This window comes from Lepisma saccharinum, chromosome 1 (genome assembly GCF_977018435.1).
Source record: "Lepisma saccharinum chromosome 1, izLepSacc3.1, whole genome shotgun sequence".
Taxonomy (NCBI): Eukaryota; Metazoa; Arthropoda; class Insecta; order Zygentoma; family Lepismatidae; genus Lepisma; species Lepisma saccharinum.
This window is the reverse complement of record NC_139229.1, coordinates 64,794,924-64,939,102: the sequence shown is the minus strand read 5'-3', so window position 1 is coordinate 64,939,102 and position 144,179 is coordinate 64,794,924. Positions and strand designations below refer to the sequence as shown.

At 37.2% G+C, this 144,179-nt stretch overlaps 2 protein-coding genes across 8 annotated transcripts in view; both read left to right on the top strand.

Annotated features, from left to right (window-relative positions):
• Positions 1-6,192, top strand: part of LOC146002310 (uncharacterized) — a 21,366-nt gene extending 15,174 nt beyond the window's left edge. For 3 of the 4 annotated variants that reach the window (XM_083140112.1, XM_083140291.1, XM_083140038.1), the window contains exon 3: positions 5,862-6,192. In XM_083140112.1, coding sequence (XP_082996238.1) covers positions 5,862-6,031 — 170 coding nt within the window. In that variant the 3' untranslated portion in view covers positions 6,032-6,192. Of the gene's footprint in view, positions 1-5,858 lie in introns of all 4 variants that reach the window. The other variant, XM_083140203.1, reaches the window with a different exon arrangement.
• Positions 6,193-32,084: 25,892 nt separating this feature from the next.
• Positions 32,085-105,438, top strand: LOC145995973 (E3 ubiquitin-protein ligase RNF123-like). 4 transcript variants are annotated; one of them, XM_083132100.1, is made up of 19 exons: positions 32,085-32,551; positions 34,833-34,935; positions 47,473-47,699; positions 49,960-50,055; positions 50,252-50,396; positions 58,505-58,748; positions 60,009-60,260; positions 61,975-62,156; positions 62,833-62,990; positions 66,389-66,525; positions 77,557-78,568; positions 80,569-80,731; positions 84,550-84,740; positions 87,629-87,768; positions 88,266-88,454; positions 91,185-91,338; positions 95,919-96,065; positions 97,054-97,234; positions 104,671-105,438. In XM_083132100.1, exons 2-19 carry the CDS (start codon positions 34,835-34,837, stop codon positions 104,786-104,788), a joined length of 3,837 nt encoding a protein of 1,278 aa, XP_082988226.1. In that variant the 5' UTR covers positions 32,085-32,551; positions 34,833-34,834; the 3' UTR covers positions 104,789-105,438. The 4 variants fall into 4 exon arrangements, with proteins under 4 accessions (XP_082988226.1, XP_082988208.1, XP_082988218.1 ...); XM_083132082.1 differs by having other exon boundaries at positions 32,086-32,551; positions 77,539-78,568; XM_083132092.1 differs by having other exon boundaries at positions 32,087-32,551; positions 91,185-91,350.
• Positions 105,439-144,179: the final 38,741 nt, after the last annotated feature.

Genomic DNA, 144,179 nt, shown 5'->3' with positions numbered 1-144,179 from the left:
CTTTGTCACTTCGTGTTATCTTCTTTTTTTGTTGAGATGCATCAACCAACAAAGAAGGTGTATAGTGACGCTAGAAGTTCTAGGACATAGAGTTTCAGTCTAGAATATTTTAAGTATTTAAATGGCGATAGTGTGTTAGTTTCCCCTCTTCTAAAGCATGCTTTATTGTACACTGCCTTCCAAAAGTTAAGCACGCATTGCAAATTTTCGAAAGAATATTTGAATTTGAGTGGATGAAAATCGCTGCGGATGTAGATGTCACTTTTTATGTGTAGCTTCCCTTTTGTAAGCAAAGAGTGAATCATCTGTACCTAGGTGCTTAATCTGTGCTCTTGAAATAGCATAAAAGCGAGGATTTCGTGCAAGAATCATCACACTTTCATTGAAGATGCCAGCATTCTGAAGGGTTTGAGGTGCATTTAAAAGCTGATACGAAGTGTTTATAACTTTTGTAGGATTATTTTTGATAATATTCGTGTTTCTATGGCTGAAAGGAGACGATTGACAGATAGTGAGCGCTGGCGTGCTGTCGGGCGCATTGAAGCAGGACAGTCAATCAAAGATGTCGCTATTCTCTTTGGCGTTGATCATTCCTTAATTTCTCGATTATGGAAACAATTCCAAACAAGTCAAACAGTTGTCCGGAGACCTGTGTCCGGTCTTCCAAGGGTTACCGCCACCTCTGATGATTGATATATTGCTATAGTAGCCAAGCGGAATCGACGAGCGACCTCCACAACTGTTACATCCATGGTTGCAGCGGCACTTGGTAAGACAACATCTTCCAGTACTGTGCGCCGAAGGCTCCACGTGAAGAGATTGTACGCCCGAGTACCAGGTGTTTGTGTTGCACTAACCGTCCAAGCCAGAGGAGCAAGATTAAAATGGCGTCGTCAACATGTCAATTGGACTGTCTCAGATTGGTGCAACGTCCTGTTCACGGACAAGTCCAGATTTGCCCTGGAATCAGATGATAAGCATGTAATGGTCTGGAGAGAACGAGGCACACGCAATCAGGCCAAGAACATCATCGAACATCACTCATTCAGAGGTGGCAGCGTCATGGTGTGGGTTGGAATTTCAAATGAATATCGCACCGAACTGCACATCTTTAAAGGCGGTTCTGTGACAGCTCCGCGGTATCGGAATGAAGTCCTACACCCCATTGTGAGGCTCTACGCTGCAGCAGTTGGTCCTGATTTCCTCCTTATGGACGATAATGCCCGTCCCCATCGAGCCAACATCGTTGACGAGTACCTGGAAAGTGAGGGCATTTCTCGTATGGAGTGGCTGGCGTATTCCCCCGACCTTAATCCTATCGAAAACCTTTAGGATGCCCTCGGGCGTGCTGTCCCTGCCCGTTTACCTCCTCCAGCCAGTCTCAGAGAGTTGGAAACTGACCTAATGGAGGAATGACCATTGTTCGCATCTGCGATGGTTGATCACCTCATTGAAAGCATGGAAAATCGTTGAAAAGTTTGTGTGAAGGTCCGGGGATGTCACATACCAAATTAATGTAAGTTTTGTTTTGGTCACATACCATATTACTGTAAGTTTTGTTTGGTTTGTTTGCCTTTAAACATCATTATGTTAATGACCCAAATGTGACGTCGCCTCCCCGATGGCGCAGTGGTAGCGTCCTCGCCTTGTAATCAAGGGGTCCCGGGTTCGATACCCGGTGGAGGCACAAGTGGTTCGGATTCCACTTTAAACTGTAGGTCCAGTCCCGATTAGCCTTACTGTGCATAAAGTGGACTTAAAACACCAACTCAAACCAAACCAAATGTGACGTCATCATATAACTTACGAAAAGTAAATATTTTTTTCGTCTTTGTACACAATTCTTGTTTTCCTTAATGTAAAAACACATTTGCTACCTTCATGTGCAATTTTGTGTTAATCAAAGCTCTTCTTTTCAATTTTTGTTGATTTTAGCGTCGCGTGCTTATCTTTTGGAAGCGTGTTTATAATTGTAATATGACTGTGTAAGCATTTATATAACCGTAATAGCATTGTTAAGATAAAAATGTGTGTGTGTAGCATAAATTCATTTGTGCCAGCCAGCTGCGATAGCGGAATGGTTAGACTAATGGGTTATATATCCACGGTTCCTAGGTTCGAAATCTGTATCTGCTTTCTCTCTTTAAAAGCGTTTAAAATAGCCAAGTTAAAATACCGTATTATATTACTTTCGTCCCAAAGGTTTACAATGGGATTAAGGTCGGGGGTTCTTAAAGCCTCATTGATGTTTGAGATTGTATATTGGTATGGTAGATTCTTGAATTGATTGATTTGGTTTGTATTATTTCTCACTTAAAAAATCTCTAAATGTGAAAGAAGTAACTCCCTGTGCAGTTTGTTTAAATGTAACGCTGCATATATACATGTATTTATTTAGAAATGGGGCGAGAAAAACATGCTTTATACAGTACACACGCTAAACGCCTACTTCATTAGAGACAGTAGCTATCATACATGTGATAGCATGGCACAAACAGAAGGTTCGAGTGTGTTCTGACTGTGTCTTCAGGTAATCGTATGCCCTGAAGAAATTTGAGTAATTTCCTCGCCAAGCCTGTGTAGGCTTTGGGATAACTTTGGTCACGATTATTTTGAGAACAAATTTTACCTGAGCACTTAGAAAGGATGTTTCAAGAGCACCAGTTTTTGATATTTTTATTTACTGCATGAACGTTCTCAAAATAAATTAATTCATTCTGCTCTTGAGATTATATTTTCATTTCCTTTATCTAAGTGCCTTTGAACTAGAAACTAAACAACAGGTGATAGCACTTCCAGAACTACGACATTGACAGTTTTTCCGGGGTCTACAGTATCACAAGTGCGCCGTGAACGAATGAATGAGCAAATAATTTCCAACAGTAAGCCACTGTCTGGTCTTAGAGTGAAAGTGGATGAAAGGGTTAGACTGCTGAAGATTGTGAAGGTCAACAGAAGAGCCATAAATTCAAAAAAGAGAGTTGATTACAACCAGTTTTTGTGAAAACCGAAAAAAACTGTTTTGAAAAACCTAAACTAAAGAACGATTTTAAATCGAAAACAGATTTTATGAAATTCATTTTAAAAAAACTGTTGTCAATTTTCTAAAAGGAAAAAGAAAGAATCTGTTTTGAGAACGGTAATTGGTTACAGTGTCAGTACCCTGAATAGCATGTCATTGCACTTCAGAATGTTTATCCTGGTACCGCTCCCGCCAGTCGGTGGTCTGTCGTCTGCTGGAATGCATTCACCCAATAAGACGAGCGCTGGAGACAGCACGTGCTTTGTTCTTTGCCAACCAGAGCTCACTGTTCCCTTTGGGAGGGGAATTTGAACACATACAGTACCTTCGGACTTTCAGCGCTCAGTTCAGCATTGGTGCTTCAGTTGACGTCATCGCCTATTGCATCACTTACGTTCGAATTTTCATCACAAATTGTTTCAAAATGGAGGCTACAGTTGCTCTTTTGTCTGCAGTTTCGGCTGTTGCTTCAGTTTTTATGAAAATGCCGTTGTTGAATAAATTTAAAAGAACAACTAAGAATAGTACAAAGAAAGAGGAAGATTTATTTCTACTTACAAGTGCAGTGGCAGAACACACACATTTATTCTGTAGATTTCCAGCCCGTAATTCACTTCCATTGTTCTCATTGACGCCATTTGTAGCTCACCGTTAGCAGACTATAATTACCCACAATTCCTAAAATCCACCGCTTGCACCAGTCCCTGTTTGTGATGGAAGAGGTGGAATGTGATGGATTCAGCGCTGAATCCATCGGTGAATATCAGAATGAAAATGCTTAAGCGCTGAAAATCCGAATGTGCGGTTGGTTGCCACATTCACAGCGAAAGGGAGAGGAAAGCAGCCGACACACGAGGAGCAGTATTTCAGATGACGAGAGGAAAAGAATTTGCCCTCTGAGGGCTTGAATGGCTCATTGATATTATTTGCTTGCCTTGTCGAGGGACACGTGCAACAGCCGCGTCAGCCGCCATGTTTTAAAGAAACATACGTTTGGTAACAACTTACTGCAAACGTGTGGCTGGCTTGTACATATCATTCGCCGAATCATCCTTAAAAAAGGTAAAGTGTTCCCCTGTGCATAGCACCACGCCATGAAGGCGTATAGGGGGTGTGGGGGTAACGCCCCACACTTTCTTGATCCGGTCGTGAGTGGGGGTGATGTGATCAGCACCACGCCCCTGACCGCCTTTACCCCCCAGGGTTTCCCCCAGGTACCCATGTTATTCGACGCTGGGTGGGCGCCGGGGCCGCTTCCACCGTTAGAAAAGTTCCCGGATTTGAACCGGCCGGGGATCGAACCCGGGACCTTGAGCATGGTAGTCAGACGCGTTACCGACTTATTTTTTTTGTTTTAATTTAAAGGAATACCCCTACGCGGTGGTATCCCCCGTCATTTACACTTTTTCAACTTTTACACTTTTCAATTTTTACAGTATTGTTAGTTTTTCACGTTTGGACAAACACAAATACCCATGCCTTACCCGGGACTCGAACCCGGAACCCCTGGCGTTGCAGCGCGCTGTGCTAACCACTCCGCCACGGGGGCCGACACAGACCGACTGAGCCACCGCGGCCACACATCCTTGCAGTAGCTATATTAACATAGTGGACGTTCATTGTACTGTATTAAGTATAAGAAATATATTAACTAATCACATCAGTCAAAAGTAAATTAACTTCTCGTAAAATTACTTTAATGTGTAAGTTATCACATTCACATTTTGAAATGCAACTCAGGCACAGTTATTTTACTTTCCATAACCTATAACTTGTATTTTGTAAGCAAATCATAATTTGGTTTATTGCTGTAGAGAAAAGTAAGTATATAAGCGACCGTTAATTTCGTTTCTAGCTAAAAAAAATTAACAGAATTACAGTGACTAGTTACAGTCAGTCGAAAAATAACTGTTATTAGTGTTCGAAAAGTTACCTTTTAAAAGTAAAAGTTACAGTTACTTGGTTCAAGAAGTAACTGAGTTACAGTTACTTGGTTCAAAAAGTAACTGAGTTACAGTTACAGTTACTAATTTTAAAAGTTACTCAGTTACAGTTACTGGTGCTTGAAAATAACTGTAAGTTACTTTTACAGTTACTTTCTTTCGGAAATTTTCTTGCAAACAAATTACACACAATCAATGATAACTAATTATAATAATATAAATATATGAATATTTACATTATGTTTTACTTATGTCTCTGGTGTATAATATAAGTTTTCATGTATTAATTTTACTACAACAAGAAAATAAGATGGAACACTTTAGTCTTCAAGCTCAATTAGAAATGGCAAATTGCAGTAAATCGTGGGTGTTCTAAATTTAGTATGCAAGTAAGCCTAACTTCCTTGTCTTAGGTAATTCCAAGAAAATTATTTCACCTTAGTATCCAGAGAAGACGCATAGTTGGAAATGGATTTCCAAATTCAGGTCTTCCTCCTCGTTACAAATTTTCAAGTTGACAATTGAGGACTAAAAGTGGTAAACGTTGTAAGTGCCAAAAGCGAAAGTGTTGTAAAATCGCATCGTTCAGCACATCAGACCGTAAGAACGTTCACACTAGTGACCTCTTTACACGCCCTTTGAACTACTTTTCACGTTTATCACATTATAAAGCATGGCACATTTCACAGTTTAACGTGGTAAACGGTGTTTGAATTCTTGTGACACTTACATCGTTTACCAATTTTAGTCTTCAATTTAAATGTCGTCAGGTAACTGTTGATAACGTTACTACAGTAAGAATTCCTTAAATGTAACTGCTACTTCGAAACACTGATTGTTGCTCGTAGCTGCACCATATTGTACCAGATTCTACTTCGTTCTTTTTCTTCCAGCAGCTCAGAGGAACGCAAGGCCTACAGCCACAGCCGCTTATCTGAACGCCCTGAGGAACCACAGACCATCCCACAAGATCCGAAGTTTCGTGGCGATGGGCGAGCCAGCAGATCTGCGCGGCGCAAATCACTATGACCCCAATTGGCTCTGGACGGGTCTTGGTCGTCGCTGAGCCTTTTCCATCCTGTTCGATATGTTCTGCATAAAATTGTATTCCCGTGTCTTCTGTATCGTGTTTTTCCTCGAGACAAATTGTTTCCTCATGTTCAATTGACTACTTCTTACTTTACGAAGCATTCGAAAGCATAAATAAAGAATTCCACAATTGTTACTTTCTCAATTCTGTTTATTTTGTTCCGTCGTGGTGTACAGTCTTCTTCAATTGTAGTTTAGATGTAGCTGTAGTGTATAGAAGTAGAATATCCTCTCTTCCTGGTGTGTACGTAAAATGTATCACATGAAGGTGAGCAAAGGGTTAATCACGAAACTAAAAATAAATCGACAGCAGTTATGAAATCTGATTTCATTTTTATCCTTCCTAATGACAATATGGCTTTTCAAGGAAGGAAGAAGCATATTTGAAAATTATTTTGTGAACTTCCAGCCAGCAAATATGTTCCAGCTGCTATGTAAACTTCGAATCGATGAATGTGGACTACTAACTGGAAATTATATAGTAAAAGGTAAAGTGAAGTAAAGTGTTCCCCTGTGCTTAGCACCACGCCATGAAGGCGTATAACCGACGATTTTATGGAAACTGCTTTATGGATTTCCAATTCCTAAACCTTTAGCAACTACTTAGTGGCCTTCCATTCGACGATTGTTGCATGACAACTGTTATGTGGACATCCAATTGGCAATTATTTAGCAAATGCTTGGTAGACTTCCATTTGAGGATTGTTGTATGACAATTGTTACGTGTACTTCCAATTGGAAATTCTTGAGAAACTGCTTTATGAACTTCCATTCTACTTCGCATTTCTTCCATTTTTGACTAATCGCGAAGAGTGATGATGTGATGAAATTGATAGGGACACTTACAATGAACACCCATACCCAAGTTTTTTCTCCTCTTTATACGAGGGCTACTATTTATATTTTGAGCCTTGGCAACACTGATTGAAGTTAGGCGCGATTTGACGTTTGCATGGAATCGTCTGGCATTATTGACCATAACGTACTTCAAATGTTTTGTCAATAGCTTGATTTGTGTTGTTTATGTTGCCTTGGAGATTGCGCGACAACAATAAAATGGAATTAACTCGCATTTTCGTGCGATGATTTTTTACGATTTTCGACGTGGATTATCAAGACAAGAGTGCATCGATCAACTTACTTCCACATTTGGCGATGAAGCCCCATCCTTTGCCACTGTGAAACGCTGGTATAACGAATTTAATCGTGGCCGCCATTCGCTCACCGACGAGATTCGCGAAGGTCGTCCAAAATCAGTTGTTGTTCAAGAAAATATTGATGCTGTGCAAAACCTAATACTGCAAGATCGCCATGTGACATAATGTGAGATTGAGGCAACCATAGGCATTAGTTCCACCAGCATATATAAAATATTACATGACCATTTAGCTGTGAGAAAGGTATGTTCTCGTTGGATCCCACACAACTTGACAAAAACTCAAAAAGACGCTCGCGTCAATTGGTGCAAACAAATGCTCAATAAATACAATCGTGGTGCTTCAAAAGACGTATATAAGATTGTAACAGGTGACGAATCATGGATATATGCATATGAGCCGAAACGTAAACAGCAGTCGATTGTATGGGTGTTTCAAGATGAACCCAATCCAACAAAAGTTGTTCGCGCTCGAACAATGGTCGCCTGTTTTTTCGGGAAAACTGGTCATGTGGCAACTGTGCCTTTAGAGGAACGTAGAACGGTCAACTCTGAATGGTACACAACGATTTGTTTGCCAGAGGTCTTCGGTCAAATACGGAAAACAAACAAACGCCGTCGGATCATTCTTCATCAAGACAATGCCAGCTGTCACACATCTCGTCTAACAACCGACTTTATGAACAGTCAAAAAATCGAATTGATGGGTCATCCGCCGTACAGTTCTGATTTGGCACCCAATGACTTCTTCTTGTTCCCGAATGTCAAGAATAAATTGCGTGGACAACGATTTTCGTCGGCGGAAGACGCCGTTGATGCGTTCAAAAACCATATTATGGAGGTGTCTCAAGAAGACTGGAAAAACTGCTTTGACAAATGGTTCGATCGAATGCATAAATGTATTGACCATAAAGGAGAATACTTCGAAAAACAATAAAGCAGTTTTCAATGCCAATTCCTGTTTTTTCATTGTTAGGCTCAAAATATAAATAGTGACCCTCGTAAAGTAGGAAATGTGCCTGCTAATTAAAAGGAAGGTAAAAAACATTTGAAGACTGGTTTTCCTTTCCACTTGAGTTACATTGAGGAGCATTTGATCTCATCATTTGAATTCCATTTTATGCAAAGGCTACACGCCGCATATCAATGAACAGCAAATAAATGCATAATTTGTTTGGACTCCACTCCAGTACCACAAAGTGCATAAAATCTTGGTGATGCACTTAGGTAAGTCAAAATAAGTTTGCGCAAAAGAAACGCATACGGTAAAAAGACGAATTACGCAGTTCACACTCGACAATTTCAACGAAACCAAACTTGAACATTTAACTATGTAAATTGATGCAACAAAACTAAGTGTTGTTGAGGGCAGAGCTACATTTTGAGTTGAAAGGTGAAGACTTCATATTTTAAGGTCAGAGCTCAAAATGGACAAGACCGGACCGGAACGACGTTCCGGTTCTTGAATATCTGAAACCCGACCGTTCCGGTTCGTTTGATTTCTTTATATATATATATATATATATATATAGATATTGCACTACATTTTTCCTTTCAATGTGAACTAAATTGTTAATACTATTTAATAATACATATTATAGGCTGCTTAAATGAAGACCCATTCAATTATATGCTATTCACATAAGCTTCCCCTCTAAGTTGAGATGCGTTGTTGCCGCGAGTGAGCTTAGAAGGGTATGATAACGGCTACGTTGCCTTCATGCTGTGGATTCGACTGTTCTGACAGCTGTCTACCCATTCACAATTTCCATCTGTTTTAATTTTAAAACGAAAGAAAATTCCAGAAGATTCTGTCCAATGTATTTTATATTATTTTATGTTTATGTACATGTTATAATATTAGCTATTATTAATCGTAATGCAATGCGTCATTGACTAGTCATTAAGGGGGGACATAACTGAAATATTCTTGAATATGCTAAACTTTTTTAAAATCAGAATACAAATTACGAACCTTTCAATAAAACTTTTATTGTTTTTAATGAGTTATTTTCTTTCTTTCCTTATTTTAATATTTCTATGATGTAAATATCTCATAAAATGGTATAAGAAGAAAATATCAATGACGTACATAAAACGTTGGTGCTTGGTAGTACAAGTGTGGGGGAGGGGGAGGGGTAAACCACAATCCTGCCTATGGCGCCAAAACATCTATCTAAGGGGCTGTCCTCACGACTCGACCTTGCCCCTCACCCTCACGGTTCGCCTATGCCCTCGCCATCCCTCACCCTCACAAAAAGTACGCTAAATAACTCAAATAAAATCAAGTCAAATATTGCAAACAATTTTCACATTTGTAAAATGTGAATAGTTTTATTTTACAGGACCATTGAATTTAATTCATAATTAGTGTACAAATTATTAATCTTATACCTTGTATTGTACAGAAACAAATTGTGAGCGTTGACGGACGATGGAAGACAAGATTGAGAAAAATATTTTATTAATTAAATATATGGGTGTTAATTTAGGAGTATATTTATGAGGTGGGGTGTGGGCGGTGATTTATCCACACACCCCTAACACCCCACAACACCCTCCCAAATTTTGACGAACACCCCCCCCCCAAGCAGAAAAGTGGAACACCTCCATGCAGGGGGATGTAAATATGGATTTTTATATCAACAATAAAATGACAATACTTCAACATAAAGGAACCATTTGTACCTCTACAAGAAGCGAAGTCCAATGGACCTTTCGATCAACTACAACCAAAGTGTCAAAGAAGGAAAGTAGAATGTTCAGCATGGTGATTTCCTGGAAACCCAAGCTTCCCTGACAAGGCTTCGCTAGAGAAGGAACACTGCCATCTGAAAAATGTCAAACTGACCTCTCGCCCTCCTTCCAGGGAGCACATACCGCACACAGTGTTGACAGTTCAGCGTTTGAATACCTAAATAAATATTTCTTAAATACGTTACATGTTTGTAAATTCAACCCCTGATTCAATGAAATTTACATTTCGTTTCATTTTCCTTTCAATTCTTTCCATGGGCGTTCGGAAGCCCCCCCCCCCCCCGGAAAATGAAAGTCAACCAGAAATTATATATTTTCACATATAATTTCATTTCAGCCATAATACTATGCGTTAATTATTGCATGAATGTGATACATTCAAATTTAAGCAATGTTTTTTGAGGGAAAAATACTATTATTGGGGAAAATGTATTTTGTTTGCCCTCTCCCACTGGAAAAAAATACCTTCCTTGTCTCTTCCTGGAAAAAATCCTGCGGACGTCCATGATTCTTTCATGTGAAAAATGTACGATAAAAGGAAGGGAAGAAATTCAAAGATACAGGTTTGACTCTTGTATAGTGTTGCCCACGAGACGAGACTTTGGCCTGTCTCGTCTCGTGGAAATGCTGTGAAATGCTGTCTCCTCTCAAAAATATTCGTTTGTCTCGGGACACATGATCAATCTCGTCTCGTCTCGAATTTTTAAAAGCCTGTCCCGTCTCGTCCCGTGGGCAACACTACTCTTGTAATGAATTGTGCTACTATGGTTAGCACAGTGGCGGAGCGTGACCTTTCCAACAGTGTAAGCCTAGCATGACGAAGGCTATTTCCCGTTGTGCTTATTTTTGGGCTGACATGGTTAGTGATTTATCCACACACATCGACCCCCGCCCCCCCCCCCCAATTTTTTCAGAACACTTCCCTGGAATTTTTCACCAAATTAAAAATTCTGGATATCTGATAATTAAGTCAGTGTTATTCCTATCACAATGAGTAACTTAACGATAAAAACATGCAAAGTTAGATAAAATGAATAATAATAATAATAATAAACAAACGAAAACAGAAGGAAACAGAAAAGTGCTGAATACTTTTTTACAACCGCATAACCAAGTATCAGCTCCGTATCATGAATCGCAAAATCGGCGCACTTTATTTTTCGTTTCTGTTACTATGTCTGCTAGAGAAGGAAGGGGTGGGCCTACCTATATCCACAAGTTTCTTCTTGGCAGCAAAATCCTTGCTGGACAACGGCGTCTTCAACAAGTTCTCGCCCTCACCGCACAATCACACTAATTTTATTCCATAATGCACTTCACTACTGTATTACACCACAGCACAGGGACGACAGTCCGCTTTTCAATAGATGGAATTCGCAAAAGCAATACCTCGAGACTTTAACAAACACACAGCAAGAAGGGGGAAACAAAAAGAAACCAGATCCAAAATCGGTCACTGCTCAAAGCAGTGATCTTTCGGACTGTGAGGGGAATATCCCTTTCGGATATAAATAAATTCTCTCTCTTGCCTTAAAATTCCCTATATTTAGTAAAAAAAAATACAATATAAAATATAAAAGAAATCCTCACAAATTGTAGGGATATATCCAGAAATTTCTATCAAAGGACATTTAAGTGTTTTCTTAGGATAGTGTAAAAGCAAATCTAGCACCTAAAAGATCATAAACAGGCTTTTCGTACGTTGTTCGAAGAGTGTTTGAATCACGGACTATGTAATTAATAATATTTGGTTCACATTTGACATGAAATTTGTAAAATTGGTTCAATCTTCAGTTTTCATTAACATTTATTTATTTATTTACTTATTTATTTCACTTTTTAGCTCAATTATTACCAGCTGAGTTCGTACATAAACCGAAAACAGAGTCTTAATATGTCTAATGTTTATGCTCTCCTACAAGCGAAAAACAGAAACAACAAGAATTTAGCACATCAATGTGTATCTAGTTTTCCCGTATCCCGCTCATTTCTAGGTTTCTCCTTTTTCCCCTTCCTGTTAGTTTTTTGCTTCAGAATTCCCTGTTCCTGGGGAAAAAAACCCTCCTTGAAGCACCACCGGCTCAAATTTCCTTTACAGTCAACCATTCATACATACCCGACAACGCTGGAGCCCCTCCTCTTACAGGACCTGTGTCTCGCTGGCGCGAATTCAGTGAAGCCAACACAAGCATAATGGTGCTAAATCTCGCACAAGTTTAAAAAGTTGTTTGTAAGTTGGAGATATAAATAAAACAACAGGGCCGCTTTTCGTTGTGGTTGAATGGGGTATGTTCCTGGCTAAACAAAAAATAATCGATCAGACAATTCGATCATCGAAGGTGATAAAATAACCTCCGGTTGACCAAGTTGCCAATATAAATAAATGGAATACAGATTGTCTTCGAGCTTACATTGTTAAAAAGGAGCGGATACACGTATTACTATCCCAATAATTATTCAATACGGTTTTTTTGTTTGTCAGGAATTATCACTTAAACTACTGCATGTTGAGCTGGTGTCTACCTTGCCGCCTCTGATGAAATCTACCATTCTTCAGATTCTCTTTAAAATTCGACTCTGGTCACTTGTAACGTGCTGGGTGCAGACACTGTGCATCGAAGCACAGTGTTTTGCGATAAGAAGCGGCCTTGAATAGCGTGGAGTGAGTCACTTTGATCGCGAGCAAGCTAGACTACTAAGCTTGTCTGCCTTTGAAAACCAAGTCATTTGTTTCACGGTTTCCGAACGCAATTGCTATTGTAGAAGTATATATTCTCAAAAGAGCAAGAAAGGAAATTCGACCAATATTCTCCCGTCGTTTAAAACCAAATATTATCTATTAAACGAAAAGTTCACGATTTTCAATAAACGGTTTAACCTATTTGTGCATAAGGTGAATGTAAATACTAAATTTAATAGAATGGTTCTCCAAAATTTCTCTTCCACTGTCTACGTAAGGTCAGTACCCAGGGGAGGGGCCATGTGGGTCATGCTCCCCCCTCGAACCCTAAAATATTTAAATGTGAACCTAATAATAAATAAATACGAAAATAACATCGTCGATTTTTGAAATGTGTTAAAATTTCAATTTTGCTCTTGCATAAATGAATCTGTTTCTTGCGCAAAAGTCTTCAAGCTGCAATATTGGATGGTTTTAGTTTTATAATGCAAGGCTAGCAGACGTCCGATTCACCGATTTCGTCAGGACAGTGCGTTACTTTCAATCCCTGTCCCGACTTTATCGAACTGCAATCGTGATGCGAAAATGTCTCTTTATTATTGTTTTTTTGTTAACTCACAATTAGACATGATCTTTATTTTATGAATAATTCTAAGTACGCAACATTTAATTTATAAATATATTATTTTCTAAACATAGAATTATCATGACTTTTAATGGTGCTCGAACTATTTGAACTATTTTGTAATATATGTCTGTCTGTCTGTCTCTCTCTCTTCTCTATCTCTCTGTCTATATATATATATATATATATATACATATATATATAATTGGGTCTGGCCCCTCCCTCAAATAAATCCTGCGTACGGACCTGGTCTACGTCAATGACAGAAATGCAAGCAATAATCTTATTTAATTTTAACCCAATTAAAGGAAAGTGTAAGCATTTAAAAGAAATAAGAAAGAGCATAACTGTTGCTTTTACTTAGAAATTGTTGTTCTTCGAGGAAGAAAAATTAGAAGAATTTAGTCCATCACCTTAACACAGTGTCCCACGAGTCTCTCTTGACTCTTACTGTCAAATGTGAGATTTTATGAATAACATTTTCGCCTGTTTACGTATAACATTGCGCAGATTTGGTAGTTCGCACACGGTGTAATTATTTCGTGTTACCTTACGCAACAGCAAATACATTTCATAAGACTGTTCTGGACACAAGACTTGCATCAGTAAACAAGCATCTTGTCTGTTACAGTATCACAGGAAAAGAACATCGTAATGTTGAAGCCTCTAGATATTTTCCATTAATCATGTCTAATCACAATAATAAGTTAGAAGAAATAACTCGCATTTTCACAACTACCAATATTCTCGTTTTTAATCACTTCGAAACTTATTTCTCGAAGATATCGGTTATATTACAAGAAAGCAAATCAAAATTAAATTAAAAATTCAACTACACGTATAACTAACGACATTTACAATATTGGAGAGACAGAATACTTAAAAACAATTGTTGTTTCATTCGAAGGTGTAGTGGTTGTTCTACCCTGTTTAAAGAGCGAAAGCTTGTAGGGTAGTGGCTACCGTTCAGGACTGTCAATCTGATGGTCGTAGGTTCAAACCCTTCCGGTGGCAGAAAATTTTCGTAAGTTTTAGACATATCCCATTGTGTTCATTGTCCACGCCGTGTGAAACGGAATGACTCCGTTTGGAATTAACGATGGGGGGAGGGGAAATATTGAATTACAAAATCTCCATTTCAACGAACCGAGAAGTGGAGAAAAATTAAATAAAAATTACGTTCATTTTTTTAGTGGTGTAATCGCAGGTAAAATCAAAGATCTTACATGGAAGATTTTTAATTTGCTCTGAACTCAGCCAAAAGGCATTTCGCACCGATCTAATATATTCTCCAATACATTTCAAAATGTTATTGAATGTTTCATGTTGATAATTTGACCAATGCATCCATTCTTGTCGCTCAGAGGATATTTTCTGCAACTACCTCTTCTCTCCAGTTCCTTCTCCTTCTTCTCCCCCTCTTTCTGTTATGCTTTTATCTCATATCGCCTTCCCTACTTTTCTCGCATCTTATCTCCATCCCACTCTTCTCCACTCCTCTTATCTCCTTTCCTGTCTTAGATTTCCGACTCCACTGCACTATTCTCTCTTTTTCGTTCTTCTCCTTTTCTCTCCTTTACTCTACTCTCCACTTCCCTCTTCTCGTCTCCTCCTCTCCTCTCGTCTCGTTTTCCTCCTCTTTTCTCTTCTTTGTTCTTTTTTCCTCATCTCTCCTCGAATCTTTTTCCATTCTCCTCACTACATCTCCTCTCCTCGTCTATCCTCTCTTTCTTCTCTCCTCTACTTTTCCTCTTCTCCTTTCGCTTTCTCTTTCTCCTCTCCTTTGTAACCTTTCGTTTCCTCTCACCTCTTTTCCTTACTGTAGACACATCAGCGATGAAATACTAGAAAACCTATTTTTTTCTTTCAGAAAGAATTTTGTCATTTGCGATATAATAGTGATATTTTTAATAATTTTATACAATAATACTTGTTTATATTGCTTTCGCGTATTTTATAAATATCTATTGTGCATGTGGCAACCCTGAAATTGAGCCTAACTCTGTACGCAACCCACCAACGGCTTGTGTAAATTGGGTTGCCTAGTTTAAAATGTCGTTGTCCTAAAACTTTTGAGAGACACTGTACACCAGGCCCCCTCTGGTCAGGGGTTTATCCAGAGTTTTTCATTTGAGAGGTGTGAGCTTGTGTTTAGAGGGGTGTAAGGCAGAGTGCTAAATCATTGAAGACTGGTGGGGGGAGGAAGATTTTGATCTACAAACAAAATTTAAAAATAAATTACTAAATAATTAAAAATACATTATTATTATTATTATTAAATACATATAAAGGAATTAATTTGTTACATACAGTATGTAACATTCTTATTCGTACACACGGATTTTCAAAGAAAATGCTTTAATATCTGAAAGGAAATACACTCTTTTGAAATTGTTTCTTTACAATTCAATAACTAATATCATTAGGAACATAAAATCTTACCCAAATTCTGTATAACCAATGACAATAATAAATTAAATGAAACTGAAAGAGAAACATGCAATTTTTTGTACAACTTTTCTATTCGTACACTTAATAATATAAAAGAAAAAATATATATTCAGAGCAAATTGACTGACAGTTCTAATACTTTGATGCGTATCCTTTGGCTTTAATTACTGCTTGACACCTGTTCTTCATAGAATTAACCAGTTTCCGACAAGTTTGAGAGCTTATTTTATTCCACTCGGCTTGCACAACAGTTTTCAACTCTTGTTTGAACTTAACGCCTGCTTTATGCACTAGCCTCTTCAAAATTGCTCATAAATTCTCAATGGGATTTAAGTCTGGACTTTGAGCTCCATTTTTTACATTGTTCTTCAATATGTCCAAATAGACATATGCATCCATGATACCATCAATAAACTGGATGGTACCAACACCTTTGGACGACATACAGCCCCAAATCATTAATGATCCACCACCGTGTTTAACTGTTGGAACTATGTTAATGTGATTATTGTCTTTATTTGATTTTCTCCAGACCCTATTTATCCCATCTGACCCGTATATATTAATCTTGGACTCGTCTGACCATATGACACTATCCAAAAATTCCTGGTCCTTGTGGATGTGCTCTCTCGCGAATGAAAGTCTCTTCCTGCGATTCACCTTATTTACATAAGGCCTCTTTCGTGGTATTCTGCCATGATATCCATGCTTCCACAAGGCACGTCGGACAGTTTGATCGGACATCATCTTGCCAGCAACATTTTCTACTAACGGTCGTAACTGAGGAACACTTAGTCGAGGGTTTTCTCGCACTCTTTTTAAAATAAAGCTTCATCACGTTTATTCAACCGTCTCTTTTTTGGTTTTCTCGGCACATTCTGTGTTGAATCTTCCTCTCTAAATTTGTTTACTATGTATTGAACTGTGGAGAGTGATTTATTGACAGTTTGTCCAATTTTTCTTAACGAATAACCTCTAAGGGCCAAATTTATAATAACATCCTTCAGATCGGAACTAAGTTCCTTCACCTTGCCCATTTCGAACACGCTGATAGATAGACGATAGGCCTACAACAATACCTACGCCAGCATTCCGCTTGACGGGGAGCGCGCCTGCATGTTGAAACTTGTTACGAAGTTGCAAACTGCACGAAATCGCCCGAATAGAGGTGGCGCTGTATGCGAGGAAGATTGAAACTCTTGCCTGTACGAATAACAATGTTGCATGAAACAGCGTGTTTTTCTCTTTTCACACAAATTATATGCTCTGTTTATACACTTTGAACATACATTTTTATTGACATTTGTTGGTGAAACCTTCATTAACATTAATTTCCAGGTACATATGAAAATTATTATACTTACTAGTAGATATGACATTTTTTCCTCGGAAACTTTATGTGTACAAATAACAATGTTACATACTGTATATGAATTTATAAAGTAGCAAACTAATTCCTTTGCAAACTGGTTGAAGGTGTCAATAAATTACGAAATAGTTGAAATGTTTTAATAATGTGGAAGTTTTCTTTGTTTTTGGCTTTATATTAATGTAAACAATTAGATTTAGTAGTTGTATTTGTGGTGGGATAAACTCACGAAAGGAAGAGCATCCCCTCAAGCAGATTTGCTACACTTAAAACTTGCTTAACATGAGCATATGAGTTTTTTGAGCAAGTGTGGAATCTTGTCTAATTCAAGATTTTTGTAAAAATGCCCTCGGGAATTTTTCAGAAAAGAAGAGCTTCCTCAGATTGATTTGCACATACTTACAAAAGTTGCATCAGCCAGATTTTTGTTCATAAACTTGTCAATTTTTGGCTATACCAGAAATTAAGCAAAAACCCATACATATACATACATATTTACTTCCAGTTTAAGTTTAATTGGACCCCAACCTCAATTTGCATATCTAATATTAAAACAATGTAATATGCAGAGCTCTCTTCTAGAATTGCTCCGTATTTGCATGTTTCCCCTCTGTGGCAATGTGCGCAATTCCCGAGACGGTAGTATTGATTTTTTTCCTCAGCGTCAGTATTTACAGAAATTCCCGAATATTGCATCAGCCAGTATTGTAAGACTGATTGAGGAGAACAGACGTGTTGATACAGTGCTTCTCATACTTACAGGTTTAAATTCATATTGAACAATATAAAATCTGATATTTGTTGTAATCCACTCATATTTAGAGTCAAGCTTATATTTGTCCCAGCCTGTTATACATAACAAGGTTATTGCTATTCAAGATATGCATGTTCGTGCAGGTATTTGCGCTGGGTCAGTGTGAATGATTTTCCACTTGTGGGCTATTGGCTTTACAACCTGTCATAAGATTAATATTAATAATATTAATCCATAGAGATTAGATTTAAAACCCAGGAAATTTTATATAAATACCAAAGCCAAAAATATTAAGTGTATACACACATATATACATACATACATACAAAGTACAGTGCTGAACCCAACTGATATTTTTTATTCAGTATAAAGTTTTGAATTGAAACCCGGGAAATTGTATATAATAAACAACAGTAAAAATGCCGAATCAAAAATATTGCGACCAATGCAATAAAAATATATCCAGCTCTAATTGGGCCAGACACCAAAAAATTTGTAACCCAGACAAATACAGAACTCCCACAAAAATTTGCCCCAAATGCAATAGAAAATACAGCATGCAATACTTTACATATACACATAAAGATACTTGCTCTGCACAACCATCCACATCTGGTCTGAAAAGAAGGCACGAAGCACCTGTTAATGCCAGAGCAGCAAAGCAGCCACGCTATGAACCCATCCGTAGCAGTTTTAACGGCCAATTAAGGGATCACCGGTTTGTATCAGAGCCAAGATGTGGCATTGAGAATTTCTTGAATAGTATAAATTCTAATCTGCAGGCAATTCTTAATGCACAAAATGGCTCTTATAAGCTCTCCCTCAAATTGTTTGTACAATATAAGAAGCCAAATGGCACAAAATTTACACATCCCCACATAACAGAAACTGTACCTGTATATTCAAATGCAAATTCAGACAAAATAATAAGCAGGCTGATAGATCAATTGAACATTAAACACTCTGAATTTGCGGCAAAAGAGTCAGGATGGAGCCTATGCGGTTCATCACACAAGCTCTATGTTAATATTTCTGAATTCACTCCATTACAAGGATCCACTTATGTGCCATTGCCTGCTAATATCAAAAACAAAAGAGCCGTGGTTAATATAGAAAATACCGACCAGAAATGTTTTCTGTGGTGTATATTAGCTGCTTTGTTTCCAGTTTTAAGAAATCCTGAGAGAATAACTTATTACAAACAGCATGAACATGATTTTGATGATGTAATGGAGGGTTTGGAATATCCAATGTCAGTTCAGAATATTGATAAATTTGAAAAAAGGGCCAGGCACATCAATGGCAAACAATTATCTATTAATGTATTTATTTGTTCTACTGGCAATTGCCCGATAGCACCTCTCAGAATCAGTACAATTGATGATGAATCTGCTATTCCGATTGATCTGCTCTTAATTGAAGGAGATGATACATACCATTATACTCTGATACATAATCTTGAAGCTTTAGTGAGAACACAACTAGACAAATATAAAAAAATATTTAAGTTGTGCAGAAGATGTTTAACCGTATTTGATGGTAGAAAAATGGTGAATGGTGTTTGTGAAGAGAATGCAGAAATTGCTAAAAACAAGTTAATTGGGCATCTGAAATACTGTGGGAACCATAAACCTGTTCATATGGTGATGCCCAATCCAAGTGAAAATTGCAAATTCAAAAAGTTTGAAGCCTTGTTGGAACACCCAGCATATATTGTCTGTGATTTTGAATCGAACCTCAAACCTATTGCATTCTGTAGCCCAGATCCAGAAGAATCTTCAATTACACCGTACCAGCAACATGAACCTTCCAGCTTTTGTTTTGTGGTTATACGGGATGGTGTTGTTATTAAAGAATATTCATACAAGGGACCAAATGCCATCAAAATATTTGCACATAGAATAGAAAATGAGTGCCGTGACATAGCATCTAACATCTTATTAATATCAAAGCCCATGTTGCCTTTAACAGAGGAACAGATTGAAGATTTCAACAAAGCAGAAAAATGCCCGGTATGTGATTGTGAATTTTCAGATACAAATATCAAGGTACATCACCATTCTCATACAGATGGTCGATATAAACAGGCCCTGTGTAATAGCTGTAATATTCAGATCAAGAGACCAAGATTTATCCCCATATTTTGCCATGGAGCATCCAATTATGATTTCCATCATTTGATCAGGTACGAGGGGTTTGAGAAGCAGAATTTAAATATTTTAGCTGAAAATGATGAAAAATATATATCTATTAGCAAGATAATTAAAGTTAATGGTGTTCCTTTTCACATAAGATTTCTTGATTCTTACAGATTTTTATCTGCTGGCCTGGCCATACTGGCCACTCAATTATCTGATGAACAATTCAAAATCACACGTGCATTGTTTCCAAATCAGGACCTGAAATTAATTAGGCGGAAGGGTGTATATCCATATGACTATGTCACAGATTTTTCTAAATTTGATGAGTGTTCCCTACCACCACAAGAAGAGTTTTACAGCAAAATCAGAGGATCTGGAATCACTGATGAAGATTATCACCATGCTCAGTTGATGTGGAACAATTTAAAATGCAAGACATTTGGTGATTATCACATGGCATATTTGAAACTTGATGTCACTCTCTTAGCTGATATATTGCAAGCATTCAGAAAATCTTCCATGCAAAATTATGGACTGGACCCAATATATTTTTTCAGTGCCCCGGGCCTAGCATGGTCTGCAATGTTTTTCAACACCAAAAAGCCATTGGATCTGATCCACGATCAAGATAAGTATCTGTTTATGGAGGAATGCATAAGAGGAGGGATGGTGCAATGTTCCCAGAGATATGCCAGAGCAAATAACAAGTATATGCCTGATTATGATCCAGCACGGCCATCAAATTATATAACGTATGTAGATGCAAACAACCTCTATGGTTATGCCATGATGGATAAACTGCCATATGCAGAGCTTGAATGGGTTGAAAATTTCAATATTGAAGATCTTAAGGACTTTGATGACAGTAAATATGGCCTATTCATAGAGGTTGATCTGACAATTCCTGATGATTTGCACAATAAATTTTCTGATTTGTCCCCAATTCCTGAGGTTAAGTGCTCACCTGGCTCTAAACAGAAGAAGCTCATGATGACTCTGGATCCGAAACAGGGATATGTCATATATTACAAAAACCTCCAGTTCCTGATGAAACATGGTGTTCAAGTAACTAAAGTTGGCAAAGTCTTGAGGTTCAGGCACTCAGAATGGTTGAAACCATATATTGATACAAATACAGAGCTTCGAACATCTGCAAAGAGCCAATTTGATAAGGGCTTGTTTAAATTGATGGTGAATTCAGTGTATGGCAAAACAATTGAAAATGTCAGGAAACATACCGATGTTAAAATAATTACTGACCCCAGCCGGAGCAAAAAATTGGTTGCAAAGCCCAACTTCAATTACAGAAGAATTTATGATGAGCACATGGCACTTTTCAACATGATGAAAACAAAGATCAAATTTGATAAACCTATTTATGTAGGGGCTGTGATATTGGAATTGTCCAAATTACATATGTTAATATTGTATTATGATGTGCTGAAACCTTTTTATGGTGATCGTGTAAAATTATTGTACATGGACACGGATAGTTTTATTCTTGATATTCAAACAGAAGATGTTTATCAAGATATGTCACAGCCTGAATTGTTTCAATACTTTGATACCAGTGAACATACAAGAATTCACCACCACAACAAAAAGGTGCCTGGCAAGTTAAAAGATGAGACACTTGGTGATGTTATTGTGAAATTTGCTGGGTTAAGTGCCAAGATGTACAGTTTTGAAACATGTAGTGGCGCTGTTGCCAAAAAAGCCAAGGGCATTGGCAGAGTGACTGTAGACAAAGATCTCCAATTTGAAGATTATGAAAATTGCCTCAAATCCCAGAATTCAATCAGAACATCAGAAAATAGAATTCAGAGTGAGGATCACTTATTGACTAGCAATATTGTAAGAAAAGTGGCCCTGGACCCACATGATGATAAGAGATGCATTTTATCATGTGGCATACATACTTTACCTTGGGGGCATTGTGATTTGAAAAGTGGGAAACAATGCCCAATTACAGAGCATGATTTGAAATAAATAAACATGCCTATGAACTTATTTGGGTTCAAAAAACAAGGTATTATGGACCTGCCCACACCACAACCCTCTCCTGATATGCTGTCTAAACTGAGTGGCTTGTTAATTATTCACCTGAACAGCATATTTACAGATAATAATGATGAAACAGGTAAAATATTGTACATATTTAACAATAATTTAAATCATTACCAATTACCTGTAGGTGGGCAATTGCAATTTATTACAACCCCTGAGGGTGATGTCAAGATTTCAGTAGGGAGAAATATTTATAGAATTAAGCACTCAAACATGGTTTCTGGCACTGTATATACTGTTTCTGCTGGTGACTGCTTATATATTGAGGTCCCTGGATCTTATGACAAGCTTATACCCTTTTTTATAGAATTAAGAATCAGATACTCTATAATAAATAACCATTAAAACAAAAATGCCTAATGATATATTTGGCCATACAAGGCATGAAGATCACAGTGATGAGATTCTTATGCTTGATGTCAGAGTCAAGAAATTAAGAAGTGATTTACAAGCTTTACAAACTACACTCAATGCCAGTCTTCAATTAGAAATTACAAATTTACAATCACAATGCATGGACCCTCTTCTTAAAATTGATTCCGAACTCAAACTGTTGCTTCAGAAATATACTGATCTGGCAACATTAGATAATTTTCAAAGTTTAGAAGAAGCTGTAGCAGCTCTTCAAGCCAAATTTAAGACCCAGGCTAACAACTCTGAGCAATTGAAACAGCAATTGGAGGAGCAGATTAATAATGTCCAGACACAGCTCCAAACAATTGTCAAAAGCATAAAATCACAAGAAGATTTTGATCTAGTGATTTCCACTCTAAAGGAACAGATTCAATCACTCCAGATACCTAATCTGGACCCTCTGCACAATGCCATAGCCGAGGTTAAAGAAAAAATTGAGACACTTGAAAATTTTATGAACAATTTGCCATCTTCTGATGCTTTGAATGCAATAACTCGGAGTGTTGCAAACATTAAGCTGCAACTCGAAACATATGAAGATTTTGGAAAAATTCAAAGTACCATAACCCATCTTGAAGGTACAATAGCAGCAGTGCAAAGTGATTTGGCAAATGTACAAGAATCTCGCCTGCCTGGGATTGTAGATACTCTTGTCAGTGTCCAGGAACAGATCACAAAGCTTGAAAACCTCAACACTGAATCTGAGCTATCTCATTTTCATCACTTGATAGATGATATCCAAACAAAGCTTGAAATTTTACAACAATCAACACCCACTCAGGCAGATATAGCCCTGCTCCAAAATGCTATGCAAAATGTGGCTGCTGCTTCTGAATTAAACGATGTGAAATTGGCACTTGAATATTTGCAAAATACAGTATCAAATTTGCCTACATCACAGGAACTTAAAAATATTAAGAGGGCAGTGAATAGGATATTGAAATCAGAAGATATCAAGAATATCCAGACAGAGATCAAACATCTCACTCAGACAGTTGCCACTCTACCAACCAATCAACATATTAATGAACTGCATGCCCTGTTTGAGGATATCAGAAGACAGGTCCATGATCTTACTGCTCAAAATTCAAAATTGGCAGTTGTTGAAAATTTGCAACAAATTGTAGCTAATATCAAGCAACAGCTAGGGACCATGGAATCCAATCAAGCAAATGCCCTGTCTGTTTTTGCCACCCAGCTTCAAGAAATTGTGCAACAATACAAGAAACTTATTGTGGACATAAAAATCAAGCCAGGCCACGATGATGTTGTTAGGACCATCAATGAACATCTTGAATCTGTAACAAGCAGATTGCTTACAGCAGAAAAGGAAATAACAGGCATAATCGAGAATCCAAAACATACAGTAATTCTTGAATTGTACAGCATCCCCAACAAAGAATATGATTCTCCATTTACACCAGGTGGCAAAATATATATGCTGTCCCCTGCACAATTTTATTACCAGTTTTTTGTTGGGGGCACATTGAGACCAATCAAGATCAAATATTGGCATCAGCCACAGGCACACCACTACCCCACCTTATCAATAACAAATGCTGATAACAAAGTGAAAATCACCAGTGTAGAGTTAGAGGATTTTACAGACCCCAATACATTAGAAACAGCCTATGCTGAAGATGATGGCACTTTGGAATTTAAAATACAAATAGGGGACAAATTATATTTAGAAAATCCTGCAGTCTCAGCTGCTGAACACCCTATAGTTGCAATATTCCTGTTTACATATTATGTCTAGAGAAATTATTGTTGATGAATTACACAGACAGGCCCGACATAATTATAAGAGACTCCCAGTAGTCACAAAGGGCATAGATGATTTATGGCAGAGCGACTTGATTGAGTTGTCAAGTGGACAGTTGAAAAACTTAGACAAAATCAACAAGGGCTACAAGTATCTACTCACTGTAATAGATACATTTTCAAAATTTGCCTGGGCTGTGCCACTCAAATCCAAGACTGGAAAATGTGTTACAGAAGCCATCGGGACAATCATCAATCAGAGTGGAAGATCACCGCGCTATTTGCAAACAGATAATGGCAAAGAATTTTATAATTCAGTGTTTCAACAATTTATTAAAAGCCAGGCAATAAAACATTACTCGAGTTACAGTGATCTCAAGGCCTCAATTGTAGAGAGATTCAACAGAACCTTAAAAAATCTTATGTATAAACAATTTACACTGCAAGGTAATTATAAATGGCTTAATATTCTTCCAGAACTTCTACATAAATATAACAATTCTGTCCATTCCACAATCAACATGAAACCCTCTGAAGTAACTTCATCTGATGAGCAAAAATTGATCAGGACTGTTTATTATCCTAGATACCAGCCAACAACAAGAAAGGCCAAATACAGGGTGGGTGATCAAGTAAGAATCAGCAAATATAAGCACTTATTCAAAAGAGGCTTTACAAGAAACTGGAGCACCGAATTATTTACAGTGGTTCAAGTTAAACCCGGGACCCTTAATACATATATAATAAAGGATCACCGAGGAGAAATTCTCAAAGGCAGATTCTATGAACAAGAACTCAGCAAAACTAAACAGCCTGACACATATCTCATAGAAAAAATAATCCGCAGAAAAGGCAACAAGTTACTTGTCAAATGGCTGGGTCATCCGGAAAACAGCTGGATCGATGCAGACAAAGTGATAATATGAGCACCTGGGATGTTATAAAAAGGCTGCCAGAACCTGAACAACAGAATAAGAGAAATGGCAAGTTGCTGCCTGAAAATATTAGGTGTCTTATTGTTGGGCCATCAGCTTGTGGTAAAACTACACTAATGGTTGATAATTTTTTATTAGCCCCCAACTGGTTAGACTGGAAAAACAGGCACTTGTATGTCTTCTCTAAGAGCTTGGAACAATTAAAATATCAGCAGCTGATGAAGCTATATGATGGATTGGATATTGCCACTTTTGAACCAGATGTTAAGCCACTTGATGAATGTCTCGATAATTCTGTTGTTGTGTTTGATGATGTTATACTGGATAATCAAAACAAGGTTAGAAATTTCTTTACACAGGGCCGACACAAAAACATTGATTGCTTCTACCTGGCACAGACTTTTTCTAAAATACCGAAGCAACTGATCCGAGACAACAGCAATTTTATATGTGTGTTTCATCAAGATCATACCAACCTCAAACACATACATGATGAATATGTAGGTGGGGACTTGAGCTACAATGATTTTTCCAAGTTTTGCAGCAAGTGCTGGAGCCAGGACAGTTATGGGTTTGTCACAATTGATATGACAAGAACACCTAATACTGGAAAATACAGAAATAAAATCAACGATTTTCTAGACGTTGAAACATATATAAATAACCATGAAACGACCAGTCATTGACGATCTTAAGTTAAGAGATTATCTTGTAAAAAGATTTAAGGGATGGAAATCAGAGAACCGGGGAATTTATGAAAAACACAAACAAACAGAACAGCCTGTAATTGATGCTATTAATAATTTAGGTAAGAATATCAAAACTGTTACAGAGCAGAATCAAGATTTGATCACAGAGCTTGTACCTGTAGCTGCAAGGAACATATTAGATTATCCATTCACCCCACTTTCCAGTATTCATACACCTAGTCCTGTTGCTCCTAGAAGAATTGAAGCTACTCAGGATCCTATTGAATTGGGTCTTCTTGCTCAAAAATATTTAACCACACCTAAAGACAACAAAGATGAGGTCTTTGGCTTATATGCTGACACAGAGCTTGATGGTAGCATCATACATAGAATTGGCAATTTCAGAGTAACATTTATGGGAGATGATATAATTGTTTATTCAGAATCTCGTCTCGGAGAAAAAGGTGCTTTTGTTAAGTACCCCGGCACACCTGGATTGTGGGAACTGATGACTAGGAAAAGGCCTGGCAGCTATACAGATCAAGATTATGATTATTACAAAGAAATATTAATAAAATCAGATGCTCTATACCAGAACAATGATCCCACACAAAAAAGAGTCAAGTCTAGCAGTGGGGCAAAATACAATAATTTAATCAAGCCCATATGGTCACAGATTAAGACTGGCAGTGGAATCAAACAATACAACACCCTGCCTAAAGAATTTGTGTGGGTTGATGATGTCAGGAAACTTGTAGATAGGTTATTGGTGATAGCTGGGGAGGAAAATGCTGGGAACCACAATTTTTACAATGAAAAAGTTGGAATTATGGACATGATAAGCACAAAATTGTCTAATTTTATAGTGAATGACACTAAGGGGATTGGATATCTCATAAAAATTATTAATACTCTACCACCTAAATTTTGGAATATTTCTGAGGGCCGGGGGTTGGTTAATGATATTATAAACAAGCTGCCATTTGAACTACATATTCCAGGCTATCAGTATTGTGGTCCAGGCACAAAATTGGATCATAGATTAAACAGAGGGGATCCTGGTGTAAATCCCCTAGATGCTGCTTGCAGAGACCATGACATAGCATACAACACACATACCGATCTTGACAAGAGACATGTTGCAGACAAGAAATTAGAAGAGGCTGCATTTGGTAGATTTGTAAGCAAAGATGCTTCTTTGAGTGAGAGAATATCAGCATTGGGAACCACCATAGCTATGAGCACCAAACAAAAACTGGGGTGGGGGCTGTGAACATGTATATAATAAACCTACAATGAAGGCCAAGGGTGTTATGTATCAAATACCTTATGCAGGTCTCAAATCTCTTAAAACTATTGACAGTCTCTTGACCAAAAAGCAGCGCAAGAAAAAAAGCTCTTGTCTTGCAAAAGGACATGGTATGAAATTGTTGCTTAGTACCCCCCAATTAAAAAAATTACAGCAATCAAGAAAAAAATCACATGTAGGTGGATTTATATTCACTATCCCGGCCATCTTAGCTGCTCTCGGGGCTGTTGGGAGCTTGGCTGGGGGATCAGCTGCCATAGCAAAAACAGTAATAGATGCCAAGAAAAATAGGGCAGAATTAGATGAGCAGAGGCGCCATAACCTGGCAATGGAGAAAAAAGGCAAAGGTGTTAAGAGAGCCATGAGTAAGTTTAAAAAAAACAAGAGCCGCTTACAAACCAAGATATTGAAGCTTTAATCAAGCCACTGGGCATCAAACATTTTAGAGGTGTGTACATGTCTGATTCTTTACCAGAACAACCACTCAACAAAGAGTGTGGCATTGTTAATTTGGATGAGTACAAAAATCAGGGCACTCACTGGATCTGTTATCTTAAATATTTAAACAATAAGGCATTTGTGTTTGATTCATTTGGAGGTGTTCCACCTGAAAATTTAATAAAATATTTAAAATCACCTAATCTCTATTACAATAATGCCCGTGTTCAAAATTTCAAAGATGTTAATTGTGGACATTTGTGCTTATCTGTTCTTAGATATATGTCTCAAATAAATAAACCATCAATTGAAAATTTTCAAAAGGCCCTGTGGTATTTAAAACATCATGGGGGTATTTCATCTCACCAGCCAAAATTCAATATTGAAACTCAAATTGCATGATGACATAGTGTATCCCAAAACAATAGCTCTCAGAGCATTTTACGGCATGTACCTAATCCCTAATATTACACACCACAACAACAAAATTGCAGTAGGGGATCAAAAAATTGTCATCACTCCAGGGCAATATAATCTGTCCACTCTAAATGCTCAATTACCCAGAGGTGTAGTGTTAAGTCAAAATTCTGTCACTCACAGAGTAGAGATTGTATCTGCCACAGAAACAGTGGATCTGGGTACTATAGGAGAGCTGTTAGGCTTTGAGAACAACACAAAACTTGAACCAGCAATCAAACACACTGCTATGAATATACCTAAATTCTTAGCCATAGAGACTCTGAATATTCACTGTAATGTAGCCGAGGGTATGATCACCAAATCAAATGGCATAGGTACTCACAAACAAACTGGCATCATTGCAACATTCAAACCTAATTCCGAATTCATGGAGCCCATCATCTACAATCCATCCCCAACATTATATTTTCCTGTGTGCCATAATAGAATAGATAACATTGAGTTGATGGTCACTAATGAAAAAGAAGAATTAGTTGATTTTGCTGGAGCCACAACAACTGCAATCATAGAGATTAACATTTAAATAAAAATACATACAATGGAAAATATTGTGAGTTATGAGCTACAATCATTCCCCCCAAACAGGAGGACATTTGCAAATTTAAATCAACCCAACACAGAAATAGAGGTCGATCTTGATGTAGGGGACGGCTTTATACACCCCCACAGAGCAGATCTGTACATCAAATTTGATGTTGTAAAGCTGGATGGAACAGATTATCCGGCAAATTCGAATATAAGATTGGTGGATAATTTTGTACCGCATCTGTTCTCTGAAATTGAGATCAGAAAGCATGGTGTTGTTATAAACAGAGTGGATTATCCCGGCATTACCTCCACAGCTTTGGCCACTCTAAAATTATCCAAAACCGAAGCTTCTTACTACAAAATAGGGGGATTTGAAGCTGGTGATAAGATATTATCTAAAAATCACACAGTGCTGTTCCCCATGCGCCTGTTGCCAGGATTCTTCTCGGATTACAAAGAAATTATGTGGAAGGGCGGTTTAAGAATCACATTTAGAAGAGCTGCAAATGATAACAATACTTTGATGAGGTACAGTGCAATAAACTCTACAGGAGAAGCTTTGCCTAATACCTTACCAGATGCAGGCAAATGCATTATTCAGACTATGGAGCTAAGAATCCCTGTTGTTGAATATGAGGCCAGTTACGCTCTTAAATACAAAGCGGATATAATAAAAAATCCACAGATTCCTCTTCAATTTTACACATATCAATGCGTACAGAAGCCTGCATCTGGTACTTATTATGAGTTTGATGCTACAAATTCATTCTCCAGTATTCAATTTGACATGCCCGATTTTGTAGTGGTACTGTTTCAGACTGGGAGACACAACAATCAGGAAAAAAATTCAAGTAAATTTGATAACTGCAACATCAAGAACATATATCTTAAAAATGGCAGAAATGAGGTTTTTCCTAGAGAAAATTACAATTTAGACATGTCCAAGGATGATTTCCTCAAATTATATGAGGCTTTTTCGGCTTTCAAGCGCGTCACTACTGGCAGTACTGACCTGTATTACTCACCAGATGAATTCAAAACACAGAGACCCATGTTTGTAATTAACACTTCAAAAAGAAAACAAGTTGTGGTTAATGACAGGACAAACATTAAAATTATCTGTGAATTCCACGAGGCATTACCTGAAGACACCATATGTAGTGTCATTCTCATAGGTGAAAAATCATATGTTTATGATGTAAGAAATGAGAGAGTCACGGAGCAATTCTAGAAGCACGATTCAGGGCTTCCCCCATGGCGCAGTGGTAGCGTCATTGCCTTGTAATCAAGAGGTCCCGGGTTCGATACCCAGTGGAGGCACAAGTAGTTCGGATCCCACTTTAAAACTGTAGGGCCAGTCCCGATTAGCCTTACTGTGCATAAAATAGACTTAAAACAGCAACTCGAACTAGAAACACGATTCAAGCACAGAAACCCTTTGGATATAAAACAATACTTTACCGTCAGAAAATATATTACCTACCCATTTTATAGCACCTATGCTTACGAGCAGAAAAGCTTTTACCTACTAACACAGCACATTTGCCATTGCAATTATTCTGTTGCGACAAGATCAACCCTTTGCATGACAATATCCGAGAAGGCAATTCCTCAATATAATGGATGGTCCCTGAAAAAGGCATAGTATAGATAAGAATTTCTCTTTGAGTTCCATGACAAATGACATGTAATTTCCCTCGGAAAAGACACAATAGAGGTAATATCAACAGATATAATCACTCAGGCATACAGAAAGAAGGCAATTACTCTTTGATGATGAATAACTCTGAAAAGACGCAGTATAGATTATATCTGCTGGCATACAACTCCCGGGCATGCAATAATTTATTGTTGGCCGAAACATGGGACTGATCAAAAGATTGGAAAGAACATGCAATGTTTACTTGACCTCCATTCTATTGTATTGATTATGCAGTTTCGCCCGTATTGTTGTTACCCAGATAACAAAACTCTGGTGATTCTTAATAGAGAATAATTTTGCTCTGTTGTACAACATTTTTTACCAAATTTAAGATCTGGGAGCTATCAACTAGCAGTATTTATTCTCAAAATCTCACGTATGGAATGCCACATCTCTCAGGACTCGAACCCGGAGCCCCTTGTTTACAAAACAACAATATTAACATTTTGCCATCAGATTTTATGAGGACTCAAACCCGAACCTTTTGATTACAAGGCAATGCACCACGCTCCACTCGGTCTCAGAACCCAATAGATATCAATTCAAGATTCCTGGGATTTTGACAGAAAAACATACTATAAGCTTAATTTCTGGTATAGCCAAAAATTGACAAGTTTATGAACAAAAATCTGGCTGATGCAACTTTTGTAAGTATGTGCAAATCAATCTGAGGAAGCTCTTCTTTTCTGAAAAATTCCCGAGGGCATTTTTACAAAAATCTTGAATTAGACAAGATTCCACACTTGCTCAAAAAACTCATATGCTCATGTTAAGCAAGTTTTAAGTGTAGCAAATCTGCTTGAGGGGATGCTCTTCCTTTCGTGAGTTTATCCCACCACAAATACAACTACTATAATTATTTTTGTCGTGCATTCTTGTTTCATTTTATTTTGCGTATATTAATGTTGGCGTAGATTTGTTAATGATCTTTTTAGAGAGAAAGCATTCAACGCTCTTAACTACACTACTTTGTGTGCTTATTCGATATTATCCTTAGTAAAATATATTTGAAGTAAAAATTAATCGCTTATCTTTAGTTGTTCTAACAAACCCCGGAAATTTTTGGTGGGGGTCTTGAACTCTGGTGTAAGGGTATAGTTAGAGCCAGTTGCGGCGATTAGTGGGGCGTGGTGGGGCAGTCCCCCCTGCGTAACTATGCTATACCTTATCTACAAATGGAAAGTATATTGTCCTTGCCTCCCCCACCCGAGTTTTGGAACCCAATTTTGGTTGAAGCCAAATTGATAATAAATTGGGCCTTTGTTAAAAAAAATAGTTGGTTGTTGAACACTGGCGTACGCAGGATATTTTTTTTCGGAGGGGGCTGGAATTATGAAGGTGGATACTACATAGCTGCGTTCTAGGAGGGCGGGATATTTCATAGTGTAATATTTTAACCTCGTCTTAAAAGTTGTTCAAAGACAGAAAATTGTAATCGGGAGCCATTTTAAAGCAGAGTTTCAGTTACCACTTTGGTTTCTCTTGAGTTCCTTATTGCTTTCATTTCAAAATTTTGATTTTCTCAAAATTTCTGGAAGGCTGTAGCCCCATCAGCCTGCTCTCTTCGTACGCCGGTGTCGAATGTTGAGGAAATTTGGGGGTGTTGGGGCGGGGTTGCATGGATACGTGACGTAAAGGAAATTACTATGAAATTTCCTTGTAAAGTCTAAGGTGAGGTAGTTATTAATAACAATAAACGGTTTTATTAAGCAATTTGACGATATAATAAATTTCAGTGGGTGATGTGCTACATAGGCGTAAGCAACGCAATGTCGTTTTCCTACATCAGCTGATGACAAACAAATCACGAACGATTTTGCGCACTGCGATCAATGGTGGAATGTGTTATTTGGTGTTATCTGTGCTAGAATCATATTTTTGTTATTTGTAGCTTCCAATGTGGTTTCCAAAAGCAAATTGAACAAATAACGTCGTATAGGATCTGGATAAATCCCAGATGTTTTCATATTTTAGTAAACACTTTTTGAAGCATTGTTTGTAAGGATGATTTACTTCCGGAGCTAGCAAAAATTTACATCAAGGAGAAAATATTTTCTTCTTAGCCATACCATGACCTAGATATTGCCATAATTTGTTCGTGAATGTTGTTTTGGAATAAGTGGCGATCATATGCAATAACGAGTTTGTGTTCAGTGTTTCTGTCACCATAAATTATTAAATATTAGCGTCGTCAGTCTGATTCAAAACCTGAAACTTTAATCCATTAAATTGACAAAGGTTAGTAAGACTATATAAACTATTATACATGATAATTGAATATATTGTTAGATTTAAATTTGTGTGTGTATAAGGTATAATTGGCGGTATGAAGTGTATGCTCAGTTTGGCCGTTTTTATTACAGTAAAAAAATAATTGAAATTTAATTTAGTCATTCAGCATTTCTGTCAGAATTAGCGAAAAATGAACAGTGAGAGAAAGTACTAACATATACGTCAGTGGTGAAAGAAAAGCAATGCTAAAATAATAAAAATACCAAAGAGGAAATGAGAACAATATGTACCTTTGTTTCAAAAAACAGCAAAGCAGATACATAGATCTGTGATATTGATTTTGGAAAAGTGTCATGTACAAAGAGATAAAGGATTTCATAATAGTTACCACAGCTTGTAAATATTTTCGGTAAAAATCTGATATTCCCCGGACACCTATAACTTCTTCGTTTTGTCAATTTTTGACATTTGTACTTACCTATCTGCTTCACAGAACATTCTTTAAGGTGTATTCACGTTTTCTGTTCCAGAATCGGTGGGAAACTTAAAGAAGCAAATTATTTTCGTTTGAAATTTTTGAGTCCAAATTTCCCACCGATTTCGGGCTCCGCCCCTGGGGTAATTGATCTACCGCCCCCAACTGCTAACGTGGCCCCGCCTCCGCTCTATAGACTCCCTGTTAAAGGCATGTTAGAAATTGGCCGGAGTCACCTGCCCCCAAACTTTTAAATTTGAAGAAATCCATTACATCACACAAAACACCTTCCAGATGTTAGACAATGCTACAGGAACTTATTACCGTAAGTAGTTTCTTCTGTAAAAATGAAGAAATCTGTCCGGGGAATATCAGATTAGTACCATATTTTCAATGAGAAATCTTATTCCTTGTCATTTTTGTTGGATCTTAAAGAAAATGCTAATTTCAAAGGTACTTAGGCTTAATTGAAGATGACGGGAGTGTTCCCCGATTTGTTTGAAATTTTGTATACTTTCTACATGAGGCCTCCTGAACACGAATGTAACTTTACAATTTCCCGGTCACGTCTGTAACTTGAAAATTTCACGTAACATTAGGTTAGGCAAACATACTTCAAATAACACTAAGCTTACCTTCAAAGTCTGTAGTGTTTACAATCTAGGGAAACAGTATGGTATAGGGAAAACACATTTCACTCGTTCATTGAGTCATTTTTTACATTCGTACTTACCTATTATGCATTGCAAAACATTGTTTAAGGTGAGATTTCGCTCTTTGCATGAAAATAGCTGCAATTTTACACATATCGAGTAATTATTGTTCGTTCCTCTTGACTAACATTGTCGATGATCAGTGAGTTTGAAGTGTTGCAACCATCTTCACCGAAAAATACCTACTTTCGTGTTACTCATTTTGTATTTTTTTCCGGGTTCGAAAACCCCACGAACCATGCACATGTAGCCCCACAAACCAATCATAAATACAGAAACCATGCACGCATAGCCCCACACACCATTCATGGATAGCCCCACAAACCATTCATAAATAGCCCCACGAACCATGCATGCAAGGTTAGGTTAGGCAAACATAGTTAAAATTGACATGTTCTGGCAAAACAATGGCGAGTTTGGAAACACTGACCGGGGGTTACGTCATAGAATGCACGGAACATTTGGTTCACGTAGTCGAAAGTAATGGAGGCAAGAGCGTTTGTCCTTAGGAGAAACATTAATGTCGAAAAATACATGATTTACCGGCCGAATAAGTTGAACGAAGGGAGAAAACACTTCCACGAGCTTTCAAAAGTCTACAGAAACTCAGTTCCGTAAGTAGTTTCTCCTGTAAATTTGAAGAAATGTGTTTTCCCTGTACCATACTGTTACCCAATGTAGTGCAACTCAGTGGCTACATTCCACAAAACATGGCTTCCTCATTTCTTTCTGGAGAAATATCACCATTATGAAAAGCAATATATTACACCTTACACACGTAATATCCAAATTTCAAACAGTGACCGGGACATCAGAACCTCTGATACTTCATCCGGAAATCTTATTTGGTTAGTACTTTCTCTAGTAAATAAATCGGAGAACACTCTCGTCACCTTCAATTGCTCCGGTGCTTACATGGTTACATATTATGAATAAATAGATAGAGATGTTGGTAGACTGCTAAGAATTTAGATAATACAAACCATTCTCTCAAGCTTAATTTAGTGCAGACTGTGTTTTTTCTTTTCTTTTTCCTTCTTTTAGTTGTTAATTTTATCTTTCATTGCATTCCATTGTTTATAATTGTACATATTTTTAGCCATGAATGCGAGTGAGGTTGTTAATGCAATCTTTGGAAAAGAGTTCTTGGTGTCAGCAGAAAAAGACCTAACTGGGATTCCATCAAGTGCCTCTGATGTCAAGTAAGTGTTACACCAGTTGATGTGTATTTTCACACCATTGCTATGTCTTAATCTTAACCAAAATTACTTTTAGTAATGATGATTTAATTTAAGCATAGCTTCACTTGAATTTGCTAGCATTTCTTCTATGAATATGTGTGTGAATTTCTATGTAATGGACATTGGAGAGTCTTAAGAACTCAAGTTTCTGTGTTTAAATCTTAGCTTTGTTATGGATGTTCCTTTGCAAATGTCCTGATTTTATCTGATCATCGTTTATACTTATTGTGATTAATCTAAAGACACAGTGTAAAATAAGATAAATGCACATAGAGTGTTAGTAGAATTGCACAGTTAAAATATTTTTTATTAACAAATGTTACATTTGCAAAGTTAAGCTTGGTTGGCCCACGTTGCCTAGCACACGACACACCAGCTCGGTCCCCTCGAAAGACCAAAACCGGGCATCGCTGCCTACCAATTATCTTTCTGTTATAATATATGCCACAACTAATTCTCAGTTCCTGCGGGGCATGAGAGCCCGCATCCCAAAGTTCGGGTAAGGGTCTGCTTTTGAATAATAATAAAAATAAAAAATTGTTTACTTAACCAAGAACCTTAACTCTAAAGTAGGTAACCTTCCTTACGCTTAAACTTCCATCGTGATCGCACCTGCATCCCACTGACCAGTGAGGATATGCATGCGCGAGTCGCGAGCGAAATCAGCATAATCTAAACTGACTTCTTATGGGTTGATAAAGCCTCCACCTCACTGACCAGTGACTGCGGGTCACCTCATCAAACCAAAAGGAGGCCAGTTAATTTGTACTTATAAAACAAATTTACTATAAGGAAATACCCATTAACGATTACAAATTTATTTACATCTCAAATTTCCAATAAACATTCCGAGAATTAACATGAGAGAAGGTTCTCCGTCTAAACCTTAATCAACTTATTCACGAATTCAAACATAGTTAAGTGAAAAGAAAAATATACAAACTTCTGATCAAAAGGAAAACTACAACAATGCCAAGATAAAATTTAGATCATAACGACTTTCATAACATAGACTGAAACTTGCTATAGAGTAAACATAAAACCCAGAGAGCACTTTCTTATATAACTTGTCCATATCCCATCATAGAATTAACACAGCTGTAGCTTGATTTCAATAAACAGGTGACAAATTATTAACTAAAGGTCGACAAAATTACTATTAACCAAAACCAAAGAAAAATTTGCATAACATCTTTCCGTAAATTTCTATTTGTGCTTCTGTCATATTTTCACATCTGCATTATGTTCTCTAGAACTCATGAGGTAAACTACCATCTTCAGGGTCAACCTCCAAAAACATTCATAACAAAATATAAGGGGAGCCTTTCTCTACCCAATATCAATGCCATATCTCGGCCACAAATTACAAATGTCCACGTGGAATTCCTTAACATAATAGGGGACTCTATGTCTACCCTTTTTGGCTACTCACATAGCAAAAGCAAAACAATAGACTTTTACATAAAATTAATTTCTAAAAAACATATACTCGACCGGTCACCTATTATAGTTGTTTCAAAATTACATCTAATATAAACCTAAATAAGAGAAACCATTAAACTTTCCTTAGCGTTCCGGATACTCAGACTTTAAAACGGACATGAAAACTATAGGCCTATAAGCTGTGAGATTTAAAAAGGCACCCTCTGACCAGAGGTATGCTCTCGGATTAAAGTAACAAGAAATAAACTTTTAATTAATTGAACCTCCTGACCAGGAGAATTCAGAATGATTTAGAATAAAAATTAACTTGACGAGAAGAATGTATATCTTTGATGAGCCTAATTTATTTAACTTGAATTTACATCGGAGCCACACTGACCAGTGACAACTCCGACAGAATTTATGAATCAAAATTTTAAATTATTAAGATTAAATATTTATATATGAATTAATTATTTATAAGCCTGCCAAAATCCCCTTTAAGGATCATGCTGACCAGCACAAATCCTGAAAGGTTGCTTATGGAAAACCTCGGACATTGTGGAAGGGAGAGCTGACCAGCCACTCCCCACACAATGCCCGAATTCTCCCAGCCCTGGACCTCGACAAGCGATTTAATCTCCTAAAGATTCCGGAATATACTGATCAACTGATTATTTTGCCAGCAAGACGGCTGGTATTTATACTCGCGGGATTGCGCAATTCTATTCCCAGAACAAAAGATTTAGACACTTGGAAAGTTATTTTTAGCCTAAACAATTACCCCGTTGAAAAGCATATCCAGAAACACAATGCAGCAAAACTTACAAAACTGCGCAGCGCCGAATGAAAAAGAACCCATTGTTGTTAAGAAAGAAAAAGAATGCAAGCTTCAACTTGCTTTGCGTTCTTTTTCGCTTGACAGAAACTGCGTTACAAATTTTAACAAGGATAAAATATACTTTCAAAAAGATTAGACTGCAAAAGAATTTATACGAGGGCTATCGAAAAGTAATTTGAATAATAAAGAAATTTACCAAAATTTATCAATCGTTACACATTTTATGCATATCAATATTGGCCATTACTCTTGTGACCGTCAGAAATGATTTTGTGCCTTATGTCATAAAATTTACCACTCAAAACCTTAGGATGTGAATAAATTCTGTATATTCCTATTTTTACCATAAGATTGAAACTTTTATGTTGAAAGACAATTTAGTAAAAAGTAGCTATTAATCTTTTCGGAAAGAGAAAGGTAAAATTTTAGTATCCGCAAAACGTATTTCTTCAATTTTGCAGGAAAAAGTTCTTACCAAACTGACTTTCCGTACACTTTTGAAAGGTTGTGGAAGTGTTTTTTCCCATCGTTTAATTTATTTCGCCGGTAATCATGTATTTTTGAAGATTAATGTCTCTCCAATGCACGAAAGCTGTTGCCTCTATGTCCTTCTACTATGTGAACCAAATGTTGCGTGCATTCGATGATGTAACCCCTGGTCAGTGTTTCCAACCACACCGTTGTTTTGCAAGAACATGACAATTTTAACTATGTTTGCCTAACGTAACCTTGCCGTGCATGGTTCATGGGGTTATTTATGAATGGTTTGTATGGGGCTACGTGCATTGTTTGTGGGGTTTTCGAACCCTGAAAAAAAAATACAAAATCAGTAACACGAAAGTAGGTATTTTTCGGTGAAGAAGGCTGGAAACACTGCACACCACTGATCATAGACAAGGCTAGTCAAGATTTGCCCGCCATATTGTGTGTAACGGAACCGAGAAACCAACAAACAATAATTACTCGATATGTGGAAAATTGATACTATTGTTGTGAAAAAAAACGAAATCTCACCTTCAACAATCCTTAGCAATGCAGAATATGTAAGTACCAATGTGAAAAACAAGAAAATAAAGGAATTTCAGACGTTTGGCGGATACTAAGATTTTGGTATAACTTAAAATGACCTGACCTCTCTCCGATTTTCTTGATATTTGACATACTTACTAATTGAGGTCTGCTAATGACGAATCTGAAGTTAAAATTTGTCGGAAACGTCTAGAAATTGCAAAATAATTGCAAACCATTGACGCTAGCCCCATGAACCATTGGCACTAGCCCCACTAACTAACCATTGACATGTGGTTAGGTTAGGTTAGGCAAACATAAGGACTCGTGGAGTCCTTAGTTCGGCCTCATATAGACTACTATGACTTGACATACATTGACCTCAACGGTGAACTAGCAAGACGTCTACAGAGAATACAAAATGCATGTGTGCGCTACATTTATAATATCAAATTTTTTGACCACCTGACCCCGGCTTTCAAGGACCTAGGCTGGTTCGACCTTTCCACTCGCCGCCGCTTTCACGCTCTTACAGCGCTCTACAAAATAGTAAACTCACGAGAGCCGTCCTACCTAGTTTCTCGATTTCAACCCCTAAGTTCAGCACACACCTTTGCCACCCGTTCGAGAGACAACTCTCTGCTGGCCATTCCCTCCCACAAGACAACGTTTTATGGAAATTCCTTAACGGTCACTGCTACCAGAGCGTGGAACGACCTCCCCAACGACATAAGAAACTCTTCTTCTCTTCTCCAATTCAAATCAAAATTAACATATCATCTTCTGGAGTCAACTTACCAGAACTGAAAACAGGGAAATAAAATAAAATTAAACCTTCGTGTAAACTGGTAGGACCAACACCCACCGACTTTTTCTGTAATTTGACTATGTTTGTTGCGTGTGTGTTTATGTTTTACGTGTATTTTTTTTACTTAGTGTGTATGTATTTTTGTCTTTATTTTTTATGTTTTTTGTGTCTTTCTCTTTTATTTTTTCTTGTGTTTTTCTTTTTTTTGGTATCTCAGTGTTCTTAGTTTTTTATAGATTTCATTTCTTGGTATCTTAAATATTTAGTTTTTTATATATTTATCATACAGTTAGCTATAAAAATCAATTTATAAAATGTAATGTAGAGATGGTTAAGTGGAAGAAAAGGCTTGTGCCTTAACTTCGCCATCCAAAACAAGGAATAAATAAATAAATTAAAATTTGGTGTCGTGGTAGTATCAGGATCTAGAAATTGCAAAATAATTGTGAACCATTGACGCTAGCCCCACGAACCATTGGGGCTAGCCCCACAAACCATTGACGTGTGGTTAGGTTAGTTTCGGTTAGGTTAGGCAAACAGTTAAAATTTGGTGTCGTGGTAGTATCAGGAATATATATATTTCCTTGTGAAACAAAAAAAAATTAAAAAATCGACGGTTTCCATTCCGAAAACTAACGTCTTATTTTGCAATTTCTAAACGTTTCCGACAACTTTTAACTTCAGATTCGTGATTAGGAGGCAGGGGCGGCGCCAGAAATTTTCGACCGGGTGGGCAGAAGCTGTAAATTGATAGATTAGGGTGGGCAGGTATAAATGTAAGGCCCATATATATATATATATATATATATATATATATATATATATATATATATATATATATATATATATATATATATATATATATATATATATATATATATGTATGTATCATATATATGTATCATATACATACATACATACATGTAAAACACATATATGTGCGATACTCACGCATATGTATCCCATTATCTCTTCTCTCTTACACTATCGATTTCTCTTCACTTCTTTCCATTTCCTTTTCATCTTTTCTGTTTTACTCCCTAATGCCTTCTTATATCTTTCTTTCTCAGCTTGTTACCTCTTTCTCCCTTTCACTTTCTCTCGCCCCATTCTTCAAAAGTTTCTCTTAACTGCCATACACACACGCATCACATGTATGTGTGTGTGTGTGTTTGTTTGGTATCTTTCCTCTTCCTTTTCTAATCTATTCTCGCATCTTGCTCCACTTCTTTGTCTCCGATAGACACAATTATTTCAAGGTAAGGGTTTGTGTGTGCGCAGCCATACATTCTAATCACATTATTTCCTTCATGTCAATGTAGTGAAATAAATGTGAATTGGTTGTATCACATTTTGTCCTTCAAGTGCAAAATTACAAGGCACGTATCTACTCCACTTTATATATTAGGCGACAGTGATATAAATTTTGATGGTAGACAATGGTGAAGGATTAAATTACTTTTTCGTAATTTAAATGCATGTTCCTGATCATATTATTTTCATCACAAGAGTTTTTGACTGAAACTGATTACTTTTCTTGGCTTAAAAGGTTATTACAACTGACAAATGTATCTGAATGTTTGCAGTAACGGCTATCGGGTGCCAAAACGTGGGACCAAGGACAATTTACTTTTTTGATATAAAAGTCTTAGCATTAAGAGGCCATAGTGCGGGTGCAACAAGTGGCAAAATGTGGTGGGGGGAACTCCCCCTCGCTCCTCCTAATCGCTGCCACTGGATATTTGGATTAAAATTAATGTCGTATTGGGAACGTAAACACACACACACATGGAAGAACCAATTCTTTGTTCATTCTGCATAAAGTATCCCCAGACTTATGAAAGGCTATTTTGACAAAATATCGCCCAAAAGTAATAATCAAGTAACATTGAAAAATCTGTTAACTACGTTGTTATTAGTTTCCTGAAGTAAGTCTTCGTTACTCATGCTGGAGAAGTGATACACGTATGGCTAGATAAATACATGCACTGAGGCAACAAATAGTTTACATTTTGTAAGACACAAAATCATCGAAATTGATCACTGTACCCGGTAATTCATCCGTTTTTCACAGACGACTTGGGTTGTATAGCGTGACCTTTTCGAAAGCGCTCAAATGTCAACCTCTATCCTGCGCAGTATACCCTGGAAACTTTAATCTTGCAGGTGAACGAGTCTCTGGCGCTTGGAACCACAGTCAAAATAATAATTTGTTGGGGGTTGTATTTTCAATGACTGCATGTATTTGTTTTCCCCCATTCGTCACTTTTATCTAATCACCATTGAACCTCATTAGCCAAAATTAGAAGAAAAGTGACTTCACATAGAACAAATCAGTCGAATCAGCAACAAGTTACTCTTCCAAAAGTGGAGTTGCATTAGTTCATACCACTTCGAAACTTGAGGTAGTAGTTTCAATTTCACAGTGTTTCATTGTTGGATCAAGGCAGCTAACTCCGTGAACAATAACGTTGTTTTCCGAAAGTCTCAAACATTTGTCTCTGGAAATATACACTCTTAAGTGAACGCATCTTTTATGGTGATAACATAACACGTTCACTGTGAGTTTTCTGTATATTTTTTTTTCCTCCAATGGCATAACGTTGTCGCCTTATAATGAAGAGGTTCTGGTTTCTACTGTCCACTCCTCTGGTGGAAGCACAATGCACACTGCAGGTTTAGTCCCAATTAGCCTATCTGAGCATAAAATTAGACTTAAAAACAAATAGACAAAATGTTCTTATGAATAGCTACTTCGTGACATACCTTCTCTTCTTTACTTCATCTGCATCTACAGATTCTGTTGACCTTTTCGGCTAAACCTCTGATGCTTCTAAAGTTTAAACCATTCTCATCGTGATTAATTCCCTGATGCCCTCAAAACAAAGCTTTCCTTCCAACCCCTTCTTCTTTTACGAGTAATTCTACGTAAGTTAATCACAAGAAAAATCGCATGATTATGTAACTGATAGGCAAAATTTATGTGTGGAACTAGGATTTCTAAATAGAATTAGCCACCCATTATCAATTCAATAATTACGTTGCTTTTTCCAAACCCAGATAACTGTTACATCAAAATTAATACGAGGGTTGGGGAGTAAGTCATGGCAACCCAGTAATAACTCGACAATCGAAGGATGTATTAAAAATTTGTTATATACAACTGAAAGAGTATCCATTATGGATTTTTTGTTGGTAGGAATCATGAAAGAAAACCCAAGCAACCCTGTGACATACACATGTATTAATGTACAAGTTACAAAAACCTGTCTGACCCTGTGACATACACATGTGCACATGTTACAAAAACTTGTCTGATTATGACAAACCTTCTGGAATTTCAATGTAGACCTAATTAAAAAGTCGAAATAATTTATTGTGTTGCTGGAGGAAGCAACGCTGAGGTTTTTATTTGTTTATTTAGAAATTATTTTAATCATACACAGGCAGAGATTTATATATGTGAACACCTGGAGCTTACAACATTAAGACTTCACCCCAATCCCCTCCACACTTTCAGTTATAACTTTTCGCCAAACTACATGAGGGGGTTAGTTATATGTATTTCTACATTTTTTCTTCACATCCGAAGTAACTAATTTTTTCTTTATGTGGTACTATTCAAAGCAGTGAAGGACCGGAGCTGCAGCCCTCAAACTCACCCTAAATGCTGATCTCATCTTGACCATACCCTGCATAATTTTGCGCCTCCTAAGCCCACCAGCTGCTTCTAATCATAGAAGTATTCAATTTCAATTGGTCACAGTTTTCTTGTTTCAAGATCTCTAGTAATTCCTTTTGCTTTCTAATGACAAAGTTAAATCAGCTCTTTATGGGATGATGATATGTGAACATTTCTAGCATAAATAATATTCATTAGTAAAATATACATGTAATGAACACTAATTTATTGCAACATTCACATATCCGTAAGTATATGTACTTAGTGAATTTGATTGGGTGGGCAATCGGGTGGGCACAGGTATTTTTGGGTGGGCGCTTGCCCACCCGTGCCCACCCCTGTCGCCGTCCCTGTTAGGAGGCCTCAATTAGGGAGTATGCCAAATATGAAGAAAATCGGACAGGGGTCTGGTCATCTTAAGTCATTCCAAAATTTTAATAAGAGAAACACACTTATGACCAGAAAATCTCTCTTAACTTGAAGATAAATTTTAAACTCCTGTGAATTTTATAGTGTTATTATATTGATGTCCTCATACAAGCAACACTAGTTATTTTTGTACAGAAGGATAACATTTCAAGTCAATAAGCCAAAATCAAAGATTTTAGCAGCTTTGAAATTTATAACTGCATTGCCCTTGTGACATTTTGTCCAATTCTTTTATAATAAGTGTTAAGCTGATATATTTTGAAAACAAAGGAACACACAGTGGAACCTGGATTTTGCTTTTCAGGGGACCAAGTTTACATACAAAAACATATAATGCAGGAAAATTTAAATTCGTGAAAATTTTACAATGCTTTGCTCTCTTGGGACTACAAGGATTGAATGTGTAATGCAAGAAAATGTAAAATCTGGGATCTTAATATTGGACTTCTACTGTATTGTGAGAAGGACAAACCAAAGAATACACACAATGCCTCCATCTAGTTTGCTTCACCTTTTGACTCTTTTTGCACTAACGTGTTTAGTTTACCAAGTGCAACAACAGCTTTATAATACACATAAACATAACATAATAACTTTCCTTCTTCCACTGCTTAGTTACTTCACCAAGTCGTCTACATTGTTTTGGTGCCACAGTCGTCTACACTGTTCGCACTATGTTCTGGAATGGTGTAAAGTGTGGTGTATGGTCACATGGTACATGCTAACCAATTGAATGAATGCCTAAAGCAGCAGACAGGCATTCGTTGAATCTTCTGATCTTGAACACCACCTTTCTTCCGTGCAGTGTCTACTTGGTTGAACACAATTTTCTTGCACCAGCGTGACACGGGATGTACCTGCACTACACCTGGTGCCAAAAACTGCAGCGAGCTAGACTGGTCTAATGTGTATGTATGGCCAACACCAACAGTGTTGCCACCTCAGAAAGAGTTCCATTTTTCTCACAATTCTCATAGGAATAGTTTTATTTCAGCATTTCAAATCTTTATTTGAAGCAAAACTAAATGTCACCAGAAACTGAAATCGATGCTGCACACTTTAGAATGCATGCAAGTCTAAACATTGACACCAATTTTAGAATATTACCAGTGTTGTCACCAAATACTATATATCATGCAAGAGAAGCAAGGTAGAGATTGCAGATTTCATGCAAGAGTAGATTTTACGTAATTCATAATATATTGTAGATTTGTGCATATTACTCACTATTAAAGGAAATATATAATATATTGCATTACTTTTTTACTACTCTCAACAACATATAAAATATTATTTAACATTCTTTTAGCAAGACTAACCCCATATGCTAATGAAATTATAGGTGATTATCAATGTGGAGATATAAACGTAACAGATCAAATTTTTCACATTAGACAGACACTTGAGAAAAAGTGGGAATGTAATCAAAATGTCCATCAGCTATTCATTGATTTCAAAAATACATATGATTCAGTCAAAAGTTAAATTATAGAATATTAGTCGACTTTGGAATACCTAAGAAGCTTGTTAATATGATAAAAGCAGTGGCGGCGATTAGGGGGGCAACCCCCCCACTTTTTGCTGCTTTTTCCCCCTCCTTATGCTAAACCTTATATACAAATGGAAATATACTGTATTTGCCCCCCCCCCCCAAGTTTTGGCACCTTGCCCCCACTCCCCTAGTTTGGGAACCCAATTGTCGCCACTGGATAAAAGTATGCACCAGTGAAACAGAAAGTAAAATTTGTGTGGGTATTAATATGTCTGACAAATTTACAATTCATGATGGGTTAAAACAAGGAGATGCATTATCACCATTGCTCTTTAATTTTGCTTTAGAATATGCTGGTAGGAAGGTAAAAGAAACTAATGAAGGACTAAAATTAAACTGTGTGACTCAGCTGTTAGCATATGTAGATGATGTAGATACAATTAAGAATAATTCTAAAATATTTTTCAAAGCAGCTAAAGAGATAGGTTTTGGAGTTACCAAAGAGAAAACTAAATATATGCTTATAGGCCGAAACCAAGTGTTAGGTAATAATCAAAATCTAATTATTGATAACAACTTGTTTGAACCAGTTTCCAAATTCAAGTACTTAGGATTAATACTAACAAATGAAAATGATATTAAAGAGGAAATAAAAAGCAGGCTTAATTTAGGAAATGCATGTTACTTTTCTCTTCATAAACTTTTGTCTTATCCTTTAATATCTAAGAAACTAAAAGTTAAAATATACAAAACATTAATTTTGCCAGTAGTATTATATGGATGTGAAACTTTGTCCGTTACATTGAAAGAGGAACATAAGTTGAGTGTGTTTGAAAATAAAATCCTTAGGAAAATATTTGGGCCTAAAAGAGATGAAGAGACAGGGTGAGTGGAGAAGGTTACATAATATAGAACTACTTAATTTTTATTCATGTCCAGATATTATTAGAATGATTAAGTCAAGAAGACTTAGGTGTGCATGCTATGTGGCACAAATGGGAGAAGAAAGAAGAGGTTACAGAATTCTTGTTGGGGAAACCTGATTGTAAGAGACCTGTAGGAATCCCAAGACGAAGATGGAGGGACAACGTTGAGATGGACGTAAATGAAATCGTTAGGATGGAAAATAGTGGATAGATCTTGCTCAGGATAGGGACAGATGGAAGGCCTGTGTTGCTGAAGCCATGAACCTTCGGTTTTAAGAAGGCTAGAGAGTTAGTTAGTTACTTTTTTATGTAACACAATGTAGATATAGTAGTGTCCCGCACCATGGTCTAAAGCATCATGCTTTGGGATCCCACTACGGGATACATGCAGATTCGAGTCTGGTGGAAAGTGTGACAATTTTTCTCGTGAGATTTCAGTCTGTGTATGGGACTGGTGGCCAGGAAATTTGGGAGCTACAAACGAATAGCGTAATCCAGTCATGGAAACCTACATCATCAATTGGTGGTTTGTTGTGTTGACCACACACCACCCCATAAGTGGTTGAATCATCGTACACCTCTGCTGAGGCATGTGGGAGTTTGGTTGGCAGTAGATAGGTAGGACCTGCCCCACACAGGCCATTTCGCCACTGGTGATTTACAGAGACACTAGTACCAGAAAGCTTACTTTCCCTTGTTGCCATCTTTGTGTTATTTAATTTGTTCCCTGAATATTTTACGAGTACATACATGAAACACAGTTGACACACACTTGTCTTTTTGTTAAAATCGTCGCCTTGTAATGAAAGGGTCTCAGGTTCAATACCTGGTGGAAGCACATAGTGGTTCTGATCCCATTTTAAACTGTAGGTCTAGTCCCAATTATTCTTGTATGCATAAAATGGACTTAAAACTCAAATTAAACAATCATATCCTGTATTTTTGTGTTTTTCATTTGTATGCATAAAAATAAAGTAGATAAGGGGGAGGGGGAGCAATATTTGGTATTCATATCGTAGCACTTCCCATTTGTGACACCATTTTGTCTCAGTAAGTAGTATCATACTTTGAACATCAAAGTTTTATTGGTGATTCTATATCTGTGTTACTCTTGTGACACTTCTTATTTTTGTATAGCTGTTCCTGGGCAATGAGGTTAAAATGTTCCTAATTACAAGGGGTTGTTAAGGATACCATCTAGGAGATTTGAGATCAACTTGATAAATCCTTTTGTATATATGATAGATAATTATTTTAATGTTTTTTTTTTTACCTTGTGGTCGACTCATGGATGTATTTTTAATGAATTATTTTTAAGCAGATAGGTATAACATTATGCTTTATATAAAGATTTATCTTTTCTGAGTAATATAACATAAATTTTGCCAAGTTTTACTTTAATATCATCCAAGGGCTAATTAAATGCTGAGGTGTACATTTTAAGTGAATACAAGAAATAGAAAATACATCGTTTTGTACTGAAAATATAAACAGTAGGCCACCAAAGTACTAATTCCTTAAAGCTTGTAGTTTTTCTTTTCAGTTATGTATAAACTTTGCTATATTTTCTTTTTGCAACCCCAAATTTCATTCCTTGTGGATATGCCAATATGCATTAAAAAGAAATGGAAGATATGTCAATAAACAAGAAACAGGACTTATTTGAATTATTATTAGCTGTTTGTACAGCAGGTCTCTATTTCAATAACATCAGAGCTGTGTGTGTTATGTTAATCTAGTTCACACTTTTTTTATGAAAAATGGCTTATGCTTCCAAACATTTGACCTTTGTTCTTTTTTGTGTGTATTTGTTTTTGACAATTAGAAATTTTATGGAAAAATTCAAATGGTGACTCCCAAGGTTAATAACAACTGTGCTGTCAATTTTAGGCAACCATCACCTTTTGAATTTTTGCCAAAGCAAGTAGAGGAATTTTTGAACTGCTCCACCAAGGCACGGGCTACAACTGATTCAAGGGAAGGTCGTCTTGGTCCACCTGCTGTAAAATTTGATGTAGCGACACATGTGGGTTCATTCATTGTTGGATCAGATAGGCTTAGCCTCAACTCCCAGAGTAATTTCAGTTCCATTAGAGCGAATGTGTGCATTTACAAAGGTAAGAAGCTGCTAATTTGCTAGTGAATAGTAATAATGTCACACCAAAGTGAAAATTGATGTACAACATGTCGCCTGGCATATGAGTGACATGTCACTTGAAAATGATCCTTTAGAAATAAATGCAACCTTTCACACCAGATGGGCATGACATGCTGCACTTGTCACTTGGGTGTTAACTTGAACCAGGCTGATTTTCTACACCAGGGGTTGTGCCGCCTTGTTTGATTGTTGTGCATGTCCAATGAGTGCTTCTAAACTGGAGGGAAAATTGCATTTTGTAGTAAAATGCTGCACGTTACTTGTCGCTTTGGTGTGAAATCTGTTGCTTTATATCATGTTAACATTTACACTCCTCCTTAAACTGTTATAGTTCCAAAGTTTTTGTATGGATTCTCTTGGTATCATTTGCAACACTTTCATAATCCTATCTGTAACATTAAATATGTCTACAAGTTTTTTTAAAGTATTATGAACAGGGTTCAGAAGTTGATAAAAAAAAACTTCTTTTTTTCCATGACTTTGAAGGTGTAGAACCAGAAACATTGCTCTTTTTTTCATCATTTTTCTGACTGATTTTAATATTTCGAGGTGTGGTACCTGCATTTAGAATGCATATGTTGCTTGCTCCTCATTTCCCCAAATTTTCACAATTAGCTTAAACTGGCAGAAAAGTGAAGAAAAATAAAACAAATGATTATTCCCCCACCATAGATGCAAGAAAGTGCAAGAAATATGTACCATAGATGGTATATAGTTGGCATTCAACAAAATAGCTATATTTGATCTAGCTTGTCACAAGTAACACACCCAGGCTTTTAAATATGGTATATTCATGTATTCTAAACCTATGTAACTATTACAGATTCCAAATATATTGCACTTCAACAACATACTATTCTAAAGCATCTATAAATGTATAATACGCTTACAATTACACCACCCTGCAAAAAATCGGATGATTTCAAATCAATAGGTGATTCTGGAAGTATTTTGAATGCTGATCACGGAATGACATCCATTTTACCCCATCACGTCAGGATTTTTCACAATTTCACAATCAAAATTATCATATTTGCCATTCCATTATGCCTATTACAGAACACAACAAAATAAATTTAAGCAAGCAAAATTTCGGTTGTTTGCAAACCAATAGGTGATTCTGGAAGTATTTTGAATGCTGATGAGGGATATGACATAAAATTCATCCCATCAAGTCAGGACTTTTCCCTAGATCAGGATTTTTCTCCACATTATTAAGTTCAATCAACTCACTACATTATAACATTGAGTTTTGGACATTTTGTGAAGAAAACTTTTATGAGAGATTTCGAAAATGGAATTTATGTAATCAAAGTTTGCAACCTTAATGCCAATGTGTCTTGTTAAGATAGAAGATGGATTAAATGCTTACTACTCTATGTGAATTTATGGTTCAAAATTGGAGGATTTGTATTCTAGAAAACCAATATTTTATCATCATCTAAACAGAGCCATCTATTGAGGAAATCATGGAACTATACATTTTATTGTGAAATAAAGGCACTTAATATATTGCTATTTTCTGAAAAAACTATACGTGATGGGTAAAAATGGATGTCATTTTTGGAATCAGCATACTGAAATTATTCAGGGACAACAGTCATCTGTGAGTCATCCGAAGCCATGCAGGCCTGTGTTATCAGACCAGACCTTAGATTACTCATTGTCATTCAAACTTTGTAAAAACTGATATAAATCAAAATTATAATTACAAATATGTTGTACTCATTTTCATAACAATATTTTATATTCTAATGTATTCTACAATGATACACATATATGTATTCAATACATGTATTTTTTTTATTTCACAAGTCTTTGTTCTTGTATGATGAAAGACCAGTGAAAGATCCCGATTGGTTAATCTGATTGTTTGTGATTATTTAATTGATTACTTGTATTATCGGTCTATGCTAATTGTATGGGTTCTGTATAAATCAATATGTGTATATGTTTATCTGCCTTCTGTTGACCGCAGGAATTAATTAAATAATTAATAAACATAATTTCAAACTGATGATCTGCTACATTGTTGTCATGTTCGCAACATTAAAAATCTAAAGTTAGTTTTCAGTTTTATAATTTGACGTTTCGAATTGTAGAAGTTGAAGAGTATTCGACGTAATTTTCATTAAATAAAATTTCCATTTACCATGATTCTTGAATTGTGTATTGCCTATCTTATTAATACGTTTGTTCTCCTGTTGCATTCCCTGCAGGGAAGTGGCAATATGAGTTGCAGTTGGGTTCAAAAGGAGTGATGCAAGTAGGATGGGCAACAGCTGGTTGCAGATTTTCTCAGGAAATTGGCGTAGGTATGTGACAATTTATTCCTCACAAGCTTCTGATTGATTCAGTTATAAAAATTAAAAGTAAGTAACTTTCATTATCAATATCTTAGGGTTTTGCACAAAGCAATGTGTTCTTATGTCACTTATTATAATCGAGTGGAAACCCCTGTCTGTCCAAATCTTTTGTTTCACTTTATTAAAGTAACATATTTATTCTCAGGTGATACAACTACTTCTTATGCATATGATGGGAATAGAGTGAGAAAGTGGAACTATACAACCCATAAATATGGAGAGTCTTGGCTTAGTGGGGACATAATAGGCTGTACTATTGATCTAGATAAAGGAGTAATTGAATTTTATAGGTAAGTTTTGTTCTGAGTTCTAAATTTGAAACCAATTATTTTTGTGTGAACGTAAGGCACTCATTATAAATGCCCAGAACAAATGTACTACTGTAGTTGTCATCAGGTGATATGTGCACATATTAGTAAATAAATCTTGACATGAATATTCTTTCTTGCTTTCACTTCTTCAAGAATTTAGATACATGAAATATAACCACATTTTACATTATTTTCATTCTCTTTTTATTGTGTGCCTTGTACAGTTAAAAAGACTGTGCTTTACTGTGTTAATATCAAATATAAAATATATCAAATATGCGCAATATCTTCCACATGTATATACATACACACACACATACATATACATAAGGTAGAATCAAAAAGTAAGGTAACAAGTTTTTTTCCACAGAAACCTTTATGTCGTGGTTGCCTAAACTGTGACAGGGTATACATGACACTGCACACTAACATTCCACATAGTCACCATATTTGTCTAAGCACGTGTTCCAGCGGGTGACCAATGCATCAATGCCACGAGTGAAGAAATCAGTGTCAAGGCTGTCCAACCAGGTTTTCACTGCATCCTGTGCCTCTTGCACTGTGTTGAAGCGTCGTCCTCGAAGATGCTTCTTCATTGGTCCGAACAGATGGAAATCGCTGGGTGCAAGATCAGGGCTGTATGCAGGGTGTTCCATAACCTCCCAGTGGAAACTTGTGACATGGTCACGGGTGAGCTGCGCTGTGTGAGGTCGAGCGTTGTCGTGTAACAACAATACACCCTCCCTGAGTGCTCCAGGTCGTTTCCGACGTATGGCCTCTCTCAATCTGTCCAATGTCTGGCAGTAGGTCACAGCATTGACAGTGGTACCACGTGGAAGGAATTCCAGGTGAATCACACCAAGGTGGTCCCAAAAGATCGTGGCCATTGTTTTCCTTGCACATGTTACTGTTTTAAACTTTTTGGATGGGGCCGATGATGGATGTTTCCACATCATGGAGGAACGTTTGGATTCCGTTGTCCACAATGGCACAGGTGTCTCATCACCCGTAATGATGCGATACAGAAATGACGACCCTTCTTGTTGATAACGGATCAGGTGGTTCAGACTCATGCCCATTCGTCTGCCTTTGTCATAATCAGTGAGATTTCTTGGTACCCAATGTGCACACACTTTGCAGTAGCCAAGCGTGTTGTGCACAGAACCATACAAAATGTTCAGTGCATCTGCAATGTGTGACAGTGTGATTTGCCTATCCTCCCTAATCATTCCCTCCACCTGACAAATGTTCTGGTTGGTAGCTGAAGTTGACGGTCTGCCACTTCGCTGATCATCATTAATGTTAGTCCTACCAATTTCAAACTCCTTACACCAACACCACACTTGTTTCCTGATAACACGTTGTTTCCATACACCTCCACAAGTTCCCGATGGATCTCGGCTGGTTTCTTCCCCTTCGCATGCAAAAGCGCCTGACCACACTTCGCACTTCCACATTTGACCATGTTTCCAGTAACCCTGCCATCTTCGAACTGCGATTCTCTGCAACTGTGTCACCGTGCTGCTCTCTAGCGGTCACCAGGGATACTATCCATCAATACCTACAACACACAAAAAAAAACAGTTACTAGCATATCGTTGTATATTTTCAGGGCACTTGTTACCTTACTTTTTGATTCTACCTTGTACATACATACATACATACATATATATATATATATATATATATATATATATATATATATATAAATCAAAGAAGGTAAAAGGAAACACTCACCGGACAGTAGAAAAATTCAAAATTTTCGCTAATTACATAGCATCATCAGTGTGAGGAGAAATAGACGGAATCGGAAGTTGGGGCACTGCAGAGTTGCCAGGTCCCCATCGAAGAAGAAGCGGTGCGTAGAATGAAAAAATCACTGTTTCGTCACCAGGCTCGTCGTAAACTGTGAGTGTGTGGGATGAGCTGGGAGGGCGGGAGGGATGGGCATTACTGGGTGGTCGTGTTCAAGCCAGGTGGAGTGGTTGCACTCATGGCCGATATACCGCGTGAGGCACCTAAAAGTACCACCTGAAATAGCGAAGAAACCAGAAACAGTAGCGATGTGAGGTTTGCGGGAAACAATAATATCAAATGGGGCTCGTAAATCGGAGGTATGGGGTGGGTCGAAAAATATCGACAAATGGGGCATCTGGAGCAAAGTCATATTTGTTTAAATGGAACGATATACAATAACATGCATAATAGAAAAGAGCACACGCAGAGAAACACAACACCGTTGGTTTCATGCATCTACTGCACATAGGAACGAAGATATGGCCATGTGAAAATATGTAAACAAACTAACAAGTGGCCCACTTGACCGTCAGTACCACGGCATGTAAGACTTCTCAGGTGCCTGACAGAACTGTCTTTACGCAGAGCAAGTTTTGATAGCAGGTCCACGAGATCGTGTTAGTTCATAGCAAGCAGTGTAGTGGTAAGAGCGAAGATTATGGTGTTCACAAACAGAGAAAAAGGGGACATGATCCTGATTTATGGGGAATGCTGAAAGAATGCCTCAGAAGCCTACTGTGTGTACGCAGAGAGATATCCGGACAGACGACAGCCATCTCGACGTCTGTTTGGTAAGTTATTTATTAAATTAAGAGACACCGGAAGTGTAACACCACGAGCACATGTGCGGAACAAGCCAACTATGGGTGAGGCAGGTGCAACAAATTTTCTCGCCGCTGTTGCTGTGAATCCGCACATTAGCTCCCGTGAAATTGCCAGGGATGCTGGGATGAGTCAGCGAAGTGTATTGCGCATTCTGCACACACACAAGTTTCACCCATATCATATCTCCCTCCATCAGGAACTTCACGGGAATGATTTTGTGGACCGTGTTCGGTTTTGCACATGGATGTTACAACATGACACACCCGATTTGTCATGTATCCTCTTCACTGACGAGGCAACTTTTACCAATCATGGAAATGTCAACCTAAGGAACATGCACTATTGGTCGGTGACAAATCCACATTGGCTTCACCAAGTGGAACACCAGCGCCCATGGAGTGTGAACGTGTGGTGTGGTATAGTGGGTGAACATCTCATTGGCCCTTTTTTTATACAAGGGACACTGAATGCTGACCGATACATACAGTTTTTACAACATGAACTGCCTGTACTATTGGAGGACATACCACTTCAGACAAGGAGGGAAATGTGGTACCAACATGACGGGTGCCCAGCTCACAGTGCAAGACGCGCTACAGCATGTGTGGAAAATACATTTCCAAATCGTTGGATTGGACGTGAAGGGCCTGTCAAATGGCCGGCTCGGCTCGTTCCCCAAATTTGACACCGTTAGACTTTTTCCTGTGGGGAAAGCTGAAGGACATTGTCTACCGGGATGTGCCAACAACTCCAGAGGATATGCAACACCGTATTATTGCGGCCTGTAGGGACATTCCCTACGAGATGCTACTTTCTGTGCAACGATCTTTGCGTGGGCGCCTCGTTGCCTGTATCGCAGCTGACAGGCCACCACTTTGAACACACACTTTGACAGGTTTTCGCTTCTTACGCAGTGGTTCTTCGATATACTGTCATGGTCATTTTCATTATGCTTTAACACTGTCAAATACATGGTGCTGACGATGTCTACTGTATTTTTTCTTCCTTTAACACGTTCTGTCTTCATCTTGTCCAATGGCTTCCGACATCTCATACTTGTACATGCCGTGGTACTGACGGTCAAGTGGGCCACTTGTTAGTTTGTTTACATATTTTCACATGGCCATATCTTCGTTCCTATGTGCAGTAGATGCATGAGACCAACGGCGTTGTGTTTCTCTGCGTGTGCTCTTTTATATTAATGCATGTTATTGTATATCGTTCCATTTAAAAAAATATGACTTTGCTCCAGATGCCCCATTTGTCGATATTTTTCGACCCACCCCATACCTCCGATTTACGAGCCCCATTTGATATTATTGTTTCCCGCAAACCTCACATCGCTACTGTTTCTGGTTTCTTCGCTATTTCAGGTGGTACTTTTAGGTGCCTCACGCGGTATAGGCCCTCTCCCATCTTTTGCGAACAGAGGTGTTGGCTGGTTGGGGTAGGAGATGGATAATCGCTACCCGGAAGCAGTCGTTTTAACTGATGTTGTGGTGGTTGGTGTGGATGGCGACAGTGAAGTCCAGGTTGTGGGTGGAGGAGCGGTGGTTATTGATGCGGAGGTTGAGGGTGGAGGTTTGCGGAAGCCAACCGCCAGCTGGCTGACCCTTCCACCTACAAACCCACCACAGTTGACCTATCCGCCGAACACCTCAACAAAATCCAGGACTTCATCCACACCCGCGGCCCCCCTGAAGGCCTAACAGCTTGTACCACCGCCATGTTAATACCCGACAATCCCCGCACCCCCACCTTCTATTCATTGCCCAAACCTGGCAACCCTGGTAGACCCATTGTATCCAGCTATAACTCACCCACAGAAAGAATCTCAGCCTTTGTTGACACCCATCTCCAGCCTCTTGTGAAAGCTCTGCCCTCCTACCTCCGTGACACCAACCACTTCCTCCAGAAAATCAGCACCCTTCCACGATTGCCCCAAATACCATCCTTGCCACCATCGATGTCACTTCCTTCTACACCAACATACCTCACTCCCATGGCCTCCGCTCCATAGAATTCTATCTCAATAGCAGACCCAAACTTCACAACCCCAGCACCAACTTCCTGACCCACCTAGCCCACCTTGTCATCACTTGTAACAACTTCACCTTTGAAAACCAAAATTTCGTACAGATCCGAGGTACCGCCATGGGTACCAGAATGGCCCCATCCTATGCAAACCTCTTCATCGGCAAACTTGAGCAAGAGTTTTTGGCTACCCAACCCCTCCAACCCCTCCTCTGGCTCTGTTTCATCGATGACATCTTCATGCTCTGGACACATGGAGAACCATCCTTGTCAGCTTTCCTGGACCAACGTAACCACTTCCGTTCCCTAAAATTCACCTGGATGCACTCCCCCAACCAGATCACCTTCCTAGATGTGGACGTGCACATCGAGGGAGGACACCTGACTACCTCCATCCACATAAAACCCACCAACCACATGCAATACCTACACTTCTCCAGCTCCCACCCGTTCCACACCAAAAAAGCCATTCCATTCTCTCTGGCCCTCAGGGGACAGCACCTGAACACTTCACCCACCTCCCGCCAGAATTATAACCTCCGCCTACACCAAGCCCTGGTTAACCGTGGATATCCCTCCATCCTGGTCACCAAGCAAATATCGCGAGCTGCCTCACATACCACTACCACCAAGAAACCTGCTGCCACCAACCCACCTGCACTCATCACCCAATATCATCCCAACCTCAACAAAATCAGGCACACACTGCACTCTCTTCTCCCAATTCTCCACAGTGATCCTGAAACCAAAACCATATTTCCCAACAAACCCAGAGTGGTTTTCAAATGCCCCCCCAACCTCCAAAACATCCTGGTCCACAACACTCCTTCACCACACATCCAACACCCCCCTGCCCATAAATGCAACCGCCCCAGGTGCAAGACCTGCCCCATCCTCATCACTTCTCACACCCTCCAGGTGCACACGGCCACTGGCAAATTTACCCTCCATCCCAAAGGGACCTGCCATTCCTCAAACCTTATCTACATCCTCACCTGCAACATCTGTGGTGATTTTTACCTGGGGGAAACATCAACGGCCCTCAACCTCCGCATCAATAACCACCGCTCCTCCACCCACAACCTGGACTTCACTGTCGCCATCCACACCAACCACCACAACATCAGTTTCAACGACTGCTTCCGGGTAGCGATTATCCATTTCCTACCCCAACCAGCCAACACCTCTGTTCGCAAAAGATGGGAAAGGGCCTATATATCGGCCATGAGTGCAACCACTCCACCTGGCTTGAACACGGCCACCCAGTAATGCCCATCCCTCCCGCCCTCCCAGCTCATTCCACACACTCACAGTTTACGACGAGCCTGGTGACGAAACAGTGATTTTTTCGTTCTACGCACCGCTTCTTCTTCGATGGGGGCCTGGCAACTCTGCAGTGCCCCAACTTCCGGTTCCGTCTATTTCTCCTCACACTGATGATGCTATGTAATTAGCGAAAATTTTGAATTTTTCTACTGTCCGGTGAGTGTTTCCTTTTACCTTCTTTGATTTTTACTTAGCCCTTTTTGGCCCTCCTTGCTTTTATCCATTATATATATATATATATATATATATATATATATATATATATATATATATATATATATATATATATATATATATATATATATATATATATATATATATATATATATTAAGGCCGATATAAAATTTACCGATACCGATATTCTACCGATCCGATATAAATTTAGAAATGGTCCTTGAAGACCCTGAAATTTTCATTGATCTCCATAATAAATGTGTGTTTCGAGCTGATTGCAATACAAAAGAAGTTGAATATTTAGACATTTACTTTTTCAGAAAGTAGGGCATGGAGATTATCCATAAAAATTAGAACAAAATTGCAGAATTTTGCACTAAATTATAAGATATTTATCGATATATCGGATCGGTAAAATAATCAGTAATTTTACCGATAAACCGATACACTGATATGCCTATATCGGCCAATACCGATAGAGTACCGATTAATTGGTCCCATCCCTAATATATATACACACACAGTATCCTGGATTTTCATAAAGGGCATGCTGTACACAAATTATTTAAAACATATATTATGGAATGGGGGATAGCATTATACGTATTCAATAACTCAATAGTTGACGATTTGCACATTAACATTACTAAATATTGCATAACGTATAAAGTAATGAAATATGAATAATAAAGTTAAAAACTCACCAGGTTTGATGTCTGATGTGGAAGTCTTCATAAAATTATAAATCACTTGATATTTATAAACAGTTTATATTTACATTGGAGATTCACAATTTAGGTTTGTTTGGCTTATGCAAATAACATTATAGTTATAGTTAATATTCAGGAACAAAAGACCAGACTTAATTAAAATAATTTAAATGTAAATTCTGCTCTTCTGTTTTGCGTGGTAAATTCCCTTATAACATCTTCGTAAAAATAAGGGCAATGCTTTAATTTTCAGAAGCAGCTCTTTTTCAATGGATAATATACCAAGCGCACTTAATCTTTCTTGTGATTGGGTTGCTCTAATATAATTGTTAATTCTTCTTAATGTTGAAAAAGATCGTTACACTGATGCAGTTGAAGCTGGTATTGACAAAATGAGTGTAACCAACATGTAAGTTTCATTCATAATGTTATGAATATTGTTCGTGTTCATATATGGTACTAGTGCATGTACAGGTTTATTTTCAAACTCGGGGGAAGAATAGAGAGCAATCAACTCATTCTTTAGCTTTACAAAGTCAAATAATAATAATAATCCTGTATCACACCCTCTGTTTCATTTTCCGTCATTTTTTAAAAATATTTCGGGGAAAATACTGCACTAAGCCATGTGGAATTTTGAAAGAGGCCCAGAAATAAAAATATACCAAACTTTAAACTAAATTTGCATTGCACTGTACCTCCAAAGAAAAAAATCAATTGCTGCCACCTCTTTGTTCAACAAAACAACAAGCATACTCTTCTCTGTAGCTGTCACCTCACAGCATGCAGCCAACGCAATATTCACGCATTGTGAAGGGGAAGAAGTGGAGAGGGGAGTGAAGAAGCACGGGAGCAGCGCTTGCCCACGTTAAAATCTTCCTTCGCTGATGCGGTACATCGGACAGCTTGCGACGACATTAATGAGCATTTCTACATTCTAATTTCTTCATATAGGAGAAGCATTTATTTTACACGAGAGCGCTCAACTAAGCTTATATTACATTTCTTGGATCTGAAGTGAAAGAAAGTAATAATTCTTTTCCCACAATTTACGCATGCATCGCATGCACCTTGAATACGCCTCTAATATATATATATATATATATTGAATAGTGATGAGAAAGAAGTATGTGTATGGGAAATCCATTGTCAACTTTAACCCTTAATATTAAATTAAATTACAATTTTTTATTATGATATGTGTGGTTGTTCTCTTCCAGGAATGGGAGGTCAATGGGTGTAGCATTTGATGATATCCATTGTGGTCCGGGTATTGCTTATTTCCCAGCTGTAAGTTTGGCTTTTACTGAAAATTTGGTGGCAAATTTTGGTGCCACACCATTGAGATATCCAGTTGAAGGCTATCTGCCAATCCAAGATAAGCCTCATAGTGATGTATCCAGGGCGAATACCCTACTGAAATGGCTCTCTAAAGTGTTAAAATTGTTGGAGCTTAAGACTGAGGTAAGCAACAAAGTAGAGACATTTCTTCATTTTCTTTTCAACTATTGTTGTTCAAAGATTGCAAAGGAAACTAGTATTTGTAGTGCAAATATGCCTAAGCTACTCTTGCAGTGTATTGAAATGGAGATAGTAGTTAATTCCACAATTATCATTTAAGTGTGTTACTTGAATTTAGATTGGGTCTTACGGAATTTTGTAGAGACTATATAACTCAGCATCCAAACATTTAGCCTCCTCGGTCTTGAGTGGTTGACTCATGATCTTGCCAGCAATGGGTTTTGGGTTCAAGTGCCAACCTGGGCATATGTATACCTTTGTGAATTTTCCTTCATTGGTGTCATCTAACGGTCATTCGTTCTCATCATCACAATTAGACAAATGTGGCAGAAAAGGGACACAAATAAGAAAAGTGCAATGTTGTTCTCTATGCTTGGAAACTGTATGATCTTTTTTTATAACACAAGGATGGAAAGGATTGAAGAAGGATGTCAAAATTTAAAGTTCCATACAAATTATTAAGATATATGTGTAATGAAAGCAGGAGCATATATTCTAGGCTAGCTAGGCTATCTATACAAGCCTGAAGCTCAGCGACTAAAATAGAGAAGAAAAATTGTGTAGAAATGATGAATAAAATTGTTCATTCCAATAAAATGACAGTGATTCTGAAGTTAGAAACCTGATTTCTTAAGAGTTTGCAACCTGTCTTATATTCCTAAAAGATATTTGTAGATTGAGATATGTATTAAAAACTCTACTGCTGGTAGTGGACGATACTAATACATTGGTATCAACCCTAGGAATTTCCATACTGAATCTTTACATCCAAGACATGTATTTCCATTTTGTCTATCTTTATTATTATTATTATTATTTTTTTTTTTTGGGTGTAAGGGGTGACCTTCCACGTAGTACACCCAAATGTCAACCTCACTTCCACATTAGTACATCCTGGACTGAAGACTAACAAGGCTCTGGCGACTGGCCACCCCATGGCCAGTATAATTTTGTTTGTATTGTCCTGTTGTCCTTATGTGTGCTGAGTGCCCGTTTACAGCCTCAGCTTTTAACAGAAGTCAGAACATTTTAAGATTTTTAATTATGCAACGTTAGAGTTGTTCTTTGTAATGATAAGGGGCTGGCCCCCGTATAATGTGACGGGAGCAAAATAGCCTAAGTGCTGACGCTCCCACAATTTTAAAATCAAATTCAAATTATTATTTTTTTTAGTAATATACTTATTATTTCTATTTCTGATAGGAGGGACAAGGTGCAATATCTATCGGAACAGGAACTCCTGCTCGTAGAGAAAGGCTCTCCCATCAAGCGAACATAATGGTGGTAGCATCAGTGATCATGCATCATCTTGGTCCTTTGCTGCTGTCATCATATGTAACGGAGGCTTGCTTTGTACCATTTCTGGAGCATGTGTGTGGAGAACCATCAACCAGGAGTTCACTAAAGAAAACAAGACTAAATAATCTATTAGACATATTCTGGGCTTTTCTTGAGGTAATATTTGCAATACACATATTATCATTATGTATTATTTGTTTCTCATGTGTAGCATATGAAGTTGCTAATTCTTTGCCTCTTTATATATGATGTATTGGATATGGTAGCATTCATAGCATATTTTGAAATGCACGTTGTAAGAGAGAAAATGCAATTTACATCTCAATGTTTGACTACGAGTCCTGTCAAATGACATCCACTCTGTGCCACACATTCTGCCAAGTAGCATTGGAAACTATCCATTGCCTGGTGTTGGTGACGGTAGCTCATGGTTCTTCAAGTCCTTGATGGTAACAGAAATATGTTTGGAATACTACTTGCTTGAAGTGTCCTCATAACAAGAAATCAGCAGGTGTCATATCCAGAGTCGTGGGTGGCTAAAGGGTACCACCATACATTGCCAAAGATTTGTTGTTGATTTTGTTAAGTCCATTTTATGCACAGAAAGGTTAATGGGGACTGGACCTACAGTTTAAAGTGGGATCCGAACCCATCAGGTATCGAACCTGGGATCTCTTGATTATGAGGTGACAATGTTACTACTATGCCATCAGGAAGGCCAGTATTTACACAAGTCAAAACACTCACACCTAAAGTGCATTTTTTTCATCACTATTTGCAACTGTGAGGAATAAACGAGTGTAATTAGTTTTGTTACATTTTGCATTTTGAAATATGTTATTTACACTGCTGTACCCTGCATTAAAAAAAAAATGTATGAATTAGGGGTGGAGATTAATCAGTACTCTATTGACATTGAGCACTGTAGGTCTACCATTGCTACTAATTTTACTGATATTTCTAAAAATGGCGTGATATATATAGTGCAAAATTCAGTCATTTTGTTATTTTTTAATGAATGTATAGGTATAGTTCATATCCTCCACTCATTGGTTTGGTTTTGTTGTCAAGATTAACCAAACGTTGCAGAAAAGTGACATAAAATAGCCTAATTCAAGTGTTGAAATACACAGTTTATTTTTCTAAGGCTAAACTCCTTGTGATCATGGGATTACATGTAACTATTAAGACAGTGGAATATTTGTATTTTATATCAGTATCTGTCATATCGGTCCATTCATAACGTTAGTTAATGAAGGATGTAAATTATTGCACTGGAACCTCTACTATACATTTTTCAGGATACTGTGGCTAAGGGTATATGCTTCGTTTTGGTATACTAAAACATTCAAATATAAATTTTGTTATGATACAAGTATAAATGCTAAAAATATGCTAGCATTTGTGAAGGAGAAATTTGATAAGAGCTTTCTTATATATGTACAGATTTTTACATAAATTATTATGGAGTTTTATGACATTTCTGTTCATAGGGAAAAAGATTTAATAAGATTACCTCACAGGTAACAAAATTGTAAAATTAAGTAATTTTTATTTGAATATTCATAGTATTGTCAGTTGGTTGGTTTCCTATTAAAGCTACAATAAAAATGTAGAAATATATTTTATTAGTTGGCATATTTGTGAACAATTACAGTATTGCTTTTTTTTTAAACATCTCCACCCAAAAGTCATTAGTTTCCTCTGGGCAGCTCTAAAGAGTATTCTCCATCTTCAGTGTTCTGTAAAAACTGTAGTTTCTGTCTCGTGCAGTTATGCTGGAATTAAAACTGGGTTGTATATATGTGTGTGGATATTATTTTTGTGCATTTTCCTTTTGTTCATTGTATTTGTTGATTTTTGTGTGTAGGAGCATGAACTGAAGCAGTGTTTGGAAAGTGTCATCATTTGTTTGCTGACTGGATTTCGACATGCATCGTTTGTCCTGGAATATCCCCACCAGAGGCTTAGTCTGCGTTTGCTGATTGACATCCTGCGCCATATGAGAACAAGGCAATACTTACTGCAACATGTACTTTTTGATAAAATAAGGTACAGTAAGGCTTCTTATTTTACCTTGCATTTATCTTTTGAAAATTGGTTCAAATTAGTTATGTGATGAAGTAGGTGATTTTACCAATTGTGGTGTACTTGTAGATAATTTGCCAGACTAGTTCAGATATACATCATTATTTAACAGGAAAATACTGTAAAAATTTGGTTTGCATGTTATAAATATCGTTAGATTATACACAAACATTTTTCACTCATTGATGAGAATGGATCCAGTTAAGAGATTTGAAAGTAGGACAAGGAATAATTATTACACTGCAATTTATATTCACTTATATGCAGTCCTCTGAATGTAGAGGCAGAAGCAAAAGTAGGGTGTACACAGGAGTAAATTGCTATTGTAATGGATTCATTAAAGCATGCCCTAAATTTCTGTAATTCACTGTGTAAGGTTGGTTTTCAGAAATAGAAAGAGGGTTGTGGGAATTTCCCCCTGACAGTACAATTACATGCAATGTAAAAGTCTACTACTACTTAAATATTCATATTGGAGCCTTTTTACCCAGTCACTAAATTGGCAAAATGTGTGTCTGTCGACAATCCAAATTTTGCATTACAAATATAAATTATACCAACACTTTGTTCATATTAGAGTCACTTCCCTGAAATATATATTCCTTTCTTGTTCATATTTTTTAATATCTTTTCCTTTCAGGTTTCCAAATTTTGTTCACATAAAACCTTTAGATGAAGGAGGTCTCGCAGCAGTCGTTAGCACACCTTGGTGGCCAACATCAGAAATGACTCCAGCAAGAGAAGGAAAGAAACAGGCATATCTTGAGTCTTGTCAGAGAATAAAGGAAGCAATTACTGGTAAGCTTTGGCTTTCAGTGTTCCTTTGTAGGAGGTATATTTGGTTAGAGAAATGCTTACAATGATTTAACATTCCATTTTCTCCACATGATTCACTTAATCTTTTTGATTAATTGTTATTTTTTTAGCTGCACACTCTTGAAATATAATAATGCTTCTACTTTGTGTTAGGGAACCAACTGATAATTTTAGTAATTTGATATTGCTGTAGATAGTGTACAGTTGAATGCACATCCTGTTATTTTGTTATTCCTATGAGTATAGTAGGGCTAAGCTGACAGCGATGCTGATTTAATCACTGATACTTTTCTGGAGTACAGGGAATTTTTTGAAATATTTTCTTACATAATTTTCAATATTTTGGCAACAGCATTGTGGGGAAAAGTTGATTTTGTGATTAAATAATTACCTCATGTACAATATCTCATTTTTCGAGTTACGCTTAGCCATGTAGGAGGCAGGAAACATCAAGGAATGTGTTAACTTCAGCATAATGCATTTTCCAGTTATTGCAGAGGTAAAGTGGGGTGAGACAGAAAAGTAGGAGGAGCTTAGGTGGACAGGATACAAGTTGAATCTTGAACAGGACAGTCGTAGTTTAGCTTGAAAAGGAGTTAGTCGGGAGCTGAACTTTGGGGTTTTGTTTTAAAAGAGAGTCGAGCGGGAGAGTGAAAGAAAGAGACAGGTTTAGTTTGAAAGACAGTCTATCTTTATTATGGAAAGTGAACGTCAGTTCGAAAGTTTGTTCGGAAGAGAAGTGTAGAGAATTTAAGAGACAGTTTTAAGAGACTAACAACAGTGTGTGTGTGTGAGAGTTAACTTTGAAACTCTTATTGATGATCTCTTCAAGTACGAGACTAGTTCCCCAGTCAGGAGAACAGCAGCATTTTCCCCTGAACGTCATTTCTCCTGTAAGTCGGCAGCAAAAGTTAATCTGATTGTTTCTTCATTCTGTTCACTCGCCGATCTTGTTTCTTCATTCTGTTCACTCGCCGATCTTCAAGATTAAAACCCTCTCTCATCAAAAGCCACCCTACCTGAGTTTTCACATCCAGTGCTCCAATCATGGACACTTTCTCGTGCCGTCTAGCTAAAAATGGGACCGCACTATCATGTGATGATTGGGATGTGAATTGTGACAAAATTGTTCCGGATTTCACCCTGGACACATTTTTGCATGCACAATACTCTATGGCAGTGCAGTGGAACTTTACACCCTCCTTGTGCATGCTTATGCGAGTCTTCAAATTATATTACGAACTCTTCAGAGGAACGTTTTGCGTCTCATAGCAAGGACTGTGAGATTTTTTAATTTTTAATTTTATTACCCAAGATAAATATACACATATAATGGACATTTAATTTTAATATTCCACCAGTTATGTATTTATAGTGGAATAAGTTGTTTTTATCTTCACATATTGTGAATGTACTCAATATTTACTTCTATTTAATAGATGGTGTTGGACAACTTTTTTGGGGCATTTTAGTACACAATGCAGTGTAGCATTATTCAATATTCTATAATATATATTTTAGACATTTATTCATTTTAATGGACGATGTTAATTTCATATATACATATATTATTCTCTGAGAGAGATTGAAGGACGGAGATATGTGTGTGCTTTGCTGTCTATATATTCATCTGGATTTTATTGTGTTAGTGCTACATTAGTGATTAGTGCAAATTGATCCTCGTTTTATTGTGGACTGCTCTGTGGCCACGGTCTTGTGGGTGGAGCGACAGGCTCTGGCTTCATTTCTTTATGACGTCAGTTCAGCTGACAGTGATACATGACTCTTGGCGCCCTCGTGTGTGGGTGTGGCTGAGTTCGTTGTTCTCTGTGTATCTGACGTAACAACATACCTCTCAAGGTTCTTTAGCATGAGCTGACGTCACAGCTGCTGGCCGGTGTTGATCAACATTTCTGGGAAAAGCGTTGCACTCAGCAAAAGGCATTCTACAAGCATGCATTCATTTTCATTCATGCCTTACTCACCGAGCTGTGGCATTGGACTTCTGTTTTGATTGCAATTTTGACATTTTAATTTTGGTTTTGATTTATTTCATATAATAAATATACCTTCTAAGGGACTGGGTCGGCATAAACAGCAACATACGTGTGCTTTATCTTAATTTTTAAAAATTCAAAGGAATTTTTTTGGCCAGTTGGGTGCCGTAGCGTACCTGTCATTTTTCAAGTTAAACTTAGCCATGTAGCAGGCAGGAAACATCAAGGAATGTGTTAACTTCAGCATAATGCATTTTCCAGTTATTGCAGAGAGAAGTTAAGAGACTAACAACAGTGTGTGTCTGAGAGTTAACTTTGAAACTCTTATTGATCGTCTCTTCAAGAACGAGACAGGTAATATGGTTTTCTCTCAAGCCAACATTGCCAATGCAGTCTTAAGGCCATTTTAACCTGAATAAGTGTGAGTTGCCATTCATTTAAAAGGTTGTGTAGATTAAGTTTATCTAGGTACCTCCGCATATGAAGTATGTAGCAAAGCGAGTGCTTACAAGCTACCGCTTCCCCCAATGATAAGATCCCGAACATGTAAGATTATTTACAAACTGTCGAGGCAACCCCAGTGGCAGTAAGGTACTTTACACAATAATGAATAATTTAAAGCAATATGCCAGTAGACTGATGTAGTATATTTACAATTAACAACTTTTTTAAAATTTATATATTTTCTGAACTATTTTTGAATTGTTCCAATTTTCAAGCATCATTGTCAGTGTAAATTACTAGCATTGAGTCAAAGTGGTGTTGGTCACTCAACCCTAATATAAAGGTGCAATTCGTGTACTATGTTTTATGTTCCACACAGTTCCTCTTTGTAAGGCAAAATCAACGTATTCATGATCACATGCATTGCGGAGATGAATGTAACCCCTGTTTGTACAAGAAAAGTTTGCATTTTGTAATGATTCTTTACATTCTTGGTTATTGTTGTTTTTTTGTTTTTTAATGTCCAAAGCTTCCATAGAAGTAGGTGTAGTTTACTTATATATATATTAATAGTGGTTTGTCCATAATCTATTCCTATGGCAAGGTAATCTAGTTTGTGAGTAATTCACACAACTTTCATCATGAATTTGTAGTTTACTTTACAGAGAAATAGTTATGACTTAAATACTTGTATGTCCAACCATGCATATTGTTCTTTCTCTAAGCAAGTGTGCAATTAGTGATATAGTAAATTAGTAAATTACTAACTTATTAGTTTTCTGCAAAACTTGAATGTGATAGCAATGTAAGTCTCCAAACTCATTTGAAGTCTGTACCGAATATTAGGCTAAGAAATCAACCTAATGAGAATTTAGAGAAAGAAGTATATGCATAACATTGTTTTATTGCCTTTGTGAAGTATTGTTTCTCTTACTGCAGGTATTGAATCTTTGCAAGTTGAACTACTGAAAATACTACTAGACAACTCGGATGGAACCCCAACTCAACCTTCATCAAGGAAGATCTTCCTTAAAAAGTTCAGAGAGTTTCTTAGAGAGAATATAGTAACAAGCCGTGTAAGTTTTTGGAAATACTGTATGATAGTATTTAACCACTATAAAAGTTGGAACTAATAGATAAAAGTAAATAACTGTTAAGGAGCTTCTAGACCAAATTGACAAGCAACGCAGGCCTCTCCAACCTATAATAAAAAAGGATTCACTGAGCATGTAGGACCAACAGACTGAAGCAATATGACACACACAATTGAAAAAGTGGCCCAGTGCATGGTACATCGACTTAATGTGACTCAATTGCTGTGTCATATCAGCACAGCTTTCTTCTCCTTAACAGGGATGCCCAAAGTATGACCCTCAGGCCACATCCAGCATGCTGAGGTACTTCATGCAGCCCACGTTACTACTTATTAAAACTTTCATTTTATTTTGAAGCATTATCTTTAATGGAAGTAAAATGTAATATTTCCTGTGGCCAATACTAGCCCTCCCTGTATATAGGAAAGTTTGGGCCCCCCTATCCTAAAGAGATATCCTACTGTTTCCTGCTCTAAAGTTGAGAAAAAAACATGATTTTACAAAGATGCTTTGTACATTATTACTGTATACGAGGGGTGACTGAAAAGTTATGAGCCTAACACAGAAAATGGGTAGCTAGACAAATCAAATAATATTTATGTACCACTCTTCGTTAGTATCATGTCCCATGTTAATGTTTCTCTTTTTTTCTTTTGTTCTTCTTCTGTTGCAAGGTCTTGAAGTGAAGAAGGTTCAGTGATTTGTTGACAGTTGAGAAATTGGAGTATCTCTTGGTGGTCAAATACCTTCATCTCAAAGGAATGTCACTATCAGAAAATCTGCCAAGATATATTCAATACTTTACATGTCAATGCCCCTTCATATGCCATAGTCAAATGTTGGGTACAAGAATTAAAGCGGGGCAGGGTACTGTTCAAGATGAGTGGAGGTCTGGTAGACCTGGAACTGTCACCACCAAAGAAAATATTAACACATTCGGGTCTGGCCTCATAATACAGCATTTTTACCTCTGGATTGCAGTTTTTTGATGTTTTTAAAAAAATCATAGAAAAATATTTTTAATTTGTTTTTATCTACCACACATTTCTTAAATCTACAAAACTTCCTCTTTTCAATTAACAAAAATTTGTTAAATTTTATTTTAATTTTCAGACATTTTTGAATATTTTTTTCAGCAATGTTTTGTGAAGAAGAAAAAAGTACAACATTGTAACAAATGTTAATATAGAGATATTTTAAGTTCGTAATCTGGAAATTTCAATAATTAAGTACATAAACTATCAATACATCTTTTGAATCTTGCATAAGAATACTTCTCATGTGCACATAACAAAAAATAATTACAAATTACAGGTAATTAGCTTTTGTATGAAAAAGTGGCTGCAGGACAGGACCACACGATGTATCAGCTGGTTCTGCGTCATCTGTAAAAATTAAACAAATAAATAAATAAACTAAATAAATAAAATAAATTTTCATTTGACATACACTATACAAAATAATAAATGGAAAAACTAAAAATACATCAGTGCATTTAGGAGAATCAAGCCAGAGGCAAGATGAATAGACCCAAAATATTACCTCTTCTCACTTCATTCATAAAATACTAGAGTTTGCAACACTGTTTATATTGTCAACAATTAATTATTACGAATATAACCTACCTTCCAAATCTTCAAATTCATCTGCATCATCAAAATCGTCGCTAACTTCAAACTCTGAGGTGGAATTTCCGCTATGCAGTCTGGATCTAACGACGCCATTCTAAACAATGCAACGTACATCAACCCGAACACAAACAGTCCCAGGTGCGAGATAAAAATAGCACATGAGTCACCTAGCGGTTGGAATTTCAACAGAGCAGCTTGAATGAACACGCACATGAGACGAAGTACGAACATAGCCCGTAGTTAATCGGCAAAGCGATTGCATACTGCAGGATGGGCTATGCCCGTCGTTCGTCCACATTGACTTTAAGTGCCCTGCGGGCTATGCCCGTCGTGAGACCCCAATGTGTTAACCTTGTTCTGGACATGATCATGCAAGAATGCCGATTGTCAACATGTCAAGTAGCAGACATTGGTCATCTCACAGGAGCGAGCCAATTGCATTTTGAAGAAAGAGCTTGGCTTCCCGAAAGTTTCTGCTCGATGAGTCCATGTCTTCGACTCCTGAGTAGAAGCACACTCAGCACAAGATGTCAAGGGAAAATTTGGAACTGTTTGAAGCAGATGTGGACAATTCTCTTGCTCGATTCAATACTATGGATGAGTGCTAGGACCACAACTTTCAGCCGGAAAGAAAATAACAAAGGAAGGAATGGAAGCATGCATCATCTCCTACACCAAAGAAGGCCAATGTCATGTCATCAGCAGGGAAGAGGTGACAGACTTTTAGGATTCCCGAGGTGGTGTGCTGATTGATTAGCTTTAAAGGGGTCACACCATCGCCGGAGAATATTACTCTGATTACGTACTGAAAGATCTCAGAGTGCAAATCCAAGAGAAGATCAGACCATGATGACCAGAGGAGATCTCTTTCACCAGAACAATGTTCCAGCTCACACCTCAGAGATTGCCATGGCAACAATCAATGACTGTGGATTCAAGCTTGTTCCTCATCCCCATATTCGCAGGGCCTGGCCTGCATGAAGAAAACTTTAGCTGGCCAACGTTTTGCAGTGTGATACTCCAATTTCTTCTTTTTCAACAAGTCACTGAACCTTTTTCACTTCAAGACCCTGCAACCAAAAAATGAGAAACGTTAGAAGCATGAACATGGGTCATGATACTAATGAAGATTGGTACATTATTAAAAATATCATTTCGTTTGCCTAGCTACCCATTTTCTATGTTAGGCTCAAAACTTTTCAGTCACCCCTTGTATATATTCTAAGTTTTGTTTAAATTAACATTTCATTCAAATTTATGCTGTTACAGGACTTCTAAAGCTTATTTAACCGCAAGTTAATGTGAACGTGCTGTAGAAAACTCAAAAGAGTTTCGAAATTTACTATGAGCACATGTGTTGTGAAACCCCAACAACTGAGTTTCGATACCTCATAAAATGGTATGCTAAATTGGGACAATCAAATACCCAAACATTCCCAATTTATTCAAACTCCGAAACCGCATTAGCTCAAACTTGTTTGTTTAATACGTTCATGTGTGTTCAATCCAATGAATCAATATTCACTCATAGTGCATTCCAAATTTACAAGAAATAAAACCCCTTCTTTCAGTACACCCTGTACTATAAATGAATCAAATTAAACAGACCCCTTAGTTGTTTCTACTACCACTGAAATAATTGTAGATTCTCCTACAAGATGATAATTTATGTTGCCATGCATGATTCGCCCAGGATCCCTACTGCATTCCTTGTGCATGTGAGTCAGTACCATAAATTACATTGGAAACTTAGGTTCATCAACAATAATGCCGGTGAATATCTTTAGATTGGGAAATTAAGAGACTGAGTACCCCATTCCAAGACAGACATTAACTTATCCCTTAGTACTGTAGTAATCCCTCTATGCTTCCAAGGCTCATTAACATAAGCATAAACCAGAGTGACCAATGTGACACGTATCCTCCCCTTCTGAAAGAGAATACAGACATTAGCACACATATTTCTAAGTTTATGCACTCTGAGGAACCCTGTGAGGTTAAATTGTAACATCAATAATAAACAACATGTGTTCTTTATTAGACGACTGGTAGAATGAAAGTTAATTCTTTCCGGTTTACAACCGACACTCTGTATTTCTTATAAATCTTATACAATCATTATCAGCCAGCATACTTAACATCCATCTATATGAAAACTAACACCGTCGGTTCTTTCAGTTCAAAGTAGATATGGCTGTAAAGCTTTTATCACACCATGCATTGTCTTTACCTACAATGACCCTGAACAGAATCCTTCTCTTGCCAAAGGTGAAACTACTTTGACAATAAAAAAAATTGGACGGATTTCAAATTGAAAACATTGAAATAACTATACCATCAAACTAATTATTAGATTCACAGAACAAGATCTCTGCCAAGGAGATATTGGCCACCTCTTCCATAGGTGAATAGTTACATGTCAAAATATTGTTGGTTTGAAGGACAAAAGATACTGCTTTGTTTCACAACCATACCCATGTGGGTTGGTTGGTTGAGTTCTTCTCTTAGACTGTTGCTTAAGGGTGGTACTGTGAGTCACAGTACTTTATGCTCAATTTTTCGTTTGTCAGATGTCAATGTCAATTTTTTTTCACTTTTCGTGCTTCTTTCCTTGAGTCTGAAACATTAGTTCAGGTATGAAGTATTCATCTGTAGAGTTTGCCTTAAGTTGATCTTCATAATCCAACATTGGTCCTCATTCATATAATAATCCAACATTGGTCCTCATTCATATATCTTGATCCTTAGTTGTGATTAATGGTGGAAAAATTCAATATAACAAATATTCTTTGTTATGTGTATTTTGGGTGCAAAAAATGTATAATATAATGTGATAGCATGTGCATAATAGATTTTAATATTAAGATTTAGCTGTGACTTAAAAACATTTACTAGAGCTCTAAGATTCCAAGAGTTGAATTGTAGGCTCCAATAGAAATAAACTTGACAAGAAGCGAAGACGTGTTGATCCAAGCTTAAATCAAGTAGTACGTTCCTTTAAAATGCTAGAATGCATTATGGCTCCAAAATGTGTTCACAAAGGGCAGAATAGAAAATTCGTGCCGTGACACTGTGAGTTCAGGAACAACAGTTATTTGAGATTTATAATTTTTGTGCGCACATCATAATTTATACATTCCTTGCATGAAATGATTTGTGATATAAGAAATCTTATTTTCGGCACTCCATAAATCTGAGGATGTTTGCTTCTCGATGCAAGGACTTAGATTCTTGTCTTGTTAGCTGATGTTACTAGATAAATGGATGAATTCCCAATTATGCTTTACTAGTTTATGAAACTTAGTTGGACCATAGGTAATCTACTCTACATGTGGAAAATTATAATTAATATATTTTTGGCTAAATAAAGATTAATATAGAAATAATGCTCTCAGATTAAGAATGAAGTTCTTAATGGTGCTTTATTGGTTCATAATAAATAAAAATGTTATGTAGCCACATTGTTTTATGTAAAAATGGTTCATATGGAACTTCATTAGATAATTGTTGGTTTGTAGAACTCGATTTTTTTGTTTGTTTTTCAACATTATTATGTACTAAAAACTCACTATGTGTAGTTGCACTGTATTGGTTCATGATGAACATGTTCTTTTTCTATTGTTGGAAAACAAATATTCAGTTATATTCATTAAAAAAAAAAATATTCAGTTATACTCAGTTGATTATAATGCTAAACATGAAAACAGTTTGTAAATATAGAGGAATTATATTAATTATTATATGTTAAAAGTCTCAGTAGTGCTCAGGTCTGTTGTTGTGGATCCGTCCCTTGTTGAGCGCCAGTATGACAATAAAAATAATATATTGTCATAACAACATTTGAAGAAGGTTAGGCTAAGTTCAAAGTTCCACATTTGTGCAATATTTATAACAATTTAGTCATAACAGTTATTTTTGACTGGCAATATGAAAAACAAATATCTTCAATCATATGTGTTCTTTCAGACAAGAAAGATTTGATACATTCAAATTTATAATTAAATTTATTGAAATTGTGTACATTTGCATTGTCTTCAAGGTTTATATACAAAGGTCAACTCTTTAAAATTGTTCAATGTACATTGTGATGTCATACTTGGTATTTTGTATCAACATTCAAAAAATGGTAATTGTGATCAATAGATAAGTATATTGTGATATACATAGTAAAATAGCTGTAACAGAGCAAATATGTACATTTACTACACAAACATTCAAGCTGTTAAGCACTTATGGACAAAAATATAAAACAAAAACAATTGAAGATATCACATACTAAAAAATCTGGCTTGAACTAGTTGCTCTTATACTAGTTGTCTGTGACTTGGTGTGGAGCTCAAGATGGAACAAAGATAAGGACAGATATATCAATATGGGATGGTGATATATTTGTATAATAATTGTTGCTTTTAAAGATTAAACTTGGCAACGTTATAATAACTTGGATGTTTAAGTTATATAGAAGCCTTTTATGACTTGAATGAACTTTGATCATGATATAATCTTATAAAGATTCGAAAGTTATGGAATGACACTGATATGTATAAAAGATGCCATGTTGAATTGGAAGCAGTGAATAAGTATCTGTTTTCATCTTCCTTAAGGGGCTGGCTTGTGAATGTTACAGTTCCTCAAATGAGTGCTTGGAGGAAGGTCGCATAGAGTGACACTTATATGTTCTACGTTTGGAGGTGATTTGAGAAGATGATGAATTTCGAAAACTGAAGCTCAGAATTGTAGATACAAAGACTTGCTTTATCCTGGAAGGAGATAACAAAGATATATATATATATATTTTCTTATGTATAGCATTGATATCTTATAAATATTCTTGTAAACAAAGGCATAATCTAAGTTTAACAATGTAAGTCAGTTTAATTCAAACTCAGTATCAGCACAATAGGTAGTAGCTATGGTGCTATATTGGAAAGGAAATTTAAGTTTACATATACTGATAACTTTATAATTATTATATTGATAAAAATGAAAGAAAAAAACTAGAAACAACCAAAATTACAATAGCATCAAATTATGCCTTTGTTTACAAGAATATTTATAAGATATCAATGCTATACATAAGAAAATATATATATATATATCTTTGTTATCTCCTTCCAGGATAAAGCAAGTCTTTGTATCTACAATTCTGAGCTTCAGTTTTCGAAATTCATCATCTTCTCAAATCACCTCCAAACGTAGAACATATAAGTGTCACTCTATGCGACCTTCCTCCAAGCACTCATTTGAGGAACTGTAACATTCACAAGCCAGCCCCTTAAGGAAGATGAAAACAGATACTTATTCACTGCTTCCAATTCAACATGGCATCTTTTATACATATCAGTGTCATTCCATAACTTTCGAATCTTTATAAGATTATATCATGATCAAAGTTCATTCAAGTCATAAAAGGCTTCTATATAACTTAAACATCCAAGTTATTATAACGTTGCCAAGTTTAATCTTTAAAAGCAACAATTATTATACAAATATATCACCATCCCATATTGATATATCTGTCCTTATCTTTGTTCCATCTTGAGCTCCACACCAAGTCACAGACAACTAGTATAAGAGCAACTAGTTCAAGCCAGATTTTTTAGTATGTGATATCTTCAATTGTTTTTGTTTTATATTTTTGTCCATAAGTGCTTAACAGCTTGAATGTTTGTGTAGTAAATGTACATATTTGCTCTGTTACAGCTATTTTACTATGTATATCACAATATACTTATCTATTGATCACAATTACCATTTTTTGAATGTTGATACAAAATACCAAGTATGACATCACAATGTACATTGAACAATTTTAAAGAGTTGACCTTTGTATATAAACCTTGAAGACAATGCAAATGTACACAATTTCAATAAATTTAATTATAAATTTGAATGTATCAAATCTTTCTTGTCTGAAAGAACACATATGATTGAAGATATTTGTTTTTCATATTGCCAGTCAAAAATAACTGTTATGACTAAATTGTTATAAATATTGCACAAATGTGGAACTTTGAACTTAGCCTAACCTTCTTCAAATGTTGTTATGACAATATATTATTTTTATTGTCATAATATATCACATGACCTTGACCAAAATTATGCTATTACATCTTTTACAAGTTATACAAACGATATTTTATACTCCTTGTGTTGATATTTGAGGTTAACTACGATAACCGTCGATTATACGTTCATTTATGACTAATCCATTGTGTTTTCCCAAGACATTTTACCTGACACCATTTGTTCCCGCCCACATTTACGAAAACACGTATCCCCAAATTATGGCCATAATCGGAAACTTGCATGCTAGCATGTCGTGGAATGCAATGATAATTTGTTTCTACAAAGTTCCTCATGCATTGCACTGGCTACCGCTTGATTAGAAGATGATTTTGGTACTTACGTATCTGGTGTGTATACCAACCAACAGTTCACAATGACTGAAAAAAATTTCAAATATCTGGCATCACATTGTTTTTTATCCCAATGTACGAATTGTATCACCATTCACTGACTTTCGTAAACATTTCGTGCTATTCCGATTCACTTGTAATCCTTCAATGAGCACGATTTTCCCCGATCCCTTTCGTATTGTGAAATTCAAATGTACACAGTTATATCCAACGAGTCCATGAACCGTTCGTTTTTCCCCCGGTTCCCAGAAACAATTCCATTCTTTCGCTCAGTGATCTTGAGTTATTATGCTCACTCACTCGTGCATAGATGCATTCACAATCTCAGTCAAGTTTGCATCTAAAACCTTAATTGCATTATTTGAACATTGTTATTAGTTATATTATAATAACATTCATTCGATCCCCTGCCGGTTCAAATCTGGGAACTTTTCTAACGTTGGAAGCGACCCCGGTGCCCACCCAGCATCGAGTGACATGGGTACCTGGGGGAAACCCTGGGGGGTACAGGCAGTCAGGGGCATGATGCTGATCACATCACCCCATTCACGACCGGATCAAGAAAGTGTGGGGTGTTACCCCCACACCCCCTATACGCCTTCATGGCCTGGTGCTAAGCACAGGGGAGCACTTTTTTTTTTATAATAACATTCATGAGCAGTTCAAAAGAACACAATAATTTCGATATTTAGATACTAAGAATGAGCTGAGGGCACCTGTTGAGCAAAATCGGTACTATGGAACAGCTGTGCCTCCCGTACCATATACTGCTTCCACTGTGTGAGCAATCACAGAACTCATTTGCCCATCAAGTCAAATAACAAATCTAGGTTGGCGATTTTAATAGTTTTACCCTTTACAAAGAGAAGCAAGCGAGTTAAACAAAATGAATACACACATGACTGATGCTTATGACACAAACCGTCATATTAACATTACAAAATGTACATTACCAGGCTGTCCCAGATGTCCTGCACCATACAAGGGCAAAAATCACCATACAAGGGCAAAAATGAAACACAGAATATCAGCAACAAAGACAGACTTTATTCAGCAAAGTACAGACCTCCATGTTCAATTACCTTCATCCATCTCTGCGACAACAGTTTAATCTGATGGCGATACCAGGTGGCAGGTTTAGAATTGAAAAACTCGCGACAGACAGAATTTACCTCATCATATGAATTGAAGTGCCGACCACACAGGAAATGTGAGAGAGAGCGAAACAAAGCATAATCCGATGGTACAACTTCCAGGCTATAGGCAGGATGAGGTAACAACTCAAATCCGTCAAGCTCAGCTAGTGTGTTGGTCACTCTTCGAGACTGGTGACTGGGACCATTGTCATTTTGCAGCAGTAACCTCTTCCTCTTCGTTAATGCCAGGTATTTCCCGTTCAGAATGGCATACACTCGGCGTAATTGTTCAGAATACAGTTCACCGTTACAGCATTACTTTCTGGAACAAACTCATAATGGACAATCCCATCAATATTCAACCACACACTCAGCACGAGCTTTTTCCCAAATCTGTCCTGTTTCACATGGGCGACGGCCTCCTGTCTTCTTTTCACCCACTGTTTACGTGTGTCAGGGTTGTCAGAAACACCCACTTCTCGTCTCCTGTCACATTTCTCCTCCAAAAACGAAGATCATGCGGGTTTTGTAGCAATGTCTGGCAAATTGCAACTCTGCGCTGGCCCTGCGCCTCTGTCAACTCGTGCGGACTTTGTCGGGGCTGTTTATTGGTGTAATCCATGTCATGCAAACTACGGTTACTGTCTATTTGGATGCCCCAACCAGTCTTGCTAACACACGTGTGCTGGATTGTGGTGTAGCATTCACAGCATCCTGCAGAGACTCGTTAATGTCCATTGGAGGTCACCCTGTGTGGGCCTTGTCCGTGAGGCGATGATCACCTGAAGCGAATTTTTTAAACCAACGGGAATCTGCCGATTGATTCAACACTTCTTCGTTCTCCACACGACAAATTTCCTCCGCTACCGCTTTTGCTGTTGATCATTTTTTCCATAAAAAATGTAGCACTGCACGAAGTGCAATTTGGTCCTCACTCATCGTGCCCACTTTAACTAACTTCACGGGAACACTCGCTACACATGCTGTGCGTGCCTTCACTTCATCCCACGAACCTGTCCTCTATGCCTCCAACAGTGGCGCCACCTACCCTCGCAAACTTCACCTCTTGGAGCTCAGTGTGCTGATGGTTCAGGACTTCTGGGACAGCATGGTATTAAAAAATATGGATAATTGATATTAATGAGGTTTTCTTGTGTTAGATTGTTATTGAATTTGGTGACAGAATGGTATCTAAGAGCAATACTTTAATTGTCTAATTTAGATTCTCAATTGTCTTTCTTTAAACCTGAAACTATAACACCAAAATGTGTATTGTCCTGCATAGTTTAGTTGTAGGACAACTTTGGTGTATCACAGAGAAATGTATTTGTTTGGGCTGAGCAAATACCACTTTGAATTGATATTGATTCCATTTTCACATACTAGTATGTCATTGACTAAATTTGAATTCATATTGATGGCTTGATATGGGCTCAGTTATATTATTTTTTTATAATTTTCCTTTTCAAAATCATGTATGTGGCATATTTTGAAGTATTTGTAATTTGTTATTTGAGTAAATATATTGTACAGCTAGAAGAAAATTTTCGTTGTTATGGAATCATTAAATGCACACAAAAAATCTTACAATTTATGTTACTTTTTGGCAGAGACATGATGTAAATAAGCCAACAGGCAGTACATGATGTAATCTTGCTTTTCCGGATGGGGTTAATGGTGTCAATAAGTCCCTAACTGTCAGCAAATGTAGTTGTAGAGGCTTGCATGTTTTAAAATGTAAACCGTAATAATACAATAATTTACTTTTTAATTTATAGTCAGTTACAGTATTTTACCTTTTAATTATAGTCAGTGCCATTTCTGCAGACTCCTCTTCCTGTGACACTATGCTGCTTCCATCGCCTGCTGGTCACCTTCAGAGCCCTCTGGGAAAAGGAAGTTGCCTCGTACCCAGTTGTGATACCTGCTCGAATATTTTATGATGGTTCAGTGAACTATTTCACCATCGACAGGCTCGGTGGGGTTCTGTCACACTTGCAGAAAGCCCTGAGGGAAGACCTCGGTAAAGTTCTCGGAACCCAAAACATCGTCTCCATTCCCGAAGGAAGCACATCAAGAACTGCAGACACGTCGGCGCAGACGAATCCGGAACCAAGATTACCAGCACCTGAAGAGTCTAATACTACCATTACCGAAAGTAATAATTCGGTTACGACGGAAATGTTTTCGTCGTCTTCCATGTCCGCCGCAGGTTTTCTGGATGCTCAGTCTCAAGCTGCCATAGTGATTCCGATCATAGAGAATATTAACTATGCTGAAAACATGTCTTCGGATGGTACCCTGCTTCTGCATCAACCTCTCGGAATGACCTCCGAAGTTAAAGAACACGGTGCACTCGATCCTGCATTGTCACTCATTGAACTGTTGGATGGCATTATTTTGTTCTTTCACATCGCCGCATACAAACAGCTGGGGAAAGTGAGCACGTTGAGGGACAGCATGAATGAATATGTTACGGCAATTGAGGAAACTAGGAAGAAACTTGAATTTTACTATTCGGAAAGTGAGAGTGAAATAAAAGTCCAGGAGTGTGACAGTGAAGTGATCGACGAGTTGAGGAAGGCATCCGAAGTGTTTGACAGGAAACTGTCCGAACAGTCCCGCCACATGGCATGGGTTGTAGCGGCTGTGTACTCTACGGAGAAACAAACTCAGATAGCTTGGTTGCTGAGGGTGATTCTTCAGAGCGTGAAAATTGCATCGCAGCAGGGTCCCTTGTTCAGTTTTCTTCCAGACTTTTATCTTGATGCTTTAATAGAGACGTGTGCTGCTCTCAGAAACTACTTCCATCCTACGGCTCCTTTGGAGAACATTGAAGGTAAGTTGATAAGAGTCCTTCATGTTACTCCTTTTATTATGAATTGTAGATTATACTCAATCTATCAGTGTAGCCGGATACATTTACTTTCATCTACAGACACTTATTTGTGATGAATGAAGGGTCCGAATTTCAATATAAAAAACTAATCATGTTCAAGAGAAGTATATAAATGACATTTCAGTGTTATAATGGTAAATATAATCTCAAATCTCAAGTCCACAAACATATTACACAAAATAAATATTGAATAACCATGTAATAATTAAAAAATGCCCCTCTATTGTGTCAGGAAAATGGATTACAGTGGAACCCTGATTTTACATTTTCCCGCATTATGCGTTCAGTCTTGATGGTTCCAACAGCAACAGTATATACGGTACTGTACGAGGTGTACACCAAAAGTACGTGCCGTTTCGTTCTAATTTTCAAGAAAAATGAAATACAATGAAATAACCTGTGTTTATTTTTCAACAAACTCTCCCTCATTATTGATACATAGTTGCCATCGCTCAGTCCATTTTGTTTTACATGTGGCATAGTCATATTTGGAGGTATGTTTTAGATACTGGAAAACAGCACTTCCCAGGGATGATCTATTGGCAAAATGGCATCCACGAAGAGAATTCTTGAGGTTTGGGAACAACCAGAAGTCACTCGGGGCTAAATCTGGTGAGTATGGTGGATGTGTCAGAAGTTCAATACCGTGGTCAGCCAAGAATGAGGTCACAACATTAGCACGATGTGGCGGTGCATTGTCCATGTGGAGAATGAAATTGCCATTAGCCATTTGTGGTCGTTTCATAGTCAATTTCGGCAAAAATTCTTTAGCCAAAAGTTTACGAAAATACTCGCCCGTAATTGTATGACCTTTGGGAACTGGATGAAACAATATCACTCCCTGGGAATCCCAGAAGATTGCGTATAGCACTTTGTCATTTGATGCAACCTGACAAAATTTTTTCGGGGGTGGTGAATCCGTGTGTTTCCACTGCATCGACTGTCTTTTTGTTTCTGGATTGAATAATGGAATTTGTGTTTCATCCATTGTCACAATACTGTTCAAAAAATTGTGTCCCTCCCTTCTGAATCGTGTCAAATTTACAACACTGGATCGAACGCAAGCATCTTTTTGATCGTCACTAATCAATCGTTGAACCCAGTGAGAGGAAACTTTCTTTAGGCACAAATCTTTGGTGATTATTCGTTCTACTGTTCCCATTGTTAGCCCCAGGGTATCACAAATCTCCTGCATGGTGACACGCCTATCTTCCATGATAAAATGTTCAACACGGTCAATGTTAGCATCAGTTGATGCTGTTTTCGGACGTCCAGACCTCTGCTCGTCTTTCACACTCGTTCGTCCATCTTTGAACTCACGCACCCACTTCCTAACAGTGTTTTCTGCAAGAGCACTATCACCACACACGGCCTCCAGTTGGCGATGAATATCGGCTGCACAACGTCCAGCTGCGGTAAGGAATTTCACAATTACCCGTTGCTCTTCAAGTGGAAATTCCATTTCCCCAGGCAGTATCAGAAACACGTCTTACTCCTTCAGGCACTGCCACTCAACTACTGCCACCTAGCACACAAAACTGACACTGCTTGAAGACGAAGGATGGAAGTCTCCGATGCCGTAGTTATTTCCCTGAAAAGAGAAGAAATGTTGACTTCAGAACAAAACGGCATGTACTTTTGGTGTGCACCTCGTATATAGAAATTCCTGGGAAATTCCCTTCATTTTAAGTTTTTTCAGCTTTGTCCCCTTAAGAACGTAAAATTGAGGTTCTACTGTACCCATAAAATAAATTTGTAACCACTAAAGTGTATATTTCTACTTTTGTTTTTGTTAATTTTATATTACAGGGGAAGAATAAGAAACTAAAGACTGTTGATATTCATGTTTATTTAAATTTAATATGCAAATTTAATTTGATATCAGACTAATGATTGCATTATTTACTTTTATCAGACTAATGACTGCATTGTATTTACAGGGTACCAAGATCTGTTAATTGAAGTGGCAGAATTCTTATGCATACATTTTGCAGACCAAAGGATTGTCCATGCAAATTCTAAAGACACATTGATACAGGCATTAGCCACTTTTGTATGTAATCAGAACACGTTAACTGCACTGGAAAGAGTACCTTATGCAAGGTATGTTTACAATAAGTTATATATAAAATTATTCGAAATTGTAACTTGAAGTAAAATTTTGTTCTTTTGAATAAGAACTGTCTGAACCAGTATGTATGATAAACCTTTCCATGATATGATGTTGACTTGTAATACATATACATCATTGATAAGCAATAGAATTAACTCCGAGTTACTAAAACAACTATTAAAAATGCTGTAATATATATTTGTTCATATTTATCTGTGTATTTCCTCTGTCATGAATTCTCTTATTGCCAGCTAGGAAAAAGATGCCTGTGTGGTATTGCGTACAACTATTGTATTGCATATTAATACTTCATTATTGCCTGAATGATATGGGCACTGTTTGTGGTAATGCAGAAAGAAATAACTGTACATAGGTTTATATTTTTTATGAAGAAAATGTTGGATATATGTATGTTACCAATGGTGTATACTCCCATGTTACCTGGTATACTGCCTGTAAACCAACTGTTCATGTACCATTTTTACACTTATTTTTTTTTACAAAATGTGTGCCCCCAGAAACTGTGGTGTGTATTGTGCATGAAATAATTCGACCACCAGGAAACCATGCATGTTTTTACTATGTCACTGCGTAGAACATGTACATATGAATAACCAGATAAATAGACAAATTACCAGGTTGGATGTCTGTAGTAATTATAATTTTTTAAAAAAATATAAAAGTGAAATGGCCATTTTCCAAGATTTTTTACTTTGCAATGTAACATTTGCGACACCGAGAAAAACACATTCTGGCAGAATTCGAGTACATGGGATGTGTGTGTATCAATTGTATTTCTTGGGCGAGAAATAATAGAAAATAACTTCCCGAGTGCTGCAAATCCACAACATAATTTTAATTTTGATCTCTCTTCTACTATTGAATAAACAAGGTGGTTACAGAAGTATAATTTTTGGGATAGTAAACACAGAAAGAGGGGGAGGTAGCATGTGTTGGTGACTCATTCAATGGAATCATTACAACCCAGCAGTGTCCGTGACTGTACATTTATACATGTGTATGTCACAGGGTTGCTTGGGTTTTCTTTCATGATTCCTACCAACAAAATATCCATAATGGATACTGTTTCAGTTGCATATAACAAATTTTTAATATATCCTTCGATTCTCGAATTATTACTGGGTTGCCATGACCTACTCCCCGACCCTCGTATATAAGAATTGTTGTGGTAAACCAGGTCAAATTTTCCGAATATGCCACTGTATGTTACCATTTTGAATTTATCACTTAATCATTAGAGGAATTGAGTGAAAATGAGTTCAGACAGGATTTGAGAAATGTATTTTTTATCTAATTTATTGTAATGCAATTTACTAAAAGTTTATGTAGTAATAATTTTTAAGTTATTTGTCTATTGTTTCAAATGTGAGATGTTTCATAGAAAAATACTTTACCTGTGTTAAAATCAGAACAAAATCACAGGATGTCAATAACCCATTCTGGCTTTTTATTTTCATCCTGCATGCTACTTTGTGCTCATGCGCATTCATTATATCCCCATCCGCAACCCTTTCATGAAACTTAACACTGGCAACAATAGCCAAACCGCTCCCTATAAGCACGTGCACTCAGACGTTGTTGCCACATTTTCTTTACATTTCTTGTAGTTGCAAGGCAGGGCAGGCGGGTGCGTGAGCCTCTCGTTATTTTTGCACCATAACCACGTGCGGGGTTGATTTTCTTAACTAGTTGTGTTGTGTTGTGTTATTTCTTTGTTGTGTTATGGTGCTGTGTTGTTGCTTTGTTATAGTGTTGTGCTTTTAGTTTTTTTATTAGATTTTGGTTTTGTTATTAGCATGTGGAGACCGTGGGTTGCAAAACAGGTTCCTTTAGTAAACGTTGTTGCGCAGGAGAATTTAACTGACGAAAGTAACCCCCAGCTAAGTACTAGCAGCGGCAGTTCCAGAGTGCTGAGGGTAAAAAAGAAAATTCTGAACAAACAAGCTCAAGAATTTGTATGCATTGTGCACAAATATGTCTCCAGGAATAATTCAGGAAGAAGAACCATATCGGAGACAGCAAATATTTTGAAATTAGACAGGAAAACAGTGCGAAAGATCACAGAAAGAGGCCCAGTTACACCAAAGAAGCCTGGTAATAAAAAGAAAAAAAATCATAAAGTGGACGAGTTTGTTTGCGATTTTGTTAGGAGAGAGATTTACAATTTTTTTTTCTAAAGGATGCACACTAAGTGTCTGTGAATTATTAACACAACTGAAACTAGTATCAGACTTCCCTTACAAACAAACGACGCGTCGAGAGCTTCTGAAGAAACTTGGTTTTTCTTTTCGTCGGCTGAAGAAAAGAAATGCAATAATGGAATCGACAAGTATTGTGAAGTGTATCATAATTTGCGAGTTATCACTCACGCCTGCTAGTGAAAATCCCAAAAATGAATACTGGAGGACATTATTTCCTTCATGGAGAGGCACGACATTCCAGTACCGAAACCTGTTCCTATAAAAGCCCTTTTATTAGAAATAATTAAATTGGCAAACATTACTAAAAAGTACGTAGTGGATGAGCTTGCAGCCTCATGTTGACATGAAGTGTTGCGACTCCCTCCCTACCATTGCATGTTTAATCCCATAGAACTGATGTGGGCCAAGTTAAAATCATATGTGAGGAAAAACAAGGTATCTCCTACTCTTAAGTGCCAGTGTATGCCAGCTGTTGCTTGATGGAACAGAGACAATTGATGCCCAGCTTTCGTTGTCCTGTATTCAGTACACCATCAAAATTGAGAGAAAATATATTAACCATGACACGGATAGTAACCAGGAGAGATTCGTGATTCACGTGGGGGACAGCGATGACGATGAGTGAAAGTAAGTTAACTATATATGTATATTCTGAATAATATATTTTTTGAGTAGACAAGATAGGGGTATTCAGTGTAAATATGAGGATTTAGAATGTGCCTCTTTCCTATCTTTGCCGGACCCTGTGGCCGAGTGGTTAGCACATCACGCTGCAACGCCAAGGGTCCCGGGTTCGAATCCTGCTCAGGCTTGTTTGTTTGTGAATGTCCATTCATCAATTTCATCACTCATCACTGATCCCCATCTTCGCAAATTAGCCAAGAGGCACAAAACGCAAAGTAAAATAAACTAAATCAATCAATCAATCTTTCCTATCTTTATTAATATTGTCCTTTTTAATCTTTATCTGTATTTCTTTTCTCTTTCCATATTCTTTAATTTTGTTTGTTTCTCTTTCTTTTTCTTTACCCTTTCTTTACAATTTCCTTCTGCTTTTCCTCCTTATCTCTTCTTCAATTTGGCAACATCGCTTTCCTACTCCAGTTTGTTTGCTTCTACTTCAAGAGAAAACCGCCTGCTTGGGTGTTTTTTTTTAACAAAGAGCACCACTTCCTTTGTTAACCGCTGGGGATATAATGAACACGCGAACTTTATAAGGGGTGACCCTTTGTAGAGACACCCAAATGTCAACTTCTATTCCACGTAGTACACCCTGGACTGAATTTTGCAGACTGGCAAGACTCTTGACATCTGGACACACAGCCTGTATATTCCTCTGTGGAGCACATGTTGTGTTGTCCTATATGTGTGTGATTCTCCCCTCATTGTTGTCATCTTATCACCATTCAGCCTCACCTTCGGGATTAGCCAAAACTGGCAGAAAATAAAATAAATAAATAAATAAATAAATCTGATGTAACGCAGTTAAAATGATATATTTGTCAACTGTTGAATCATTTGTTATAGTGTGAAGTAAGTTTTCCGCACACAGTATAGACACCTTGTTTTTTTCTTGTACCTTCCAGCCAGATGAACATGGTGAGAAATCTTTTACGTCCATATGAAAACCGTGCCTGGGCTCAGAGCAACTGGGTGTTGGTACGTTTGTGGCAGGGCTGTGGGTTTGCCTTTCGTTATCAAAAATCTCCGCATCTGAATAAGAAGCTTGGCCCAAAAATACTGCATCCAGAGAGTAGCCTGATAAATCAAGCAATAAGTGAGTAGATACGTAGTTATGGTTATTATTTCAGATTTCAGTCCACCTTAGTATTTTTATGTCATGGTAGTTTGTGCAACGTTAGCCTGATCCCTGGGTCTCTTTTTGGCACATTATTTGAAATTGAGCACTACTCTAACTAAAATATAATATCTTGGGAAACTAATAATGGCACAGTTGTGAATTATGCCTCTTGTTTTTAGTATAGAGCAGGCTGAGTGCAGTGAAGACAATGATATTAGTGATGAAGGATCTGTCAGTGATTGTGATAATGTTGAAGAAAGAGAAGGTGATTTGGAGACTGAACTGAAATGTGATGCAAATATGGTAAACAGCAGTGTGTCACGTATAAATAAATGTTTGTAAGGTTACAATAAATATCATATGCAGTGCCAAAGAAATGTTTTTAAGATTTTTAAGAATCATTAATTATATGTACGACTAAAATAAAATAAAGTGAAAATTACAAAGTAATTATGAATATGTTAGTAAAACCGAACTTGTATCTCACAGATACAGTGCGAGCGATGAAGGGTTATGGTACATTTCTGTACATTTTTCTACGTATTATAGTGACATGACGTGATGTTCCAAGCTTTTATACATAAGTTATAGTCATCAAAAATATTGTGTAAGTTTTAGTAATCAGAAGAATAAGAAATTGTAAAAACTTTATTTTCACTGATATTGAACTTTGCACCTGACCCTTGGGACTCCACCGGAATTTCAGGATAAAAAATGGTACTGAAGTTCTTGCTGGAATGTATATGCTTCACTCTCATACAAAGAAATACAAACTTGTCATTCTTGCTTTCTGAGGATATTTTTTTATTTAGAGTAGTACTTAATGTCAAGGTTATTTTTTTTTTGTCAAAAATAACTACTGCTCATTTAAATATCATGTGATTACCCTACCTCCTATCATGTCATATGGCAACAGCAGTGATCAATTAGTAATGACTAATGACACTTTAAAGCTTATGTTACAATGCAGACATGAGTCTCTCTTCAATATCTTCCAAAGGTCACATATTAAAGTTAAACTACCTTGTGGCACATAGACTACTATGGTTATAATGAGAACTGGACTCACAATCCATATCACTGGCAATCTACCCTCAAACCAGTAGGTTATCAGTGAAACACCTACGCATGTACAGTGCGATCGAAAAGTCCCCGCACTCACTTTTTAAGAATTTATTGTGTAGAAAGTAATACACATGGGAACGAAAGGAATACATATATAAATGCTTTAGTCCTTGTACTACACAGAAAAATAAATGTAAACCAAAAGTGAGGTATACTGTAATGGCAACGGTCGGTAAAACACAAACAAGATGACATATAACTTTAAGCGCATGAGGAAAAAGTTTCCAAAACACAAACATAACGCAATACAAACAGAACATAATCACATAAACACACAATGGAGGTTATACTGCACTCTCTATGGACATTGCAAAGTAGTGTTTGGTTTCCAGTTCATAGGAAGTGTTGAAAATGGCCGCCATGTTCCTGAAAACACATGTCTACACGCTTACACATGTTCCGCGACACCTTCCTCAATGTTTCCGCTGGAATTGCAGCAATAGTGTCAGAAATTGCTTGTCGGAGTTCATCCAATGTGCGAGGGCTGTGTGTATATACTCTTTCTTTCAGGAACCCCCAAAGAAAGAAATCGGGGGACGTGAGATCGGGGGAACGAGGGGGCCACAAATTTTTGGAGATGATGCGGTTCCCGAAAAACTCGCGCAACATAGCCATTGTGTCCTTTGCAGTATGGCACGTTGCCCCATCTTGTTGAAAACAACATTCACGCTCATCCTCTTTAACATAGCCACGAATTGTTGCACCAAATCCCTGTACACATCGCCATCCACTGTGTCCTCAAAGAACAGGGGTCCAACAATCCTTCGTCGCGAAATGGCACACCAGACACCGACCTTTGCAGAATGTAGCGGTACTTCATGCAGGGCATGTGGGTTTACAGTTGCCCACATTCGGGTGTTTTGTGAGTTGATGTATCCACTGAGATGAAACCATGCTTCGTCGGTAAAAAAAAAGTTTTATCGAGAATGGCCACATTGTTGCGTGTGAAAGCACGGAACCACCGGCAGTACTTGATACGCTTATCTTTATCTAACGCTTTCAGCTCCTGGACGACTTTCACACGATATGGGTGAAACTTGGCTACTTCCAGTGCCTTCTGTGTGGATCCATATGATACTCCAACTTCTTGTGACAAACGTCGTACAGATTTTATTGGAGATTGCACCATTCGCTGACTCACGTTCTCTAGGAATTCGTGTGTGTCGACCTTGGGTCTTCCACTTCGTTGTCGATCATGCACTGAGCCTGTTTCACGAAATCGGCGAACAAGATCATACACTGAACTTTTTCCTGGCACCGGATCATCAGGGAATAGACGTCTCCATTTCTCCACACAACCTCTGTATGTCTTACACTCAAAATATGCTTCTAACAAAGCGATTCGCTGAGCTCGCTTAAAAGGCATTGTCGACCGACTGCACAATAATGACTCACACCACTGACTGTAAGAGCAGTGCAGCTCTCCCGGGACGTTATCGCATTCTTAAAGGTCATACCAGTCACTACTAACAACGTTGCCAACTCATGTTGCCTACTGACCTCGTAGCATATTTTCAAAGTATGAGTGCGGGGACTTTTCGATCGCACTGTATATGCTGTAGTTTCAATAAGGGTAAGAGATGGAAACATTGTTTGTAGTTTATAGAGCAGAAAGAATGTATTTAGTGTACATGATTGCATATGTGTATACAAAATTATTGAATTAAAATATTAATTTTATTATTTTATTACAATACATATACCAGAAAAGAAGAATTATGTATATTTCTTTCTTTCAGAGCCGTGTCCATCGCCATTGCTTCAAGAGCATGTTGCCCGGGTGTTGGTGTCGGACGAGGCTTTGGCTACAGCCTTCATCAATTCAGTGTTGAATCAATTGAACTGGGCATTCTCTGAATTCATTGGCATGCTTCAAGAGGTAACTATCATGTTTTTTAAATGAGTTTTTTGTGCTTTGATATATACAGGGTGTTGGATTACAGTCCCAACAAACTTTCACAATGTGTAGAGGACATCAAGGGGAACAGACTTGCTTGCTTTCTTGTATGTTTGCAAACACATGGTCCAGGTTCATGGTTGCCACAGCCGTGGGCATAGCCAGAAATTTTTGTAGAGACGAAGGGTCAGACCATTTACATGTAAAACTTGATTAGAAATAGTAACAATAACAATAACTATTATTATTATTATCATGGTTATGACTATTATGCAATAATAATAACTAATATAAACTAATAAAAATAATTACACAGTAGATAAAAAGGAATAACTAAAATATTTTACACTTCATTATTGTGTTAAATTATTATATTTATAATTTAACAAATATATTACCTTCATTAACAAAACACAGAAAGAATATACATTATAACAATGAAACTGTTACAAATAATGTCTTTTTAAATGCAATTCCAGATTCAGAATGTATCAAATAGACCAGAACGTGTTTTTATAGAATCAAAACAACTTAAGATCTGCGCTACGTGTTTTGATCTGGCACTCTCCCTTCTTCGAGTCGTTGAGATGGTCGTGTCCATAGCTCCAGCAGTATTTACAGATAGCAGCAGACCATCAGCAGATTTACTGCTTGCTAGATTGTGTCAGGTAAGAAATTGAAGAAAAAAAGAAAGTTTCGAAAATTCTCTTTCTTTTGAATGTGAGAAGGTGTAGTCATATGATCGTTTCAGAAATCAGTTAAATCTTTTTAAGTTTCGACTTGTATAATATTACATCTGATCTATCTGAAGCAAATTATGTTTGTGACTGCCTCTTCTATGATACTGTTTAATGGACAGATTATACTATCTACCTGTGCTTCAACTGTTGCTTGTAAACATTGTACTGATTTTAAATCTTGTATGGTCGCCACACCGTGCAGTAGTAAGTCTACACCTAAAAGTACAGGTCATGAGAAAATCTTCAGTGTAGATTTTTCAAGATAGTATTGTGATATACTCAATATGAAATTTTAGCATACTAATATAAAATTTTCTGATATTCTACTGGTTTGATATAAAATTGCACTTTCATCATCAAGCAGGTGACTGCAATTGGTTTAGCCAAAAAGAAACCATGTACCTTGGCATTAACTTTGCAAAACCACAGTATATAAACTATTTTTTATATGCATATAACAGTAACAAAATGGTAGAATTTTACACAAAATCATGATTTTTACAGAAATACCAGAGCTGTGTAAAATTATTGACAATTTGATCGACACATGGATGTGCTTATATCTACATATATTATGTCAGCTCTAGTATATTATTACTAGAGATATGCATGGGACACTACTCTTATCATTATGAACTGGTTTAGGCATCAGTACACTTGCTGGTAATCAAAACTTGATATTTATATAAAGAGCATTTGATTTAGTTCAAAATTCTAACATGTTGTTATTTTTATGAGAAAATGTATAATTCATATGCCCTTGTATATGCAGCTCGACTATCTAAGGCAAGACTTAGCAGTCGCCGACATGGTAGAGTTTATGTGCATCTGCTTGGTTTAAAATCCCGGCATGGGTGTTGTTTGCGAGTGTCCCTTCATCATTTTCATCATATTATCACTCATCATCGGGATTAACCATAAATGGCAGAATAGCAACGCTAAATAAGACCAGCCAACGACCAAACAATGGAAGTCTGTAGAATTTGGTATCGTGTGGAGCAGCTTGCGACATGTGCAAATCCATTCTCTTCAGGCACAGACCTGTAATTACAGACCAAAAATATGGATAAAAGAAGAAATCATATTTGAGCAGCCCATGTGGCCACCACGATAGCAGCATTATATAGAATCGGCCTCCCCGATGGTGCATTGGTAGCATCGTCGCCTTGTAATGAAAGGGTCCCAGGTTCGATACCATTAGCCATAAAGTGGACTTAAAACAAGAATTCAATTGAATATTATGTAGAATCAATTCAAAACATGTAAATTGTTACATTAATTCTATGTACACGTTGATTCTGATGTATTGTTACTCGCTTCCTGAATTATATTATTATTTAGGGATGGGACCTATTAATTGGTACTCTATCGGTATCGGCCGATATAGGCATATTGCTGTATCGGTAAAATTACCGATTATTTTTCTGATTCAATATATCGATAAATATCTGATAATTTAGTGCAAAATTCTGCCATTTTGTTGTCATTTTTATGGATAATGTCCATGCCCTACTGTCTAAAAAAGTAAATGTCTAAATATGCAATTTCTTTTGCATTGCAGTCACCTTGAAACACACATTTATTAAGGAGGTCAATGAACCTTTCAGGTTCTTCAAGGACCATTTCTAATTTTACATCGGATTGGTAGAATATCAGTTATCAGTAGGGGCATGCATATTTCGTTTTTGACGAAAAAACGAAATTTGAAAAAACACATTGTACTGTTAATTTTTCATGTTTTTGAAAGGTGTGAGATGCATTTTGTGACCATGTTTTGTCACGAAATAATGCGAAATGAACTGCAAAAAGCGAAATTAACTCTTAAACACGAAATTTAGTGTTTATTCACCGAATAAGTGCGGCACCTTCTGAATTATCCTGAGAGTTATGCAATTTCCGGAAAATTGATTAATTCTGCTGTTAATATTGGAGAAACAAAAATTGACTCCTTTACACAGAAATAAACTTAATACTCGGATAACTACATAAATGAGCTATTAGAAGTGAAATGTTAATTCTGTGGAATAAGTGTAGTTTTTAAATCAAATTTAGGATTATATTCACAATTTTGAAACCAATATGTCTTTTTATATACCACTTTTGATCCAATTTTTCACCGCTATAACACCGATATTTTATTTTATTTACCGCTTTTGAACCCGAAATTGACTCAGTTTTTATACCGAAATTTTGCTTTTTTATTTACCAAAAATATGTGCCTCTAGTTATCAGTATCGTTAAATTTTATATCCGTACTTTATTGGTATCGGCCAAAATTTCATATCTGCCTATTATTATTTTGTACATGGATAAAATCTGCAATGATATTTTAGCTCACAAACAAAATGACTGCATGAACTTGTCATGTTGCATTGCACCACGTCCTGTCAGATCCGGTGTGTGGCTGGCCTAACAAAAATGAACATTGGAAAACTTCCGCAGTCACCTGGTTACTTATGTACATAGGTTAATTGACCAAACCTGGACTCTATAGAATATTGGCAATTTGATATTGAATCAGTGAAATATTTTTTAGTGGTCTTGGTATATTCATATCTGCACTTTATAGGGTGTAAATATACGAATTAAATGTTTCGTGAGTATTTTACACCCCTGAGGTCGTGTTTCTTTCTTATTTTGATGCATGTGTCTTTGCAGCTGCTGTGTCAAGTATTGAATCGAGTCAGCTCTCAAGTTGGATGCTTTCAGCATGTTGTTCTTCTCGAGATACCGGATTTAGAAACAGTGGACCACTTTCCTATTTTAGCTGCTGTTATTGGGATCTTGCTAGCTCTGCTGAGAAACGAAATAGGTTTGTGTCATGGTAAGTGCAGTGACCCTTCATATATTTACCATATGGGGCATTCCATGTAAAATCGACAAAGTGAAGAGGAACTTTCCAATCTCACATATTTTGATTCATTTGAAATTTGGCACACTGAAAGGGCCACTTAAGGTAGGAAAATATACAACTTTGCAGATTCATATCATTTGTATTTCCAAATTACAGTGTTGCAAACTGCAATTTTGACCCTTTTGTTCAACACCTTGTTAATTATAAATTGCAATATTTTGGCAACCAGGGTACCTATAGAAGTGATTCAGACACCTTTGGAAACATCTCCAAGGGCTCTTTCACAAAGATATATCATGCCTATGCCAGGGTGAAAAAACAATTGAATGTGGTATAAAGAAAACTTTGGTAGCCCTTTCTCAAAAAATGGGTCTTTTAATTTTTTCAAAAAATTATGTCATACATACACTATTACTCAATAAGCGTACAAAGTTATAAAATGGGACACCAATGGAATCCGGCGTTATCTTAGATTTAGGTTAGGTTAGGGCAGGCTATGGTAGGTTAGATAATGGATGATAACAGATTTTGATAGATAAATTCCAGATATTCAAAAGTAAAAGTCTACCAGAAATCAAATACAATATTGTTTGAATTAACGTACATGAATAAGATGTTTAAATTCCTGTTTGTTAGAAATACAGGGTGACTCAAAAGTCTGGTTCCATAGGCAACTCCGTTATTAGAGTATATAGCGACAAATGAAAAGAGGGAAAGTTGGTGGAAATAGATGAAATTCAATCTGAAGTGCTTGAATTTTTAATGTAGCATGCACCATTCAGGCTGTACACAGGTGCGACCCTAATTGTTAACCACAAATGTCACATGCTTCGCCCAGAATATTGTATGGCATTGCAATATCACACAGTAAATGGTAACTTAAGAATGGATGATGATAATTAAAGGCAAAGAAATCAAGTAAATAAACGTGAACATGTGACTACAATTTCTGGTCCCCTCTCCAGCCGATTAGAAAAGCTAAACCAGTAGCGTACACGTATTCATCAAGGGGGAGGGTTTTTTCAAAAACTGTTTATTCAAATTCACATTACCAGTATTTTATTATAGTTAAATTACTACTACTATCATTACTAATGCTGCTGCTGTTACTACCACCACCACTACTACTACTACTACTATTAAGTATGTATTACAGATCTACATAAATCCTATTAATGAAAGCCAAAGAACAATATTACTTTCTAGTCAATGGTTATTTACATATATTAAATAGATGTGACATTTTAAGTGTGAAGAAAATCCATGAGAACAAACAAATATATTAAAGTAAATTGAAATTATCATAGTATGGAACTCACCAAAAGAGGCAATTATGATCATCAATTCTTAATTTACCAAGAATTGTATGGCATTGCGATGACATGCAGTATTCCGAGCCAAGCATGTGACATTTGTGGTTAACAATTAGGGCCGCACCTGTGTACAGCCTGAACGGTGCATGCTACATTGAAAATTCAAGCACTTTAGATTGAAACTCACCTATTTCCACCAACTTTCCCCTCTTTTCATTTGTCGCTATGTGCTCTAATAACGGAGTTGCCTATGGAACCAGACTTTTGAGTCACCCTGTATTTCTAATAAATGTGAGTTTAAACAACATATTCATGTACGTTAATTCAAACAATATTGTATTTGATTTCTGTTAGACTTTTACTTTTGAATATCTGGAATTTGTCTATCAAAATCTATCATCATCCATTACCTAACCTAAATCTAAGGTAACGCTGGATTCCATTGGCGTCCCATTTTTGAACTTTGTACACGTATTGAGTAATAGTGTATGTATGAAGAAGTGTTAAAAGACCCATTTATGAGGAAGGACTACCAAAGTTTTCTTTACACCACATTCAATTGTTTTTATTACCCTGGCATAGGCATGCTATATCTCATGTGAAAGAGCCTTCAAGACATTTCCAATCCCTTCTATAGGTACCCTGTTGCCGAAATATTGCAATTTAAAGTTAACAAGATGTTGGAAAAATGGTCAAAATCGCAGTTTGCAACACTGTAATTTTGGAAATACAAATGATATGGATCTGCAAAGTCATATATTTTCCTACCTCAAGTGGCTCTTCCAGTATGCCAAATTTCAAATGAATCAGAAAATGTAAGGTTGAGAACTTAGTTGATTTCATATGGAATGACCCATATAGCATTTTAGCATGGGCATTATCAGAAATTTTTGTAGAGAAGGTCAAGCCATCGATAAAACTTAAATAGTAGAAGTAATAACAATCATAGAAAAAGAATTAGAATATCCAGCACAACTATTTTTCATTATATTTTTACATTGTATGTAAGAACAAATGTGTAATGAAATGCATAACTATTCTGTTTTGTTATTAACGTTTACATATTTTGTTCTAACGTTTACATATTTTGTTCAAGAACAAGCTTGAACAGCATAAGGACATTTTTAGGTGGCATTATGTTTATGTTGTTTGACCTCTCGCATGAAACTCTATTTTTTTGGAATTTTGAATACTGTGGAACAGTTTATTCTTTGGGATAAATGCTGGAATGTGAAAATATAACATGGTTGCTGCATTTTACAATTTTTTCCATCTAATGCAGCTTTTACTTTGATTATTCTGTTTAAATACTAAGTGACCTTCATTTGTGTTGTTAACAATAAAAATGCTTTTTTTGTAGCTTGCAATATACAATTTAAATTTGAAAGGGGGTCGTATAATTAATAATATCCCCTTTTATAATGATGTTGTTTGTTTGCAGTAGTGTGGGAAAACAATCATATATGAGTATTGTACATTGAAATTGTGCTTTCTGTTTGTAATTCTCCATGCAGAGTACCTTTCATTAATAATGATAATACTTCACCACATCTTGAACTTACAGTTTGTTGTCTTCTTACTTGTTGAGGCTTAACTTTATGATCTTTCCTTCGAAGGTACTGAGTTAGAGTCCTGACTAGGGTATGATATTGCATTGTGTTTATCATTTTGTCTTTTTAATGTAGTCATCATTCCTTGACATTGTTCCATTTAATCTAAAGTAATATCAATGTTAAGTTATGAAAATGTCATGCAATTACCTCATACCCCTTTGTATAAGTGTGTTGTATACTCTTTGTTTGTTTATACTTTAAAAAATATTACTTTACATATATGGATTGCTGTATAATCAAAAGTACTTAAGTTTCCATCAATAAACACTTTATTGTTTTACCAAGATTCGAACCATAGGCTAAATATTTGTGTATATGTTTGGGTGCTTTACATGTCAATATGTTGTCATATTCTGTACAAAATGAAACTGATATTGTGCCTCCCCCATGACATTGTTGCCTTGTAATCAAGGAGTCCCAGGTTCGATACCCGGTGGAGGCACACAGTGGTTCAGATCCCACTTTAAACTGTAGGTCGTCCCGATTAGCCTTACTGTGGACTTAAAACAGCAACTCAATAAATCAATCAAAACTGATTTAACTGGCTAAATGCTGTTTTGCTGTATCTCCACTTTTTCATCGGAAATGTGTTGATGACGTTATTGTGTTCCGTACATGCTAATGCACCACTTTCTGATGTGACAGATCTAGATAACAAGTGGTGTGAATTATCAACATTAATAAAATATTTGTGCAAATCTTGTTGTGTATTCAAAATCCTATGTCCTAAATCAAACTTCAGTCAGCTCTCCTGAAAGGTTAGTGCAGATGGACATACAACAACATGACGTTCAGCCAGCAATATGTATCCACTTGGTACCAAGCACAAATGAATTGTGCCGTAAAGCAGATCTGAGATGAAAGTAATATGCTGCTATACCACATGTCACTTGAAAACCACAATAATAACAAAAAAAGTGCACCACATGCAGCACAATCAAGGTTTCCACTAATGTCAAAACCTGGAGAAAAAGGATAAATGGGGAAATCCATTTGTGAATGAATATGTAATGGAAATTCAGAGGATTTTGTTTTGCAAAATAAACATGAACCACTTCAGCATGAAAAATCAGTAAAAAATATAGTGTAAAATAAGTCTTGAAGCTTTCCTGTTGATGAATTATGAACAGATTCTCTCGAGCTAATGAGCAGGTGAATTCTGGAAAGGTTTCCGAACTTTTTAGGGCTAACTTCACTCTCATCAACACTGCACGCTACCTTGAAGATGAGAGTGACGTTAGCTCTTGAAAGCTCGGAAACCTTTCCAGAACTGTACACCAGATGTTCATAGTGTAAAATGTTTGTACAGTGACTGTACCCAATAGATAAATTAATAGGTATGTATGTATTTTCATAATTTTACATCAGTTTTTCTGCCACTGGCTAATTTCAATGAGAGGATGCTTGATGAGTAGATTAAATTGATGAAAGAACACTCGTAAAGAACAGTGATGCCCAAGCCAAGACTTGAACCAGTGAATGAAAGTCAACCACTTAATGCACTCAGCCATTGAAATGGTAATAAGTAAGTATATATTTGGGCTTGAGTAATTATAAATTATGGCTATTTTTTATCCACGTATGTGTGTATTAATTATTATTATTTTTTCAGTATCGTCTCAAGAAACTCCAAAAGTTACATCTGCCATTTTGTCTGAACCCAGTTTCCAGCTAGGGTCCCTACATTTTGTTTTGGGAGATATGCTACGAGAGGACCAAGAGGAACAGAAATCTCAACACTCATTTTCATTTCGTATGTGTAAGTAGGTTTTTTAAATGCATTCCACAAGGTTAATAAAAGTAATAACTTTTTCTTGTTGTGGCTTAAAATTTAATTTCGCATTTGTTGATCTATCAAGTGGGCAAAGTGCTTTTGTTCCAGGCTTCTACAACCTCTGAGGAAAGTAAAGACAGTGAGAGCATGTTCTTGATTACACCACGAATGCATCTATGAGTAAGGTTAAGAATATTGCAGCTTTGCTTCATAAAATAAAAAGTTCTTGTTAATTGATTTTTAAATAAAGGGTTTATTAGCACAATGGCTATTTGCACCCATCAAACAATATGGCAACAAGTCTTATAACAAGAAAAAAAAATGGTGGACAGTGCTCTTAAACTAAAATATGCCCTTTCACTCATTAATACTGATGCAAAGAACAACTTATGAACTAAATCCTGTAGGTCCAGGTGTTAGATCCTAGTTTGTATTCAAGAATGTAGTGTACAGGGTGTACTGCAAGAAAGAGTACCTTCCAAAAAAATCAGTAGCATGCGGTGACCATTTAGATAACCGAACCACTGAATATATCATTTTTAAATAAACAATAGTCCATCAAGGGGCAGGCTTGCCTTGATAAAAATACCACACGTCACTGCTTTGCTGCATTTTAGTCTTTCACGGGCTCCGCAAAAATGCCTCTCGACACTTTCGGGAAGTCTAATTATCCTGGGAGTTATGCAAAATTCGAATTTTGGTAGTGCTTTGGTAGCTTACCTTGAATGCACGCCACTGCAAAAAATGTGTGTACAGTTCTAATAGAATATTATAGAATAGAATAACAACATCTATTTCACATTTCATCACTTGTTGGATTCCAATCCTAAAAAGTTACATACTATGTAAACTTTCATTCCATGTGAAGGTATATTCCACAAATGTCTCAAATACAGCTTGCCATTAAATACTTATGCAAAGTTGATGTAATTTTTAATCATAAAGTTGCTAATAGATGTTTTCTTATCTTCAGATGCAGATGATGTGTCCACAGAAGAGATAGAGGATGTGAAGACGATGATCCATCATTTGGATGTGTTTCAGCACAAGTTTAAAGCTGCGAGGAAGTCAATATGTGAAGAAGAACTGTGCCCCATATGCTATGCATACCCAATTAGTGCAACGTTTAAACCATGCAATCATAGGTCTTGCAGGTAAGGGGTTTTCTTTTATAAATATACTAGCTGATTACCCGGCGTTGCCCGGGTATTAATTTATCCCAATCTTCTATTAGGCAGGAAAATAATGAATTCTAACTATTGTGCAAAATGAACTTGGAGTTGAACGGCATTGGGAGTGTCACTATTCATCTTAGACCCCATAAACTATGGATTCCACACTAATATCAGTCTTATATATGTTATCCCCTTCCCACCCCCACCCCTAGGGGTACCAGGGGTGTATTGGCGTTGAACGGCATTGGGAGTGTCACTATTCATCTTAGCGACCCCGTAAACTATGGATTGCACCCTAATATCGGTCGTTTTACATCTCACCTCCTTCCCACCCCCACCCCTAGGGGTGCCAGGGGTGTCTTGGAGTTGAATGGCATTGGGAATGTCACTATTCATCTTAGTGACCCCGTAAACTATGGATTCCACACTAATATCGGTCGTTTTACATCGCACCCCCTTCCCACCCCCACCCCTAGGGGTGTCTTGGAGTTGAACGGCATTGGGAGTGTCACTATTCATCTTAGCGACCCCATAAAGTATGGATTCCACACTAATATCAGTCATTTTCGCAACACAAAGTCATATTAGCCTGAATGTTAGACAAACTGAGAAACACTATCGTTGTGCGGGATTGCATAGTCACGGATGTCTGTTTGACGGAATGTAATATTGGTCGTTTTGGATTATTTTTACGTCATTATTTTACGTATCCCGAAAATAAACCTGAAGTATAATTTTCTAATAGTTTTTCTTGTATGTACACATTGCTTGCATTGTAGAATTATTTTCCTGTAGTTTACGGTTATTACAAGCATAAGAAAACAGTTTTTCGTTGTGACGTTTCAGGAGAACACACGCTCCCTTCATCAGACATTTATTTTCATTTTGACTAAAGATACAGTTATAACAATGGTTAGCAATTTTGTAAACAAAAAGAATTCGTTATATAATGGATGTTGTCAATGTTACATTGTTGTATTATAGCAACCTAACTGTGAAAAGAAGCAGTCTTTTTTATTTTTATTTCAGATATTTTTTTATCACTTTTTTTTATTTAAAATTATGAATCCCAAATATCATCAGGTAATTCAAAGTCATCATTGTTTTCACAAAGTCTCTTGATGTTTTCTGTTACATTCAATTTTAAAGATGGTTGTTTACACCATTTGTGAAAAGAAAACTCCATACTGGATCTATGTTACCATTTTCATTATTTAATTTATTCCAGTGTTCTTCTGCAATGAACAGCTTCCCAGACATTCAACTCTTTGTTTCCCATCAATCTTTTTAAAACCCTTCTCTTTTTAACCAAATGCTTCTCTTCGATGATGTGAGCTGACAAACCTGTTCTTGGGTTTAGATTTATAATGTCCAAATTGTGTTCATGCCATCTTATTGCCATTTTCCTTGCTGTTTGTCCTACATAATCCTTTGAACATGAACAACTTATATTATATATTCCTGTGGTTTCCACATCTGGTAGAGAGTTTCTCATTTGGAATTCATTAAATGTACATTCCAAACTTCTTGGTGATCTAAAGACAATTTTGAAATTAAATCTTCTAAAAATTTTGGCAATTTTATGTGAGAATCCCTTGTGGAATGGAATGCACACAAATTTCTTTTCAACAGATTTTTCATCTTTGTCTGTATTTCTCTTTTCCTTTAGTTTTCTTGCGACTTGCTTTTGATTTGGTTTATTCTGTTAGTGTGAAAGCCATTTTGTTTTGCTATATTAAAAAAGCCTTTCTTCTTCATTTTTGATATCCTTATTATTAGAACATAGTCTTTGTGCTCTCAGGAAAAAAATTAAAAAATATATTATCCAAAAAATATATTATTGTTATACGTGAATGTTCTGAATTGGCATGGATGTATTTTTCCCCTGCTAATATTTTCCTATGGACTGATGTTTGAATTGTTGTGTCATTTGTCTTCATTTGCAGATCAAGGAAAGAAATTACATTGTTATTCATGGGTTCGCAAGTGAATTTTATGTGATGTGTTGTGAAACGTCACAACGAAAAACTGTTTTCTTATGCTTGTAATAACCGTAAACTACAGGAAAATAATAATTATCTAATTGGTGTGAACAGGACAAAAGAGAGAAACTCAACATTTTTACATCCGTTTCATGATCTTTTGTCAAATGATAATTCTTAAGATAATACTCACTCCATTTCTATCCAGACACATCCCAGCTATCATTGTCTACTCTTCCATGTCCCTAAATAGTTTAAATACTGTTCACAACTATCGTTATTGTTATTTTGTAATAAAAGAATATATACATTGTTTTATTACTGCATATATTACAACAGCATTGGTGAGAGAATAATGTTAGTTCCTTTATGTTTCTGTGCCATGCTTGAGAGAGGCAGTGTTGCTACATGAAGGGAAATTTATCTTGGTGAATAAAAGTCTAGGTCCAGTTTTCAGTGAAAAGGGAATATGAAAAATATCGAAATTGCCAGAAAATTTGAAGTTGTCGAACTCCTGTTTTTGTTCTAGTTTCATGCATTTGAAGGGTCAGGGTGGAAAATCAGGTAAGTCAATGCTCATCAAACTCCAGAAAAATTAATTTTAATTGCAAAATGTTACTCACCATGTAAATGAAAAGGTACAGAAAACATGTACTTTCATGAATGTAAATGTATGAAACAAAAGAAAACATACATAGAAATTTTCAGCGAAAAATGCAGGCTCGACCAGGACTCGAGCGCAGGTCTCTGGCATACTGTGCCATTGCTCTGACCACTGAGCTACCGAGTCGACCTGGCAACAGATCCCATTGCAGTAGCACTGGCAGAGACGATTCCACACAGGTAAAACAGGAACACAAAAAATCAGGCGAGGCCAGGCTGGCTCAGTAGCTCAGTGGTTAGAGCAATGACACAGTTCGTGTCCTGGTCGAGCCTGCATTTTTCGCTGAAAATTTCTACGTCGTACATCTCCTCTGTGTGCATAATATTCAAAAGAAAACATGTTGTAAAGTCAGTACAGCATCCACATTGCAGGAAATGACATCACTGACTTGTTGAAAAGATTCTTGCAGGCTATCGACCAGGTGAGTTGGTCGATGGCCTGAGAGAATCTTTTCATCATTCGTCGCCAGGAAAGCTTCAACACTTACTTCAGAAAATTGACTTAACTGTTCCCCCCCCCCCTACCGACCCTTCACTTGTGTTTTATTTCTATTACAGCTAATTCATCTAGATAGTGGGGTATATATTAAATACATACAATACATGAGAATTGTTGCACTACACCAGGTTCAATTTTCAGGTTATGCCACTGCTACTGGGGAGTTTCATACGAGGGCATGTCAAAAAAAAAAAGCAGATTGGCTATTACAGAGAATAAAATGAAGCGCGAAAATTTTTATTTTGATGCTATACAAGTGCATACCCTGGCTATTTTTGTACATAGTCACCATGACGCTCCAACCAATTTGGTACCATGGAACAAGTTTATGCGTAGAAATCTGCCACCTGGGATCTCTGCCAATTGAGAACTGATGTCTTGAGAACTTCACATCATCGAAACATTGCAAAGCAAGCCACTTTTTTAAATAAAGGAACAGGAAGTAATCACTTGGGGGAAGATCGGGACTGTATAGTGGGTGCTTAAAACATTCCCATCGGAATTTTTGAATTGTGGCAACAGTGTCAGCTGTATGTGGGCAGGCATTGTCATAAATAAGCAAAATTCCAGACCGTAACATTACTCTTCGCCGGTTTTGGATGGCACGTCGCAGATTAGACAAGTGTTTGGCAATACACATCTGCTGTGATGGTTCGTCCCGGTTCCAGAAATTTCACAAGGATTACACCTTTTTGGTCCCAAAATACGGTTGCCATGATGTTGCGATGTGATGGTGTTTGCTTGAATTTCTTCGGTTTCGGTGAACCGGAGTGACACCATTGCATTGATTGCTGCTTCAACTCGCCAGTGACATATGACATCCAGGTTTCGTCTCCAGTCACTGTGTGAGAAACAAGTTATCCCCATCCTTCTCCCAGCGGATCAAAGAATCACGTGCTGATTTCATTCTTTCATCTTTGTGAGTGTTTCTCAACATTTTTGGCACCCACCTCGCACACAGTCTGCTATAACCCAGATTGTCCGTTACAATTCTGTGCAATGTTTTATCAGACACTTCAGGAAACTCCTTGCCTAGATCAGTAATGGTGAAATGGTGATTGGATCGCACTTTCTCATCAACACGTTGCTTCGCTCGTCATCATGAACATTTGAACGTCCTTCCCGAAAAGCATGGCACCATTGTCTTACCTTTAATTCATTCATTACTGTTGGTCCATAAATGGCACACAATTCCCGATGAATGTCAGCTGCACTCAGAACTTTTGCGTTGAGAAATCTAATCACCGACTTCACCTCGCATTTGGCAGGATTTTCTATTACAGCAGCAATTTTAACTTCCTGCTATATGCACGTATGCACCTCCACACTGAGAAATATACCTCTGTTGCAGGCACAGAATACTACTATAGCATACTTCCATGCACCTGCAGCTTCGTCAGTGTTGCCAGTCCCAAGTAAAAAATTATTGGCCCTTTTTTTGGCGTGCCTCGTATATGTAAGCAAGCAGCTAATAGAGATGAGTCGTTCGCGAACGAACGAATCTTTTCAATGAACGAGTGTTCTGGTTCACCGGACTGTTTCAAACGGCTCAGTAGCGAACAAATACGAAGGACAAGCTTCTGCTCGGGAGAAGCTGCTCGTTCCTTTGTTCTTGCCCACGATACGAAACAAAGTTCCAGTGTAGCGTCAACCACAGCCATTCATGTGAGCGCCAGTGCTGTTCAACAAGGGGTATACAGTTAGAAACCAGCCCTTCCCTCCAACCGTTCACTCAGGGAAGGACAAATTCCACTGTGAAGAAAGGAAATGTACTGGTTAAAAACACTGAAGACGATGTTTTTTTATTTTGTTTATGCAAGAAAATAATGCTGCAACCATTTGCCAAATTTGTTGTTTTATCAGAAGCATAAAGAAAACGTGGGAAAGTTATTCATTTATTTATTTATTCATTTATGTGGTGAGAGCTGCTGTAATCACGTCTCTTTTCTTGAGTGAAGGACCATTGTTGTCTCGGGTTATGTCTCGTTCTTCAAGAAATATCTCGGGCCTCCCCGATGGTGTAATCGTAACTGTAGCCTTGGAATCAAGAGATCCAGGGTTCAATGCCGATGGGGATCTTAATTTAAACTCAAGGTGTAATTTAGTCATGAGAACAAATTGAACTTAAACTCTAACAAGTTTTTTGACAATGTGTATCTATTAGATACAAAAATGTAAAAAAAAATAAAAATCATTAAAACAAAAAAAACAACAACATAAGTTTGTACATGAAACGGTAAACAAATCAGACAGCTGCCTCATTTTTTTATGTCTTAAAATAAGTCGCCCAGCAAAGCAGTTTAGTTTAGTTTATTTTACGAAGTTTTCATTTAAATGTGCATTCTAATTTACTGAAAATTCTACTGAAGCTCCCGGGTTCGAGTCATTGTCTGGGTGCTGTATGGGTCACGTTACTCTGTCGTGAGCCACCTTATCATGTGATCATCATTCAGTTGTTGTAATTACTGAAAATGACAGAAAAGTGACGTAAAATTGAAATACAATATTTATGCAGCCTGTCGTTAATCACTCATTGTTCTGCCTCCACTTCCGATCATTTTAGCATAATCTCTTTGTGTGTAAGTTATATATTTGTCTCATTTGTTAGTATTATGCATTTTTTTCTTTTTAATCTTCATGCTTTCAACGGGCGGTGAGGGTGAAGCCAAATTACGTAAACAAAATGACAAACATAAGTGCTATGTATTGAACAATAATGTGTAGTAAAGGATGCATTGTTTCAAACTCCGAGACCGGACAGAGCTGTATCGAGGGGAATGCTTTTCATAAAAATATGGTCTCTCATAAATATGAAGTAATAAGTACACAAGGAACATATTTACTCTCCAATTGTTTAAAAAAATATATTGTTTTCATTGTTCTGAACAAATGCAATGCATACGAGGGGTGCGTGTGTTGCAGCGAAGACCTTGGCTGCCTCTCGATGCAAAGCAGGTCCTTATGTTGTCATTCTTCCAAGCGAAGTCCCATTCGGTACTACGTAATGAGGACGATTTTGGTTGCTGCTGGCCGAGGTGTGTGGCAAAGACGAATGAAAGGTTATGGAATAGCCGAAACTGTGTTCTCTGATTGGTTCTTGCAGGCAAGGCAGGTCACGCGCATCTGGACAGCTGAAAAGAATGCAGATCTTCCAGCTGGTGATTGATGACCGGATCAGCAAATTCGTTCGCTAATGGATTCCCGCAAACAGAACACCCAGCTTGTCGGTCATTTGTGACCAGATCAGTGAATTTGTTTGCGAACGGATTCAGAGAAACCGATCTTCTAGCTTGTCAGTCGGTCGCGAAGGCCTTGGCAATTTGTTCGCAAGCAGATTTGTGCTGCTTAGAGAAAAGAATACAAATCTTCTAGCCAAGGAGGTATTTAGCGGGTGTCCAAGAGGACCGGGCCCCTTATAAAGGCTGAATTAATTAATGAAAATATATTTGTTTAGCATTTCTGTATTAATCAATGGTTTATTTATTTTCGTCAAACTTATTGGAAGGCAAGGATTTTATTGGGATAATACGGGTTTAGAGAACAGTATCAAAGAAGATTTATGCCCACTACAACTTAGGATAATATGCAAAAATATTACTCAAGAACTTTACTTTCCGTCAACTGGATCTCGCATACTTCTTTCTTATTCAATTCTGTATCTATTTAACATTATGCAAATTTCCTTACCAGGACAGTTTTTTAGATCAATTTTGGCGATCTTATCACCTTTATACCTATTAATGTATTGATTGATTTGGTTTATTTTATGGCAGAAATGTGAAGATGAGAATGAGTGATGATATGAGGAAATTGATGAGGGGGCATACAAAGAACACCCATGCCCCAGTTAGAATTAGAACCCGGGACCTAACCACTGTGCCACAGAGACCGGCCCTTATTGACGTAATAAAAACAATACAATATTAATTAATTTACACCAGTTATTTAATATTATTTTAATTTAAACATTTAAGTTGTTATTATTTCTGAGAGACTTGGTTTGGACCCCCCCTCCCCCGTGGAATATATTTCTACATAAGTACCTGCTTCCAATTTGTCTGTTGTTTATAACCAGGTTTCGGGTGAGGCAATTCGTTTGCGAACAAATCCCCAAAATGAATGGAATTACCCATCACTAGCAGCTAATAATTGAGCATTGGAAGTTGATATTTTTACTGGATGGGTTAGAATTTTGTGAACCTGAGGTTAGGAAATATGAACATAGTTTGTATGTAAACTGGTTATGGATGTACTTTTATTTATTGTTTCAGATGCTGCATTGCCCACCACTTAATGAACAGTCGAGAGTGTTTCTTCTGCAAAGCTATAATACAGACTGTTGTCGATGAAGATGGAGTCATAATACACGATTTAACTAAAGAGAAATGAAGCTAGTCATTTTTTGTCTTCTAATATTTTTTATCCTTGACACAATAAAAGGAGGAAATTAGTAATTTCTTTTCAGAAATTGTGTATTGTTAGTTTTATCATAGGAATTTATTAACTTATTTTTTGTGCAATATAAGTTACATTTATAGGCAAAAAATTTACTTACCTTTCTTTTCTAAAGTATCTTTTTGAGTGGCTGTGTTTTTTCCTGAAAAAGATTTTAAATTTTTGTAAATATGATTTTTTTTATGATTGTATTGTTAATGAAATGAACTGTTAGTGTTAAACAACTTTCACATTATGGGATATAAGGGGAAAAGATCACTGATCTATAACTTATTTCATTAAAATATTTGTACATAATATATATTAAAACTGAAGAAATAATATCTACAAAAGTATTTATTTATTGAAATAGTTATGTATTATCATTTATTTAAATATTTTGATACCTGAAGCTTTCTGTGAAAACAGCACTTTGCCTTCCTGTGCATTGTATGTGTATGTAATTTTCACATATTTTCTAGTTTGATATACTTTAAAAATAGTTCAGGGATTGAAAATTTTCTAATTGTGGTAGATATATGCCCTGTTTTCTTGTGCAATACAGGTACATGCATTTTGAATCATTCTGCAAAATAAAGTTCATTATACAAGCTTCATTTGACCTTTTTTTTCCATTGTAGTGTTTAACAAAATTGCAAGGTTAGATTAAAGAGAATAGGGGGTGCAGTTGCCTCTTGCTTACAATATATCTGAAAGTACATCATCATCATCATTAGAAAGTTGATCCTTCTTGCCATGTGTTGTTGACATCATAAAATTAAGCAAGACAATAGTTCCAACATGTACATTATTTTGATTGTCCAAATTTTCATATCGGCTTCCTTGTTCCCCCCTGATGTCTCAAATTAAGCATATTCCTTAGATATCCAAAACAAAGGATGGACTGACTGGGACTAAAACTGATTTGGCATTATTGTTAATCAGCAGTGTCAACCAGTGATGTAGTTGTAAAATAAAAAGTACCAGGGCACTTTTCAAACTGCATCACACTGACATAAAATACCAGCAGTAAACATATTACAGGGTGTCTATATCAGTCTGGAAAATCCTGGAAAAGTCAGGGAATTTACTTTCCTGGAAATGTCATGGAAATTTACTCTTTCTGGGGGTGAAAAACAGCTTTTTCGGAGTAGTGCATCAAAAGTATGAACAAAGACAGAAAAAAAGGACAAGCAAGAAATTAAAAAATTGTTGTGGACAACCTATACTTCAGTTTGCTGAACATTACCGGTAGTTACATTAGAAATTGTATAGTAAATACTCTAGGAAAAGGTCATGCTTTGAACTATTTTCAAGTAGAAATCTATTAGAGTAAGTGGTTGTTGGAATATCCCACTTTCTTTTTCAATTTTTGGATTGTGTTTGTTAGATATTAGGATTATACGGATAGTATTACTAAATTGTATAATTGTTATGATTTTTCATAAAAAAAATAATAATTGTTAACCATAAGTCAATACATGCCAAGCATTACATAAAAGCTTGCATCGATACTCCCTTCCAACAGTGAAATTTCTATTCACTTTTCCTTCTCGTCACTTTTACTTGTAAATTTAATATTCTAAAAACTTGGTTAAGTAGGATTCTAAGTGTGGTGTTAGCTAAAATATAGTGACCTTCTTACACACACGTTTAAATACATAAATTGTCCTAATGGCTTTAATCTTGACAATTTTGGTTCCTGATATAGAAGAGTCCGGGATTTTTTTTTCATGAAATTGTAGACACCCTGTATTATGCTACACAGTATGGTGTAACAGTTGTTAACATGATGTTTATCATCTTCATCATATGAAACAACATGACGTTTATTATCATCATCATATGTAACAACATGATGTTTATCATCATCATATGTAACAACATGATGTTTATCATCATCATCATATGTAAGTAATAGCACACAGAGAAAGAACCATATGCTTTATTTTTCAGTGCACCACATCCTTTATTATTTTCTGCTCTATGTTGACAAGCCAAATGCACTTCACATCTCAAGTGTCTCCCAGTAAGAAAAGTATTATCGTGTTGTTATACAAAAAAGAGTTGTTTTGCTATGTTAGATTTTGTTTAGAAACACACACAAAAAATTAATGTTAAATAAAGAAAATTTTCAAATATATAATGTCATCTTGGGAAGAAGAGCATGCCCTGGTCACACAAGAAAGTACCAGGGTGACAACCTGGTGAGACTACACGACTGCTACTAACTTTTTAAAGGTTATACTACTAAGAGAACAACATGAATATGGAAGTTGAGCATTATTCAAAATTCAAATTAACATTGGGGTGCTAGTGTTGCTACCACTAAGATCACTGAAACTGTTCAGAATAGAGGAAGCTTTGCATTTTCGGAATTTTCATATGTTGCAAATCCAATGTGAACTCGTTGAGGCATAAAATGTTGGAAGCATAATTTGAACATGATTGTGAGCAGAAATACAGAAAATCCAGTCACAATAAGTGCATATGCATATTGTCATTGATTGATTGAGTTGGTGTTTTAAGTCCACTTTGTGCACAGTAAGGCTAATTGGGACTGGACCTACAGTTTAAAGTGGGTTCCGAACCACTATGTGCTCCTGGTGACGAATGCCGTATTGCAAGCCTGTAAAGCATATTGTGCGAGTCTGGATTAGATTTAATTTTAAACTTGACAATGGTACATTTTGTGGGGTTTTATGTGTTGCAGGACATGAAACATTAATCAAAATAGATCCTCAGCAGATTGATATATTGTAAAGATTGATATATTGTAAAGATTGATATATTGTAAAGAGTATTGCTGCATGTCATATTTTGAGATACATGGCTCTGGGTGTTTGTCATTGGTTATGTGCCTCTCTAGACAAATACACTTGTTCAATAATCAATGTACTTTTCCTGTGTTTCATCCCTAGCATACTCGGGAGTTACAAACTCTCTCACCAGATGTCATATCAGATAGCTGGAATCATGGAATTACACCCTTAAACTTATTCTGCAGGTGCCTTCTCTCCACCCTCTTGCAATATCGCTTGTCAGGCAAACATAATTGTAGATGGCATCACAATAGGTGTGTCCTGGTGGTGCAGACAGACAACTGTTTTCCCATTTAAATACATGGGGAATTTGATGCTGGACGTGTAGTTAATATATTGAATTGCATGAATTCCAGTGGCGCAGGAATGGAGGGGGGTATAAGGGTACATTGTACCCCCCAAAATTTTTGAAGGGGTACATGAACCCCCTAAATCCGTAAATCGAGTTGTACCCCCCCCCCCTTTAGTAATTTGACAGCAGACTGAAGGTGCTACTGTTAAAATAACCTATTTTCAATTTGCCCAATAAAAAAATTTATATTTATAAATTATAAGCATTATATGCCTTACCACAAAAATTCAAACCATTTAATTGTAAACTTATTCTACTACATTGTGCTTGCTACTAGTTAGTTCATTGACCTAAGTTCTTGGAAACCTCTTTAAGGAGATGAAAATTGTTTAAAATGTGTGTGGAAGGATGAAATCAGATTAGCTCTCAGAAAAACACGCTGCAGAGGAATGCTGCTTTGCGTAAGGGGGGGGGGGGGGGGATGTACACTTTTTCTAAAGAAGTGGTCGCGTCGAATCGAAGATAAGATTCAATTCTTCATCAGAAGAGTATATGACTGACCCCTTTTTCTTTTAATATTTAAAATGGAATTTTCCGAAACTAAATACTTACACAAACGAGATGAGACATGACAGACCAACTTTGGGGTACAATGCACTCCTGTACCTCGCCCATATTTTTCATAAATTTGTAAGAGGGTGTTCGGAAAACTATACTTAAACCTATATATTAAGATATATTTTTTAAAATAGAGTGCCGATTAGCCTATTTGAGCATGAGGTGAATCTAGAATAAGTTTTAATAACTTCAGAGTGGAAACCGAAAGAAAAATAAGCACAAGCAAGAACAAGAAGGACCTCCTCACCACAAAGGAGAGGAGATGAGGCTGTGACAATTCTTGACTCATCGCATCGCAATATCATTCCTAGGTGACATTTAAACAGGGTGCAATTTGTGATTTTATCAGAGGGGGCTTATTTTTACCTATGTATTAGGTATACTTGTCCTCCTCCGTAGCCGAGCGGGTTAAGGCGTTCACTCATCTTGAGATCATTCGCTGTGGGACGGCGTAGGTTTGAATCTGGCTCTGGTCGGAATTTATTCGGCCTACGTATAGGGCCGGGGGCAACCCACCATCGTGAGGAAATTGGGGAGCTCCGAGTGAGTGAGCGTAATCCGGTCGCGAAGTCCTACAACGGCTGGGGGTTGGTCGGGCCGACCACCCGTCCCCCTAGTCTGGCGGCAGATCTCCATGCCCCCTGATGGCCCACGTGGGAGGGAGGCCAGCAGTCGGTAGGTAAGCCTTGGCCCAATATTGGTCTGTAGTGCTATAGGGTTACTTATTAGGTATACTTATAATTAATTGGACATTAATTGCTTAAAATCTAATTGTGATATCGAATGCAACACAAACACAACGCCATTTTATGTTAAACACTAAAGTCAAACTGTAAGCAAATTACTTTAGTCAGATGAATGCACGAGATAAATGAGACTCACTGCAGGTTCTATTTGTAGATTTTGGATTGGATTCACAAGGTCTTTGGGAGTGAGATGGGAATGATTGATTGATTTGGTTTATTTTTCTTCACAGTTCTGCCACTTTTGGCTAATCGCAAAGATGAGGATGAGTGATGATATGATGAAATTGATGGACACTCATAAAAAACACCCATGGGCAGGCCAGGATTCGAACCTGAGACCTCAGGCATCATAGCCTCTGGCTATGCTAACCCCTCCAACATGGAGGCCGGCGAGGTGGGAATGTGTTTTGGATTTTCTTTGTAGATTCGAAAATCTTTAACTGTGACGTGCACAGGCTTTTGCTTACATTAAAGTTTACCTTTTCACATAAACGAGAAATTGACATGTCACCCTAAAACACACGCATGTATCTGCATTTAATACTACTACATACGAAAATAAATCTTGGCTGGCTCTTCACATTTTCCACCAAAAATTGAAAAGAAAAAAAACTTTTGAGAGTATGGCTTTCCTTGCTTCCTCTGAGAGCTGAAGGATTTCGGTTTTGTAAATGTACCGAACGATATTACTTTCAGTATTTGAAGAGCGTCATTAGGTACAGCTAATTATATTACAAATAAATGCTTTGTCAAATGTTTAACAAATATTTCGAGTTAGACTTCTTACGAGTTGATTGAGAACCATCTGAACTTTTTTTTTATTTTTTAATACAACGCTCTATAGATGTCTGAGGAAATACCAAGTATTAGGTGCATCCAGAAAGTAAGTTTCCCACTCACCCACAGGTGGCAGGCCATGTGTATTGAAACTGGTTTTGTGCATGCGTGAGAAGCACATGCCCTGGCTAGTGAAAGTCCTCAGTAGCGTGGAAACATGGCAGCTCTTATTCCATCTCCCGCCGCGTACGAGGTGATCAAGTTCTTGAAGGCACAAAACATACAGCTGATCGAAATTCGTCATCTGTGCCAGATGTATGAGCCAGACGTCATGAGCAAGCAGATGGTGTGTCGTTGGTGCAGGACATTTACTGAAGGCTGGCAAAATGTGCATGACGAAGAGTGCAGTGGGCGGCCGTTATGGACGAGCTTATGGAGCAGGTGCAGCAGCGCATATTGGAGGATTGTCGCGTCACGATCACGGAACTCAGCAGCCATTTCCCAAAGATTTCTCGGTCATTGTTGCACGACGTTGTTACCAAATGCCTCTTGTTCCGGAAATTGTGTGCCTGGTGGGTGCCAAAACAACTGACGCCCGAACACAAAGGAAAATGCATGGGCACATGACATTTCTGCAGCGTTACCATGATGATGACGATTTTCTCAACCGGATCATCACAGGGGATGAAACATGGGTTGGATACAGCACCCCAGAAAGCAAGCAGCAGTCCATGCATTGGCGTCACAGTGGATCTCCATGCAGGATGAAGTTCAAAAATACTGTGTCGGTGCGAAAAGTGATGTGCATAGTATTCTGGGACAGACAAGGCATTCTGCTCATCGAGTTTCTGCCCAGAGGTGAGACTGTGAATGCTAACCATTACTGTGAAGCACTGAGAACATTGCGACGAGCCATTGAGAATAAGGGATGCGGTAAGCTCAGTGCCAGGGTGATCTTGCTGCATGACAATACGAAGTCGCATATGGCTAGGTGCACTGCAGCACTTCTGGACAAGTTCGATTGGGAGGTGTTCGATCATCCATTTTACAGCCTGGATCTCGCTCTAGGTGATTACCACCTGTTCTTGCACCCGAAAAAGTTCCTGTCCGGTCAACATTTTCACAGCGACAAAGAGGTTCAGACTGCTGTCACACAGTGGTTCGGCACCCAGGCGGTGGATTTCTACGACGCAGGTATACAGAAGTTGGTCCCACGCTATGACAAGTGCCTGAATTCCGGCGGGAATTATGTTGACAAGTAACTGGACAAGTGCTGTATCTGTGGCCAGGCACATATCCAAGGAGGGCTTAGGGGGCTCGAGCCCCCCCCCCTCAAAAGCTTTCGGTTTACACTAGATAAAATGAGATTTTTTGTTTCTTTTGGAGTGAAATAAAATAATTTGACGTTAATTTAAAGAGAGAAATAATTATCGAGGCAAGACGGAGAATGTTCTATAACCCTATATATAACTGAAGAGATCGAGTGTCTGTCTCTCTCTCTCTCTCGCTAGCTCGCTCTCGCTCTCTCTATCTCTATCTATCTATCTCTCTCTCTCTCTCTCTCTCTCTCTCTCTCTCTCTCGCTCTCTCTCACTCACTCACTCACTCAAGTGAACGAAAACGGAAATATGCATGCCTCTAAAATATTGTATGTAAGGACCCAATCCGCAGTACATTTCCCAATGTCGAAATTCTCTTTAGAATGTATTTGGTCTTAATGGTAACAAACTGCAGCGGAGAAAGATCTTTCTCAAAAATTAAATTAGTATAAAACAGGGTTCGTGCTGCCATGGGACAGGGAAAAAGCCAAGAAAAAACTGTCTACTGTAAGTGTTATGCCTTTGGGAATGTTCTTGAAGAAAGTGTAGTTACTACAATTTCCACAATGAACCTGTCGGTAATTGTCCAGTAGATGGACTGTGCATATGTACTCTTAATCGTAAATAATATCATTTATAATAAATTATGTATGTAAGTACAGTCTACTGCTCAGTTCTCTGTTTCTGTCTGAAACCCCTTAGTATTTACTATATATTGTAGTTACGGTGTTCACTCTTCATAATATAGCTACTGTAGAAATTTAGATGCAGAATTTTACTGCTGCTAGAGCGCTACAATTTTCGTCCTGTAACTTTATTTTCCTGCGCTATTCTCCCTGCAAACCTATCTGTGATATGTTCGATTGTGAATGACTACTGAATCTGAAATCGCGTCTATCATTTCAACTTCTGAAAATTGGTGGTTAACATATTGAGCTAATGAAGCTCAGTAGAAGGGGAGTACACCAGTGGATGTTGCTATTTAATATTCGCAATTAATTTGCACGGGTGTTACTTAATTTGCACGTACTTAGAACTAATTTGCATGTACTTAGAATACTTTACATTTATGTATTTGCTTAATTATAACTTTTATGAATATATAATTATTTATTTTATGTAAAATATGTATATAGAAGGTAATTAGAGATACTAAACGCTATGCATATGGTTTTTATATTCATTACTGCAAAGTATGTAATGTATAAAATGTTAATATTAATGTTTATAATATTGAAAATAAGAGTTTATGGTTTATGAACCGCTATGAAAGGTGTTAATGGTACAAAAGAAGACGGTCCCGGTACTCGAACCCGCGATATGCAACGGTAATAAATGGTTAGGCCTATAGTGTACAATGTATGTAATAATGTATGTTATTATGTGGTGGTGGTACGACACACTAGACAGAATACTGTCTCCGAATCTCAACTCTGCGGTGAGGGTAGATGAGAGAGAAATTTGGGGGAAGTGCGGTCAAGGTCAAATGACGTCACAACATCAGAACAAAGAAAAATCCGATTGACCAATCAGAGAACGCCTCGGTAGATTTTCAGAACCGGTTTTTCCAAGGTTAATCAGAAGGCAAGAACAGGGGAAAGGTATGCAATACTGTAGGGCAGGGGAGAGATTCAACCAGACAACAAAGGATGTCTGGGAATGCGCAGCAAGGGTCAATTTTTTGAAACTGTGTCTCGCTTGCATGCTAGAACATGTTTCTGTCAAAGTAGGCCAAGGTTTTCTAGAACACTAGAACAAAGGATGTCTGAGAATGCGCGATGTAGGTCAAATCTCTGAAGCTATGCGTCGCTTGTAGAACCGGTTTCCGCCGCCAATTAATATTCAGCTCAGGGTTGCCCCAAGGCACAGGACGCTTTAGCACGTCGTTTTAGGCTAGAACGCTTGCATGTCAGAACAGGTTTCTGTCTAAGTAAGCCAAGTTTGCCCAGAACACAAGAAAAAAGGATTTTTGGATACCCAATTAGATTGGAGCGAGAACTTTACTTTGAACAAGGAGAACGAAGCGTAAGGGTTTTTTATATGTACTAAAAAAAAGGGAGAGCTATCAGGGACTGGACCTACAGTTTTCACTATTTGCTTTTATCACGGGGTATCGAACCTAGGACCCTTTGATTATTGATTTAGGTAGTACTGTGTGTTATGTTACTGTGTGCTATGTAACATAATATTGAGTTTATTTTTTACCAAACTTTGACTTTATGTCAAACATTTTCCCAGCTTATCCTTATTTTTATCAAAATAACACAATTCAATCTGTTCAGGAAAGACTTTTAGTTACATTTTCGACACACAAAGTGTGTGTTCTCAACTTCTATCTGTTTATTTCACAAGTTTAGGCTTATTATTACTCAAATAACACAATTTAATCTGTTCAGGAAAGACTTTTAGTTATATTTTCGACACACAAAGTGTGTGTTCTCAACTTTTATCTGTTTATTTCACAAATTTATACCTATTTTTACCAAAATAACACTATTTATACTATTCAGGAAAGACTTTTAGTTATATTTTCGACACACAAAGTGTGTGTTCTCAACTTTTATTTGTTTATTTCACAAGTTTAGCCTAATATTTACTCAAATAACACGATTTGAACGTGTTTTTTTATTACATTTTGGACACACACGCACTCACACACACATCCACACACACACGCACGCACAGAGAGAGGGGGAGAGAGAGAGAGAGAGATTTTTTCCAAGTTTACAGGATTATTCTCTAGTTTACTCAAATAACACAATTTAGATGTGGTTTGAATTAAATTTTGTACACATGAAGTGTGTTTCGTCAAGTTTTACCCTTTTATTTTACAAGTTTAGGCTTAATATTACTCAAATAACACAATTTAATCCAGTCAGGAAGGATTTGTTATTATATTTTGGATGCACAAAGAGATGTTTTCAACGTTTTTACTGATTTTTTGCAGGGTATGTATTAATTTTTATTTATTTTGTTTTGTATCATATATACATTTACAAATTTTTAACTTAGAGTTTAGTATTTATTTAATTTTTTCAAAAACACTAAAGAAAAAGTACTTTTAGCTAAAATGTAAGCCACAGAATATATTATTATTATTATTATTATTATTATTATTATTATTATTATTATTAGGGTTTACTGATTTCGGCTATGCTATTTTTGGTTCTGTATTTCTATATGTATTTATTTAGGTCAGGTTACGCCTGCTACGTAGGAAAGTTTTTTTTTTTTTAGAGTTTGCTGAGTATTTTGTTACTCTTATACTAAGTTTTCTAAATATATCAGGTAGGGCTCCATCCATATACTTTTGTTTTTGCTGTTTGGAGATGATGCGATCAGCATCACTCTCCATCTGCTTTTTATTTTATGTACCCAATATTATTTTGAGGCTTAGTGAATTCTAGAGCCTATTTATGCAGGAGAGAGGGCTTGAAAATTTTGATCTCAGATAACCCACAACTATTTGTCAGAGTATTTTAAAGGATATTTTATATTTATTATGTGCCACTAGAATATCAAAGCTTGCTTAATTTTTATGTCTGTAACGCTGTTATTGTATTTCTAGCTAAGGCTTACTGGATAAAGTACACAAAATGTTTATCATTTCGACTATTTACCTTTATACGAGGCCAAATTTTTAGTGTAGCGAAAATTATTGTGTGTCTATGAAGGCTGAAATTTTTTACCGATGGGTCCATAACTGGACGCTTACCAACATTGTTCCTTTTTTTAAAAAAAAATAAAATATATAACCATTTATCAATATATTGACAATTCACAGGACAAGACGAAGTTCAAAGACAACTGACTATATGGACCATAGGTCCACTTGCTAAACTTTTTTTCTAAGCTAGAAGAATAATTAGCCTTATAGCCTTTTTCAAGGTATTTTTGAAGTATTACTGTTTTTTTTTGGGTGCATCAACATTTGGGTTATTTCCATTTGGTTTATTATACGAGACTACAATCACTATCTGAACACTGAAATCCTCTGATTGAAATTAAAAGCTCAGGCTGTAACTAGGGACTTAGTACGTATATCGATAATTTATAGGACAACACGAACCTTACAAAGGATTGTAGGTGATGTAAGCCCACACGCCAGAGCCTTGTTAATCTTCAAGAAGCATTTACAGCTAATGCTACGAGGAAATGAGGTTGATTTTTTACTGTTTCACAAGAATGCTACCTTTTATACACCCAATATTTGCTTTTTCAAGTAACTCCATGTACCAGAAGTACTTACAGGCCAACTCTAAGTAGACTTCGATTTATATAAATGTGGCAAGAACTATATTTCTGAGGAAGTACGCAAAAGCAGATTACCCGATTAAAGTATCTGAAAAACAGATTTTTCTATGTAAGTATATTTTTATTGACTGGATTATTTAACAGATCAAACAGGACTACTGCAAAATTCATTAAATGTAGTTCTATAGTATAGGTGGTTTCAGAGATATAAAAAGAACAAATATAAGATTTTGAGTGTAAGTGCGAAGATATTGCGAGCGAAGCGATCAAGAAAATTTTACGAAATGTATTCTTATTTGTATAATATTTGAAATCCAGGGGGCAATTTTCACTCTGTGCCCTCCTGTGCCCCGGCCGTCTGAAAGATAAATGCATGGAACAAGTGAAAACTAATTCCATATTGAGTATCCATTTGTCCTTGTTTTTCTTTCTTCCTCAATGTTTGCTTCCCCTAGAATGAACTCAATCCAAGGTCGGGGAGGGGGGGGGATGGACAATGCCCCCTTCGCCACTGTAGTTGTGGCACTGTTTGTGAGTGTCTCTTTATCAATTTCACGTCATCACCCATTTTTGCGATTAGCTAGAAGTTGCACAAAAGCACAGCTAAGTAACAAAAATTAAATATCCACTCCCTCTCTCTACCATATGATTCATATGATATGAATCAATATTACCAAAAGGTAGACTTGGGAATCAAAAATTTAAGCAGTTCGAAGTTCATACCAACACATCAAAGAAAAACATCCGAACACATTAGGAACTTTAATACAACACTACTCAAAATGCCACAACTGTTCTAGATATTGAAAATTGCGAAATCATTTCCCGAAGTCTGAATCTCGAAGAGAATCCCCCCTTACATCAATGATTGTAACATAGAACTAAAAATACACAATATTGCAGACTGCAAACTTCTGATGTCTGCCTCTCTACACAACAAACACATTCATTTTTGCAAGAAGAAAATTGGAATTTTACAAATTTGAAAGATCGTCGATGTTATTTTCGTAGCTTATTGTAAGTTCACATTTAAATATTTCATAGTTCGAGGAGGGGCATGCCCCCCCGTGGCCCCTCCCCTGGGTACGGGCCTGTCCATATTATATAATATTGCCTAAAATACCAATTTTTCTATTATTTTTTATTCATCTTTATTTCTTCAACTCAGGTTTAAGTACATTGTAAATGCATTTATGACCTAATACATGCAAGAAAATGCCCTATAAACTTAGAAAAATGACTTAAAAATTCTGAAAGATTTTTAAAACAAATTTATAAACTACCAAGAGAAATTCAAATTACAAATCAAATTACAGTATCTATCACATGCTCATTGCGTATGGTGGTAGTACAAGAAAGTTCACTTTTTGTCATCTTTTACACTTTAAGTACTGAGTTGCAGAACACAACGAATGATTGTCGGTTTTTGGACAAGAGAGCCTTGTACACGGAAATTTTTTTTTCGACTTCCACCTACACAAGAGTAGCTTACTTGAAATGAAGAAACAATATCACTTCCTGTTAAGTCACTTTCAATTCCATAGAGTGCAAATTGCTCCCTGACAAAATATCCGATACAGAGCACAAAACTTTGTACCCTTTGTTGTTTTACAATTATCCGTCTGGCGACAATATATTTACTGATATAGGGGAAATCACATTGTTTGAGCTGAATTGTTATACAACACCTTGTGTCAACAATCCTGCACAGAATTTCTTTGTTTCTTCAAACACAGTCATTCAGAACTGTGCTGAAGACAATGAGACGAGAGTCGGGAACCTCTCTCCTCCAAAGGGTTACATTTGCATGTAAAATGTCCCTTCTTTCACCAAAATGTAGAAAATTCATAAAATGACTTAAAAAATGGCCGAAAAATGACAAACGGTTTAAAAAGTCTAAAAAATTACATTTACTTCAAAAAGGTTCAAAGAATTGCAAAAAAATGCCCAAACAATGGCGTTCCCATTTATTCACTTAAGTGTAAAATACGTTCCTATCTACTTATGCAATGTTTCTGCCTTACCAAAAAAAATATGCATTTGCATCAAAATCCTAGCCCTAGTTATCACATTACAAAGGATGTAATATTATTGAAATTCCAATTTCTCACTACCAGAGTAAAGAACCTGGATAGCTGTTTAGTGACTCGAACAGAACGACACCCCTTTTTTTCAGCTCCACATTTATAGTAGTCAATCATTATTAAATTGTTTCGTTCTACGTGTATTTCGATGCCCGGCCTGGACATGGATGTTCATTGTGAATGTTCTCATATGAATTTCATCATATCATCACTCATGCTCATCGCCGTGATTAGCCAAAGTGGCAGAAAACGACGTTAATAACTTAATTCAATCAATTGAGCATTCAACACTTTCGAATCTGCCCCCCCCCCACAAATGCTTTGTGTGAGCCTGACATACGCCCCCCTTCTTCAAATCAACATGTTTTCGTTGCTGAAATGGCGACCCTCGAAAGAAGTTTCACCTACGTAGGTGACGTCACAGCAGGCCTGTAGCTATAGGGAGCAGAGGGGCAACTGCCCCCCCCTTGTAAAAAATACAGAATACATATCTACCTGGAATTCTCACTAATCTTTACAATTTGATCTTGTATTACTCTAGCAACATAACAAAGACATTTATTGATTTTGTGATTTATGAAGGTGTGTGGGATTCCGTATAATGTCGGATCAGGATTTGGGGAATAAAATCTCTTCCAGATTCAAACTTCGGGAAATGATTTATCAATTTTCAGTATGTAGAACAGTTGTGATATTTTGAGTAGTCTTGTATTAAAAGTGCCTAATGTATTTGCATGTTTTTCTTGGATGTGTTGCTAAGAAGTTTGAACAGCATAATTTTTTGTTTCCCAAGTCTACCTTTTGGTAATAGCGATTCATGTGATAGAGAGAGGGAGTGACGTGAAATTGAAGAGACACTCACAAACAGTGCTGCAACCACAGGGGGTAGGGGCATTGTCCCCCCCCAATATTGAACGGAAGTCCAATCTGGGAGGGGGCAAACATTGAAGTAAAGAAACATGACTAGCAGAATCTAAAAATAGTACAACAAAATGGATACTCAAGTTGGAATTAGTTTTCAAGTGTTTCTTGCTATTTTCCTCCAGACGGCTAAGGGCACTTGCAGGGGACAAAGAGGGGGATTGCTCCCTCGATTTCAATTTTTTTTACAAATAAAAGTACATTTCGTAAAATTTTGTTGCTCGCTTCGCTCGCAAAGTTAATATCTGCTATTCTTATAGTCCCACGTTCAGAGCTATAGCTAGGGGGCGGCGGGTGTCAGCCCTGGGAGCCAAAACGATCTAAATAAAAAAAAAATGTTAAAGAGAATGCAATGTTCCCCGTGAAATTTCTTGCGCCCTATTAAATAAATATTGTTTTCAGTTTGCAAATATTTGATCCTAAAGATTTTCCTGCTCGCTTCGATCCCAATATGATTATTTTCTGTAATGCATTCTAAATTACCCGAGAGAGAGGTAAGGCCAGATATATACTTCAGACTGTTGCTGCTTAAATGCATGAACAATTCTTTTGAGGAAATGGAGCGTTCACATTTGAGAGACAATTTGGCGGATGAATTGACCATGTAATGTATTTAAATTATATATATATATATATATATATATATATATATATATATATATATATATATATATATATATATATATATATATATATATATATATATATATATAAATCAAATAAGGTAAAAGGAAACACTCACCGGACAGTAGGAAAATTCAAAATTTTCGCTAATTTATAGCATCGTCGGTGTGAGAAGAAACAGAAGACGGATTCCGTCTCTGTTTCAGGGTTCCGTCTTCTGTTTCTTCTCACACCGATGATGCTATAAATTAGCGAAAATTTTGAATTTTCCTACTGTCCGGTGAGTGTTTCCTTTTACCTTATTTGATTTTTACTTAGCCCTTTTGGCCCTCCTTGCTTTTATATATATATATATATATATATATATATATATATATATATATATATATATATATATATATATATATATATATATATATATATATAGAGGTAAAGGTGATATTATGAGCCCCCATTTTGTTTTGTATTTTTTAAAATTTGATTTTTAACATTTTTGTTCAGATTCTTATGATAACTTTAACTACAACATTTCATACAACTATTGTTAAAACATAAACCAATTTGAGAAACTTTAAGGATATGAAAAAATATAAAATACAAAACAAGTCATTTTGTGGAAAAAAGTTTTGTGCTGGTAATATGAGCTCCTAGGAAAAAATAATAGAATAACTGGTTTAGAAAAGTATATGACAAATTAAATCATACAAACAACAGCTTATTCATTACAAAAGCTTAAAAAAATATTATGATGTGAAATATCATAAAAGAGTTCTTAACAAAATCATTGAAAAAATCATTACAAAACCAATGGAAAGGGTCATTAAGAAACCATTTAAAAAGTTTTATTTTGTTTTTTTGTAATGTCTATTTACAAAAGTCGCAAATGTAAATATCCTTCTCGCATCCAGCGCAGTCGTTGTGTGCCCACATTTCACAGATGAGACATTGCAACCACAGTTCTCCTCGGTTATCATCCGAAAATAGACCCTCGCAGAACAGACAAACTGCTTCTCCATCACCGGGATATTCCATTCCGATTGGTGTTTCTAAGACAGATTCCCCAGAATCGATATCTGATTCACAGTATTCCTTATCTGAATATTGATGAAGCTTCGGTTTCACTGCATGCTTTGTTTTAGGTTCTGTTTCTTCAGTAGGCTGTTGATCATCTCTTTTCTTTTCATCCTTCAGTTGTCTCTTCCATTCAGCTGAGTCTGACTTCTTTCTTTTTTCTCCAGTAGCCGACAGAGCATCTTTGAACGGAGACGATGTAATCAAAGCTGCCTTGGAGAGTTTAGGACCTTTCCTCTTTGGTTCGGGAACAGGCCAGATATCTTTTGGAGACACAGTGTGTCCGGGAATCTTCTTCTCCTTATCTTCACACAGACAGGAAGGCCCTGCCCATGCCAAATCTTCAGCAGCTGGTTGGAATCTTGTTACTTGCATATTCTCCAAAACTGGCGAACTTGCAGTTCCAGCGCCGTTTGATTCTACACTTTTCGTCGCAGATGCATTTTGATTATCTTCTTGTGGAGTTTCGGTACCTGTGTTTTGTCCTCTTACTGCATTGTTGGAGGATTTAGGTATTTTCCCTTTGCCTTTTCGAAGGGTTTCCAAATCCAGTACCTCTTGAGAGGAAAGTGCAAAGTCCACAGCAGAAAGAACATTACGGTTACACGGATATAATCCTGTAACCTGAAACTCATTCACAGCAATGGATCCGATCTGGCAAGTCAAATAAGCCTTTCCCAAAAGTTCGGCAATATCATAGGGTCCAACAGGTCTCTCACTGTGAAGCATCCTCTTGCGTATGTTTTCACTGTAGTGATGTTTCAAAGCGCCAAGAAATGTTTTGTCAAGAGGCTGCAGTTTATGCGATGTGTGTAGGGGTAAACTTACAATGGATATGCCATTTTCTCGAGCAAGATTCAAAATGTCAATGTTTTTGGTGTGGGAGTTGTGGCCATCTAGAATAAGGAGAACAGGGTCATTTTTTGAGGGTTTAGTTTTGTCAATAAAGTGCGTTAGCCAGTCTGTGAAAATATTTGCTTGTATCCAACCGGACGGATGACATCTACCAATTGCCCCCGGTGGAGCGCCTTTCATGAGAAGCTCAGACATATTTTTCCTGGGAAAAATGAAGATAGGAGGTACAAAAGTTCCCCCTGCACTCATGCAGCAGACTACTGTCACGAGAGCACCCCGTTCAGTAGAACTTAGAGCTCTCACTTGTCTTTTTCCTCTCAACCCAATGATTCGAGGGATTCTGCTTTGAACGACTGATATTCCTGTCTCGTCGACATTTAATACTCTATCTGCCGGGTAGTTGTGTTTGGCGTACTCTGCTTCCAGTCACGAGAGAGCCCCGTTCAGCAGAACTTAGAGCTCCCACTTGTCTTTTTCCTCTCAACCCAATGATTCGAGGGATTCTGCTTTGAACGACTGATATTCCTGTCTGGTCGACATTGAATACTCTATCTGCCGGGTAGTTGTGTTTGGCGTACTCGGCTTCCAGGATATCAAAGAAATTGTCGACTGCCTCTTTGTTAAAGCCATTTGCCCTTGAGAACGATGTCGCAGCAGGTTTCAAAAGAGATAAAACATTGTTATGACGATTCATGAAGTGGTCGAACCAAGCTCTTCCAGCTAACCCTTCTTCTGTGAATGGATGATTAATTCCATTTTTTTCATACAGTTGGTAAGCTACTCTGCGAACATCTTGTCTGGTAAGACCATAGAATTTACTTTCCATGATAAGTAAATACTCGACTAATTCACTTTCCAGCTCCTCGCCCATTATAGGTTTTCTCCCTAATTTTGTTAAAGCGGCTTCTTCCGGTGGTTTGTCAGCTCGAACAAGTCTTTGAAGAGTAGGTCTTGGAACAAGAAACATTTTTGATGCCTTTTTCAATCCCATATCTTTGTTTCTTACAGCCTTGATCGCCTTGTAACGTTTTTATATTCATATATCACGAACGCTACATATTGGGAAAATTTCACGTAAAATATTAGTTTAATTTTCCGCCATCAGAGGCCGTTCGTCCTCGATGGCTCAGTGACCAGTGCTGCCTCTTGCGGCAGACTTGGTACAAGCGCTGAGGACGTAAAACACCTCGGCAGTTGCTTCAACGACTTCTGAATCGACGGGAACGCGAAGGTCAAACTCCTTTTGCACAACTTAGCCAGCGAGAGACGTGCCCAGCGTGCTGCACCTACGGACGGAAGTTCTCCTAGTTTGCCTTTTAATGAATGGGTCGATATCAAAGAGGACAAGGACTTAAATAGGGCAGCGGCCTTACGAGGACTCTGAGGCCGAACCTTGTTTGGCGTAGGTACGTAAATTCTCTCTGCTGTGATAATGAACTTAACATCTTTGTGCCGAAGTTCCACGTCGTATTTCTCTTTAACCACGCGTAAGCATTGTGCATAAAAACTTTTATTGCATTCTGGTTGTCCTCACCCTTTCTCACCTTTTTGTTGCGCGTCGCCTTTTGGACGTCTTGAACGCTTTAAGTGAATTAATGAAAGATAATTATACGTCAAAATCAGTGGGAACAGAACAGATTGATTCTTACTTGATAGTAGGCTGGTAGTCACAAAGGGGCGTCGAGTTGAAGTCCTCGTCGCTAACGCTAAATTACGAACCTTCGTTTTGCCCCCCCCCTTTATTAATTGATTCGGGACGTTTGTTCCAATAGCATCTTTGCACCCTTTCCCACAGTAGCAATAATAATCAGGAGAATTGGGGGTAATGTTGTTAAAATGCAAAAAACTTGTTAATGTAAAAGTAAAAACAGTGTGATGCAAAAGGAAAACTTGCTTGTAGTGAACGTACGGGCTATGATGTATTGATGTATTGTAATTGTTAAATCTTTAATGTTTGAATGGGCCGAGGGAAAGGTCAGTATACTGAATACGTGTTGTTAATGAAGTGAATGGTTGAAGTCAATTAAATTTATACACGCAGGACGTGTTTTTTGGAATTTCGACGTGGACGCACGTCTTTGTGAAACTAGTATTGGGCTTATGTTGACCCTGTTGATATTGGGCAATTTTTACCTGTTTGATTGCTGTTTTTTGAAATACATGATATTTGTGCAATACAATACGTTGTCGATGATTGAATGTAGCTAATAGCAAATTTTGTCTTACCACAAAAACTATCGTGCGGCAACAGATATAAACGCGCACGAGATACGCATCACGAGGCAACGATAGATCTGTACCAAGGGTACTATTGAGTAATATTGTATTTACATGAGGGCAAGACCAAAAGATAAGATTGGATGATATATAGTAATTGAGATTGTGAATTAATTCAACGGAGAAGGCGCAGAGTGCTATTCGTTGACGGACCCTCTAATTTTGTGTGTGCATTATATACATATATATATATAGGGTGTACATTTATTACAGGGCTTTGTCTCGCGCTTCTCGTCGACGCTGCTTGTAGACTCCTGCGTTGTCGTGCGAGAAGGGCGACACAAAAAAGGTATTTGTGATATATAGTGCGGGTTTTTGTTCTATCCTTGAAGTTGCGATCGTTGCTCAGCCGCTTCCTCTTAAACATCTCGCGCGGTCGTGGCTTAACCCTACTATACCATTACAAAATTTGGTAGCAGACCATCGTTTCATTTGATCCCTTATAGCAACATTATTATTGTTATCATACAACCTCCCAAAATTTTTCCCCCCAATTGTTCCCCCCCCCCCTAACCTTGAGTAAATTGCTTTTTTTACAATTCACCCTTATACGTGATATATTAAATAGTGGTTTATAATGCAACACAATTTCTACCGGGCTCTGGGGCATTTTGATCTGCTGTTTGAACATTACTTTTACTGGAGTTTATTTATTCTCGAGACAGCAAAAAAAATGTTTCCCCTTTTGTTTTTTTCCCCTTCATTTGTTTTTTTTCCCGTTTAATATTATTTTCGGTATCCGCATAATGGCTCCCCCTGAGGACAGTAAAGTTCTTGACGCTGGTTGCCAGACGGCGTTGTCCTTCCCTGTCGTGCCACCTTCGGGGGTACTATCCCTTCTGTACCGTCGGCTCCACGGGTTCCGCCCTTGCAAGTTCATCCCTTTCCCCAACCCTTTTACAGATTACCCGAGTTGCCAACTCGTCCTTCATTTGTTTTGCCACACCGACCATTATTGACATCATCCCCCCCCCCATGGCATCTTCACCTTCCCCTTCCTTCCCTGTTCCGCAGCCTTCCTGTTCCTTTGTGCCTTCCCAATCTCCTCTAGATAATATAAAAATAAAAAACCTTAACAGAGCAATTGATGCTCTGCCGATTTGTGACGGCATGGACCCGCCGAACCTGTTTCTTTTTATGGCCGCCTTACAGCGTCTCGTTGGTTACGAACATTTTCCCCTTGAGTGGGTATTATATAACGCCCTTCGTCGAACCACCGGTTTTCTAGAAAATACTTGGTTGGAAGCCTTATCTCAATCTATGTCGTGGGAAACTCTTAAGTCTACAATTTGGAATTGTCTTGTCCCCACTCATCAGTACCTTTTACTGATTAATCAGTATGTCACCCACCTTCAGCGGTTTGATGAAAAATTACATGCTTTCGTTTGCGATATAATCACCTCGGCTTCCGCCTTAGCGCTGTCTTGGGATGAAAATACCTTGTTACAGACAATCCTTCTCCACCTTAATCATGTTTCATTGGGGTGTCTCCTTTTTCGAGGCCACCCTGAGTCCCTTGCAGAACTTAATCAGCATGCAAAGGAAATTTTTTCACTTGAAATTAGTAAAATGGATCATTGGAACTCGTCAATTAACTTAACGGCACACGTTTCCCGTACCCCACAGGGCTCTATTTCTCGGGATACCTCCCCCTTCTGCACGTATTGTCGTCGGAGGGGTCATCAGATTTCTACATGTCGTCGTCGCCCCAATTCTTCATATTCTGGGGGTCACGATCAGCACGCGCGTTCGTCATAGTTACCCCACTATCAAAACTATTTGCCCTTTCGGTTAATTTCTGTTGCTCGGCAACTCAGTCCTCTTATGCTTAGTCTATTGTCTTATTTTTGTACCTTCCTTATAAGGGTTACTGGATACAGGTGTATCTATATATATGTGTATATAATCTTTGGTTAATAATATAGTGGACCTATATATATCTCTACGTGTCTTGTATAACCTTTGATATTGAATTAAGTGTGTTGATGTTATTTTGGTGTGTTTTCTATGTACGAGAGAAGTCATGCTCTCTCGAATGAAATTTGTTACTTGTTATGACCTATGGTAACTCCTAATTCTCCGTACTGTTGTAATAATGCTATCTCCTTGTTCCTTCCAGTAGTGACCTCCTCCTCAACTTTCCTATTTCTTCCTTCTTCTTTCCTTCTTTATCTCGATTTTGATTGCGTTCCTTTTTTTTCTTTCTATGTTTTTACTCTACGAGGATATGTGTGTGCTACCTGAAACTTAATGGAACCGCCAACCTTCTACAGCGTTATGGTTACGAGTTTTTTCCTTCCATCTTCATGTGTTCGGATTACCTTGGTTACGGCAAAAGAGGCAATGTGTTCTGTTACTCTACAGTTTTGTCGTGCAGAGTGTTACATCTAGGTGTTCGACCGGGAGGCGAACACGGTGTAAGGTGCTTTTTGTCGTCGAAATGTGTCTTATCATGTTTCATATGCTTATATGCATCATTATGAACCTTTCAGTGACTATTTTTCAAAATTGGTAACCTAAAAGTTTTAGGCCTGTGAATTTTGAGTGTGGATCAATTAAGGGGGACTAGATCCTTCCTGAAAGAACTTGGTATTAATTGCAACAATGTTTTTATATATTGTTTAGGTTATTCAGTGTATTTTGTTTTGTTTCCTTTTGGATTTTGGGGTGTGCATATTTTTTTTTGGGAGTCTGGGGGAATTTGTAACGTTTTTATATTCATATATCACAAACGCTACATATTGGGAAAATTTCACGTAAAATATTAGTTTAATTTTCCGCCATCAGAGGCCGTTCGTCCTCGATGGCTCAGTGACCAGTGCTGCCTCTTGCGGCAGACTTGGTACAAGCGCTGAGGACGTAAAACACCTCGGCAGTTGCTTCAACGACTTCTGAATCGACGGGAACGCGAAGGTCAAACTCCTTTTGCACAACTTAGCCAGCGAGAGACGTGCCCAGCGTGCTGCACCTACGGACGGAAGTTCTCCTAGTTTGCCTTTTAATGAATGGGTCGATATCAAAGAGGACAAGGACTTAAATAGGGCAGCGGCCTTACGAGGACTCTGAGGCCGAACCTTGTTTGGCGTAGGTACGTAAATTCTCTCTGCTGTGATAATGAACTTAACATCTTTGTGCCGAAGTTCCACGTCGTATTTCTCTTTAACCACGCGTAAGCATTGTGCATAAAAACTTTTATTGCATTCTGGTTGTCCTCACCCTTTCTCACCTTTTTGTTGCGCGTCGCCTTTTGGACGTCTTGAACGCTTTAAGTGAATTAATGAAAGATAATTATACGTCAAAATCAGTGGGAACAGAACAGATTGATTCTTACTTGATAGTAGGCTGGTAGTCACAAAGGGGCGTCGAGTTGAAGTCCTCGTCGCTAACGCTAAATTACGAACCTTCGTTTTGCCCCCCCCCCCCTTTATTAATTGTTTCGGGACGTTTGTTCCAATAGCACCTTTGCACCCTTTTCCACAGTAGCAATAATAATCAGGAGAATTGGGGGTAATGTTGTTAAAATGCAAAAACTTGTTAATGTAAAAGTAAAAACAGTGTGATGCAAAAGGAAAACTTGCTTGTAGTGAACGTACGGGCTATGATGTATTGATGTATTGTAATTGTTAAATCTTTAATGTTTGAATGGGCCGAGGGAAAGGTCAGTATACTGAATACGTGTTGTTAATGAAGTGAATGGTTGAAGTCAATTAAATTTATACACGCAGGACGTGTTTTTTGGAATTTCGACGTGGACGCACGTCTTTGTGAAACTAGTATTGGGCTTATGTTGACCCTGTTGATATTGGGCAATTTTTACCTGTTTGATTGCTGTTTTTTGAAATACATGATATTTGTGAGTAGTTGTATTTGTGGTGGGATAAACTCACGAAAGGAAGAGCATCCCCTCAAGCAGATTTGCTACACTTAAAACTTGCTTAACATGAGCATATGAGTTTTTTGAGCAAGTGTGGAATCTTGTCTAATTCAAGATTTTTGTAAAAATGCCCTCGGGAATTTTTCAGAAAAGAAGAGCTTCCTCAGATTGATTTGCACATACTTACAAAAGTTGCATCAGCCAGATTTTTGTTCATAAACTTGTCAATTTTTGGCTATACCAGAAATTAAGCTTATAGTATGTTTTTCTGTCAAAATCCCAGGAATCTTGAATTGATATCTATTGGGTTCTGAGACCGAGTGGAGCGTGGTGCATTGCCTTGTAATCAAAAGGTTCGGGTTTGAGTCCTCATAAAATCTGATGGCAAAATGTTAATATTGTTGTTTTGTAAACAAGGGGCTCCGGGTTCGAGTCCTGAGAGATGTGGCATTCCATACGTGAGATTTTGAGAATAAATACTGCTAGTTGATAGCTCCCAGATCTTAAATTTGGTAAAAAATGTTGTACAACAGAGCAAAATTATTCTCTATTAAGAATCACCAGAGTTTTGTTATCTGGGTAACAACAATACGGGCGAAACTGCATAATCAATACAATAGAATGGAGGTCAAGTAAACATTGCATGTTCTTTCCAATCTTTTGATCAGTCCCATGTTTCGGCCAACAATAAATTATTGCATGCCCGGGAGTTGTATGCCAGCAGATATAATCTATACTGCGTCTTTTCAGAGTTATTCATCATCAAAGAGTAATTGCCTTCTTTCTGTATGCCTGAGTGATTATATCTGTTGATATTACCTCTATTGTGTCTTTTCCGAGGGAAATTACATGTCATTTGTCATGGAACTCAAAGAGAAATTCTTATCTATACTATGCCTTTTTCAGGGACCATCCATTATATTGAGGAATTGCCTTCTCGGATATTGTCATGCAAAGGGTTGATCTTGTCGCAACAGAATAATTGCAATGGCAAATGTGCTGTGTTAGTAGGTAAAAGCTTTTCTGCTCGTAAGCATAGGTGCTATAAAATGGGTAGGTAATATATTTTCTGACGGTAAAGTATTGTTTTATATCCAAAGGGTTTCTGTGCTTGAATCGTGTTTCTAGTTCGAGTTGCTGTTTTAAGTCTATTTTATGCACAGTAAGGCTAATCGGGACTGGCCCTACAGTTTTAAAGTGGGATCCGAACTACTTGTGCCTCCACTGGGTATCGAACCCGGGACCTCTTGATTACAAGGCAATGACGCTACCACTGCGCCATGGGGGAAGCCCTGAATCGTGCTTCTAGAATTGCTCCGTGACTCTCTCATTTCTTACATCATAAACATATGATTTTTCACCTATGAGAATGACACTACATATGGTGTCTTCAGGTAATGCCTCGTGGAATTCACAGATAATTTTAATGTTTGTCCTGTCATTAACCACAACTTGTTTTCTTTTTGAAGTGTTAATTACAAACATGGGTCTCCGTGCTTTGAATTCATCTGGTGCGTAATACAGGTCAGTACTGCCAGTAGTGACGCGCTTGAAAGCCGAAAAAGCTTCATATAATTTGAGAAAATCATCCTTGGAAATGTCTAAATTGTAATTTTCTCTAGGAAAAACCTCATTTCTGCCATTTTTAAGATATATGTTCTTGATGTTGCAGTTATCAAATCTACTCGAATTTTTTTCCTGGTTATTGTGTCTTCCAGTCTGAAACAGTACCACTACAAAATCGGGCATGTCAAATTGAATACTGGAGAATGAATTTGTAGCATCAAACTCATAATATGTGCCAGATGCGGGCTTCTGTACGCATTGATATGTGTAAAATTGAAGAGGAATCTGTGGATTTTTTATTATATCCGCTTTGTATTTAAGAGCGTAACTGGCCTCATATTCAACAACAGGGATTCTTAGCTCCATAGTCTGAATAATGCATTTGCCTGCATCTGGTAAGGTATTAGGCAAAGCTTCTCCTGTAGAGTTTATTGCACTGTACCTCATCAAAGTATTGTTATCATTTGCAGCTCTTCTAAATGTGATTCTTAAACCGCCCTTCCACATAATTTCTTTGTAATCCGAGAAGAATCCTGGCAACAGGCGCATGGGGAACAGCACTGTGTGATTTTTAGATAATATCTTATCACCAGCTTCAAATCCCCCTATTTTGTAGTAAGAAGCTTCGGTTTTGGATAATTTTAGAGTGGCCAAAGCTGTGGAGGTAATGCCGGGATAATCCACTCTGTTTATAACAACACCATGCTTTCTGATCTCAATTTCAGAGAACAGATGCGGCACAAAATTATCTACCAATCTTATGTTTGAATTTGCAGGGTAATCTGTTCCATCGAGCTTTACAACATCAAATTTGATGTACAGATCTGCTCTGTGGGGGTGTATAAAGCCGTCCCCTACATCAAGATCGACCTCTATTTCTGTGTTGGGTTGATTTAAATTTGCAAATGTCCTCCTGTTTGGGGGGAATGATTGTAGCTCATAACTCTCAATATTTTCCATTGTATGTATTTTTATTTAAATGTTAATCTCTATGATTGCAGTTGTTGTGGCTCCAGCAAAATCAACTAATTCTTCTTTTTCATTAGTGACCATCAACTCAATGTTATCTATTCTATTATGGCACACAGGAAAATATAATGTTGGGGATGGAGTGTAGATGATGGGCTCCATGAATTCGGAATTAGGTTTGAATGTTGCAATGATGCCAGTTTGTTTGTGAGTACCTATGCCATTTGATTTGGTGATCATACCCTCGGCTACATTACAGTGAATATTCAGAGTCTCTATGGCTAAGAATTTAGGTATATTCATAGCAGTGTGTTTGATTGCTGGTTCAAGTTTTGTGTTGTTCTCAAAGCCTAACAGCTCTCCTATAGTACCCAGATCCACTGTTTCTGTGGCAGATACAATCTCTACTCTGTGAGTGACAGAATTTTGACTTAACACTACACCTCTGGGTAATTGAGCATTTAGAGTGGATAGATTATATTGCCCTGGAGTGATGACAATTTTTTGATCCCCTATTGCAATTGTGTTGTTGTGGTGCGTAATATTAGGGATCAAGTACATGCCGTAAAATGCTCTGAGAGCTATTGTTTTGGGATACACAATGTCATCATGTAATTTGAGTTTCAATATTGAATTTTGGCTGGTGAGATGGAATACCCCCATGATGTTTCAGATACCACAAGGCTTTTTGAAAATTTTCAATTGATGGTTTATTTATTTGAGACATATATCTAAGAACAGATAAACACAAATGTCTGCAATTAACATCTTTGAAATTTTGAATACGGGCATTATTGTAATAGAGATTAGGTGATTTTAAATATTTTATTAAATTTTCAGGTGGAACACCTCCAAATGAATCAAACACAAATGCCTTATTGTTTAAATATTTAAGATAACAGATCCAGTGAGTGCCCTGATTTTTGTACTCATCCAAATTAACAATGCCACACTCTTTGTTGAGTGGTTGTTCTGGTAAAGAATCAGACATGTACACACCTCTAAAATGTTTGATGCCCAGTGGCTTGATTAAAGCTTCAATATCTTGGTTTGTAAGCGGCTCTTGTTTTTTTTAAACTTACTCATGGCTCTCTTAACACCTTTGCCTTTTTTCTCCATTGCCAGGTTATGGCGCCTCTGCTCATCTAATTCTGCCCTATTTTTCTTGGCATCTATTACTGTTTTTGCTATGGCAGCTGATCCCCCAGCCAAGCTCCCAACAGCCCCGAGAGCAGCTAAGATGGCCGGGATAGTAAATATGAAACCCCCTGTATGTGATTTTTTTCTAGATTGCTGTAATTTTTTTAATTGGGGGGTACTAAGCAACAATTTCATACCATGTCCCTTTGCAAGACAAGAGCTTTTTTTCTTGCGCTGCTTTTTGGTCAAGAGACTGTCAATAGTTTTAAGAGATTTGAGACCTGCATAAGGTATTTGATACATAACACCCTTGGCCTTCATTCTAGGTTTATTATATACATATTCACAGCCCCCACCCCAGTTTTTGTTTGGTGCTCATAGCTATGGTGGTTCCCAATGCTGCTATTCTCTCACTCAAAGAAGCATCTTTGCTTACAAATCTACCAAATGCAGCCTCTTCTAATTTCTTGTCTGCAACATGTCTCTTGTCAAGATCAGAATGTGTGTTGTATGCTATGTCATGGTCTCTACAAGCAGCATCTAGGGGATTTACACCAGGATCACCTCTGTTTAATCTATGATCCAATTTTGTGCCTGGACCACAATACTGATAGCCTGGAATGTGTAGTTCAAATGGCAGCTTGTTTATAATGTCATTAACCAACCCCCGACCCTCAGAAACATTCCAAAATTTAGGTGGTAGAGTATTAATAATTTTTATGAGATATCCAATCCCCTTAGGGTCATTCACTATAAAATTAGACAATTTTGTGCTTATCATGTCCATAATTCCAACCTTTTCATTGTAAAAATTGTGGTTGCCAGCATTTTCCTCCCCAGCTATCACCAATAACCTATCTACAAGTTTCCTGACATCATCAACCCACACAAATTCTTTGGGCAGGGTGTTGTATTGTTTGATTCCACTACCTGTCTTGATCTGTGACCATATGGGCTTGATTAAATTATTGTATTTTGCCCCACTGCTAGACTTGACTCTTTTTTGTGTGGGATCATTGTTCTGGTATAGAGCATCTGATTTTATTAATATTTCTTTGTAATGCTCATAATCTTGATCTGTATAGCTGCCAGGCCTTTTCCTAGTCATCAGTTCCCACAATCCAGGTGTTCCGGGGTACTTAACAAAAGCACCTTTTTCTCCGAGACGAGATTCTGAATATACAATTATATCATCCCCCATAAATGTTACTCTGAAATTGCCAATTCTATGTATGATGCTCCCATCAAGCTCTGTGTCAGCATATAAGCCAAACACCTCATCTTTGTTGTCTTTAGGTGTGGTTAAATATTTTTGAGCAAGAAGACCCAATTCAATAGGATCCTGAGTAGCTTCAATTCTTCGAGGAGCAACAGGACTAGGTGTATGAATACTGGAAAGTGGGGTGAATGGATAATCTAATATGTTCCTTGCAGCTACAGGGACAAGCTCCGTGATCAAATCTTGATTCTGCTCTGTAACAGTTTTGATATTCTTACCTAAATTATTAATAGCATCAATTACAGGCTGTTCTGTTTGCTTGTGTTTTTCATAAATTCCTCGGTTCTCTGATTTCCATCCCTTAAATCTTTTTACAAGATAATCTCTTAACTTAAGATCGTCAATGACTGGTCGTTTCATGGTTATTTATATATGTTTCAACGTCTAGAAAATCGTTGATTTTATTTCTGTATTTGCCGCTATTGGGTGTTCTTGTCATATCAATAGTGACAAACCCATAACTGTCCTGGTTCCAGCACCTGCTGCAAAACTTGGAAAAATCATTGTAGCTCAAGTCCCCACCTACATATTCATCATGTATGTGTTTGAGGTTGGTATGATCTTGATGAAACACACATATAAAATTGCTGTTGTCTCGGATCAGCTGCTTCGGTATTTTTGAAAAAGTCTGTGCCAGGTAGAAGCAATCAATGTTTTTGTGTCGGCCCTGTGTAAAGAAATTTCTAACCTTGTTTTGATTATCCAGTATAACATCATCAAACACAACAACAGAATTATCGAGACATTCGTGAAGTGGCTTAACATCTGGTTCAAAAGTAGCAATATCCAATCCATCATATAGCTTCATCAGCTGCTGATATTTTAATTGTTCCAAGCTCTTAGAGAAGACATACAAGTGCCTGTTTTTCCAGTCTAACCAGTTGGGGGCTAATAAAAAATTATCAACCATTAGTGTAGTTTTACCACAAGCTGATGGCCCAACAATAAGACACCTAATATTTTCAGGCAGCAACTTGCCATTTCTCTTATTCTGCTGTTCAGGTTCTGGCAGCCTTTTTATAACATCCCAGGTGCTCATATTATCACTTTGTCTGCATCGATCCAGCTGTTTTCCGGATGACCCAGCCATTTGACAAATAACTTGTTGCCTTTTCTGCGGATGATTTTTTCTATGAGATATGTGTCAGGCTGTTTAGTTTTGCTGAGTTCTTGTTCATAGAATCTGCCTTTGAGAATTTCTCCTCTGTGATCTTTTATTATATATGTGTTAAGGGTCCCGGGTTTAACTTGAACCACTGTAAATAATTCGGTGCTCCAGTTTCTTGTAAAGCCTCTTTTGAATAAGTGCTTATATTTGCTGATTCTTACTTGATCACCCACCCTGTATTTGGCCTTTCTTGTTGTTGGCTGGTATCTAGGATAATAAACAGTCCTGATCAATTTTTGCTCATCAGATGAAGTTACTTCAGAGGGTTTCATGTTGATTGTGGAATGGACAGAATTGTTATATTTATGTAGAAGTTCTGGAAGAATATTAATCCATTTATAATTACCTTGGAGGGTAAATTGTTTATACATAAGATTTTTTAGGGTTCTGTTGAATCTCTCTACAATTGAGGCCTTGAGATCACTGTAACTCGAGTAATGTTTTATTGCCTGGCTTTTAATAAATTGTTGAAACACTGAATTATAAAATTCTTTGCCATTATCTGTTTGCAAATAGCGCGGGGATCTTCCACTCTGATTGATGATTGTCCTGATGGCTTCTGTAACACATTTTCCAGTCTTGGATTTGAGTGGCACAGCCCAGGCAAATTTTGAAAATGTATCTATTACAGTGAGTAGATACTTGTAGCCCTTGTTGATTTTGTCTAAGTTTTTCAACTGCCCACTTGACAACTCAATCAAGTCGCTCTGCCATAAATCATCTATGCCCTTTGTGACTACTGGGAGTCTCTTAAAATGATGTCTGGCTTGTCTGTGTAATTCATCAACGATAATTTGTCTAGACATGGTATGAAAACAAGAATATTGCAACTATGGGGTGTTCAGCAGCTGATACTACAGGATTTTCTAAATATAATTTGTCCCCTATTTGTATTTTAAATTCCAGAGAGCCATCATCTTCAGTATAGGCTGTTTCTAATGTATTGGGGTCTGTAAAATCCTCTAATTCTACACTGGTGATTTTCACTTTGTTCTCAGCATTTGTTATTGATAAGGTAGGGTAGTGGTGTGCCTGTGGCTGATGCCAATATTTGATCTTGATTGGTCTCAATGTGCCCCCAACAAAAAACTGGTAATAAAATTGTGCAGGGGACAGCATATATATTTTGCCACCTGGTGTAAATGGTGAATCATATTCTTTGTTGGGGATGCTGTACAATTCAAGAATTACTGTATGTTTTGGATTCTCGATTATGCCTGTTATTTCCTTTTCTGCTGTGAGCAATCTGCTTGTTACAGATTCAAGGTGCTCATTGATGGTCCTAACAACATCATCGTGGCCTGGCTTGATTTTTATGTCCACAATAAGTTTCTTGTATTGTTGCACAATCTCTTGAAGCTGGGTGGCAAAAACAGACAGAGCATTTGCTTGATTGGATTCCATGGTTCCTAGCTGTTGCTTGATATTAGCTACAATTTGTTGCAAATTTTCAACAACTGCCAATTTTGAATTTTGAGCAGTAAGATCATGGACCTGTCTTCTGATATCCTCAAACAGGGCATGCAGTTCATTAATATGTTGATTGGTTGGTAGAGTGGCAACTGTCTGAGTGAGATGTTTGATCTCTGTCTGGATATTCTTGATATCTTCTGATTTCAATATCCTATTCACTGCCCTCTTAATATTTTTAAGTTCCTGTGATGTAGGAAGATTTGATACTGTATTTTGCAAATATTCAAGTGCCAATTTCACATCGTTTAATTCAGAAGCATCAGCCACATTTTGCATAGCATTTTGGAGCAGGGCTATATCTGCCTGAGAGGGTGTTGATTGTTGTAAAATTTCAAGCTTTGTTTGGATATCATCGATCAAGTGATGAAAATGAGATAGTTCAGATTCAGTGTTGAGGTTTTCAAGCTTTGTGATTTGGTGCTGGACACTGACAAGTGTATCTACAATCCCAGGCAGGCGAGATTCTTGTACATTTGCCAAATCACTTTGCACTGCTGCTATTGTACCTTCAAGATGGGTTATGGTACTTTGAATTTTTCCAAAATCTTCATATGTTTCGAGTTGCAGCTTAATATTTGCTACACTCCGAGTTATTGCATTCAAAGCATCAGAAGATGGCAAATTGTTCATAAAATTTTCAAGTGTCTCAATTTTTTCTTTAACCTCGGCTATGGCATTGTTCAAGGGGTCCAGATTAGGTATCTGGAGTGATTGAATCTGTTCCTTTAGAGTGGAAATCACTAGATCAAAATCTTCTTGTGATTTTATGCTTTTGACAATTGTTTGGAGCTGTGTCTGGACATTATTTATTTGCTCTTCCAATTGCTGTTTCAATTGCTCAGAATTGGTAGCCTGGGTTTTAAATTTGGTTTGAAGAGCTGCTACAGCTTCTTCTAAACTTTGAAAATTATCCAATGTTGCCAGATCAGTATATTTTTGAAGCAGCAATTTGAGTTCAGAATCAATTTTAAGAAGAGGGTCCATGCATTGTGATTGTAAATTTGTAATTTCTAATTGAAGACTGGCATTGAGTGTGGTTTGTAAAGCTTGTAAATCACTTCTTAATTTCTTGACTCTGACATCAAGCATCAGAATCTCATCACTGTGATCTTCATGTCTTGTATGGCCAAATATATCATTAGGCATTTTGTTTTAGTGGTTATTTATTATAGAGTATCTGATTCTTAATTCTATAAAAAAGGGTATAAGCTTGTCATAAGATCCAGGGACCTCAATATATAAGCAGTCACCAGCAGAAACAGTATAAACAGTGCCAGAAACCATGTTTGAGTGCTTAATTCTGTAAATATTTCTCCCTACTGAAATCTTGACATCACCCTCAGGGGTTGTAATAAATTGCAATTGCCCACCTACAGGTAATTGGTAATGATTTAAATTATTGTTAAATATGTACAATGTTTTACCTGTTTCTTCATCATTATCTGTAAATATGCTGTTCAGATGAATAATTAACAAGCCACTCAGTTTAGACAGTATATCAGGAGAGGGTTGTGGTGTGGGCAGGTCCATAATACCTTGTTTTTTGAACCCAAATAAGTTCATAGGCATGTTTATTTATTTCAAATCATGCTCTGTAATTGGGCATTGTTTCCCACTTTTCAAATCACAATGCCCCCAAGGTAAAGTATGTATGTCACATGATAAAATACATCTCTTATCATCATGTGGGTCCAGGGCCACTTTTCTTACAATATTGCTAGTCAATAAGTGATCCTCACTCTGAATTCTATTTTCTGATGTTCTGATTGAATTCTGGGACTTGATGCAATTTTTATAATCTTCAAATTCAAGATCTTTTTCCACAGTAACTCTGCCAACGCCCTTGGCCTTTTTGACAACAGCACTACATGTTTTAAAACTGTACACCTTGGCACTTAACCCAGCAAATTCCACAATAACATCACCAAGTGTCTCATCTTTTAACTTGCCAGGCACCTTTTTGTTGTGGGGTTGAACTAATGTATGTTCACTGGTATCAAAGTATTGAAACAATTCAGGCTGTGACATATCTTGATAAACATCTTCTGTTTGAATATCAAGAATAAAACTATCCGTGTCCATGTACAATAATTTTACACGATCACCATAAAAAGGTTTCAGCACATCATAATACAATATTAACATATGTAATTTGGACAATTCCAATATCACAGCCCCTACATAAATAGGTTTATCAAATTTGATCTTTGTTTTCATCATGTTGAAAAGTGCCATGTGCTCATCATAAATTCTTCTGTAATTGAAGTTGGGCTTTGCAACCAATTTTTTGCTCCGGCTGGGGTCAGTAATTATTTTAACATCGGTATGTTTCCTGACATTTTCAATTGTTTTGCCATACACTGAATTCACCATCAATTTAAACAAGCCCTTATCAAATTGGCTCTTTGCAGATGTTCGAAGCTCTGTATTTGTATCAATATATGGTTTCAACCATTCTGAGTGCCTGAACCTCAAGACTTTGCCAACTTTAGTTACTTGAACACCATGTTTCATCAGGAACTGGAGGTTTTTGTAATATATGACATATCCTTGTTTCGGCTCCAGAGTCATCATGAGCTTCTTCTGTTTAGAGCCAGGTGAGCACTTAACCTCGGGAATTGGGGACAGATCAGAAAATTTGTTGTGCAAATAATCTGGAATTATCAGATCAACCTCTAAGATGAGACCATAATTACTGTCATCATAATTCTTAAGATCTTCAATATTGAAATTTTCAACCCATTCAAGCTCTGCATATGGCAGTTTTTGCATCATGGCGTGACCATAGAGGTTGTTCGCATCTACATACAGTATATAATTTGATGGCCGTGCTGGATCATAATCAGGCATATACTTGTTATTTGCTCTGGCATATCTCTGGGAACATTGCACCATCCCTCCTCTTATGCATTCCTCCATAAACAGATACTTATCTTGATCGTGGATCAGATCCAATGGCTTTTTGGTGTTGAAAAACATTGCAGACCATGCTAGGCCCGGGGCACTGAAAAAATATATTGGGTCCAGTCCATAATTTTGCATGGAAGATTTTCTGAATGCTTGCAATATATCAGCTAAGAGAGTGACATCAAGTTTCAAATATGCCATGTGATAATCACCAAATGTCTTGCATTTTAAATTGTTCCACATCAACTGAGCATGGTGATAATCTTCATCAGTGATTCCAGATCCTCTGATTTTGCTGTAAAACTCTTCTTGTGGTGGTAGGGAACACTCATCAAATTTAGAAAAATCTGTGACATAGTCATATGGATATACACCCTTCCGCCTAATTAATTTCAGGTCCTGATTTGGAAACAATGCACGTGTGATTTTGAATTGTTCATCAGATAATTGAGTGGCCAGTATGGCCAGGCCAGCAGATAAAAATCTGTAAGAATCAAGAAATCTTATGTGAAAAGGAACACCATTAACTTTAATTATCTTGCTAATAGATATATATTTTTCATCATTTTCAGCTAAAATATTTAAATTCTGCTTCTCAAACCCCTCGTACCTGATCAAATGATGGAAATCATAATTGGATGCTCCATGGCAAAATATGGGGATAAATCTTGGTCTCTTGATCTGAATATTACAGCTATTACACAGGGCCTGTTTATATCGACCATCTGTATGAGAATGGTGATGTACCTTGATATTTGTATCTGAAAATTCACAATCACATACCGGGCATTTTTCTGCTTTGTTGAAATCTTCAATCTGTTCCTCTGTTAAAGGCAACATGGGCTTTGATATTAATAAGATGTTAGATGCTATGTCACGGCACTCATTTTCTATTCTATGTGCAAATATTTTGATGGCATTTGGTCCCTTGTATGAATATTCTTTAATAACAACACCATCCCGTATAACCACAAAACAAAAGCTGGAAGGTTCATGTTGCTGGTACGGTGTAATTGAAGATTCTTCTGGATCTGGGCTACAGAATGCAATAGGTTTGAGGTTCGATTCAAAATCACAGACAATATATGCTGGGTGTTCCAACAAGGCTTCAAACTTTTTGAATTTGCAATTTTCACTTGGATTGGGCATCACCATATGAACAGGTTTATGGTTCCCACAGTATTTCAGATGCCCAATTAACTTGTTTTTAGCAATTTCTGCATTCTCTTCACAAACACCATTCACCATTTTTCTACCATCAAATACGGTTAAACATCTTCTGCACAACTTAAATATTTTTTTATATTTGTCTAGTTGTGTTCTCACTAAAGCTTCAAGATTATGTATCAGAGTATAATGGTATGTATCATCTCCTTCAATTAAGAGCAGATCAATCGGAATAGCAGATTCATCATCAATTGTACTGATTCTGAGAGGTGCTATCGGGCAATTGCCAGTAGAACAAATAAATACATTAATAGATAATTGTTTGCCATTGATGTGCCTGGCCCTTTTTTCAAATTTATCAATATTCTGAACTGACATTGGATATTCCAAACCCTCCATTACATCATCAAAATCATGTTCATGCTGTTTGTAATAAGTTATTCTCTCAGGATTTCTTAAAACTGGAAACAAAGCAGCTAATATACACCACAGAAAACATTTCTGGTCGGTATTTTCTATATTAACCACGGCTCTTTTGTTTTTGATATTAGCAGGCAATGGCACATAAGTGGATCCTTGTAATGGAGTGAATTCAGAAATATTAACATAGAGCTTGTGTGATGAACCGCATAGGCTCCATCCTGACTCTTTTGCCGCAAATTCAGAGTGTTTAATGTTCAATTGATCTATCAGCCTGCTTATTATTTTGTCTGAATTTGCATTTGAATATACAGGTACAGTTTCTGTTATGTGGGGATGTGTAAATTTTGTGCCATTTGGCTTCTTATATTGTACAAACAATTTGAGGGAGAGCTTATAAGAGCCATTTTGTGCATTAAGAATTGCCTGCAGATTAGAATTTATACTATTCAAGAAATTCTCAATGCCACATCTTGGCTCTGATACAAACCGGTGATCCCTTAATTGGCCGTTAAAACTGCTACGGATGGGTTCATAGCGTGGCTGCTTTGCTGCTCTGGCATTAACAGGTGCTTCGTGCCTTCTTTTCAGACCAGATGTGGATGGTTGTGCAGAGCAAGTATCTTTATGTGTATATGTAAAGTATTGCATGCTGTATTTTCTATTGCATTTGGGGCAAATTTTTGTGGGAGTTCTGTATTTGTCTGGGTTACAAATTTTTTGGTGTCTGGCCCAATTAGAGCTGGATATATTTTTATTGCATTGGTCGCAATATTTTTGATTCGGCATTTTTACTGTTGTTTATTATATACAATTTCCCGGGTTTCAATTCAAAACTTTATACTGAATAAAAAATATCAGTTGGGTTCAGCACTGTACTTTGTATGTATGTATGTATATATGTGTGTATACACTTAATATTTTTGGCTTTGGTATTTATATAAAATTTCCTGGGTTTTAAATCTAATCTCTATGGATTAATATTATTAATATTAATCTTATGACAGGTTGTAAAGCCAATAGCCCACAAGTGGAAAATCATTCACACTGACCCAGCGCAAATACCTGCACGAACATGCATATCTTGAATAGCAATAACCTTGTTATGTATAACAGGCTGGGACAAATATAAGCTTGACTCTAAATATGAGTGGATTACAACAAATATCAGATTTTATATTGTTCAATATGAATTTAAACCTGTAAGTATGAGAAGCACTGTATCAACACGTCTGTTCTCCTCAATCAGTCTTACAATACTGGCTGATGCAATATTCGGGAATTTCTGTAAATACTGACGCTGAGGAAAAAAATCAATACTACCGTCTCGGGAATTGCGCACATTGCCACAGAGGGGAAACATGCAAATACGGAGCAATTCTAGAAGAGAGCTCTGCATATTACATTGTTTTAATATTAGATATGCAAATTGAGGTTGGGGTCCAATTAAACTTAAACTGGAAGTAAATATGTATGTATATGTATGGGTTTTTGCTTAATTTCTGGTATAGCCAAAAATTGACAAGTTTATGAACAAAAATCTGGCTGATGCAACTTTTGTAAGTATGTGCAAATCAATCTGAGGAAGCTCTTCTTTTCTGAAAAATTCCCGAGGGCATTTTTACAAAAATCTTGAATTAGACAAGATTCCACACTTGCTCAAAAAACTCATATGCTCATGTTAAGCAAGTTTTAAGTGTAGCAAATCTGCTTGAGGGGATGCTCTTCCTTTCGTGAGTTTATCCCACCACAAATACAACTACTTTTGTGCAATACAATACGTTGTCGATGATTGAATGTAGCTAATAGCAAATTTTGTCTTACCACAAAAACTATCGTGCGGCAACAGATATAAACGCGCACGAGATACGCATCACGAGGCAACGATAGATCTGTACCAAGGGTACTATTGAGTAATATTGTATTTACATGAGGGCAAGACCAAAAGATAAGATTGGATGATATATAGTAATTGAGATTGTGACGGACCCTCTAATTTTGTGTGTGCATTATATACATATATATATATAGGGTGTACATTTATTACAGGGCTTTGTCTCGCGCTTCTCGTCGACGCTGCTTGTAGACTCCTGCGTTGTCGTGCGAGAAGGGCGACACAAAAAAGGTATTTGTGATATATAGTGCGGGTTTTTGTTCTATCCTTGAAGTTGCGATCGTTGCTCAGCCGCTTCCTCTTAAACATCTCGCGCGGTCGTGGCTTAACCCCACTATACCATTACAGCCTTAACCATATCTTCAGTATTAAAGTTTTTTCTTTTGGTCTTGTTTTTTGGACCTAGCACTTTTCGTGGCATCTGAAAAGACAAAGTTGAAACCACTCCTGTAGTGTATATAATATGAGCCCCTTAAAATTTGGGGGCTCATATACCAAGCACGATGGGGGCTCATTTTACAACCCTCGCCATATTGGAATTGAAACACGCATAACGAATCGTTGTTACTTGCAAAATTACATAGTATCTACACAAAAACAATCTTTTAAACATGCTTTATCCAATGCAATAATGCACTAGGATGAGTTTAAATGAATAAGTACTGCAATTAAAAGCAAAACACTTACCTTTCAAAGTTTTTCAGATCGAGAAAACAAAAAGGACACGTTCACTCATAAACTATCAGCTGCAACTGAACGAGAACTCTCTGGCGGCAAAAGGCGTTACTAAATTAGCAGTTCAAATCATCGCCACCAGGCTGAGGCCACTCCATGAACAGATATTGGGGGGGCTCATAATATATGAATGGCTCATAATACCACCTTTACCTCTATATATATATGTATTAAAGAAACTTTGAATACGTACACAATTTAGCGTTAACATGTTGCATATGTGTGTTCTTATTTTATGTCGCTCTATGTTACATATGTTTAAAATATACGTATGTTGTATACATGAAAGTTATACGTGTCATATGTACAAAATAATAATGTTCGTCGTTATTCTGTCCTTGAAAAATACGGTTTGTGTGCTTGTTTTCCATTATTAACTAATATGAAATTGAACGTGTTGGAAAAATATTTCAAATAATTTGTTCAAACACAAATGCTTTAGCACCGACTTCTATCCCCTTTTGCATGATTTACGACGATAATAACGTCTTGTAATGCTACTATTATTACTACCATTACCACCACCATATTACAATTATTATTATTGGCACGTTTGTCCTGGTACTTGACCCCCCTCTCCAGATAAAAAATTGTGGTTTCGCCTCTGCTCACAAAGAAGACTCATGCCCAGGCTCGAACCTGGAACCCCTGGCTTCGCAGTGTGTTATGTAACCATCCTACCATGTAGGTCGGCTAGTGAAAGATGTAGGACAGCTTACTGGCTCAAATTATTATCAAACACGATGAAAATGTGATAGTGTTTCACAATTATTATTTCGGTTAGAAAGCGATAAAATTTGTAGTTCGATAGGGTTACACTAAGCATCTTATGGAGTGTAAATATCAATTTCAAATCTTATGAATCATTTCTCTATGCAAACGCATCAAATATGATAAGCAACATAGGTGTGTGTTACGATATCCATTTTATAAAGGAAAAGTTAAGTTTTAACCCTGACTGTTTGCATGATATCGTTTCAATAGCATGTTATATATTGCTCTCAGAATTTTAAACGGCAGTAAAAATAAATGACATTTGCAACTACGAAGCTTACAATGGGATTGCATCCATTAAGGACAGAAGATGCCTATTTTGATTGCTTGTAACATCGAAAGATGAATTAGAGGCGCAAATAATGACTGAGAAAAGTTGCTTGTCTTGATGTCCTGCACACACTGTGAAAGTTGTCAATGTTATCAGGCGGCACCTTATGAATTTTTGACAAATAATTATGTCAACTCTTCTGCTATGTAGTGGATTCTCCTAATTTTATTCATATATCTTAAGCCATTGTGTGACTGGTAAAAATTAGTATCAGAATAAAAATCCCTGATATTTGGGGTTTGTACTCTTCTGCTCAAAAAGTGGTGATGATAAGCTGCTCAGAGACTTCGTGCCGCGGAAATGTGGTAAAGCGAAGGAGGCCCCTTATATCGTTCGGTTTCGTACCATAGTCATTAAGGAAGGTATTTTTCAAAATGTAAAGAGGATACAGCATTTCCCTCGATAAAACTTGATAAAACATGAAATATTAATGATGACAGTGTAATCCAAGAAGTCGCTGATCAATCAAGGGATTCCTATTTGTTTGTCAGGTGTCAACACAATATTTTGCAAAATGGTTAACGTAGGCAAAGATTGTCTGAAGTGATGCAAGAGTCTTTCATTTGAAGCAAATAGAATCCATGGTGGAGTAAGGGACCCATTTTAATGTTTTAGCAAGTAGGCCTAAAAAAATGTAAATGTTTACACAATTCATCAAGGTGTAGATAATAGGTAACCATTATTATTTAATTAATTCTATTTTTCTTGCCTAACACAACACAATGGTGTTGTTGGATTCTCGTTAGATTCCTTTGTGCGTAAAAATCTTGCATACTGGAAACTAGAGAAAAACATTATGAAGCACGATTTATAAACGTCTTCCTTAATCAGTTCTGCAGAGAAGCCCAAAGCTGTTGGTACATATTAATCGTCTATTAACATTATTGACCTGTAAATATAACGTAGATACAGTCCCGATTAGCCTATTTATGTTAAACTTTATCTTTGTATTCTTTGGTAGTCCGAAAAGGTCATTATCGAAATATTGT

What these genes read in the sequence shown, in the direction of transcription:
- LOC145995973 (XM_083132073.1), top strand. Translation starts at nt 34,835, where the DNA reads ATGAATGCGAGTGAGGTTGTTAATGCAATCTTTGGAAAAGAGTTCTTG. An exon ending in TTCTCAGGAAATTGGCGTAG is followed by an intron (nt 50,056 to 50,251) that starts GTATGTGACAAT and finishes ATTTATTCTCAG; the next exon opens with GTGATACAACTACTTCTTAT. An exon ending in CGAAATAGGTTTGTGTCATG is followed by an intron (nt 91,351 to 95,918) that starts GTAAGTGCAGTG and finishes TTATTTTTTCAG; the next exon opens with TATCGTCTCAAGAAACTCCA.